This window comes from Aedes albopictus, chromosome 1 (assembly GCF_035046485.1).
Source record: "Aedes albopictus strain Foshan chromosome 1, AalbF5, whole genome shotgun sequence".
NCBI classification, from domain to species: domain Eukaryota; kingdom Metazoa; phylum Arthropoda; class Insecta; order Diptera; family Culicidae; genus Aedes; species Aedes albopictus.
Genome location: NC_085136.1, coordinates 130,543,874 through 130,688,052, shown reverse-complemented (window position 1 = coordinate 130,688,052; position 144,179 = coordinate 130,543,874). Strand labels below are relative to the sequence as shown.

Below are 144,179 nucleotides of genomic sequence, written 5' to 3'. Positions count from 1 at the left end.
AAATGAAGTTGGTAGCAGTATGAATTCAATACATTATTCTGGTATCTTCATCTTTTTTTGTCTCCACTTATACCATAGTATCACTACTCAAGTCTCTTTCCTCGAGGAATTTGTTGGAAATTCTGGAAAAATCCTTAAAAGAAACTGTGACGAAACCTTCGTGGTATCCCGGAATAAACATTCCAAGAGGCAAGTTAAGGGCCCATATAGCCGAGGCGGTAAACGCACGGGTATTCAGCATGACCATGCTGAGGGTGACGGGTTCGATTCCCGGTCGGTCCAGGATCTTTTCGTAAAGGAAATTTCCTTGACTTCCTTGGGCATAGAGTATCTTCGTGCCTGCCACACGATATACACATGCAAAATGGTCATTGGCAGAGGAAGCTCTCAGTTAATAACTGTGGAAGTGCTCATAGAACACTAAGCTGAGAAGCAGGCTTTGTCCCAGGAGGACGTTACGCCAAGAAGAGGAGAGGAGGAGGCATCTCAGGAGAGAATCTCTAGAGAAATAGCGGAAAAAATCTCGAAAGGAATTCTTGGAAGTATTCTAGTGCGAGTCCCGGGAAGGAACCTTTAATATTTTTTTAGGATGAACCCCGGGAGGAATCCTTTAAGGAATCTTGAGAATAGTCCCGGAAGAAAACTTGGTAAAACAATACTTTATACAATTTCTGAAAGCATTGAAAAAATAACGTGGTCTCTAAAGGGATCCCTGGAAGAATCACTGGAGTCACTGGAGGAATTCCTTGAAGAATTGCTAAAGGTATTCCGGCAATCCGAAGTCAAAATATAAACCCTTTGATCACTGAAGCAAATCCTTAGAAAATCTCGCTGAGATCTCGGGAATGAATATTTGGAGAAATTGCGGAAGAAATTCCGGAATTCTTTATAGAATCTGAAGAGACATCCAAAGATCAATATCTGGAATAATTCCAGGGTAAATTCCTTGACGGATTCATGGAGACATTCCAGAAAAAAACAAGAATCTCGGAATGAAACTCTGTAGAATCCTTGAAAAAAATCATAAAAATGTCCTGGAAAGGATTCTTGGAAGAGTCCCAAAAAGAATCGCTGAAGTTCTAATACAACAACTTAATCTGCTTAAGGTAATTTCTGTATAGATAACCTTTCGATTGCTTCATAAAATATGACGTGACGAATTCGCGTGTCGTGCATATTATACATATTAGTTTTAGAATAACGTCAAACATGTCTATCGTTCGATTCATTCAACGCATATTGGACATTTTCTCAAGGATGCTTTCAAGCAAACTGTTATATACAGTATTTCCCAGTATCTTTCCGTTGGTTCTTGTCGGTGATGCCATGAAAATAATCACGTGATCTGAAATAGCTAAAATACTAGCTCCAATACAGTTCTTGAACCACTTAGCATAGCATTGCACCTAGCATTCATGGTATCTGCTAGAGAAGAAGTATTGAACATAAAACACCCTTCTTGAACAGAATTAGTCATGAATTAACTGATTGGCATGTGATTGATGACGGAGAGTCTTCATCTCACCATCTTTGCACATTTGTATCGTCGTGTAATGGGGTCTTTTTTTATTATCGTACAAATTGGTACGAAGGTTCTCAGAATTGAATGATTTTTTTTCATAGGTAGGGTTCATATACAAAAATTAAATTGAAAAAAACTAAGGGTCGCCTAATTTTCCGGAAAACTGCAGTAGAATACATGCATTTTCCACAGACACCACCTACTTTAAAAATCATAACTCAAGCACGAAGATACATTTTTTGTGAAATCACAAGCAAATTTTCTAAGCAATTCAAAAAAAAAAACAAAATAAAAATAGTTTTCCACTGTTGAGGAAAATCGGTTGGAAATGTCGGGAAAACTATTTTCGAAGTCCGGAAAAATATCCAAAAATAATTTTTTGAAGGGAAATTTGGTAAGCTATATTTTGTAAAATTTTCTTCTGTCTTTTTTTTCGTTATGACCAATTTTGTGGAAATTGTTCAGATGTGATATATGAGCCAATATATTTAAAAAATCATAACTTAAGAACAGCATCGTAGACACAATGTTTTTTTGTGAAATCGTACGCAAATTTTTTCAGCAATTAAAAAAAATAGCACATAAAAATTATTTTCCACAAAATTTTCCACTGTTGAGGAGAACAATTTGGAAAAGTCGGAAAAACTATTTTCGAAGTCCGGAAAAATTCCCAAAACAAATATTTTTGAAAGAAAATGTTGTAAGCCATATTCTGTAAAATTTTCAAGATGTGATTTTACTTTGTTCCTGAGTTATGATAGTTTCCGAAACCACTAAGAGTCACTAGCACATTCGATATCAGCAATGGAGAAATAGATATCTTCATCTTTTTCTCCATCGCTGGTATCGAATGGGTAAGTTCGTTTCATACTATTGTTTTACTGCGAAAATTTAAAGAACGTTCATTGTAAAATAACATGTATAAAATTACTACGATAATCCGACGTGTTTTTTGTACTCATTGAAGCACATTTTGTTTAGTAGATTTCGTTTTGAGAGTTAACTTTGAACGACCATCTGACGCGGGTGGCTAATTTGTTGTAGGTAAATATTAAGAGATCACCTCACGAGGGTGATCGATTGTTTACTTCACACGTTAAGCGAACAAATGCGAGGCAGTCTGCATGACATGATTGAAAATATCAACAGCTAATATCGATTATTAAACTGATTTACTGATCCATGGTTGCACAATTCATCACTTTTCCACGCGAAAACAAATCAAGTCAAGTTATGTAAGCCCATTCCACACAGGACTTAACTGAACACGACGCTGCGCTTAGCTTAGGCTTACATAGTAATGCTTGATAGTAGGAAAGGTATCGTTGAGGTGATTTTAGATTGACACGTACCCTACCCTACTAACAAAAATCCTTCCTGAGACAACCATAGAGATACTGAGATTTTCGGTCTTCATAACAACGGTTGTCTTACTAACATTCCTTCCCATCCTCGATAACCGTAAGGACGTGGCCGCCGCCGTTATTTATGTTGATATAGTTGGGAGCTCTCAGACTGTGTACAAAGAGTCTTGCTGGAATTTCTCAAGCAATTCCTGCTAGAAATTTTTCATGACTTCCTAAGAACAATAACAGCAGAAATTTAATCCAGAAATGCTTGAAAAATCTAAGCAAGAATACTTTTTTTATTTTAAAGACCGGTCCAGAAAGTATGGACGCAGTAAGAAAATACTGGCATTTCAAAACTATTGATGACTAATTCTTTTTGAATACTACATCCTGTTGGTCAACCTATTTTCTCAACATGTATATAGTGTTTTTTGCGATTCCAACAGTTTGTTTTAAAATAACCTTCAGCGGAACATCATCGAAAAAATGTGCACAAACGATGTACAGAGCTTGAAAGGTCACTTAGGAAATGAACGAAATATGGTGGGAGTAAGTGAGAAAATTGTGCAAACAGCAATCATCATCCACGATGGGGATAACACGTTTAAACATAGGCAAAAATTGGGTAAAAAATAAAGACCCTGCTAACCCTCGTTTGTAAAAAACAAATAATGAAGGTGTTCGAGCACAAGAAAAAACCTTCTAACTCACACAAAGCGGGGTATGATCAAAAAAGTTACCATTTCGAATTCCAATGTTCATCGTGGCAAAGAACGTTTGAATTTTCATTTCTATAGTATGCAGAACTGCCAAAATGAAGCCCGAAACAAGAACCATCGATCAGGCCCAGACAACTGAAGATTAGGTGCGTCCATACTTTCTGGGGCAGTCTTTATGTTTATATTTTTTTATGCTTGAACAAATCCTGGCAGGAATTTCTTGAGGTACTCCGAACAATTTCTGTAGGTATTCCAAAGCATTATCTGGAAGAATCCTTGGAGAAATCCTTGGAATTGGACCAATGGAATTCTAGCAAAATTAGTAGATGAATTCCATCCATTTCTGGAGGAATTCGGTAAAGATTCCTCAAAAGATATCTCTAGCAATTTTCTTCTTGGATTTCTCCAGGATTTCCTCCTGGGATTCTCCAAGGATATTTTATTAACAATAGTAGGATGTTGGGGTCAATATGACCCAGACAGACTAGCTGAACGTGCACTACGCCATCGTGGTGCGCCTAGCTTAACATCTTAAGAGGGTTAAACTACTTCCTGGAATTCCTACTAAAATTTATTCAGAGATTTTTTCAAGAATTCCACTAGGAATTCCTCTTGGAATATATCCAATAATTACTGCTGGGATCCTTCAGGAACCCCGGGACTTTCTACTAGAAATTCTTCGGAAATTCTCGCTGCGATTTCTCCAGCGTTTTGAGCAGAAATATCTCCAATTATTGCTTTTGAGAGTATTGCATGGGAAATCCAGAAAAAAAAAACATTCTGAGAATTCCTACCAGAAATGACTAGTGAAATCGCTGAACCAGTACCAGAGCAATCCCAGTAATAGTTCCTAAAATAACACAGCGCAACATTTTTTTGTCTCAAGAGCAAACTTATGTGTTTCCGAAGGATTTTGGGCCGCTGAATCCGAATCCGGGCTCAGATTTGCTTCAACACGTCACAATTTTGAGCTATACCTCAATTTATAGAGCAAAATATGCGATTTTGGGCTTTTTTGACCGCAAGCCATTAGGCATGGAAATATTTTTTTTAAGCAACCAAAAGGTTGAATGGTCAATTAACATCTAAATTAACGATTTATGCAAAATATTTCGTTTTACCTAATCAAATTTAATAGATTTAAGCATTTTATGTTAGTATGAAAACTTGCATGCAACTTTTGGAGGGTGACTTGTATGGGAAATATCGTACCTAACATAAATCGCTTAAAACTATCAAATTCGATTTGGTAAAACGAAATATTTTGCATAAATCGTTAATTTAGATGTTAATTGACCATCTAACCTTTTGGTTGCTTAAAAAAAATATTTCCATGCCTGATGGCTTTCAGTCAAAAAAGCCCAAAATCGCATATTTTGCCCTATAAATTGAGGTATAGCTCAAAATTGTGACGTGTTGGAGCAAATCTGAGCCCGGATTCGGATTCAGCGGCCCAAAATCCTTCGGAGACACATAAGTTTGCTCTTGAGACAATAAAATGTTGCGCTGTATAATCGGAGCAATTTCTGGAGGAATTCTTGGAGAAATATATCGAGGAATTCTAGCAAAATTTGTAGCTGAATCCCATCCATTTCTGGAGGAATTCCATAAAGATTTCTCAAAAGATATCTTTAGCAATTTCCTCCTAGGATTCCTCCAGGATTTTCTTCTGGATTTCTTCAAGAGAATTCTCTTAAGCTACTTCCTGAAATTCCTGATATAATTCCTTCAGAGGTTTTTCCAGGATTCCACTAGGAATTCCTCTTGGAATATATCCAGTAATTACTACTGGGAGAATTCCTCCTGGAATTCTTCAGGGAAAATCTCTTAAACCACTTCCTGAAATTCTTGAAATAATTCCTTCAAAGATTTTTTCAAGGATCCACTAGCAATTCCTTTTGGAATATATCCAGTAATTACTGCTGTAATTCAGGAACTTCGAAACTTTCTACTAGAACACGTCTACTCGCGTTCGGTAATTTTTACCGAATTCTCAACAGCTGAGCGTACGGTAATGGATTTTCAACGAAATTCTGTAAAAAATACCAAATTTCGGTAAAAGGTTGTCGTTTATCTGTCAAACTCTAATGAAGTTCGGTGAAAGTTGCTAACTTCACCGAACTTACTCGGTAAAGCAAACTTAACCTTCCGTAACTCGCGCGGTTGGTCAACCCCACCAGCACCACGGTAATGCTAAGCACAAAAAGCGAGATTTTTTCAACGTGTTTTAAGAAATACAACAGCGCGATTGCTTGAGGGTTTACGGTTGAGATTTCGATATAGCATCACCGAAGTCGTGATTTTTTCTTAGTGTGAATTTCTTCGGAAATTCTCGCTAAGATTTCTCCAACGTTTGAGCAAGAATTGCTCTTGAGAGCATTGTATGAGAAATCCAGAAAAAAATCCTGGAAGATTCCTACCAGAAAATGTCTTGTGGAATCCCTGTAGCAGTACTGGAGCAATCTCAGTAGTAAGGTACACCGGGGCAAGTTGAAACGGGTGGGGCAAGTTGAAACAGCGGGTTAACATGATGTTATCCAATGATGGTGAACAGCTTGAATGCCAAAACACATAGTTTTTGATTCAAGCAATCTTTCGGCGAAAGAAATATTTCCAAATTGTATTGAAAACTATTCCAAAACTTGGTGTCGGGGCTGTTGGGCGTGATTGAAAGTCGTACCGGTTTTGATAGCAAATTCTTTAATATGCGATGTGGTGTTGTTGTTGTTGTTGCTTCAAACTGTAACATGGTTATGGTTAGTATTTTCTCACTGCGTTACGTATTTTATTAGTACTTACAATTCGGTGAACTTTAGGCTTCTTGCACGCCCTTTTCTAACCTCAATCGAGTACTGAGGACCGACGACCTGAAGTGTATAATTTTAGTATGGAACATTTTCTTTACAAATTTCTAGTGCTTACTTTTCGTTACCGCATAAACAATGAACGACGGAGCACCTGACTATGAATCGGACTCGGACACTGACTGGGCTATGTGGAATGGTCACTAACTTACTGCGAATCTGAAACCGGACAAACTGAACTTAAAAACCGATCTCTAGAACTTTACAAACGGATGAACCTAACCACTGCACTAGTCGTTCAGTGAAAGCAAAAACACTTCAGCGAAAGCAAAAGATAATACTTTTCTGTATACTGGATTAATATAGGAAAACTAATGGACGATTTCTTCAGCAATCGTGATCTTCGCACTTCACCTTTACTGAAAATGTGCTAACTGAGAACCGGAAATAGATATGTGACAGCTCGCATTCTGATGGTGACAGCTGTCACTCGTATCGCCGCGACGCTTCGACCGTGGAAAGCGACGCTTCCGAATCGGTTGGTGGCAGGGTTGCCAGCTGGCCATCTTCTGCGTCGACAGTCTCCCCCGGGTGTAGTCCGGAAGCCTCCGGAACTTCACGAAGTTGTAAATCCAGCAGCGCCAACCGTGACACCGGCCTACGTAGAGTCCTGTCCCCAATCTGTACGACGGCTTGTCGATGCCGGCCATCCGGGCTCGGAATCATATGGATGATTCGACCGCGTTCCCACTTGCTGCGTCCCGTCGATTCCGCGACCATTACCAGGTCTCCTGTTTTCAGCGATCGAGTTTCTTCAAACCATTTTGGTTGCCGACGGATTATCGGCAGGTATTCCGTTAGCCAGCGTTTCCAGAAAGTATCCAGCTGGCGCTGTATCAGCTCCCAGGATCTTCCCAAGATTTCTCGACGTACGAGTTCGCTGGTTCGATTGCAAACTGTGTCTCTGACTGCTTCGCTTCCTTTTGCCCCGTTGGAACTCAACAGCAGAAAATGGTTTGGCGTGAGTGCCTCTGCTTCGCTAGACTCGAGCGGCATATACGTCAGAGGCCTTGAGTTGACTATGTTTTCCGCCTCCACGACCAGTGTCTGCAGTTCCTCGTCATCAAGCTTCCCCTCGGCGTACGCATCCATCATTGCGGCCTTCACAGACTGTACCATACGTTCCCACGCTCCACCCATATGTGGGGCTCCAGGTGGGATGAAGCTCCATTTAGTGTTGGTGTTTGTGAAGGTGTTCGACAGTCCCTGGCCAATTTGATATCGCAGAACTCGTTCGGCTCCTTGGAAGTTGGTCCCATTGTCGCTGAAGAATTCAGCAGGTGGGCCCCGGCGACCCACGAATCTGCGGACGCAGGAGATACACGACTCCGTTGACAAGCTGTAGGCGACTTCGAGGTGGACGGCTCGTACTGTCAGGCACGTGAACAGTGCGATCCATCTTTTGACGTTGGAGCGTCCCAGCTTCACCAGCAGCGGTCCGAAATAGTCCACGCCAGTGTAGGTGAAGGCACGCTCATGGTGAGCCAGTCGAGCAGGAGGAAGAGGTGCCATCAATGGAATTACTGGCTTTGCCCGACGGATCTTACAGACGTTGCAGTCGCGGCTAACTTGTCTAACTATCATTCGAAGTCTTGGAATGTTGTACAGCTGACGAATCTCGTTGACCACGGTTTCCGAATTGCCATGGCGGTACTGCTGATGATATCTGCGAACAAGTAGCTTCGTTACGTGATGGTTTCTTGGGAGGATGATAGGATGGCGCACGCTGTAAGAGACGCCCTCAACTGCACCGATTCTACCACGTTCACGCAGCAGGCCGCTGTCATCCAGAAACGGTATTAAACGATAGATGGAGCTGTGCTTCCCAATCGCCTCTTGCCCCAGTTCGTTCGCGTTCTTATTGGAAAGCGCGGCGATTTCATCCGGATAGGATTCACGCTGCACCAATCTGAAAATCGTCTCTTCTGCTGTTCGAAGTTCAACCGGAGCTGTCCGGTTCGTTTCGGCTTCACCTTAACCAAGTTGTTCACGAATCGGAGGGCGTAGGCAGTCGCCCGCAGCAGGAATGGGAACACTCACTTTCAAAGAGTTACACTCACTTGCTATTTTCTCAGCTCAGAAGCGTGCAATCAAGAAACGATGTATGGACGACTTTTGCCTTGTGGTTTTGTCTAAAACTTTGCCGAATAGAGTAGGGGTCGCACACGCATACCGAAGTCGTGAGGGAGTTGCAAAGGCAACTCTCCACGAGGTGAATGTAAATTACACTCACCTCGTGGAGAGTCGCTTTCACAGCTCTGTCACGACTTTGGGACTCGTGTGCAACCCCTACTCTATTCGGCAAAGTTTTAGACAAAACCACAAGGCAAAAGTCGTCCATACATCGTTTCTTGATTGCACGCTTCTGAGATGAGAAAATAGCAAGTGAGTGTAACGCTTTGAAAGTGAGTGTTCCCATCCTTGGCCCGCAGAAGCCGGTCCCACGAGGAGAACCGAACAAAATCCAGTACCGGGTCGAACGAGCAATGAAAGAGGATCGTTGCACGCATTTCTTCGGTAGTTTCGGTCACTGCTTCTTTGGGGCGTGGCCATTCGGATTCCGGCGAACGCAGAAAAGTGGGTCCGTGAAACCACTTGCTGTCTTGGTTGAAGTACGGGCCGCTACCCCATTTGGTCGCTTCATCGGCTGGATTAGATTTCGACGGCACCCATCTCCAATCGGCTGCGGTAGTGTTTTCTAGAATCTCGCCGACTCTAAAGGATACGAACTGCCGATAATTCCTGGGATCAGCCTTGATCCAGGCCAGGGCCGTTCTGGAATCTGTCCAAAACACCGTCTTCGATACAGGAATGTAGTGGTTATCTCGGACGAACTTGGACCAACGAACACCTAAGACGCACCCTTGCAACTCTAGTCTTGGAATCGAACACGGCTTTAGTGGAGCGACTTTCGATTTGGCCGCAATCAGGCAGCATTGTGGATCGGTTCCGTGGTTCAGTGTACGCAAGTAGATTGCGCAAGAGTAGGCTACCTCGCTCGCATCAACGAATACGTGGAGTTCAGATTCGCGGTAGGTCGTCTGATCTGCGTGACGGAAGTAACATCTGGGAATTCGTAACTCAGTGATGTACTCAATCATCTGTATCCATCGCTGCCACTTCGTGAAAACTTCCGCGCTGACTTGCTCGTCCCACCCGGTACCTTCTCTCCAAAGGTCTTGGATCAGGACTTTGCCGTGGATGAGGAACGGTGATAGCAGTCCCAATGGATCGAACAATGTCATCACGCATCGCAGTACTTGCCTCTTCGTCGGCCGTGTAGACGTTCGCATTAACGTTTGTACCTCTTCGCTCATCTGGCTAGAAAAACTCAGCTCATCGGTTTGAGGTGTCCAGAGCATCCCCAGAACCCTTTCTGTTTTCGCAGTGTCCATCAGAATTAGATGCTTATCTGCGTCGGCTTGCACTTCCCCAATGCGTTCTAACACCTCGCCGCTGTTCGACCGCCAGTTGTGTAGCTTGAATCCTCCGTTGCCATGTACGATCCGTACCTCGCTTGCTACTTTCGCAGCCTCGTCGGTCGTACTGAAACTCGCTAGGTAATCGTCTACGTAGTGGTCGTCCACAATGGCTTTGGCAGCTTCAGGATACAGCTCGCGGTGTTGCTCGGCATTCCGATTCTTGACAAACTGCGCCGATGCTGGAGAACACGTGCTGCCGAAGGTGGCAACGTCCATCAAGTAGATTGACGGTTTCTCGGACGGCTTATTGCGCCACAGAAAACGCTGGGAATTCTTGTCTTCTTCTCGGATTCTGATTTGGCGGAACATCTCTTGGATATCCGAGCTAACCGCCACACCGTACAAACGGAATCGAAACAGGATTGCCGGAAGAGAAGATAGCTGGTCCGGCCCTTTCAGGAGTGCGCTGTTCAGCGATACACCTTCGACCTTGGCCGCTGCATCCCAAATGACTCGAACTTTTTCCGGCTTCTTGGGATTCATCACCGCTCCGATTGGCAGGTACCATACTCGTCTGGGATCTGCGGCCTCCATTTCCGCGCTCGTCGCTCGATGCGCATATCCTTTCACCTCGTATTCGCGAATTTGCCGGTGAAGATTCTCTTTAAGTACCGGGTCGCGATCCATTCTGCGCTCCAAACATTCCAAACGCCGCACTGCCATAGGATAGCTGTTTGGAAACTCAATGTCGTCGTCTTTCCAAATCAGTCCCGTTTCGAAACGGTTCCCAACTCGACGGGTTGTAGTTTCCATTAAGATCAGTGCTCGCTCGTCTTCCTTCGTCAGCGGGATCTCCGTCGGCCCAGCGCCTGCCCCTTCAATGGCGAAGAAATCTTTCACCGACTCATGGAGCGATTTGTCACACGAGCATTCGCAAATGTGGAAACTGTAGGATTCGCTATTACTGTTTCCACGAGGACCGTAGACGCACCATCCAAGTCTAGTCTTCACTGCAACTGGCGATGTACCGTCACCCTCGCGCACCTTCAGCGGAAGGGCCAGACGCAAATTGTCTACGCCGATGAGTATTCTTGGCGTTGCATCGCGGTAGCTTGTGAGGGGAATTCCTTTCAGGTGGTCGTGCTTCTTTACTGCTTCATCCACCTCGAAACTTTGACAGGGCAGTCCAAGATTGCTGACGGTTCTTACATTCAGGAGCTTATGTCGCTTGTCCTGGCCGATCCCATTGATCTCGATCGTGACCTGCTGAGAGTCCTTCTCCTCGCGCGATGTGTTTCCCGTCCACCGAAGGCATAGTGGGAGCTTGGTACCTTTCACCCCGAGCGAGGACACCAACTCGCTTTCCACCAATGTCAGATCGGAACCTTCATCCAGAAAAGCGAAGGTATTGATCGAACCCTTAGTCCCGTGCAAAGTCACTGGGATGATTCGAAATAGCATCGAGGAGGTCAAGCGGCGATGGGTGTGGTTCTCTGCTATCTGCATCGCGTGCTCTGCTGACTTCGGTGGCCCTCTGGGAGAGTGAAGAAGAGTGTGGTGGCGAAACTGGCAGCCGTCGATGTCGCAAATGTTTCGGCCTCGGCATCCCCGCCGTCCATGGTTAAACAGACAGTTCTGGCATAAGCCTAACGACCGAACTCGACGCCAGCGATCGTCGACATGCAGCTGCTTGAACGCATTACATTCGCGTACTCGATGTCCTCCTTTGTTACAGTGGGCGCAGACAATCTGCTTCGGAGGCTCTGGATCACTCGATGAATCTGCCGCTCTGCTGGATCGCTCCGCGGCATGAGAGTTGACGTACGCTCTGTCCTTCGGTCGATCACGTCCATAGTTCCGTTTCTCCGGCTCGAAGGTCACTACACTGGTCGCATCCCTTACCACCGACGCCATATAGTCGCCGAAGGTTTTCAGATCGACTTGCTGGAATCCTCGTCTGTAGCCGGCCCACATCATCCGTTGATCGGCGGGAAGTTTTGCTACGAGCTCTTGAAGCAGGGATGGGTTCGAGAGATGAGCGCGTTCGTTCGCAGCTTCGATGTGGTCACACAATGCCTGCACTGCCATACCAAAATCAATAAGCCCCTCCAACTTGTCCGACTTGGGGGCCGGAATTTCACGTACTTTGCGTAGCAGAGCGTTGATCAGCAATTCTGGGCGTCCGAACCTCAAACGAAGTGTCTCAATTACCTGCGGCACCGCTGCTGGTAGCACCAACCGACTGCGCACCGTTTCGAGCGCGGATCCTGATAAGCACCGCTGGAGGTGGAGCATGTTTTCACCATCGGAGAATCCGCAAGCTTCGGTCGTGTAGCGATAGTTGAAGATCGGCCATTCCGCTGGGTCACCGCTGAATCGAGGAAGGTCCTTGGCCAGGGACTGCCTTGCTGCTAGCTGCTGCTGTGTGGGTCGAACTGGATCTTGTTGGGGAATCACTTGATTTTGCTGGTAGCTTTCTGACTGACGAGGGAACTGAGACGTTTCAACCGTACGCGAGGGGGGATTACGCGTTAACAACCCGGTTGACTGAGACTTGCGCTGAATGTCAGGAAGATCGAAATCGTTCGAGTGCGCGGGGAGATCTCGCAGCTGCTCTCGAGAGTTAGTGGGAGGCGAACTCATTTCATTTGGGCGCGCGACGAATCGCAGCTGCTCTCGGGCAATTGGATTATTGGTCGTGGGGCAACAATCAGGGACGAATTTGATCGTATTTTCAATAGAATGACTCAAGGCTTGACGCTTACCTGGGGGTTCCATGTCGTTCGGACGTATTTCAGCTGGTTCGGCTGCTCGACTTACCGAGGGCTGGCTTGTTTGGCCTACCAAATGCTTCAACGGCCAGATTTCATCCGGTGATGTGGATCCTCCTACTGCTCCGGCGTCGGATCGATAATCGGAGTGCATCCGATCGTCTTCAGTGACCGCAAGCAACGATCGATTTGCTTTCGGTATGGTTCCCGTCTGGCTCACAACGCGCGATGTGCTCGCTGCTGATTGTGGTGGGGGTTTCTTCTTCGGATTTTCCGCATCCGATCTTTGAGCAGACTCTTGGGTTGCTCCTGTAGTCTGACATCCTTCCAAGAGCTTACGACACAGTTCCAACTGGGCATGTAGGTCTGACATTTCGTCTCGTGTAGGATTGGCGCGCTTCTCGCACTGCTCAACCCGGGCTTTGAGCTCTTGGAAGGCAACTTGGGGGTTCTTCTTACCTTGGAGGTATTTTACGGTTTTCGGTTCCAACGCTGTGAGGGGAATCGAAATCATAATTGGAGCAGCTGAGTTGGGGGCGTCAAACTGTGTCTTCGAACGACGATCCGACGGGCCTACAGGTGTTTCGGCAAGGGCCGTTGTTCCGATGTGTTTACTGGGTGCCGATGCAGTGATCTTGACGTTCACACCACTGAGTAAACTGCCGCCGTGATGGTTGTCCGTCTCTTCGTCGAACGCTTTATCGATTAATTGCTGCTGCTCGTCCAAATGGCGACGTTGGAGCTCTAATTCCAGACGAGCGCGCTCCAATCGTTGACGTTCAACTAGCTGACTCAGGCAGACTGAGATTGTTGATGTTGCGCTGGATCGGGTTGAAGTGGTTCGCACTGAGATGACGTCATCGGTTTGCTGGGCGGTGCAGTCGCCGCATACAAACGATCTCCCTGCGACACTTTCATTCACTCCGGCGCACGAATAATGTTTCCAGATGTCACAATGGTCGCACTGGACCATGTCCTCCGCACTATCCGGACGTTGGCAGGCCGCACAACTGGATTCCTCCACGTGTCCTTCGGTTGCCCTTGAAGTCCGGCTCTCGTCCATGTTGGCACGAATTTTTGAAGATTGTCGGGGCTGTTGGCATTGGCGAAACTACGGACTTTTACCAGGGGGTGCACTACAAACAAATATTCATTAGTTCATCCATTCATCATTCATCGCCCCATATCTCACAACAGTGCAGTAAAATTCTAGGGGGTGCCTGGCACCCCCAGTAGTTTCGCCTATGGCTGTTGGGCGTGATTGAAAGTCGTACCGGTTTTGATAGCAAATTCTTTAATATGCGATGTGGTGTTGTTGTTGTTGTTGCTTCAAACTGTAACATGGTTATGGTTAGTATTTTCTCACTGCGTTACGTATTTTATTAGTACTTACAATTCGGTGAACTTTAGGCTTCTTGCACGCCCTTTTCTAACCTCAATCGAGTACTGAGGACCGACGACCTGAAGTGTTTAATTTTAGTATGGAACATTTTCTTTACAAATTTCTAGTGCTTACTTTTCGTTACCGCATAAACAATGAACGACGGAGCACCTGACTATGAATCGGACTCGGGCACTGACTGGGCTATGTGGAATGGTCACTAACTTACTGCGAATCTGAAACCGGACAAACTGAACTTTAAAACCGATCTCTAGAACTTTACAAACGGATGAAACTAACCACTGCACTAGTCGTTCAGTGAAAGCAAAAACACTTCAGCGAAAGCAAAAGATAATACTTTTCTGTATACTGGATTAATATAGGAAAACTAATGGACGATTTCTTCAGCAATCGTGATCTTCGCACTTCACCTTTACTGAAAATGTGCTAACTGAGAACCGGAAATAGATATGTGACAGCTCGCATTCTGATGGTGACAGCTGTCACTCGTATCGCCGCAACGCTTCGACCGTGGAAAGCGACGCTTCCGAATCGGTTGGTGGCAGGGTTGCCAGCTGGCCATCTTCTGCGTCGACACTTGGTGTTTCATCTTGCCCCACCCGTTTCAACTTGCCCCGGTGTACCTTAGTTCCTAAAATTATGACAAGGGGATTCACAGAAGAAATACTATATTTCTGGACAAATCCATGAATAAATTACAGCAAAAACTGCTGGAGGAATCCCAACAAGAATGCCTAGCCAGAGGAAGTCTTGAATGAATCCGTGTAGAAATTTATGGAGAAATCCATGAAAGAATCATTGGAAAATCTCTGGAAGAACCACAGGGTTAGTTTAAGGTAACAAGTCCAGGTTTATTATCAAGAATTTTCAAAAGAACTCCGTGAAATATTCTTTGAAATTCTTTCAAGAGTTTTTGACAGAAATAACTACAAATATTTAGCAGGAGAGACAAATACTCAAATCTATCGAATTTAAGAGTTTCTCCAGAATACAGGCGAAGATGACTTATTGAGAGGCGCACACGATACCTCTCGGCTAACGAAATAGTTTCTGCGTATCTACTGGAATGAGTTAGTCGTCCGCGGAAGATTTGGAAGTTTGCTTGCCGGGAGTTGGTTAGTTGGCAAAAAACAGTGTGCGTGGAGGATTCAGAAGTTTACTTTCCGAGAGTTGATTAGTTGGAGAAAATGTAAAAAGTGTACGCGGACGAATCGGATTCGGAAGTTCAATTGCCGGAACATTGAGATTCATAAATATGTGTGCCAGAAGTTGGTTAGTCGGTGCAAAAAGTAAACGATACACGCGGAAGATTCGGAAGTTCGTTTGTCGGGAGCTTGTGATTCGGCGCGAAAAATTCGGAAGTTCGCTTGCCGGGAGTTGGCAAGTCGGCAGAAAAAGTATACAGTGTACGTGGAGGATTCGGTAATTCTCGGATACTTTTTCAAAACGACGTATAATACACGCAAATCCTATGTTGATACGTCGTTTTGAATAAGTACCAGAGAATTATTTTTTTTTTCGGTTCGACGACTAGAGACTCAGCGAGTGGTGTGAACGTTTGAGGATTGAATATGGTTTGGAGGGTATTCTTAGCAAACACAGAAACCCAGCTAAATAAGATGAGTTCGTTCCTTGTTCCTTACACCCATAAGAAGGGTATAAATACCGCTTGGAAAACCGACTTTCGATCCGAGGCCCGCAGGGCCGAGTCACATATACCAATCAACTCAGCTCGACGAATTGAGCAAATGTCTGTATGTGTGTGTGTGTGTGTGTGTGTGTGTGTGTGTGTGTGTGTGTGTGTGTGTGTGTGTGTGTGTGTGTGTGTGTGTGTGTGTGTGTGTGTGTGTGTGTGTGTGTGTGTGTGTGTGTGTGTGTGTGTGTGTGTGTGTGTGTGTGTGTGTGTGTGTGTGTGTGTGTGTGTGTGTGTGTGTGTGTGTGTGTGTGTGTGTGTGTGTGTGTGTGTGTGTGTGTGTGTGTGTATGTTTTTTTTTCCTCCCAACCTCCCAAGCAGAGAAAACCGATTGGAAAAACTCTGCTACACCTTGACGCCTCGATCCCCCTGGTACCACTGATATGCGACTGCTTCAGGGGGGGCAATGCGCTCATGCGCTCTTCTGCTATTGTGCTCATGCACTTTTTGTCGCTTCTAAATTTGTTATTCTAGTCATTCTCGTTTTCGTACCTAACCTATCGCCATTCAGCGACACAGTTAGTACAAACATACACCAAATTTGTTATTCTAAAATTAAATTTGTTATTCTAGTCGTTCTCGTGTTCGTACCTAACCTATCGCCATTCAGCGACACAGTTAGCACAAACACACACCAAATTTGTTATTCTAATACCACCAGCAAGTACTTCGGATCATACTGAGTTTCTCCGAGGAACGGTGCCGTTTTAGCACTCCAGTTTTTCGCGCACGACTCGGATAGTCCCCGACGGTGGATCTACCCTACGCCGACAAAGACTTCCCCGGCAGTGGAACATCTTCCGAAACCGTTTCTTCCCGGACAGGTGCCGAGGTCTCTCCTGCGATTCCGGTTGGAGACTGGCTTCCGGTTCACAGGCGCCCCGACGACCAAGTTCCGGTGCTTCTCCGCGATATACTCGGTCTAGTCCCCGGCGGTGGACGGACCTAGCCTACTCCGACAGAGAAAGACCCCGACGGTGGAAGTTCTCTCGACACCGATGTTTTCATCCCGACCAGTAAGGTGCCGAAGTCGACCCGGCGATTCCGGTTGGTGGTAGACTTCCGGTTCACCGGCGCTCCGACGACCAAAAACCGGTACTACGCAACGGACGACTCAGTCATGTCCCCGGCGGTGGATCAAGCCTACTCCGATCGCGTTCCGGCGCTCTCTGGTCTTCGCGCCACTTCCTTTGCAGCGCGGACAGCATCCTCGTTACTGCTCTGTCGACAGCGTTCCACGTAGCTTCGTCGCGACACATTTCTTCGACAATGTTGTCGACTGTCAGGCCACGCATATCCCTGCGCATCTCCGAGAACCTAGGGCATTCGAAGACGACGTGCGCCGGTGTTTCCTCCACGTTCACACACTCCGGACACAGAGGGGAAGACGCGTGACCGAATCGAAACAGGTACTTCCGGAAACAGCCGTGCCCGGACAGAAACTGCGTCAGATGGAAGTTCACCTCCCCATGCTTCCTGTTCACCCACGCCGACACATTTGGAATCAGTCGGTGGGTCCACCTTCCGTTCGCCGCATTGTCCCACTCTTGTTGCCACTTCACCAGCGAGTCCATTCTAGCAGCTGCTCTCGCATTCCTTACGTTACTCCGCCGATAGCACTCGACGTCTTCCTCTAGGGTGATGCAGATGGGCATCATCCCAGCGATAACGCATACAGCCTCCGACGAGATTGTTCTGTAGGCACTCGCGACTCTCATAGCCATGAGCCGGAACACACTGCCCAGCCTTCCACGGTTTCTCTTCGTTTTTAGCGCCGGAGCCCAGGCTGGCACTCCATACCTAAGTATTGAGGTTGCAACATTTGCCAAGAGGCGCCTCCTACTGCTTCTTGGACCGCCCGCGTTTGGCATAATCCTCGCTACTGTGTTAACCGCCTTCGCCGCCTTTTCGCAGGCATAGTCAACGTGCGCGTTAAAGTTTAAGCGGTCGTCGACCATCACGCCCAGGTGCTTCAACGCGCGCTGCGATGAAATTCTCTCCTCTCCGATCGTGATCTCCAACCTTTGCACTGCTTTGCGGTTACTGACTACGAGCACTTCTGTCTTGTGATGGGCTATCTGCAGCTTCACTCCATTCATCCATCTTTCCACTGTGTCGATTGCCTCCGATACCAGCACTTCGACTTCATCGATTGATTCGCCAGTTACCGCTAATACAACGTCGTCTGCGAACCCCACGATAATGACACCTGCCGGAAGCTTCAGTGTTAACACATCGTTGTACATTGCGTTCCAGAGCGTAGGGCCAAGTATTGACCCTTGTGGAACACCTGCTGTCACTCTAAACGACCTCTGCCCTACGTTGGTTTCGTACACAAGGACTCTATTCTGGAAGTAGTTCCTTATAATCCTACACAGATAGTCGGGGACCCGCATATTATGCAGGGCTACGGCGATAGCTTCCCAACTGGCGCTGTTAAACGCGTTTTTAACGTCTATCGTTACCACGGCGCAGTAGCGATCTCCTCTCCGCTTTTGTAAGGATGCCCTTTCCGCCATCTCAACGACGGTCCGAATTGCGTCAACCGTCGATTTTCCCTTGCGGAAGCCGAACTGCATCGTGGACAGCCCTCCCTCACTTTCGGTATACTCGGTCAGCCTGTTAAGGATAATCCTCTCCAGGAGTTTTCCGAGCGTATCCAACAGACAGATCGGCCTGTACGATGCTGGATCTCCCGGCTGCTTTCCTGGTTTTGGCAGCAGCACTAGTTTTTGGACCTTCCATATATCCGGAAAGATGCCTTCCTCCAGGCATTTCTGCAACACTGACCTGAACATATCGGGATACTCCAGGATCGCTGCTTTCAACGCCACGTTGGGGATTCCATCCGGACCGGGAGCCTTCTTCACCTTCAATGCTTTCGCCACGGCAACGAGCTCGTCGTTCGAGACCAGTCGGTTTACGTCAAATTCCACATCGCCCTCGCTGTACGGCGTAGGTGGCCACGTTGTTGTATCGTGTTTTGGAAACAAACCCTCCACGATACCCTTCAGTTTGTCTGGGCACATTTCGACTGGCGTCATTGGGCCCTTCAGCTTTGCCATTATGATGCGGTAGGCATTTCCCCAGGGGTTAGCGTCGGCTTCCTGACATAGCTCCTTGTAACAGTTCGCCTTGCTCTGCTTGATAGCTCGTTTGAAGGCAGCTCTAGCTTCACGGAACGCAACCTTGCGCTCTTCTCTATCGGCCGCAGTTCTTGCCCTCTGAACTCGTCTCCTAGCTCGGAGGCAAGTCGCACGAAGGGTGCTGAGCGTCGCATTCCACCAGTACGCTGGGCGTCTAGCGTTCCTAGGTTCAATCTTCCTCGGCATTGCTGCATCACATGCCGTTGCTAGCGCTTCCGTCAACCACCCTGGGTCGAGGTTTGCCGCATCGCTATTTGGCCGAAGTGCCTCGATAAAAGTCTCCTTGTCGAAGTCCTTCGTCTTCCACTTCCGCTCATAAGTTCTAGTTCTCTGTATGGACGTAGGAGCTCTCTGGCCTATCTTGTAGAGGATCGCCTGGTGGTCGCTGTGGGAGTACTCCTCACTCACCCTCCAGTCCATGTCTTCCATCAACGATGGACTACAAAATGTAATGTCGATGATGGATTCACGACCGTCTTTGCGGAATGTGCTGACTGTTCCTACATTGCACAGCTTTACGTCCAGCTTCGCCAGAGCTTCAAGTAGACTATATCCTCTTGCATTGGTTTGCCGGCTGCCCCACTCAACGGCCCAGGCGTTGAAATCGCCGCCGATGACTACTGGCCTACGTCCTACCAGCGTGTCAGTGAGTGCATCCAATATCCGGTTGTATTGCTCCTCGGTCCATCTTGGAGGCGCATAGCAGCTACATACGAAGACACCGTTAACTTTGGCGATCACGAAACCTTCGTAAGAGTTTTCCACCACTTCCTCTATAGGGAATCTGCCCATAACTTGTATAGCTGCCAGTCCTGCTATATCCGCTACCCAATTGCCGTTCTCAGGAGGAACCCGATACGGCTCTGCGATGATCGCAACATCGCACTTCGTCTCTGTTGTCGACTGCCACAACAGTTGCTGTGCGATGTCGCAATGATTCAGATTAATTTGCGTTATCTGCATCATTGTTGGCCTGCCTTCGCCTTTTTGTAGGTCGGGCATTTATAGCCTCCCGTCCGGTGGCCATTTCCTTCCTCCGACTTGCACAGCATGCACTTGGGTTGCTTCGTGCAGTCTCGAGCAACGTGTCCGTTTTCGCCGCAGTTCCAGCACCGTTTGGACCTATCTGGACCCTTGCAGTGTCTTGACTGGTGACCAAATTCCATGCACCTGAAACACCTCTCCATTTTCTTGGTGACTCGGGGAGCCAGTCGCAGCGGGCACACCGCCCATCCGACCTTGATCTTGCCGGCTACCGCAATCTTGTTGGCCGCATCTACTGGAAGTCGGATTGCCGCCGTCTGGGTACCTGCAAACGATCTCCTGATTCGGATTGTCGCCGGTACTTCCAAGTTACACTGCTCGGTCAATGCGACTCTCAGCTCTTCCTCAGTTGTGACCTCGTCCAAATCCTTGACCTCGAGCACTGCCTCCTGTGAAAGTGCTCTCACGGTGGCCTCGCTGCCTACGGATTTCGCAATGAGCTCCCGGTACTCTGAGCTCTTAATCGCCGGATCTTTCTTGAGCTCGAACAGCATCTCTCCTTTCTGGGTGCGCCTGGTCTTTACCACGTTTTCACCCAACTCTTTTAGCTCCGGGTCCTCCCTCACTTTCCTGAGGAGCGCAGCGTACGTCGTCTTGTCCTTCGCCTCGACGATCAGTGCATCACCCTTCTTCCTCTGCCTAGGGGGCCGGCGATTTTCTTTCTTCTCCTGTTCCTTCCTCTTTTCTTCCTTTTTCTGTTCTTCCTTCTCCTTTCGCTTCTTCTTATTCGCCTGCTGACTCTCCACAGTGCGCCATCCATCATCTCTCCGATTGCTGGCGCGCTCCCGTTCACTTCTTTGTTTCTTCGGGACTTCCTCTTCTCCTGGCGTATCTCTGCCTCTTTTCTCCGAGCGAGTATTCCGATGGTTCTTCGGCGTCTCCATATTTTCGACCGTGGCTCGTTGCTGCTGCCGCTGCGTAGCTGCTGCAAGATCGTGTTTAGTCGCTGCTAATGCGCTCTCTGCCTCATCCGCTCTCTGCTTCACGCTGTGCCATTCTTTCACAGCAGCTCCGAGAGCCCTCCTAATCTTCAACACCAAGTCCTTGATGTCCTTGTGCACGTTGTGCTTTTTGTCGACGAACTCGTGTAGGTCATCCGTCAAGTTCTTCGCCGCAACTACCTTCGGCTGTTGTTGAGGCACGCTCCATCCACTATTCGTCGGCAGCTGCTGCTGCTCCGAGGGTACCGCACTTTGTTGTAAAGCCGCTTCTTGCCGCGGTTCTGCACCTTCTGTTTGCTGAGGCGGAGACCTCAGCAATCCTCCTCTGGCGAACGGATTCGCCACCTTTCCGCTGTTACTTCCGTTTTCTCCTTCCATGTTATTGGGTCCCCCCTCCGGGCCGCTATCTCCACCCGCTGTACGTAGTCGCTTTCGTGATCTCTTGGTTGTCTATGAAACAGGGAGGCCAAGCGAGTGTTGAACACGAACCTTCATGGGGTTCGTGTCCAGAGCCAGATCAGCGTAAGTCGGGAATTTTACATCCGAGCCTAGTACCCATCAAAATTGACGGATAAGTGAAGAACGTTTCCGAAGGCCTGCCAAGGTTTTACCGGGACGGAGGCAGACGCACCATTAGCCCACTCGCCGTTTCAAGAAGGTGTCACCCTTCTTTACTCAGGAAGCAGAATGGCACGAATGTCAGCCCATCGTCGTCATCCGATCCGTAGTCCGTAGTCCGTTGTCGTTTGCGTTGACCAGTATACCATAATCAGGATGTTACTGGCATCAATCCTGATGTGCCGGTTGGCACTCCGGGTGTTTGGGCTAAGGCACTTTGAAAGCGGTACCAGGTCGCTTGTACGGAGTTGCTTGCAGATGTGTGGCTTTTTATGAGGATCCAACAGAGCCCACTGTTGAACCCCCGCCACATCCTAGGCATCCTCCTCTTGAGCTGTCTGGAGACCAGAAGCCCGGTCACTCCCCGAAGGAAGCGCCAAAGGTGGTCATTCACACGGGTGTGTGAACGGTTTTCGCTTCGGGAAGACTCCCAAGCTTCCACCCGACTCGCAGAAGGGGGGGTTCGTCAGGCCCCTGGACTCCTGTCCCTGCTGCCCCTTGTGTGTGTGTGTATGTGTGTGTGTGTGTGTATGTGTGTGTGTGTGTGTGTGTGTGTGTGTGTGTGTGTGTGTGTGTGTGTGTGTGTGTGTGTGTATGTTACAAAAAATGTCACCTACGGTTCTCAGCCATCTATCAACCGATTTGGGCTCTTAAGGTCCCAAACGAAAGCTACTACATCCTAGTAGAATGCTTTTTAATTTTATTTTGATTGGACGTTCGGTTACCGAGATATCTTTCAAAGAGTGCTAGGGAGTAGTACAACTTAAATATTTTAGATATTTTTGACAAAGTGTATCACCATAAATTTCTCAGCCGTCTATCAACCGATTCGGGTTCTGAAGGCCCGAAACGAAAGCTACTGCATCCTAGAAGAACGCTTTTGAATTCCATTCCGATTGGACATTTTGTAACCGAGATATATTTCGGGGAGTACTTTGGAGTAATACAACTTAACTTTTTAAGAGATCTTTGACAAAATGCTTCATAATAAATGAATCAGCCGTGTGTCAATCGATTTGAGTTCTCTCAGCACCAAATGAAAGCTACAGCATCCTAGTAGTATGCTATAAAATTTCATGCGGTTTGGACATTTTGTTTCCGAGATATCTTTCCAGGAGTACTAAGGAGTAATAAAGTTTACGCTTTTGAGACAAAAAAATCTGGTAGTTGAGCCCATGGTCGATGATTCTATTATGGAAAGCAATCAACTACAATATCTTCTAGAATGACCAAAAATCACAATCATACATACGAATAATACAACAATAATTTTAATAAGTGTAAGAAGGGTTCTGTTCACCATAGGTGAATTAATTCAGGTTTTTATTTTGAAATTTCGGGTGATAACCTAAGGAAGCAAAATGAACTTGTTTCCGGACAAATGTACGTGGGGTTGCCAGGTTTTTGTCACGAGATAACACGTGAATTTAGCTTAGCCTGGACAACAAACCGTCAGGTAGATCATTCCCTTCCGGTATAAATATGGCAGCCTTACGTAATCCTAGCGCTGATGGTGCATTCACAATCATCGTCATCATCATCCTCCAGGATTCTGGCGTATATTTTTTTCCAGGAAGCCCCATATATATATATCTTGATTTAAAACATATCACACAGAACTTGTAAGTAGACAATTATTTGATGTTCTTTTGATATAATCATATCAAATGATGTTTCTTGCACTACTTTTTTTTCTTAATTCACATTGCCCGGGACCATGATCCCCTGAACCCCTCTTTCTCCGAGACAACTCAACAAGTCAATTAACTTTCAACGACACGTCAGATACAATTTTCATTTAAAAGTTTTATTTTTAATTTTTCTTTTGCATTCACTGTAACACTGTAACAGTGAAGTTTTTTATTTTTATTTTAACTAGTATTTCAACATAAAACTGTCCTGTAATGTCACAGCAAATAGTCATTTAAACCTTTGGCTTTTTTAGTCCATATTTCAGCAATGACAGTTATGATTCCAGTCTATCAACACCCATAAGCAGTCCAAGGTAAACCACTTTCCGTATTAAGTGACCGTATATGTGGTATGCACCGATGTATCGATTATTCACGCACGCCTAAAAGGCAACGAAATTCAGGCGTTGATTGATCGGTCTGTCTGTCTACCCCTTCTGCTTGCAATACCCAGCCTCTCCCATCGAAACAAATATGTTCATATTAAATTGTATATACACAGAGCTTGCACTAACCTGCATGGGTTTTCGATGATAGCGACAGTAGCAGCACGACAACGCTCGCGGTCGCCGTCAGCATCCTCCAAGCTGATAACACCCGACGTGACCTGGTGGCCGGTCCCGTCGTCGATCTGGGGCACTGCACATTACGCATCATCGTCGCTGCGTATCGCTGCTGTGGCATTCTAGTCGTTGAATCGCGTTCATTTAAGAAAACATCTCGATCGCCACCGTTCGGCGAATAACGGTCATCGCTGCTGCGCGCCATCTTCGAGGAGGTGGCTGTTGATAATTCAAGTCGCTGCAAAAGTCGTTCATGTGCTTCCATTTTCACATGAACCTATTGTGCTTCCCGCATTTCCTGCTGCCGATTACTCATCGTTTCGAATATGGATGAGTTTTTTTCCTGTGTTTGCTTACTTTTTCCAATTGATAAAGGCGCGGAACACTGCTCGCTTCGCGAATCAAAGACCACGCTGCTGCGTCGTTGGACAGCGCAGCTGATAAAACAACCACTCGCGCACACAATCGCTCGCTGAAGGTGACGGAGATTCACACTCGCTGGTTATCACACGTTATCGCGCGCGCAGTGAGGATTGTTTGGAAATCCTCCGTAACTGTAAGTATATTTACTCACTCTAACCACGAACTACACACGATAGCACATAGATAACGATGCCTCTGGGCCCCCCTAAACGATCCCCGCACTTCTTTTTTTTTTTTACTAGCTGTTGTTTGAATATGTTAGGCCCTTCTTGCATACACCCAGCACTGCAGCAACACGTACTTTGTAATTAAACCCGTTAGCTCCGTATAAGCACCGGTATTGCTCTAGAATACAACACTCGAAGCAATCTTCGCAGCAAGGAAACAAGATAATGGTACCCTCAGGTAGGTGATGTTTGCGGGTGGATTTTCTTATTATTTCCACGAACAGCTAGCTCTTCAAATACTAGACTTCGCCGGCTGGACACTGCAACGAGACAAGATAATGGAATTTGTTTAATATTGAGCAATTTCAGGGAGGTGCGATAACGGTAATTGGGCGCGAGTTGACAATGCAGATAAGAATGTAAAATGAGAACGTTACCTAAAAAATAGGAATATTATTTGTCAAATAACATGGTAGACAATTACTTAGGTAATTATTACTTAACTTGCAATAAGGGATCATGCATACAGTACGCCAAGTTTAGAGAGAAAACGAAGGTTTATTAAAGGGTTGTTCATAAACCACATAGACCAAACTTTGACTCCCTAAGATCCAGTTCAATTTTTTTAAAGTGAGTTTTGCTTCATTTTTTTGAGAATTTTCAATGTGTTGGTACATTTTTTTTTGCCTATGTTCAAATGTATGCTGATAAATCTCGCCTCAAAGTCGCTACTTTTTTTTTCATGCAATAACGAAGCAATATTTTCACAATCTTTTTTTTTCGTAGCGGAAAATGTTTTTTTGGTCGGAATTCAACATTTTGAAGGAAGAAACAAATAAACTATTCAAGAAATTTTAAAATTTTAAGGTGAAATTTGAGACGCCCAGAAAATTTTTATAAGAATTCCGATGAGTTTTGTGATTTTGTCCAATTGGGTATTTTTTCATCAAATATGTTTATTACTTATCATCACCCCGACCTTAATGAAAAATTTAAAAAAAAAAAACAAAAAATGAGAAAATGGATCCAGTTTCGCCTTAAAGTTTAAAATTGCTGAACAAAAATCTGTCACATAGTTTTATTGAGACCCACCCGTTATTTATTTTGTTGAAATTATTTTGAAAATATTTGGATTGGCACAAAAAATGTTTAAAAAATATCCATTTGACCGCAAATTACATTACTGCGAACAAATTTAGAGTTCCAGTACGAACATGATTGACATGATTAAATGTAATTGAATAGAGTCCTCTAAAACCCTAAAAGAATAGCCTATGTTTAAAATGAAATTAAAAAGAGAAAATCTTCGATTAAAAAGTTGATAGCTGTAATGCTTTTAGGGTCAATTTCTTCACCTCAACTTAACCGGTAAGCCAGGCTTACCCAAATAGTTAAACCAGTTTGTAAGCCAATTTTAGTGGAATTCAAAGGAACAGTACCGTGCGGTACCCATATTCTGAACGGTTAAGGGAATCTCACAACAAGCACTAAAATAAATGGAAGTTCTTGTTGCTACAGATAATGCTTCACATTCCCATCAAGTGTGTTTGTTGTCTAGCTAAATGTATAAAATAAATTAAATCTCATAATAACTTCCAGCCTCTGATCTTGACATATTTTTGTTTGTGGACGACGTGTTCCTAATTATGGACACCATAAGAAGCCGTGGTCCTAATTCTGAACACATAGTGTTACTTACTATGTACAAACACATTCTCTACGTTCGCAGTTCAGTCAAAAACTATATGTTTTGCAACGAATGGATAATAAAGGGGCTTAATGAAATTAACACCTCAACTCTCGATTCAATATATGGTTTATAAAAGGAAAATCTATTTTGCGTTAGCCGACTGTTCAGAATATGGAGCTGTCTATAATATGGTGCTCGCACGGTACTTAACACGATTTTCTTTTTACTTAGTAAAACCAGGTTTAACGCTTAAGCCAGGGTGAAGAAATCGGCCCTTAGTGAATATAACAGTTAAGCTAGAAAGAACAGCCAATGTTTAACCTTTCAGGACGCACGCCTGATACTAAAGTGCTAAAACTGCACCGCGTTGTATACCACGAGCAAGATTTTTTTGTACATGTAGTTGTACATATTGAAACAGCACGTGTCCTAGAGGGTTAGAAGAAGGAAAAAATCTTCAATAAAAAACTTAATAGCTGTAATTCTTATAATCACTTCAACTATTATACTTTGAAGAGCAGCCTATGTTTAAAAGAAGGAAAAGTGTAAGATAAAAAAGTTACTAGCTGTAATGCTTAGGGTACGTTCATTAACCATGTAGACCAAATTTTGGTCATCTCAGGGGGTGCCCTCTCCCCTCGTAGACTTTTATTCATACAAAAGTTTGATAATTTGTATGAGGGGTAGACTTTGGCCAGACCTCTCTTCTCCAAAAAGACCACGTTAGGTTTATGAACAACCTCTTATAGTGCGCATAACGCTAGAAAGTACAGCCTATATTTTAAAGAACGAAAAATCTACGATGAAAAAGTTAATAGCTGTAATGCTTATAGCTAGTATAACAGTTGAACTAGAAAGAACAGCCTTTGTTTGGAAGAAAGAAAAATCTCTCATGAAAAAGTTAATGGTTACAGGTTATATGAGAATAAAAGTAAAATTAGAAAAAAATGCCTATGTGTAGAAGAAGGAAAAACTGATGAAAATGTTTGTAGCAGTAATGCTTAAACTGAGTATAACAGTTAAACGGGAAAGAATGGTCTATTTTAAAAATAAGAAAAAAAAAATACCAATGAAAAAGTTAATACCTGTATCAGGGCCGGATCTAAGGGGGACCGAGGGGGGGGGGGGGGGGGGGGGGCAGGGCCCCTTGCCCCCACACATTTTTTAAGCCCATATAAAAACCATATTTGGTTGCTACTCATTAACTTTATTTTTCATATTGCTCAAGTACTGCTCATAAACAAGGAAAAACATTTTTGCTCATCGCTCCACATCTGTTCAGGCCCCGACCCCCCACACAATCCTTAACCAGGGTGTCAACTCATAAGACAAAATAAAATTCCCTGAGTTTTCCAGGTTTCTCCAGGGGGAATTTAGAAAATTTATAATTAAAAAAACAAAAGAAATTAGTTAAATTTGTATACTTTTTAAAAACTTTACAGATACTATAACGGGGTCTCTACTGGGATTTTTTTCAGAGGTTTTCCCAAGTTTCTCGCTGAATTGCTCCCGAAGAACGTCCAGAAACATATGCAAAGTTATTTCAGAAATTACTCTAAATGGTTTTCCGGGTAGCTTTTCAACAATTTATCTCGCGATTTTTGTGAGGTTCTTAGAGTGGTTCTTCCAGGAATTTCTTCTAGAGAGCTTTCCGATGCTTTTCTTTGATACCTATCCTCTTGGGATTCCACCCGCAGTTCCTCCTAGGATTTCTTTTAGATGTTTTAGGGTTCGTTCCTGCTTGGGTTTCTGCTTGAATTTCCTCAATACTTCCTGCCAGGATTACTCCTTGAATTTATTTTCCGAGAAGTACCAGTTTTTCTCAGGAATTCTTCTGAACTACCTCTCGAGTTTTTCTAATAGATCTCTGAGGGGTTTATCGCAAGGTTTCACCTGGATTTCTCCCGATATTTCCCCGGGAATGACTTTCAAAGATTTTTGTAAGTTATTTTAGAAGACAGACATTTCGAGAAAAACTCCCTGCAAGAACTCCTGGAGCAACTATGAAAGAAATCTCGAAAAAAAATGAGCATCCACATTTTGGAACGATTTCCGGTAGAGATTTTGAGAAAATCTCTGAGAATAATTCCGATAAAAGCAGTAAAAATTAATCTCATGAGGATCACTACTAGAAATGCGGTGAACAAATACGAGGAAAAGCCTGGGAAAACTCCGAAAAAATCACGGGAAGAAATCCATGAGAAATATCATCAAGAGCTCCTTCCAAAATCTCTAAGGGCGCTAAAAAATTAAAAAATTGAATTCAAAATAAATTCAGAAAAAAAACTCTGTGAGACATCCCAGGGCCAACGCTGGAAAAAATCTTCGGAGAGGAGGACTGGGAGAAACTGGAAGAAAAATTCCAACTAAAACTCCTGCAGAAATTCTCTCGGAAGCTCACGGAAATTTCTTGAAGAAGTTGGAGGAGAAAATTTCGGAAGAAATCTCTGGAGGAACATCTACAAAAAAAATTATAGAAATCCCAGCAATAACTCCTGCAGCAACTCTAGCACAAATCTCGGGGAGATTTTCTGGAGAATTCTCATGATAAACACAGGAAGAAACCGCAGAAAATCTTCAAGAGGAATCCAGAGAAAAAGTTTAGGAGAAATTTTGTGAAAAGATTTGCGATATTTCTTGAGAGAAACTCTTGTGGAGTTCTCGGAATTAATCAAGGAAGAAATCCCGCGAAAATTTCTTTGGAAAAAACTTGGCGTCGCCCCTCAGGGAAAATCCCACGAGAGACTCTAAGAGCAATACCGAAAAAAAAACCTCTGAAAGAAATTCTGGAAAAAATCTGTAGGATCCCCGAGAAAAACTTCAGCAGAAATTGGTAGGAATTCAAGACACTCGGAAGATTCTTAATTAAGAATCCAGGAAAGAATTATTCGAATCTTGGAACAATGCCACAAGGAATCCGGAAGAATCTCCGGAAAAAACTAAAAGAAACAAGAAAAATTGCAAGGAAAAATACGGAAGGAATGCTGTGCGGGGTATTTCTCAAGAAGTTCCAAAAAGTAACCCTCTGAAAAAAGTCCTTGTAACAGTATTTCTAGATTAATTCCAACCACCAGATTCATTCAATGTAGTAAACTCTGTGGACATTACTTCTGTGTAGATCTACAACAATGGTCACCAAACTGCGGCCCGCGGGCCGCATGCGGCCCTTGAGTCGGTTTTGTGCGGCCCGCGAACTGATTTTGAAATAAATTAGAATGGGCCCGCTGGCAGATTTAAAATGACAGTAAGAATTTATTATCTTAAAATTTGCACGGAAATGACTATCAACTACTAAACTACTGTATGATTCTTGGGAATGTATTCAACAGAAGTATGAATAAACTACAAAACTTTTCTGAGTCAGTATAGTCAACTTTGAAAGTGTGGCTGTCGAAAGTTCGACAGCCTTTGACTTTTCTCAAAATACTGAGTTTTGTTTCCATGATGTACCAAGGAATTTTATCTGACCTTCACAACTTTGCAAGGATATTTAAAATTTTTCCGAACTTTAGAAGACTTCAATAATCCGAGATATACTACAAATTGTACCAAATGTTTATATGTTTTCTAAATACTGAATTTTGTTCCGAAAACATTCAAAATTGTAATTATTCCAGAAGTCCCATTAAAAATTGAATGATACTCCAAGACACTTCTCTAGTAATACATTCAAACATTGCTACAAAATGTTGAATCAAAGCTTTGCAAAAACATACTAAAGAAATTGCCAAGAAAATATTAAAGGAAATTCCTCAGAATTTCATAAGAAATTATTTTTCGAGTTAGAATTTATTTTTGAAAATTTAAATTTCCAAAATCTAAATTTCCTCTGGATTTTTCTCCATTTCTTCTTTGGAGCTGTCTTGAAAAGAGTTTTCTCAACATACTGTTTTGGAATTTTATCAGATGTTCCTCCTGAACTCCTTCTATCAATCTTTGCAAAGTAAATTGACTGCAAATATTTCTCAAAGATAATATAGGCAGGTTTTCAGGGTACGTCTTCATTAGCTACCTAAGAAAATCCGCAAAATGTGAATCAAAGATTTGTGAGCTTAATTTGGGAAATTCTTGCAAAACCCCTGAAACAGCAACTACAAATTATGCCTCAGAAATTTCTCAGCAATTGCAAACATAATATCAAATAAATGGTTTTTGTACTTAATCCTGCAAATTGCCAATAACAAATTCTTCAAAAACTAGCGGCCCGCAGTCTCTTCTTTAAATTCAATTTTGGCCCGCGAAGACGGTTAGGCTGAGGATCACTGATCTACAAGTAGTAAAATTCAATACTTGCTATTCATACAAGTCAATGTTTTATTTCTTTATCGATGTAAAATTTCCCTGAGTATTCAAGATTTTCCCTGAGTATTCCAGGTTTTTCTATGTTCAATAAAATTTCCTGAGGATTCCCGGTTTTCCAGGTTTTTCCAGGTAGTAGACACCCCGTAACCCGGGCCTGCCTGTAATGCTTATAGTGAATATAACAGTAAAACTAAAAAGAATAGGAGTAACTCTCGCTGAGACCGGCCCACTGTTTACACCTTGTCTTTAAAAATGCTAAAGGTGGCGATTTTCTGAAAGTCCTCAACAAAAAGTAAGGAAAAAGCATTTGGTTACTAAAATTGATGGACCCTCCGTTAGTTAGAGCCACAACAATGTTTGTAGACCCCTCGATTTTGGTCAAATGGTGGCTCATTTAAACCGTTATAACTCGAAAGCTTCTACAAAAACCACCTCAAAACGAAATGTTTTGAAAAGAGCAAAGATAGAGCTATTACTTAAAACTTTAAAAAGTTGGTTCGACCATATGAATTTTTATACCGAAACTTTTCATTCATCATGATGGCAACCACCGATTTTCGAAATTTTTGCATCAATTGGAAGCTGAGGCATTTATACAAAAAGAAAATAGAGATGTCTTTTTTCCTATCAAAAGTTATCTGCAGTTTTGTAAGTTCTTAAGAACGTCAGCGTATATTAGTCTGCATCCCCAAGGAACAATTTTCCTGAGAAACCGTTTTTTTAAGATTATTTTAACATTATTTTGATACCGAAAATCATTTTCAAATAGATTTTTGATATCACGTTTTAACAGTTTACAAAATTCGACGAGCAGTTATCCAACAAAATCCGTTTCCCTTTCGTCCAATTTTCTCAACACTGTATAAATCTATCATATGACGCCTACAAGTTATGCGAACTGTGCTCCGCTTCTCCTTTAACCTTCCGTAACTCGCGCGGTTGACTACCTGCTTCAGCACTACGCTTATGCCGAGGCTAATGCTGAGTACAAAAAGCGAGATTTTTCAACGTGTTGTACAAAATACAACAACGCGATCGCTCGAGGGTTAATTACATAATCTTTCACCTAAATACAGGGGATGGCCAAAATGTTTGGGATAGGCAATTTTTTTTCACTCACAAAAAAATCAACATGCTAGAACTATTCATAGAGTGCATCAAAATATCTCAAATTTTGACTGTTTGTCAACCTATTATATGTTCATCGTTGGTACAAATTTGGGCTCGATTGGTTAATTTTTCGCAAAGTTAGAACCGTTCGGGTAAAACACTGTTTTTAAACAACTCATTTTTTAGCTGTCATATCTCGGATTCCGAGATATGACACCTCAAAAGTGAATTGTCTAAAAAATAGTGTTTTACCCGAACGGTTCCAACTCCACGAAAAACTATACAATCAAGCCCAAATTCGTACCAATGATGCACATAAAACAGGTTGATAAACAGTCCAAATTTGAGATTTTTTGATGCACTCTATGAAAAGTTACAGTATGTTGAAGTTGCCTATCCCAAACATTGTGGCCACCCCCTGTATATCACCTATCCATAGATCGCAGCACCGACCAGAGGTGACTCCCAGATCTCACATCCTACCCTACTAATACCCCATCCGTGTTGATTGTGGGCACGCAGAGTGCTCTCGGTCTCTGGTAGAATCAACCATCACACTCTAACATTCCTTTCCCTTCTCAACTGACTGTAAAGACTTGGCCGGCGCTAGAATCATTACAAAATGTATATACTGCTACAATTGCAATTTGAGAATACATGAAGTGTCCCCGCTCTTGTTCAGTTGGAGATCAGTGAAAAAAATAAAAACGCTTAAAATATCAGTTTTAGCATTTTTTTTTCAATAATGTGACATTGGGGTGGTCCAAATGCTTCTCAAGATCAAAATGTCAACTTTTCATTGTTAACATGTAGAGCCACAGAATGTTTTAAAAAGTTGAAAAACACATTCTGACTAACTTAGCCGAAGAAACCATATTGCTATTTCTTATGGTTTCAGAGATATTTTTTGAAGAAAAAAATAGGGTGACATCAAACAAAAGTTTTCGTTCGATAACTTTTTATACAATGATTATTTTGCAAAAACTTTGTTCCGAGAAGTTTTAGTGCATTTAATATGCAACATTTTTTTTCCAAAGACAGCAAGTTCTATACCCTCAATTTAAAAAGTTATTCATGGTTTTCATCTAAAAATGGCTTATTTTTGACACTCAATATCTCAGAATGGCGCAACCCGATTTCAATCTTTTAGTTTTGTTCAAAAGATCTTATTTCTATCTTTCAATGGTGAAAACCCCTTAAAGGTGTTTTTCGTTTAAAGCGTTTAAATTAATTTAAAAAATATGGAATTTTTCATACAAAAATGGCTCTAAGTACGAAAATATAAGAGAAACGAATTTGTCGTCTTCGACAAAAATGTGTTATATTGAAAGTATAAAAAAGGTGTTCAAAACAAATTATTCCGAAAAAATCAACTAATCTAAACATATTAGAAGAAACCCTTTCTAGAAAATTTGACCAGAATCTAAAATCACAAAATCATGAAACATGATTTTTCACCAAAAAATCATTTCGTTTTTTGTGTTTCGCTGCATTTGCTACATTTTGCCTTGATATAACGCACACCATTGTTCTCCCAATTGCTCTAATTCTGGGTAATAAGGCTAATGCTGCAACAAAACATTGATAATTTATCTGAGGGTTATTACTGAAAAAAAAAAATGAAATTTTTCAATGTAGTACTGTGGTAGTACGTTATATCGCGTTCACTATATCGAGGGCACACTGTATCTAAGATTACCTGACTTATTAATAGAAACAGTTACACTATTTGGGAAGCCTTAAAAATAGTGATCAAGTCTCTAAGACATGACCTAGTATGTTTATAACAGTATCTGGTACTCTTATAAAATCATTGATAAACAGAAATGATAGATAAAACTTAGAAGACAAACGTTCATTTCATGGTAATAGCCGACGTGACTCACATTATCAAGAACAAACAAAATTCTCACTTACCTTGAATCTTTTCACTTTTTATTTATTTATTTTAACTGGCGGGATCGGCCGCAAACACTGGATATCTATAACGCCACACACGATACGTTGATTCACACAGCTTATTTCATTTTTTTTCACTGCTTCTGTTAAATATAAACAACGCGGCGCGGTAATACTCGTCCATGCAGTAGTCGTTGGACGTTGGCTGCGGCTTCAAATTTCATCCACTCGCTCCTTGAACTACACACAATGCGAGCTCCTAAAATTGCACAGTAGGTACGTATAGTTGTGAGCTATAAAGCGAACCCGACCCGCTCGAGGAGAATGTTGGGCTGTTTGGAATAAATTTGCTTTTCTTTTTCCTTCTCCAGAGTGGTGCACACAGATCGAAACCCCGATCACCAACAGCACAGCAGTTTCACATCGAACCGAACCACAACTCTTGATTTTTCTTCGTTTTGTGTTATTACTTTTCGTTTCACATTTCCCACGATACAGTTGTCGACTCTGCTGTGTACAGAACTACCGAGTGGATTCCTTTGCGGACAGTAACAACAGACGACCGATAAATACCTACGCACAGATTGGAAACGACCCAAACACACACCTGTAGGATTCTGGCCGTTTTTTTTTTCTTTATTTCTCTTCACCCATCGATTTGCTGACCTTAAATTTATAGGAATGCCTTCAGCTGTCAGCAGCGCTGCACAAATACGTACAATTCTTCTCGGGTTAGGTTTTCGATCACATTACTGAAGAATGTGTCGCATAACTTTCGTTTAACTCTTTAATTCATATGCAACTAAGCCACCTTCTATCGATTTCGCTTATCTTCTTGATCGTGTCACCAAACTTGATCTTCGTGCACACAACATTCTTCATCAGCACAGCAGCCCACAAATTTGCACCAGTGTTCGTGTTACTGATAGGTCATGTTCTGCTGTTCAGCAATAATCCATCCCAACCATCTCTTCATCTGCTTCCAGCACTCGTCGCGTATACGCGCGCGCCTTTTGGTTTACCCCGTCGCCAATGCAAGACCAGTTCTGCTCATTGGATGGTGATGGTACAAAACGATCGGTTCTTATGAATGGATCCCCAACACCACTACCACCACCGAAACCAAGCACTTCTGATGGTCTGCCAACAGGAGAACAATAACGGTAAAACCACACTGCCAGCACACGCACACGCCAGCAATAACCGTCGCACAACAGAAAGGTGATCCTCTCTCTAGTATCTAGTGTTGTGTCTGGCACAACACCACAAAACCACACCACTTGCTTCCAACCGGCTCGATTGCGGAGACAACTCAACCAAACGCGACGACGATCAAAACACGACTGATTCGAACGAAGCGAGAAATGCAACGTCGAACCGAACCGGACCCGAAGAAGGAGCATTGCCAACCGGCGGCACCGGCTTTCAACGTTCGTTCGGTTCCATTCATGGCAAAATGAATGAAACACACGAAGGAAACACGATTTCGAAGAACAGCTGCTTGGCCTCTGTTTGAATGGTTGCAGCATGCGCGCGAAAAGGATTGTTATCGTACCGTTGCCTACCGGTAGGCGTATTGACGTTGAATAACGTGTTTCGGAAACATATCGGGTAATTGGAAAAGCAAAATCGAGCATGTAACAAAAAGTGGTTAGATTTTGATCGTTATTGTCTATCTGGTTGGAATCAAGACCGACATTCAATCAAAAATTGCCATTTTCTTGGTCCACAAGTGTCGCAACTGTTTCGCATCTAGTGCGCTGTGTTGCTGACAACAACGGGAAGGATGCGCACTACATTTGACATGATTAAAAAACGTCGCGAGTTGGGTCGCGTCGCGACTTGATTGTGCGAAGTCCGGTTTGGTGGCGGCCCGACAATATAACTTGCAAGGGAAGGTTACGATGGTGTTCCCTGTTGAGTTCAACTGGACATCTTCTCGGCATAACGTTCCCACCGGTACAAAGCCTAAGTGCTTGTCTGATTCCATAGTTGTTATCTGAGAGCTTCCTCTGCCAATGTCCGTTCTGCATGTGTATAATATTGGGTATTCGGTTCGACTGAAATGGTTGACGGTTTACTACAGACTAATTTAAATATTTTCCTCCTTCTCGATATCGATAGCGACAATTCCTGCAGGTTCACGGAGCTTTCCGAGTTTAACGCTTGCTAGCGGTATGGTCATCATGTCTGTCAACATGTCTTCAATGGGACAATACAGCAAACTAATGTCATTTTTTTCCGGTCCTACAGGGGATAGACAAAATGATCGGGACAGGCAAAATTTTCACTTTTCAAAAAATGTTCAACTAGCTGTAACTTTTCGAAAAGTGCATCAAATATTCTCAAATTTTTACTGTAAGTTCTTCAACTAGTTGTGTATCAGTGGACAAAATTTGGAAAAGATCGGACAATTCTTCACGAAGTTATAAAGATTTTTGAAAAAGGTAAAATTATCCGATAGCCAACTTTGAGCTGTTATATCTCCGGATTCAATGAACCGAATGCAATGAAATTTTGTCCATTTATGACTTATATAATGAGCTATGAAAAACCATTGACTTAACTTAATATTCTTAACACGGAAGAAAGTTATAACAATTAGATTATTTTTCTTAAAAAAACACCAAATTATCCAAAACATCAACATCGTTTCAAAATTTAAGATGCAAATTATAGTTCATTTAGTTTCGCTCTAATTGACTTATATATAACTGCGTTTTGAAGGAAAGTAACAACATAGCCGCCAATAAATTGAAAAAGTAATGGGATGCATATTAAAAATAGACCAATTTACTAAAAAAATAGTGAAAAAAATAAAATCGCTATAACTTTTTCGCTTGATAAAAATTTCAAGTTAAGTTAAATGTTTACCAGAGTTCATTACATAAGTCATGAATAGTCAAAATTTCATTGCAATCGGTTCATTGAATCCGGAGATATAACAGCTCAAAGTTGGCTATCGGATAATTTTATCTTTTTCAAAATTTTTTATAACTTCGTGAAGAATTGTCCGATCTTTTCCAAATTTTGTCCACTGATACACAACTAGTTGAAGGACTTACAGTAAAAATTTGAGAATATTTGATGCACTTTTCGAAAAGTTACAGCTAGTTGAACATTTTTTGGAAAGTGAAAATTTTGCCTGTCCCGATCATTTTGTCTATCCCCTGTAGATGAAGCAATATATTGTATCAACGTGCTTCGATTGCTGATCCACCCTTGGATCCTCCTTCTCGTTCTCCACCTGATTTAGCTTTAGTCGTTCTCGTGCCTGCGGATCGGAAGATCCACTCCTTTGCCCAGGTCCTTGAGCAATTTACGCAACCATTGAGCCTCTTGACACGCCTCTGCCAGAGCGATGAACTCTGATTCGGTAGACGACAGAGCCACACATGATTGTTTCCTGGAGGGAGGCCCAACTTACGATTCCTTTGCCGAGAAATGTAAGGAATCCAGATGTTGATTTCCGGTCGTCGGTGATGCGAGCCCAGTCGGCGTCGCAGAAAACTTCCAAGCCGCTATCTGCTGCTCCCAGCTTCAGATGGAAATTCCGCGTATTGTAGGTACCTTAGCACCCTATTTGCTTTGTCCACTTCCAAACCCGGGCTGACTGACTGATCGTCCGAGAATTCAGGCGTTAATCGAGACATCCAGTCGTAAACTCACTGCAACGTACAGCAAACGAGCCACCACACTTTGGTACTGGTCGACGTCCGGAATACAGTTAAATCCTCCTCCTTTTGCTGGTAACCAGGGTCCATGGGAATCTTCGACCCTTTAGTATCCGATTGGCCGAACCTCGCTGCAAGTTTCGTGATGTACGCTTGCTGGTTGATATAGTACCCATTACGCTGTTTGATGATCTTGATCCCGAAGAAGTGCTTGACGTCACCCATCACGGTCAATTTGTAGCATTTGCGCAGGTGGGGAACAAACTCGTCCTCGCAGCATCAGGCCAACAGAATATCATCCACATAGATCAGGACGAACGATTGTTGTCCATTACTCGTCTGGACGTAGAGCCGACAGACACACATCGGCTGATGACTGCACGAAACCAGTTCCTTGAATACATCGCCGATCGTTGTGTTCCAGACCCGTGCCGCTTGTTTGAGCCCATGCAGGCTTCGCTTGAAACGACACACACCGGCGGGGTTAAAGCTAAAGGGTTGAAGGTCTCGTACCCAGGGGCGACTGCTTCATGGAGACCTCTTCCTTTAACTTACCATACAAGTAGGTAGTCTTGACGTCCACATGCTTGACGACTAGCTTCCTCTCAGCCGCCACCGTTATTTTTTTTGCTAAAACCTTGGGCGACTAATCTGGCTTTATACCGCACGGCATTGCCGATTTGATCCTCATTGCGCTTGAAAACCCACTTGCAACTAACCTTCTTGCGGCTGGCTGGAAACGTGATTGTCTTTCATGTATCGTTTTCGTCAGGAACCGGAATTTCTCGTCCATCGCCGGTTTCCAGAATAAACTTTTCGAAATGACTATTGCTTCTTCATCATGGCCGTATACTCCATTTCCTTCTCCGGGAATTCTTCTTTCTTCCGCAACGGGTTGCGTCCTGTATCTGCTGTAATTGTAGATGATGGTCATGAAATATCGGCACCCTGACACCGACACGTTTTCCCCAGGGCCACATACGTCGGTGTGCACGAGGTCGAGCACAGCAGTGAATTTCCTCTCCCCCGATGTCGGAAACAATTCCCGACTCATTTTTTGCATTCTGGTAGCGTCGCATCCCTTTTGCATATTCCGCAATCGTACAGCTTCAGCCCATTCACCAAGTTCTTCTTAACCACCTCTTCGAGCGCATTGGGATCGCGATGCCCTTAACACATGTTTTCCATTAGTGCGACTCCTACTTTTGATGAGGTACCATACAGTAGCTGCTTCGCGTTTCAGGCGGGTGTACTGCTCTGCCACCGTTTCAAATGTTCTGTCTTTAATGTCCATGCCGTCCGCAAAGCACACAAATTGACCGGATTTTGAGAAAATCGTTCCCCGGCTGTTGAGCCCGGCTCGTCGCATCACACCTTCCAAAGCGATATTGAAGAGTAGGCATGAGAGTCCGTCACCTTGTCGCAGTCCCCGGCGAGATTCGAATGAACTGGATAGTTCACCCGAAACCATTACGCAGTTTTGCACACCATACATCATCGTTGCTTTAATCAGTCTAGTCAGCTTCCCAGGAAAGCCGTTTTCGTCCATGATTCTCCATAGCTCTGCGCGGTCGATACTGTCGTATGCCGCTTTAAAGTCAATGAACAGGTGATGCGTTGGGACCTGGTATTTACGGCATTTCTGGAGGATTTGCCGTACGGTAAAGATCTGGTCCGTTGTCGACCGGCCGTCGATGAAGCCGGCTTGATAACTTCCCACGAACTCATTTGTTTTAGGTGACAGACGACGGAAGATGATCTGGGATAGCACTTTGTAGGCAGCATTCAAAATCAGGCATCCAATTTTTCACTCACGCGATCAAAATCCCCGGATTTATCCGCCTCCGCGATCATGATTATTCACTGCATGGGATGATAAATAAAAGTCTCTCATTCCAGCGCTCACGATAATTCTCTTTCTCTCCATGCACAACTCACGGATAAACAACAAAGCATCCAAATTTTCACTCCGTCCACGAGCTACATAACGTTTCCACGAGATTAATTATTTGACGTTTAGTGGTGCCGTGTTTACATAAAATCTACTTATTTTCAAGGCCATCTAGATAACACGGCACCGCTCAGACGTCAACCGGGTGAAAACGTAGATTGGTGCAGACTGAGCAACCCTTTTCTCCTGCGAGAGCGAACGAGCGCTAGTTGGAGAGAGCATACTTTTATCACGCAAAGGAACCGGAGTGAGCGCTTTTTTAATCGTCTATGGGTGCAAGGAAAATATCGCGGGCTGCTTAATCCGGATAATATTACTGTGTGATAGATCGTTGCTCGCGTGAGTGAGTGAAAAATTTGGTGCCTGTTCAAAATAGTGATCGCCCTGAAGTTCTCACATTCCAAATGGTCGCCTTTCTTGTGAATGGGGCAGATTACCCCTTCCTTCCACTCCTCCGGTAGCTGTTCGGTTTCCCAGATCCTGACTATCAGCCGATGCAGACAGCTGGCCAACTTTTCTGGGCCGAACTTAATGAGTTCAGCTGCGACACCATCCTTACCAGCTGCTTTGTTGGTTCTGAGCTGGTGAATGGCATCTTAGCGTGGGAGTTGGTTCATTTCCGTCCACCGCTGCACTGGTGTCGTCGTTTCCTCCGTTATCGTGGGCTCCCGTGCCTACGTTCTCCACGCCGTTCAGGTGCTGATCGAAGTGCTGTTTCCACCTTTCGATCACTTCACGTCCGTCCGTCTAGAGGCCTCCGTCTTTATCCCTGCATATTTCGGCTCGCGGCACGAAGCCGTTGCGGGATGCGTTGAGCTTTTCATAGAAATTCCGTGTTTCTTGGGAACGGCACAGCAGTGCCAATTCTTCACACTCCGCTTCTTTCATGCGGCGCTTTTTCTCCCGAAAGAGGCGGGTCTGCTGTTTCCGCTTCTGTTTGTAACGTTCCACGTTCTGTCGAGTCCCTTGCTGCAGCATTACCGCCCTCGCTACGTTCTTTTCCTCCAAAACCGTTCTGCACTCTTCGTCGAACCATTCGTTCCGTCAATTCCGTTCCGATGGTGCTCTCGGCTGCGTCGTTGATGACTGCTTTCACTGTACTCCAGCAGTCCTCTAGAGGGGCCTCATCGAGCTCGCCCTCGTCTGGCAACGCGGCCTCGAGATTCTGCGCGTATGCTGAGGCGACATGCGGTTGTTTCAGTCGCTCTAGGTTGTACCGTGGCGGTCGCCGGTACCGTACATTGTTGATGACGGAAAATTTTGGGTGCAGTTTGACCATCACCAGGTAATGGTCGGAGTCGATGTTGGTGCCACGATAGGTCCTGACGTCGATAATGTCGGAGAAGTGCCGTCCGTCAATCAGAACGTGGTCGATTTTAAATTCCGTCTGCTGTGATGATCTCCAGGTGTAACGATAAGGGAGGCTGTGTTGGAAAAAGGTGCCGTATGACCATATTTTTGGAGGCGGCGAAATCAGTGAGTCGTAGGCCGTTTTCGTTCGTCTGCTGGTGGGCGCTGAACTTACCAATCGTCGGTCTGAATTCCTCCTCCTGGCCTACCTGAGCCTTCAAGCCTCCTCTTGACGTCGTGGCTTGGGCAGCGATCGTACTCGCGTTCGAACTGCGCGTAAAATGCGTCCTTGTCATCATTAGTGCTCCCGGAGCGTGGGCTGTGCACGTTTATTATGCTGAAGTTGGAGAATCGGCCCTTGATCGTCAACCTGCACACTCTTTCGCCAATCGGCCACCAACCGATGACGCGCCTCTGCATATCACCCATCACGATGAAAGCTGTTCCCAGCTCGCGTGTGTTGCCGCAGCTCTGATAGATGGTATGATTATCTCTAAACGTTCGCGCCATGGATCCTGTCCCACGCACCTCCTGCAGCGCTACGATGCCGAACCCGCTATCCTTCAGTAGATCGGCGAGTATGCGGGTGCTCCCAATGAAGTTGAGAGATCGGCAGTTCCACGTACCGAGTTTCCAATCGCAAGTCCTTTTTGTTCGCTGGGGTCGTTGCCGTTGGTCTCGGTTCGTATTATTCTGTTGCTGATTTTCCGTTACAATGTTTTTTTACGGCTGGCTCGTAGGGCCTGACACCAACCGCCTACTTTCCGGAGGACCATAGTGCACAGTTGAGCTTAGAGTTCTTCCCTGCACTCGGACGCAGATCAGCCGCCCCTAACATGGGGATCAGAAGCTGTTGTGAGCCGCTCCTCCTGGAGAACAGACGCTCAGGTTTGCCGAAGCAAACACGCCCCCCTTCCCTGACAGCCTACGACCAAAGTTCCCACCGGGGTTGGTTACCCGATCTTCCCTAAGGTTGCTCATAGTTTCCGGCCGGTACCGCGAGGAGGTAGGGATAGGAGTTGCTGGGCAGAGGCTAGTGGATCACAATGGGATCTGAATTGCGCAGCATACCCAGTCTTTACCGTGCTGATTCCTCTTTACTAACCGATAAATAAACAAGGCTTTTAAATTTCTTACATTTACTGACTTAACGATTTCAAGATGCCTACAACGACTGTGTAGTGTATGTCCTCTTGCATACCACCGCATTTGAGAAGTTTCAGTGACCCAATTTACATTTTCGATAATTTTAAAGTAAATTCCCATTGACCTTCTCACCATACTAAAATTCAGCTCATTACTACAAATCTATTACTTCACCGATCTGTCCTATTGATTAGAAATGACAGCAAGATAAAATACAAAACTGGTCGATATGCGTGGCGATTACTCTTCATTTCAACTGGTAACAGATACCTAATGGCATGATCCCGAAAATTTTTGTTGGACACTAGTTTTCAGTCCAGGGATAGGGTGCGACTCAAAACTCTTTGCGTGCCGCACACTCGGCTACGAGACAGCATAACAAACTAGAAGGAGACGAGTACGCGCAATCGGTTGTGTGTTGCTCGCTTACCCGACGTCTCCACTAGACAGAAATGTCTTGCCATTTTGCTGGACAGATGTGTCATGACAGAAATGTTATCTCGCTGTTTGCATGGAAAGCAGCGGTGTTGATCATTTCTGTTACGTTTTCTCTTTCTGGCAGCAAAATGGCAAGACATTTCAGACTAGTGGAGACGTGGGGTTACTTTGCCGCGCGCTGGAGCTCTCTTGTCTCTTACGCTCTGTCGTATGCACTCTCTCGGTGCTTGTCTCCGTGCTTTGCACTTGGCTTGATACTACGCATGATTAGACAAATTTCGAATCAAATGACCCATCACTTGTCAGCCCTTGACAAGCTTAACAACTTTGCCGAAAACGCAAACTCTTCAATTAATTTATTATTTTTTTTTTCTGTTTGGAGACAAGCACAGTCCCAAGCACCGCGCATTACTCCCTGCGCCGTAGAGCTAGTGCTGCGATTGTCTCTCGCACAATTACGAAAACTCTCACTCATACGTCTCTTGTCTCTCGGCAAAACGGGAGACGAGCACTTGCGATTGTGTGAAACACACGCTTTTTTCGCACCGCACGGTGCATGCCGCCAATCCCTGGTTTTCACAAGCCGAAATACCCCAAAAGAAAACGAAAAAAAAAAAGCCGCTAAAATATCATCGGCGTTTTCGGAGGCATTTCAAGAAGCTTCAGAGGATTTTCGGCGGATTTCGGAGACGTCTCAGAGGTGTTACTTAGGCGTTTTTGGCTGTTTAAGAGGGTTTCAGGTGCGTGACATGGAATCCGATGGGGTTTTATGGCGCATTTCGGAAAGTTTCAGATAATTTTTGGTGGTTTTCAGAGACGTTACTGAGGCGTTTTCAGGGATTTCAGTGTACGTTTCAATGCGCCTAAAAGCCCGATTGAAACATCCTGGGACGCCCAAAACGTCTCTGAAACGTTATGCAATTCCTGGAAACGCTCCTAAAGTCTGGAACCCCCAGAAGTCTCTGAACTCTCTTTAAACGCCACTGAAGCATCCTGAAACGTCCTGTAATCCCTTGAAACGCCTATTAAAGCATCCTGAAACCCCCTGCAAGGTCCTGTAACCTTTTGAAACGCATTGTAACGCCCCTTAAAGCCCACCTGAACAAGATGTTCAGGAACCCCCAAAAGCCTTCGAAACCTCCTAGAAACGCCCTGAAACTGTAGAAACATCCTGGATCCCCCTAAACTGCCGTGAATCGCATATATGTCCCATTTGCATAGGAAACCCAGCAAAGATGGGACTGATATGCGATTCACGGCAGTAAACGCCTCTGTAGCCCATTGAAACACCCCTAATTCTTCATTACACGAAGAAAACTTTTAACAGATCTCAGGTCACTTCGAGGTTACGCATCCTGAAACCCCCTGAAACGATTATCTTGGTCTAACATTTTCCGTGACTTAATTTTTTTACGAGTTTTTTAATAACGTGGTTTTTGCGACGTTTTTCGGAATAACGCGGTTTTGACGTAGGACTACGTCTCTGTTTTTTACTTGGTACCATTACCGTCGAAAAAAAAATCAGTATACCGTGCCATGCCCTAATACCGTGTGCCTCCTAATACCGTGTATTTGACAAAAAACTCAAATATTTTACTAAGTGTATTATTTTTTTAACTACATAACTAGTTCAATCATGAGCATATTAAACCTTCTCAAGTTAGGCGTGATAAATTTAGCACATGTTCACAAAAACGAGCAAATACAAATATTTACAGAATGTGAGTGCAAACTACCAATACACGGTATTAGGTCATGGTTCCTTTTGTGTTCCAAATACCGTGTTTCGGCTAAAACTTGCAAACTGAAAATATTATTGATACTTTTTACTTTATGAATCAATTGCACAAACCTCTACGCCACGTTTGACGCACAGGTTCTTTTAAGTATGAACTTAATATGATCGATACAGTGATGATTCATAGGACCACCAATGTATGCGGGTCACATACACGGTATTAGGAACAATGCTATGTTTTACAATTTTGATTTTATCAATGGATTAAACATTTGGAATTCAATTTATTTTATTTATTATACATAATCCACACAATAAGCAATAATATAGCGTTTGAAAAATCAAGAAACATGAATTATTGATTTTTACAGGGCTCTTTGAAGTGAAGAGCATCCTTAAGGTCGCGGTATTAGGGCATGGCACGGTATACCGCATTTAGTTCACTACTGGACTGCGAACTGCGACATTCTAAGTGCGAAAACGTAAATAAAAGTGCGCGATTGCATCAAATCAGGTTGATGTTTTCGGTGCACTATTTCTTCAATCTATGGAGAACAAGTGCTCTGAAGACACCGAGTTGATATGATGCAATCGTGCACTTTTATTAGCGTTTTCGCACTCGTGAAAACTAGTGCGATAGTCCAGTGGTGAACTAAATGCGCTATATACAGTGCTGAAAAATTCATTTCGTCATATCTAAATTCAACCAGCTACAGCTCATTTTAAAAGCTGAACCTGAGAATATGGTATATTCAAAACATGTGCGCCTAGACCAGTTCTGCAAGAAAGTCACGGAAAAACCGCTATTTTTCGAATATTTGAAGTAAATGTCACGGATTACCTTTGAAAAATGTCAATGATATTCACGGGGAATATCATTTGGCATTTTTCAAAGGTAGTCCGTGACATTTACCTTAAATATTCGAAAAATAGCGGTTTTTCCGTGACTTTCTTGCAGAACTGGTCTAGCCGCATAAGTTTTTCATATACCATATTCTCAGGTTTAGCTTCTAAAATGAGCTGTAGGTGGTTGAATTTAGATATGACGAAATTAAATTTTCAGCACTGGCTATATAGATAAGGATATTTTTACTCACCACTAATTGAAGCAACATGCTGCATAGCAGCGCAAGTGTTGTTGACAAATCGAGTTTACACAGTACACAGCTTTCGACAGAAAATTTGTTCTAGCTTGGTTGTCTGTTCTCTGTAATCTAGATGTGTCGCGTCGCCCCGCTTGACAACCGTCAGACCGGTTACGAAATTGCAAGACATGAAACCGAACGAATCATCGGAGATTCACGGACATTTCGGATAACCGAACATCAACATACGCCATACGGATTCGATTTTTCTTTTAATTTTTTCACTTTCCCTTGAGGTGAAACTTCACATTACATTAATGCATTCTTATAAACACACCTAACCGCTTTCTTGTTTTCCTTTTTTATTTCGGTCAGTAACCGCACCCCCCACCAGTAGGGGGATGGTTACCAACCTCCCCCAACGAACGAAACATCTCGTTCCCATTACGAGAGAAAAAAAGAAAAGAAAAATCTCCCGCGAGTGATTGGAATTTGGGACTGACGGATGTTAAATCTTATTTTGTTTTTTTGTTGAAGTTACTCTTTAAAGTAATGTTTTGTCGCCCAGCAAACTTAGAAGAAGTAACCCAGAATCTTGCCTCCCAGATGCTTCCGTCTGGCTTCTTCGTGATCCATGATGCCACCGCTGGTCGTCAGGACGACGTATCTGTAAGAACAAAAGGAATGGATGCGATATTAGTTTCAATTTTTCAAGTAGGGTAACAATGCTAACAATTTTGTTATTGATTGCATGTAACCATCCATTGAATCGAAAGTGATTTTATACTCAAATCCGGGATTAATGGTGGACTTTGCTCCGTAGAGCTTTACTCTAGCCTCCTAGGGTGAGCAATAACGCACCGAGGATTTGATGCGTTATCATTTTAGGATAAGAAGGCATAGCAGTTTAACCCTTCCCGAGACGAGCGTGTGAACAAACAATTTTTAAAATATGAAGGAAGCCAAAATTAGTTAGGATGTTGTTTTATTCATAGCAACTATATATTATTCATAACAATGCCTGTTGGATTTTTTTTTTCTTAAATGATATTGTTCATAATAATTCCTGTTGGAATTCTTCCAGGAGTTGTTGATAGGATGCAGAAATGTCCCTTGCAATTTCCCCAGTAATAAGCCAAGGGTTCTTTCAAGTTTTTCATTTGAAAGATTTTTTTCAGTTTTTCCTGTTAGGACTCATTTAGGAATGCCTGCACGAATTGCTCCAGGAATGATAGGAATCCTCCAGAAATGCATCCTATGATTTTTCCAAGAATTCTTCAGAAAATGTCTCCGGAGATTTTTTTTTCAAGCATCTATTTGTTATTCGGCTGTTTGAGCCCGTATGAAGTTGATCATCAATATTAACTTCTTTTCTCGATCAGCCTAGATAGCTGTGTAGTGTCGGTAGCGGTTGTCTAAATTGGCTAAGAATAACGCTACGGACCGCCTGATCCAGTGGTAAGAGTCCACTAAACAGGTGATCCCTAATTAATGGTGTTATGCGGCTTTATGCTTACCGTACCTAGGAATGAATGGCTAGGGGGGGGGGGGGGGGTCTAATAAAAACCTAACCGCAAACGGAGCCTGTGGAGTACCAGGGCGTCCTCCACAGTATGTTGCCCTTACTGCGCTAACCGGAGCAATGGTGCAGTGGACCTTGTGTTTTTCCGAGACGATCAGCTGCCCTTTAGTCTCTCACTTGAGGATAAATAAGGGCGGGATTATGAAGGTATTGTTAATTAGTTTAAATTTTCACCTATATGGTTTCGCATTATGCGATTTACACAGTGTATTCTGTGTACCCTCGCCTTTGGCGTTTTCCAATCGATACCGATCTGTTTTTGTTGCTGCTGTTTTTTGTTGTGCTATAGTTGCGAAGAGTTTAATCTTGCCTAGTTTAGGTAGTGGCTACGGTTAGGATAGCTCAGATCAATTTTCAGCATAAAAGAACAGCAACAATCAATTTTTGCAGACTTATGAAAAATGGTACAGCCCAAGTGACCTTGGCCCAAGAACCTTACTTCCGTAAGGGGAATTTTTATTTAGGAAATCTTGTGAACCCGGTGTTTGCTACCTTCAGTAAACATGAAATGGCAAGCTCGCGTGTCATGCCTCGAGCATGTGTGCTTGTCAACAACGCAATAGTTGCTACACTATTCTCTGAACTAACCCCCTGAGATGTATGTGCTATCACAATTGATGTATCTGTTGGAAACCTCAACAGGAAATACGTCTATTGTTCGGTTTATTTACCGCATGACGAACCATCCCCTACGGATGCTTTTAAACACGTTATCGCATACTGTACTTCAAAAGGCCTTCCGCTAATTGTAGACAGTGATGCTAATGCTCACCATATCATCTGGGACAGCTCAGACATTAACTTGAGGGGCTCCAGTTTGATGGAGGACTTCAGTAGTACAGATCTTGCATTACTTAACATAGGCAACCGCCTAACCTTCATGATATCTGGGGCCTGTAGCATAATGAAAATTTTACTAATAATATTAGTCTTGTAGCTTGTAACTTATAATTTTCTGTTGCATAAAAATACTACAAGTACAAGTTACAAGTCCAATACTACAAGTCGGTTGGACTAATATTATTAGTTGAATTTACAAGTGTATGTTGCATAAACAAACTACAAGTATAAAATATTAGCTATGACTTGTACTTTTGATTACAAGTCTCAAAGGTCTTGTAAAATAATTTACAAGTTAGATTTAAAGTATTGCAGGAATCATATTTAGTTTTGAATGTATCGATTTACCATTTTGATGAACTCAAATAATATTATTTATCTAACATGTCAACCTCAATTCCAGTTTTCGACGATTAAATTTGGCAGTATGTATTCGAAACTCATTGAAGAGAAAATTGCGTTGATGTGCACTTTGTATCCAAAATATAATTTCTGCTGAGTCTCTCAAGTTCTCCAAAGTTTCTACAATACCCATCTTTGATTGGAGGTTCTTGGTAAAGTTATATATTATGGTCACTGCATAAGCACAGGTTAAGTTGCAGATGCGAAATAAATTTGAATCAATTGATTGTATTGCGCATCATTAAGCTAATCAAGAGCTACAATATACATACATCAACTCGAATCGAGTTGCGACATATAAAAGTAGGTAAAAGCTCAATTTTTGCATCACAGATCACTTCGGATTTTAACAAGAAGCATAATACATGTTGCTAAATCATTATACATTGTTTTTCAACCAGTACTATAAAATCTTTGGGACATTTTACTAAAAATCTAGGTAAATACTTGCAGTGCCATACTTTGTAAAAAATATTTCGTCAGAGCGGCCGAAAATCATCCAAACAGCAGATGCTTTTTTTCATCTATCGTATAAAGAATGCAAAACTTTGAAATAAATTAAGTTATTTCCGGATGTTACGCGGAAAATGCAGAATATAAACAAACATCAACTGCCATTTCAAATTAATAGTGAAACTGTCGGATGAATTTTGACAGGTAAATGAACCAAAACAACTTGTATTTTCATGGTCACTAATATTACAAGTGCTAATAATATTAGTGGAAAATTGAGCCTTTATGCAACACAAATTATTAGCACTTGTAATATTAGTACTTGTAACTTGTAGCTAATATTATTAGCCCGATTATGCTACAGGGCCCTGCTAGAAAGGAAGTGTTAGACATAACGCTTTGCTCTAGTAAAATTAGTCGCGAGCTGACCAATTGGCATGTGTCAGATGAAGAATCTTTATCTGACCATCGCTACATCATGTTTGAACATTTTAAATGTTACTACGCAAACATTGCGTTTCAGGAATTCCCGGTCAACAAACTGGTATCTTTTTACTGATTTGTTTGCGGTCAAATTTCATGAATACTCACCATCCAGTGACACTCCAAGTGATTTAGATGATGCCATTGATGCTACAACGGCCTTCATCATGGAAGCTTTTGAAGAAGCATGCCCTCTGTGGTCTGTGAAGATCACAAGAGGAACCCCTTGGTGGAACTCTGATCTGGCGAAACTCAGGAAACAATGTAGAAAGAGTTGAAACAGACGACGTTCGGCTGGTTCGGAGGTTTTCAGGTCGGCTCGCAAGGCCTACAAGAAAGCTCTCCGGTCTGCTGAACGATCCGGCTGGAAAAACCTTTGTACAAATGTTTCCAGCTTGAGTGAAATCAGTCGGTTAAACAAAATCCTTGCGAAATCTAAGGATTTCCAAGTGAACGAACCTCGTTTGCCAAATGGCGATCTGACTTCCTCTGATGAGGAAGTTCTGGAATGCTTATTCAGCACATACTTCCCTGGATGTGTGGATATTACATCTCCGGATGAACCTGATGTCTTTTCTTGTAGGGGTTGTGTGCTAGTAGTGGACCCTGCGCCTATAGTGGACCCCCTTCAGAAAAACTCAAATATAAATGCCAAAATCAACTGTTGCCAGGCAACTTCCACCGGGGGAACATCAATTACATTGCTACACTGCAGTTCCTGGCAATCAAATGATCCAGTGGCCGCAACAATCGGTAATTTTAACTATTTAATGAATGTAAACACTCAAAAGGGTCCACTATACGAACACTCAGGGAGGGTCCACTATAGGCACCGTCGGCGGCGTGACAGCTAACATAGAAATCAAATGGGGGGTCCACTATAGGCGCCAGGATATTTGTAAATAATCCTATACTGGACCCTGGTGGTGTCCATTATAGGCAACATCGATGCGTATTTTCAAATGCGTATTTCACTGGAATAATTTATTAAAGTTGTATGTTTGACGGTCTTAACATAAAGAGGGGACGTGAAACTTGTTTGAAAAATCCACTTTGGAACAATCCACTGCCTTAACATAGCTAAAAAGTCGCAGAAGTAAATTTCGATGACTTAGGGGGTCCACTACTAATACCCAAACCCTAGTTATGATTCCCTCGCCTCGGCTCGGAGTATTGTAACTATAGAATCGATTGAATAAGCACTTAATAGCTTTGCTCTTTTCAAATCTCCTGGAGCAGATGGGATTTATCCTATTTTGCTTCAGAAGGGATTTGATTATTTCAAACATGTTTTGAAACAACTACTTGTTTGCAGTTTTGCTACAGGGTATATTCCCAAATCATGGCGGGATATTTACTGTGAAGTTCATTCCGAAACTGGGTCGTGCGTCGTATGAAGAAGCAAAGAGTTTCAGACCTATCAGTTTGATCTCTTTTCTTCTGAAATGCTTAGAACGCATTGTGGATCATCACATCCGTGATGTTCATCTGGCCAACGTGCCTCTTCATGTGAACCAACATGCCTACCAATCTGGTAAGTCCACTGTGATTCTTTTACACAAGGTTGTTTACGATATCGAGAAATCGTTCGCTCAAAAGCAATCCTGCTTGGGTGTTTTCTTAGATATCGAGGGTGCCTTTGACAACGTGCCTATCGATACCATATTGGAAGCCGCACGGGGTCATGGTATATCTCCAATGATTTCCAATTGGATTCACCAAATGTTCAAAAACCGACATCTCTTCTCGACATTGCGTCAAGCGGCGATTAGGAAATTAAGTGTTTGTGGATGCCCTCAAGGGGGAGTCTTATCGCCACTTTTGTGGAATCTCATTACAGATACGCTATTGAGGCAATTCAATAAAAGCGGTTTTCCTACTTATGGTTTTGCCGACGACTATCTAACATTGTTAGTCGGTATGTGCATCAGCACCCTTTTCGACCTGATGCAAAGTGCCCTTCAGGTAATTGAGGGTTGGTGTCGCCAAAATGGCCTTTCGGTTAATCCGAGTAAAACATCTATTGTTCTTTTTACGGAAAGGCGAAACCGTGATGGCGTTCGGCCTTTGCTACTCTTTGATTCTGAAATCGATGTGACTGAACAGGTAAAGTACGTTGGAGTTATTCTTGATTCCAAGTCTTCCTGGACACCTCACATTGAGTTCAGAATCAAGAAAGCTTGTATGGCCTTCGGGCAATGCCGGCGAACATTTGGTACAACTTGGGGTCTAAAACCCAAGTATATCAAATGGATTTACACAGCTGTGGTTCGGCCAATATTGGCCTATGGATGCCTTGTGTGGTGGCAAAAGGGTGAAATGAGAACGGTCCAATCAAAGTTAGGCCATCTCCAAAGGATTTGCCAAATGGCGATGTCTGGAGCGTTCTCTTCAACTCCCAAGGCAGCGCTCGAAGCTCTCTTTGACGTTGCTCCACTACACATTCATCTCAAACAAGAAGCACTTTCTTGCACTTACCGTCTATGGGTACTTGGTTTACTAGAGGAAACTTCTGTGAACCGCAGTTCAACACACACCTCGTTGTTTCCACTTTTGGTGAATTGGGACAACATTTTCATTGCTCCAAGTGATCTCACAATTTATGTAATTTCCTATATAGGTCACTTTCACGAAATTCCCTTCCCGGGAAAAGTGGACTTCTGGTTATCTGGAGAGAAGTATTTCAGACGGCATCGTATGTTACACTGCTTCGCTGAGGTCGAGCAGGTGCTGGTGTTTATTCTCGTGAGCTAAGGCTGTATCAGTCTTGCTCGCTTGGTAGACACTGCACCGTTTTTCAGGCCGAAATCTTTGCTCTTATGTGCGGAGTGCAATCAGCACTTCAGCAGCACGTAATGGGCAAAGTAATATACTTCTGTTCAGATAGCAAGGCTGCTATTAAAGCACTTGCTTCGGCCAACTCTAGGGCAAAGGTAGTTATCGCTTGTCGAACTCAAATCGAGGAGCTGAATTCAGCAAACGCTGTTCACCCTTTATGGGTACCTGGCCATTCTTCCATCGCTGGAAATGACTTGGCTGATGAGTTAGCTCGTACTGGAGCATCACATGACTTCATTGGCCCTGAGCCAGCTATTCCGATATCGAAGTGTTGGGTAAAGCTTTAGATTCAAACCTGGGCTGTCACTTAACACAGACAATACTGGAATACTTTGGAGTCATGTCGTCAAACCAAATTGTATTGTACTGAGCCATCTCCAAGAGTGGCGAAGTCAAGTATCTTATTAATCTGTCAAAGCAGAATAAATTGCAGCGTTCTGGTCAAAGCATTGACTGGCCACTGCTTTGTATAGATACTGTACTCTAACTCTATACAAGTTTTCCAATCAGCTTCAGACTCGGACAATGCCCTGCTAGCAGGCCAGTAATAGAACTGAGTTTTTTTTAGAAAGCTCTATGATTTTACAGGATTTTACGAGTCTTTGGTACGTACGGTTTTATGAAACGTTTTTCCTTGCCTCGCAATACATAATTGTGTTTTGATTGTAATTGTAATTGTAATTTTATTGAATACGGTATCCTGTCCTGATGTCCCAGTTGAATTTTATTTTTGCATGTTCCTTAGCTTTGAACTCCATTCTTTTTCTATTTTTCTGGTCAACTAGTACCGTTTGACGCCAGTTGTGTTTTACGTCGGCTGGGTCTAGGAGCTAAGCTTTAAATTCCGACACCCCAGGGAGACAGCCACCACACCTGAAACTCTACATAACGAACCCATCAACACATGGGCCGGGACCTACGGCTTTACCTCCTATCCGAGGGAAGACATGATCACAGATTTTATATCCCAGAAAATTCCAGATATACATTTTTTGGAGAAATCTCTACACGAATTCCTGAAGAAATTCGCTGACGATTTTCAAAGGAATACTAGGAGGCTTATTAGACCTTTTTATCTAGTTCATTTATTTGGGGCTCAATCGCGTATAACGCTTTACGGAGCCGAGGATCTTTCTTTGTACTTATTATTAGACCGGTTATTATCCGGTGAATTGAGACTTGGACTATGCTTGAGGAATCCCTGTCAGGTCAGAACCTATCGTGACACTGACTTTGAATCCAATAGCTGATGATGATCAAGTTGCGTCCAAAATTCTCCATCAACAATGTACGGTACCGGCGGCCGCCTCGGTACGACCTAGAGCAACTGAAGCAACCAAAATGTCTTCTCTACACACTCACTGCATAACGAGGAAGCTTTGCCGAACAAGGATAAGCTCGATGGAGTCCTTTTTTAGTTACATCTGGAGATCTGGAGTAGTCACCTAGCCACCGTCAAAATCTTCTTTTAGAAGAATTCCATATTTCAGATTTTTCTTTTTGTGGCGCTCTCATCAAAACTAACTGCACTCATGAACTGCAAATCACTACAAACTTTCACCGTGAATTCCTTCGCATAATTCGAGTTTGTTTACATCCGCTTCCCCCTCCCCCTCCCCCACAAATTCAACAAAGTACTCACCCGAACTGACGCGAGGGGAGCAGCGTATTGGTCCACCGTTCGATATCGTCCAGCTTGACGTCGAACCGGGGCGAGATGATACCGGCCTTGTTCAGGCGACCGGTCAGATTCACCACCACCTTGCCGGATCGGTGATCGTCGACGATTTCGAACTCTCCGATGTAGCCATGCTTCATCATCACGGTCAGGAACTTGATCACGACTTTGCTGTTCGGCCGGATCAGGACCTGGCGCTTTCCACGCTTCTCGGCATTGTTGATGCACTTGAGCGCATCGGCTAACACACTAATGCGGACCATTCTTCCTAAAATAGAGGAAAGTGGCAACGGATTAGAATCACTTACGGCTTTTTCTCGAAGATCAGCCACTGAACAGTATCTCCAAGATTGTGAAGGTTATGTCCAGGTTTCCGCGGACGAACACAGCGAAATTTTTGACAGCTAGCTAGGGAGGATAACATCAGCAGCATCAAGACGAGGCAAGCAGCCAAGCATCATCGGCGTTTCCGATTCACAATTTCAGGCACTTTTCCGCCACGGTCAAGCCCATTTTCGGTCCGCTTCGATGGCCAGCAGTCGTATCCGTTCACCATTGTCAATTTTTCACTGATTCGCCGCGGAATCCGGCCCGAAAACCGATTTTACCTCGATAGTTTATTTATCGACACAACATACGTCGGAGAGAACTTGGTTGAAAAGAACAGGAAACAGCCGCGACAGTTGAAAAGTTGGCAGCAGTGCGGGCGCGCTGACAGCTGTCAGTGTAAACGTCAAGTGCAGGGGTGGACCCACGGGGGTGATCACTTCAAAAATATTATTTAATATGGGTATGCATACGATTAAATATATTTAATGTTTATAGCTCCGTTCTAATGCTATAAAATTGTACTTGAACTGAAATTTTGGTCTTAGCAATCTTTGACAATGTCTAATCCCAATTTGTTTATTTGGCTGTTAACAAAAAAATATATTTTAAAATATATAGCCAGAAATTTAAAGTTTTCACCTAAGTTTTCATTATCTTTCTTTTTTCCAGCAAGCGCATCAAACATAACAGAGCCTCAGGATATGAATAAAATAGCGCATAAATTACCTCCTTGAATCCTGAAATTGAAAAGTGTCAGTTAGAAACCATGCTATTTCTCTCGCAGGTTTGAATTCGGCAGAAGGGCTGCTAATCTATTGAATTCAAGCCATAAGATCATCTCTATGTAAAAATTGAAGGACGGACACGCAATGTGATTGCTTCTCAGGCCAATTTATCAAGGACTTTTTTAGTACCGCGTCTTTGCAGCGGTCTAGCAATTATGAACGTACAGTATGCTGTGACCGATAGAGGCTGTTTGTTGGGCTGTTCAAACCATAAGACCAGTTGTCGGACATAGAACTCCCCCCACTGATGTAGGCTCTAGGCAGGCTCCCTGAAGTATCCGTGCAATTTCTCTTTACAATGCTGAAAGAGCAATTACGTCAATCAATCTACCTAGTTGAAGGGTATAACCGTATAACTGAACAGAAAAATCGACCAGAACAAATCACATAAATAACGTTGATTCACACATCGCTTTTCTCGTAGCATAATCCGAAAAGAATTAAATACTTTTTTGTATCCCTTACTAACATTAGCTTTATTATTTTATGCATTAATCTTGCCCCATAAGGTAACATTCCTTGAGATTCTACGTCCATTGTTCAACTCGGTGGAACCTTTATAGAATCCGAGAGAGGGTCTAAGGTACAATTTCGGGAGATTACAAGCAGCACTTATGGAGATTCCAACCTCAAGATTATCAATATCTTTACCCTAGAATAAAAAAAACTGGAATAAAATCAAATTATGGATATGAATAATAATTATAAGAACTTTCGATTTCGACTGACAGACACAAACAATTGAAAAAATGTGGGATTTCAGTGATTACTGTGATTACTGAATTATATTTCAGTTCAGTGTCGAACATTTTATAGCATCCATATTTATGGAATATAAATAAAAATATTTAAAATTTATTAATATTATTAGAGTGATCACCCCCGTGGGTGGACCAAATACACGGAACGAAAATTCCCGCCGAATCCTCATTTTAAGGTCATTCGGGTGGTCGTGTGTGACAGTAGTTTGACAGATTTACCATATGAGAATGAGCCATCTTACGAAACGTTTCGGATCAGCCGATCGCACATTTTTTCAGGGGGATGACGAAGGGCCAGAATCATCTACCCAGCATTCAACTCAACATGGCGTCCAATGATTTTATTTTGATTGCTTAATTCATGGAAAAAATGCGCTGGAAACATCGACACTGCTTCGATGCTACATATAATATCGTGCAAAGTGATAAGGAAAGAGAAACAATCATCAAAAACAACGATTTCGTTTGAAATGTGTAATTTCTGAAATAAGCACTAGCAACACACGAGATTCTATAACATTCCCCAGAAAACCATTCCCCAGAATACCAATCCCCAGAATTCCATTCCCCAGAAAACCATTTCCCAGAATGTACCATTCCCCAGAATGTACCATTTCCCAGAAATCCGTTCCCCAGAAATCCATTCCCCAGAATGCACCATTCCCCAGAAATCCATTCCCCAGAATGTATCATTCCCCAGAAAAGCTTAATATACTCTGCTAAAAAGTTTAATTCGATACACAAACAGTAAAATGTTGATCATAATGATATGTTATACCCCGGACAGACATGTGATACGAGTATTATTCCTGTACAACGGTACGCAGTGTCAAGAAAATTCTAACTCATTTCAAGCGCAATTGTACAGTGATTCTTGTATCACATGTGTGTCATAAGTATTAAAGGCAAGGATTTTAACATTATAGTGTTATTACGAGCAAATATCTATTTCTTGTACGGTATATGAAACAAATTACGGTAAAAATGTATACATACATACATATCCATAATAATATTCTACAATAGTAAACGTTTGAATTACCATTGTACACAGTTGCATGTTGATCTTTAAACCTATCTTGAAAGTTCACAAACTGTTAGTTGCGTTGCTATAAAATGTTTTGTTTTTGACAGATTTGTGAAAATTGTGCAGCACTTGTTTTACGATGAATAACGTTTTAAAAGTGATGTGCAAAATTTACAGAGAAAACGCATATTCTTCTGGTGTTGTTCAGTGTACAAGATACTTAAGACTCAACTGACCACGTTTTTCTTTGCAAACGGTTGGAGGGATCCATCCCAATGGCTGTTCCTAATTATTCGCTTCAAAGGCTCTTCATTCATGCGGTATGAGAAGGGCTTTCATCATTATTCCAATACTATGGAATGGAATAGAAAAAGTGAACATATAAGCAGTTTGAATGCCAACAGAAGGGAAAAAGTATCATTGTTTTCCTTTTGGCATTCAAAAACCCAACAATGTTTCTTTTTAAACAATATTCTTCTTAATATTGTTTGTTGCTTTCATAACAAAACGCGCTGCCAACTTCCAGTCGGCATTTCTGAATCATCGCAACGAATCAAGCACCACCTCTGCTGCTGTTTGTGTTAGTGAGATCGGAAAACGTCAGACTCTCGCCTGCTGATTGGCTGCGACGACTCTGGCGACGGTTTCAGCCGCGACGGATTCAAATCGTCGCGTTCGATAAGGGGGGAAACCGTCAATATTAAGGCAATTAGTAAAAAATTTTAAATTATAACTGCTTACATTTTCAACATAGATTCTCCCTTCTTTTCTACATAGGCTGTTCTTTCGAATTGCACTTTTCAGGAAAGTATGGGCATTATTACAACCACCGGTGTTTTCAAATTTCTAAACACCTGTGCTTGTGGTGCCGATTGTAACTAGCCTAAACATTGTAACTCGAAAGAACAGCCTATGTAGAAAAGAAGGGAAAATCTATGTTGAAAAAGTAAGCAGTTGTGATGCCGATAATTTCCTGAAAAGTGCAATTCGAAAGAACAGCCTATGCAGCAAAGAAGGAAAAGTCTATGTTGAAAATGAAAGCAGTTATAATTCCAATAATTGTACCAATTGCCTAAATTCTAAAAAAAAAGCTTGTTCAAAAAAAGGAACAGTGTTGGGTTTTTGAATGCCGCAAGGAAAACAATGTCACCACAGACAAACAGACGTAACACTTCGAACATTTTTCGATTTAAATTTTAGTCTCGGAAATAGGTTCGCTTAATTCTAAAAGGACTGAATTTGGCCAATCATCAACTAGGTGGCAGTAGTGAGCAAACGTCAAACTCAAACAAAAACTATGCGAGCGCCGCGAATTGGCAGTTGGTCAACTCTTAAATTTTCAAATAAACCGTTAAATCGATGTACGATGGAAATTATCAGAGTGTTACGTTTCCTTCTTCGTTAAAAAAAATGTTTGAGTCGTTATAAGAATTGTTGGCATTACAACTGCTTATATCTAGATTGAGCTTAAATAAGGGCGAAAGTAACATGAGAGAGTTCTCTTCATCGACTCTCTCTTCTTCAAATTGAAGTGACAAGATGTAAATTTTGTTGAACTTTTTGGGCATAAATCGCTAGGTTGCGATGCAATCTAGCGTCTAAGTGTAAAAAAGTTCGATTGAATTTGCATCTTGTCACTTTAATTTGCAGAAGAGAGAGTCGATGAAGAGAACTCTCTCATGTTACTTTCGCCCTTATTTAAACTCAATCTAGATATGTTTATCAAAAATTTTCCCTTCTTTTGCATAGGCTGTTCTTTCCAGTTGCACTTTTCAAGAAATTATCGGCATTGCAACTGCTTACTTTTTTAACATTGATTCTCCCTTCTTTTTTGCATAGGCTGTTCTTTCGAATTGCACTTTTCGGGAAATTATGGGCATTACAGCCTCCACCGGTGTTAAAATTGCTGTTATATTTATTTCATATTTTTTCTAAATTTCTAGACACCTGTGCTTGTGGTGCCGATAATGACTTGAATAGTGTAACTTGAAAGAATAGCCTATGCAGAAAAGAAGGAAAAAACTACGTAGAAAATGTAAAAAGTTCTGATGCCGATAATTTACTGAAAAGTACAATTCGAAAGAACAGCCTATGCAGAAAAGAAGGAAAAATGTATGTTGAAAAAGTAAGCAGTTGCGATGCCAATAATTATACCAATAGCCTAAATTGTAAAGGCAAATCATGCTTATTTCCGAAGTCTTTCTTGTCAAATAAGAATTTTTGGCAGGATGTTTCTTCCGGTGATTTTTTACGAATAAATATTTGATTTTTAGCTATTAATATAAACCATTCAGAATTAAAGCAATAGTTTTATCACAGACAAACAGACGTCTCACTCTACTCACTTCTCATCGTTACCCTTTTTAACGGTTAGTTCAATTATTTTGTAGTTCGCAAATCGCTCGGTCACGGCGCTCGCATCGTTTTTGTTCCTGTTTGACGTTTGCTCACTACTGCCACCTACTGAGTGATTTGCGTAACACAGCCTGGTTAGCATTGGGCGATTATGTTTTCGTGACGATGATTTTTATCGCAATTTGTTCCAAGTGATACGTCTGTTTGTCTGTGGTTTTATTTTTTTCTGGGGAATGGTACATTCTGGGGAATGGAATTCTGGGGAATGGTACATTCTGGGGAATGGATTTCTGGGAAATGGTACATTCTGGGGAATGGGTTTCTGGGAAATGGTTTTCTGGGGAATGGTACATTCCGGGGAATGGAATTCTGGGGATTGGTTTTCTGGGGAATGGTTTTCTGGGGAATGTTATAGAATCACACACGAGCCACACACCCGAAAATCAGGAGCAAGTTAGGGTAAACCGACCAGAAAGTGGGTACCAAAACGCGCCGTACCAAAAATGATGTTGGGTGGAGCGGCGATGTACCGAGTTTGACAGCCGTGTCACCCCACTGCATTTTTTGAACGAAAATTTGACAGGAGGTCGCGTCCAAGCCCGTGAGTAAGAATATTAATATCAACACTGTTGTCGAATCGTAAAATAGACTATGAGCAATTTTACGTAGTGACAACAATGTTCTGCTTATTCTTCTTTTTTCTGTTTTGAGCCATCTGCTGACGGCTCAGCGGGTTGGGCCAATTACAAGACTATATGCCCAGTTGTTTTGTGTTTTTGATGCCTTCGTTGTGTTTCATAGCTGAGAGAGAGGAGACAGCTCACTGACAACCACGATGTTTACATGTCTTCTTCTTACTTCTTTTTACAACTTTTAGCGTCGCACAATGGTTTGAAAAAACATTATTGGTCAAAAATGAATTGCATATTGAGTTCGTTGCGACAGAGCATGGAAAATAAATGGATTCGTTGCGCTGGCCGTGGGAAACTGATCATTATTATTTTATCTTTTTAAATACAACAAACGGAGCAAAATTTAGATAAGATCTTTTGGATATTTGGCCACTCCACACCATCAATGTGCGATTTTCAGCTCGGTTCACGGTGACAGTATGTGGCACGTCCTCCTTGACATTAAGTAGCACGCAATCGAAGCCAGCTGTCTCCTCTCTCTCAGTTTCATAGGACTAATTTCATCTCTTTCACAAAGTTTGCAACTTCTTCGAATAGCTTTTTGTTTTTTTTTTATCTTTATTATCGAGACTTTCAGCCAGAGGCTGGTTCGTCTCCAGAGGGTTACACACTAAGATCAGCTCGGTATTTTCCCCAACTTTTTACTGAGTTCTCAACAGCAGATTTAAATCGGTACGCTCGGTTATCCTTTTTGCTGAATACTCTGTAAATAAGTTAACGAGTTCTGCAAATGAACTGTCAAAAATCACAGATGAACAGTAAATATCGTTACTGATGAACGGTAAATATTGATTACCGAGTGTACCGAGTTAAATCTGCTGTTGAAAACTCAGCAAAAGATGAAAAAAATACAGAACCCAGCGAAAATTTTACTGAGCTGGAAAATCAGAATCTTAGTGTGTATGATGAGTCAAAACAGATACAGAGTGTGGAGACTACTTATTCTTACTGAGTAACCGTTCAATCTTTTTAGCTTTTTTACGGGACATTAGTTATCTTTTGTCATTCCAAGCTTTAATTGCTTCGGTAGTGGCAACCTTAAAATCTATTATTGTCGCGCTTATCTTAGATTCTCAACAAGTTGCGTTCGAAACGCGCAGCATCAGATCGCGCCAGACCGCGCACGTATGATTTACACACGGTGTGCACCTTGGCTAAAACTGTTTTTGCAGCCGTCGGGTGGGAGCTGTCATGGATAATCAGCCGCCGTATACAAATCAAACGGAGCGCAATCTTTTCGCGATAAACGACGGCTGGTTGAGATCATCAGCATCTGAGTGATTAAGCTGGGATGCACAATATTGTTTGTGCAGTTGAAAATCGGAATTTTTGACACGCGAAAATCGATATTTCTCATAACTCGCGTTACATTTGAAAAGGGCCTATCCCTAAAATGTAAACAAATCGATTTTGATACCTTTCCATAGCATCCCCCAACAGTAACATACTGTGCAAACATCACCCGCCTAACCGTTAATCTTATCAGAATAAACCCCACCTTCAAAACGGCCGATCATTTCTTTTTTTCCCAATCATTCATAAGCCCGTGCTCCAAATGGGCCAGTAACGGTAAAATTTTGTTTTCATTTGTTGGTCCTCTCGTTTAAAGGACCGACAACCGAAAATTTTCGGAGCGGCTCTCGGGCCGAGCGCCGAGAGCGCGAATTGGGTTCTTTAAGGGTATCCAGATTATTGCATAATCGGAATCTCCGTCCAAAAATTAGTCGAAATCCAAAATTTCATCATTTTTGGTGACCGGGAACTATTTTTAAAATGCATTTAAAATTTGTATGGAGAAAATTTTTTGGTTGGGGTGAACTGTCACTTTATCGATTGAACTGTCATTCTATCCACGGAAATTAAAACTGTTTTGTTTATTTAACCATCAAAACAAAGGAATTGGAACGCAATAAAATCATCTAATACTCAGAATAATGAGCTCTTTCGATTAGGCTAAAGAAAATGGCAATATTTAATTCACTAAACAACCCAATTCTCTCTCTCAAAAACGGCCAAGCCTTGATACGATGTCAACAACGGACTCATTCGGGGGACCAATCCACGCTAAGAAAATTTTAGAAAGACTCACAATAAGGCGTACACCGGGTGAAACTTTTCAAATTAGCTTAAAATGTTTATCTATAATTTTTCATACTTTTTTGATAACTTTTAATGTAAAATTGATTATCGAGGCATAGATACATCTATTCTTGTGTCATTAAAACGAAAAGCCTGTTGAAAAATCCGAAAACTGTGAAATACGAATATGAAATGTGATGGAAAATGTTTGCATCGATTTTTCTCAATGTTTACGTTCTGGGGATAGGCCCTTTTCAAATGTAACGCGAGATAAACCGTGTGTCGGACGTACGTCGGGCACAGTGCGCTGGATAGAGGCCCATGTCCGCTGTCCAGCGCACTACGTCCGACGTTAGGTTTCATGTATTGTTTGTTGCTTTCATAACAAAACGCGCTGCCAACTTCCAGTCGGCATTTCTGAATCATCGCAACGAATCAAGCACCACCTCTGCTGCTGTTTGTGTTAGTGAGATCGGAAAACGTCAGACTCTCGCCTGCTGATTGGCTGCGACGACTCTGGCGACGGTTTCAGCCGCGACGGATTCAAATCGTCGCGTTCGATAAGGGGGGAAACCGTCAATATGGATTTTGAGGAAATTCGATTGTCGGGTGTGGGGAAACTTCGGGTTTCAACCGCGACGACAATATCTCTAAGGGGCGATCTCTTCACCCTGGCTTAAGCGTTAAGCCAGGTTTAACTGTATGGGTAAGCCTGGCTTACCGGTTAAGCTGAGGTGAAGAAATCGGCCCTAATTCACTTTCACTTTCACTAAGTTTCCACTATGGCCCTCGCGAGCCAGAGAGGGAAAACAACCTAATTTTAGGTAACGAGTTTATTCGATACTCAATTTTGAGTAAAATTGACCCAAATATTAGGTAGTTTGGATTTTTCGTGTGTGTGTGTGGGTTAGGGGCTGTCCATAAACCACGTGGTCATTTTTTGGGACTTCTCAACCCCCCCCCGCGTGGTCATTAGTCCATACAATTTTTTTTATTCATCCATACAAAATGGTCATTGGCCGAACCCCCCCCCCCCCCCCCCCCCTCATGACCACGTGGTTTATGGACAGCCCCTTAGCGTGGGGCCGGATCACAACGTCCGAGGCCATACAGTCCCGGACATTAAGTCGCGTTTTTTTGCGAAATAGCGTCCAAAAGTTTGGATGCGTCATAATATCCTATGTGCCTTCTTTCCTTGGACTTCGTGGCGTATCTGCAAGCTCGGACGTTATGCCCCGAAAAAATGCGCCATAAAGTCCTGGGACTTTATGGCCTCGGACGTTATGATACTGCGCCGCTTAGCGTTACGTGCAGTTATGCATATTTATCAAAGAAGATAACACAAAAGAGAAACGTCAAAATATTTCTTGCTTTTCTCGCTACCAGTGTTGCCGTATGTATGTTTGATTGTATTTAGTAAATTTTATCAGCTCAAAAACCTTGATTTTTATAATTTTACAACAATAAAACAAATTATTTAAAAGTTTTAAAATTTTAATACAACTTTCAGACAATATGAAAAAACTTTAACAAAAATTTCTGCACGACAGGATTGAAAACCAAAGTTTTTATTCTCGACCTCGCCCCGGCGAGCAAATATTTTTTCAATTTCTTGACAGAACTGGAAGTAAGGCAACACTTCCATTAGTCTGTGCGCTTTTCGTCTGTCGAGTCCGCGAAGTTCAGCACGGTGCAGTCCGAAAGTTCGATCAAACGCGCTCTGAAAAGTATTTTTTCCGTTCGTTGCTGTTTTCGCGTGATACTGCGAGCAAAAATAGCATTCCTTTTTCTCTCACTGCGTAGCAGCTAGGCCGCGTTGACCGTGAGTGTTTGAGAAAGAATTCATCTTTTCCTGATTGCGGAGCAGAAGTTTTCCGGAACTATCGAAAGGTAAGTGCTGCTGGAAAAGGAGCAACCATCTTGGATTCTTTGTTTGGTGCATTCAGGAATGCGTCATTGATTGATAATTTTGATGCAAAAAAATTGCAGGAAGAAAAAAAAATGGTGGAATTAGATTTCTTTTCTTGCTTTTCAGGAAGCTATAAATAGCAAGCGTTCACAATGCCAAAAATTAAGCTGCAATCGTCGGATGGGGAGGTGTTCGATACGGACGTTCAGATTGCCAAATGTTCCGGAACGATCAAAACAATGCTGGAGGATTTGGGCATGGACGAGGGGGAGGACGAAGTGGTCCCCCTGCCCAATGTCAACTCGGCCATCCTGCGAAAAGTGCTGCAGTGGGCCACCTATCACAAGGACGACCCGGCACCGGCCGAGGATGACGAAAACAAGGAGAAGCGCACCGATGACATCAGCTCCTGGGATGCGGACTTCCTCAAGGTCGACCAGGGAACGTTGTTCGAGTTGATTTTGGCCGCGAACTACCTGGACATCAAGGGGCTGCTCGATGTGACGTGTAAGACGGTCGCCAACATGATCAAGGGCAAGACTCCGGAGGAGATCCGGAAAACGTTCAACATCAAGAACGACTTCACGCCGGCCGAAGAGGAACAGGTTCGCAAGGAGAACGAGTGGTGCGAGGAGAAGTAAGAGTGAGGACCCTGGAGTTGGGAGTTAAAACGTAAGCTATTTTTTATTTTTCTCTTGAATATCTTTGTCTGGAAGAAGAAACAAGCAACAGAAGGCTAGAATTTCGAACCTATTTTATTTGTTGAATTACAGAAACGAGTTGAACACGCAATGAAGTTTTCTCATAATTATTGATACACAGAAATTCACGCCTACCTACACTTATACTGCACGTCGAGTGCATTACTGTACTCGAAGCGATATAATCTACCTAAATAAAGCATAGTTATTAACGATCAATTAAGTCTGCAGGATATGGTAGCGGAACGAAATAGTTCAAAAGAAAGCATAACGTCTTTACGTCGATAAGCATAATGTCGATCTTTGATAATCGTAACGACGTGATCGGTACCGTTATTGACCCTAACAGGACATGGGAAAGGACAGGTAAGGGAATAGGATCGTCATACTCGCAAAAGCGTACCACAATGGGTTCACATAGCGCTCTGAAAAGGACACTGTAATAACGAATAAGCGTACCACAATGGGTTCAAACAGCGCCCTGAGAAGGGCACTATGATAACGTATAAAGCGTAAACTGCCCCTATTCGCATAATAGTCCCTTGTTTGCTGGGTTTCCTATTCACATGGGACTGTTGTGCCAATGGGGGCAGTAAAGAGAGCCTATAGCTCTTTACCACAGCGGGTCAAGAACAACAGAACGTCCTGAAGATTCAGGTTTCTGAAGTCAGTTTCACTTAATAAGTGTTTTCCGAGTAAATACTCGGAAACGCAATTGCGCAAAAACTGAACATTTACATATCAAATGATACGAAGTCCCATAGTCGGATTCATAGCTATCACAGGCAAATGAATCAGCTTGCTGAATATTCGCCATGTGATAACTGAGTCGGCAGTAGCCAGTAAATGCTTTGACCAGCATGTTGCAATTCTGCTTTGACAGATTTGTTAGATACTTTGCCACCCCTAGAGATGGCTCAGTACAATACAATTTTGTTTGACGATATGACTCCAAACTATTCCAGTATTGTTTGTGCTGAGTGGCAGCCCAGGTGTCAATCTGAAGCTTTACCCAACACTTGGATACCGGAATAGCTGGCTCAGGGCCAATGAAGTCATGTGATGCTCCAGTGCGAGCTAACTCATCAGCCAATTCATTTCCAGCGATGGAAGAATGGCCAGGTACCCATACAAGGTGAACAGCGTTTGCTGAATTCAGCTCCTCGATTTGAGTTCGACAAGCGATAACTATCTTCGACCTGGAGTTTATTTGTTGTGTGTGCATCAACAGGCAGCAACATGCCCCAATGATGTTTGGTGTTAAAATTATATTCATAATACAAAGAGAAATATGCTAGCAAACGAAACAAAAGACATGTCAAAAGGTAAAATACAAGCTTAAATTCTAACACAGACGTAGTCAGTTGATTCAACTGTTAAAAAACGAAGAGAATCTCCGGCGAAGAGTTTCCCGGGCCAGATGGAAATCGAAGATTGATGCGACTCTGTTGAAAATCCATTGCAACCCGTGGATAGCGCCGTGCATCGCATAATTAGATCTTCGTAGAGGCAATCTTAGTGGAATGTTATTGCGAAGTGCACGTGGCTGAACGTTCAAATTTATTTGTTCCAGGATTGTCCCACAGTCTATACGTCCTTGTAGCGTGTCTGCAATCATCAGTGCTTTGGTCGTTTCTCTACGGTTACGGAGTAACTCGAGATTGATTAAACGACAGCGGTTTTCGTAGCTCGGTAAACGAATCGGATCCCTCCAAGGCAATTTTCGAAGCGCGAAACGGAGAAAGCGACGTTGGACAGATTCAATTCTTTCGGAACCGTTGCAGTAAGCCGGGCTCCAGACTGCAGAACAGTATTCAAGAATGGAGCGCACTAGGGAGCAGTAAAGAGACTTCAGGCAATGGATGTCGGAAAAATTCTTCGCTACTCTGAAGATAAATCCCAGAGCCCCGGAAGCTTTGTTAACCGTATACGATACATGCTGGTGGTATGTCAGCTGGGAGTCCAGTATAACGCCTAAATCTTTGATAAGGTTTACTCGCTCGATAGTGACGCCAAGCATGCTGTAGTCGAAGAGAACCGGCTTCTTTCGTCGAGAAAACGTGATGACGGAGCATTTCGTAGGATTGACAGTCATTCGGTTCAACAAGCACCAGTTAGTGAAAAGTTCAATCTGCTGCTGAAGAAATTGGCAGTCGGCAAGGGTGCGAATCTTGAGGAACATTTTGAGGTCGTCGGCATAAGATAATCGGGGTCCTTCAATGATAAGATGGACATCGTTGAAATACAGTAGGAAGATCACCGGTCCCAGGTGGCTTCCTTGAGGAACACCGGAAGAAGCGTGAAAACGTTCTGATCTGAAATCTTCTATGGATACCATCAGTTGACGATTGGAGAGATACGACCGGAACCAGCGCAAGATATTACAACTGAGGCCGAATCTGTCAAGTTTAGCGATAGCAATGTCGTGGTCCAGCTTCTCGAAAGCAGCAGATAGGTCTGTGTAGATGACATCGGTCTGCACGTGTTCATTCATACTTTGATGATATACGATGTGAGGCACAATAAATTGGTGGTGGTAGAGCGGCCGGCCAAAAAGCCATGTTGATCGGGGCGGAGGTGTTGCTTGCAGTGCGAGATAACAGGCTCCATAACGACCAACTCAAACAGCTTTGAAATAGAGCTCAGAGCAGCGATTCCTCGGTAGTTGTTCACATCGCGTGTGCTTCCCTTTTTGTGCCTACTGGAAACATGAATGCAATTTTCCAGCAGAAAGGGAAAATGCCACTGGAAATCGACATTTCGAATAAACGGTGGAGTGGTGCTAGCAGGTGGGAGATGTGCTCTTTCAGGAACACGGAAGGAATACCATCCGGCCCTGGGTTGAAAGACGACTTCAATTTGGAAGCAGCTCTAGCAATCGCATCAGCTCGAATGTCCAAAGCACTCATCGTTTGACCGGAAAGAGGAACATTGCTGGCTGCACGTCTAACTTGGGCGTCGGTAATGATTTCGTTGTTGTACACGCTTGCAAATTTATCGGCAAACAGTTGACAAATTTCCGGAGTAGAAGAAGCAGTTATTCCATTCAACTCCATCGAGGAAGGAAGGCCAGATTCCTTACGTTGTTCGTTGACGTATTTCTAAAAAGACTTAGGCTTGCGTTTGAGTTTGAGTTCTACAGTAGACGTTCGATAACTGCAACATGTTTACGTTTCACTTAGCGAACGAAAATCCGATAACTGCAACGCCTGACAGTGTCAACAAACCATCAACTGACGTAAAATGAACACGAACTTCAGCCGACTGTTCATTTGGGTTAACATGGCGCACCATTTTGATGGATGGCGGTGCGATGACTGCAAAATTGTTGCACTTACCGGACTTGCAGTTAAAAAGCATTGCAGTTAAACCGTTTGCACCGACCGAACGTCTACTGTATATTTCGCTGGTTCCGGGAGTAACAATGTCGACTCAAGCTTTGATAAACGTTATTAATCCTTACGTAGTGATCCCTAAGACAAAGCGAGCGATGCTTGGAAAATTTCCGCAGAGCCGCTCTCTTGATTGATTTCATTTTGCGTAATTCACTGGTTTGCCAGGGAGGCCGAGGAGTTGGCCGAAGCAAGTGCTTTGATAGCAGCCTGGCTATCTGAACAGAAGTATTTTACTTTGCCCATTACGTGCTGCTGAAGTGCTGGTTGCACTCCGCACATAAGAGCAAAGATTTCGACCTGAAAAACGGTGCAGTGTCTACCAAGTGAATAAGACTGATGCAGCCTTAGCTCACAAGAATAAACACCAGCACCTGCTCGACCTTCGAGAGGGGAGCCATCAGTGTAACATACGATGTCGTCTGAAATACTTCTCTCCAGATAACCAGGTGTCCACTCTTCCCGGGAAGGGAATTTCGTGGAAAATGTTATATATAGTAAATTACAAGCAATTGTAAGATCACTTGGAGCAAGGACAACTTTGTCCCAATTCACCAAAAGTGGATACAACGAGGTGTGTGTTGAACTGCGGTTCACAGGAGTTTCCTCTAGTAAACCAAGTACCCATAGACGGTAAGTGCAAGAAAGTGCTTCTTGTTTGAGATGAATGTGTAGTGGGGCAACGTCAAAGAGAACTTCGAGCGCTGCCGTAAGAGTTGAAGAGAACGCACCAGACATCGCCATTAGGCACATCCTTTGGAAATGGCCTAATTTTGATTGGACCGTTCTCACTTCGCCCTTTTGCCACCACACAAGACATCCATAAGCCAATATTGGCCGAACCACAGTTGTGTAAATCCATTTGATATACTTGGGTTTAAGACCCCAAGTTGTACCAAAGGCCATACAAGCTTCCTTTATTCTGAACTCAACATGTCCATGAGGTGTCCAGGAAAGCTTCGAATCAAGAATAACTCCAACGTACTTTACCTGTTCAGTCACATCGATTTCAGAATCAAAGAGACGTAAAGGTCGAACACCATTACGGTTTCGCTTTTCCGTGAGAAGAACAATAGATGTTTTACTCGGATTTACCGAAAGGCCATATTGGCGATGTTGTGAACGAGCATCCAACGTTAGGCGAGTGCCCCCTATGGAAGCGTCATCGGCAAGGCTCGTCTCATCACGACGACGGATGGACGACGACCGCCGCCGCCGACGACGACGACGACGAACGGCAGCAGAAACAACAGAACGACATTGACTGCAGCAGTGACAAGATGCTGCCTGCGCGCGTTCTCCGCGATGTTACTTTTAATTTGTTGTAATTGTAATATTGTGTACATAATGTAAATAGTAGTTTGTCAATAAATGTGCATGTTTTTATTATCGTAATGTCCGCGTGTGGAAGCATTCTCTCGGCCGTATATCCTCATTCCCCGGACATGAAAGGCGACATTAAGCCTCACCTACCTGAAGAGCATTTTGCATCAGGTCGAAAAGGGTGCTGATGCACATAGGGAAGTGGAACCATCTCGGCAGGGGTCCTATTTTGGGCACTTTTCTGCTATAATTCAACCAATTCTGAACCAATTGACACAATTTTTGGAACGCGATGAGATACGTATAGCCGTGTACAAAATTTCAAGTCAATTGGTTTGGAATTGACTGAGTTATAGCGAAGAGTGCCCAAAATACCGGCCGCAGCCCAAGTGGTTCGCTACCCTACCTACATTAGAATAACTAGTCACAGAAGTCCAATGTCGCGACTGTTCGTGTGACTAACATCTAGTTTGCCACGCCCTTACAGCGTCAGTAGCGGTACTAGAAGTGTTAAATAAATTTTGTTTACCAAAACAAAAGGTCCTCTACAAGATGGACACATAAAAATAGTCAATTACTGCAATTAAAGTTATTAACACAATTGAATGGGAAAAGTGACTACAGCGCCATTGGAGTTCTAGTGTATTTTTATTATACCTACATACGACTCTAGTGATGTACTGATTTGCGATTTAATTTTTGAAACTCTTCGATTCACATATATGTAGGTATAAATATATCATTATAGGCAATTTTGTGCGATTTCTTCAAACTTTCCGTAGCAGCAACTCTAAGGTTTACTTCGGTTCGCTTTTGGGCTTGGGCAGCGGAATATGTTCCCGGTCACTTTCCCGCAACACCCCAGGTGGCAGGAACCCTAGCAAAGCTGTAACGTGTTCTTTCAGCAGTTTGATGCGTTCCTCTTCGATAATTTCCTCGCGACGTTTCTCCTCCTGTTCGAACATACTCTGCTGCTGCATCAACTGTTTGACTTCGTCGGCACGGCGTCGCTTACGATCCTCCAAAAGTTCCTGGATGGCACGTCGATGTTCGGCCAGTTTGAGGCGCCGCTTTTCGTTGGTCATCTGATCGATTCGGTCTCGTTCGGCCCACAGCTTCAGCTGATCTTCTTTGAACTTACGTTCTTCGTCGGCTTCCCGCTGTCGACGGCATTCAATTTCCGACAGTTGACGTTCCAAACCGAGCCGGGCTTCGATACGTTGGCGAAGCTGCTGCTCCAGGTCACGCTGGATACGGTCCTCCTGCCGCTCGTCCAGTTCGGCGGCATAAATGTCTTGTAGAAGTTCTTCACGCTTGCGGGCTTCATCCTGTGTAAAAGAAACGATAGTTTAAACCTAGTTTTTAAGTCTTGCAACAAGTTGAAAAAGGATGACTTTTTTTCAGCACGAGTAATGTCTTTATGCCTGCCACGGGATATATAATTGCGATATGGTCATTGGCAGATGAAGCTCTCAGTTAATAACTATGGAAATGTTTAAAGCAATAAGACTTGCTCGAAAGAACGCGCCGCAAAAAGAAACGAGCTCCGAAACTACCCCCCCCAACACCTATACTCACAATTTCCGTCTGCAATTCGGTAACCATCTTCTCATTAAGCTGTTCCCGGAACCGCGCGCTTTTCAGTTTGATCTCCCGTTGTTCCTGTTCCTGGGCATCTCGATACTCCAAAAAGCGACGAATCCGTTCGTTTTCTTCGGCCAACGCAAGCTTTTGCCGTTCCTCCCAGATGGCTTTGGCTTCCTTGAAGTATTCCATTTCCTTACGGGTTCGCTTCTGGAGTTCCAGCTTGCGCTGGATATCGGCAAACCGTTCCTCCTGGAGTCGTCTACAGATCTCGTCCAGGTATTGTTTCTCCAGGAGGAATTCCTCGTACATGATCTGCTTCTGCCGTTGCAGTGCCTTCATCTGAGTGTGGAGCACATCTCGCAGTTCGCACTTTTGCTTCCATTGCTCTTCCTCGCACTGCCGGATGTATTCCAAGTTGTCCAACCGTTGCTGTTCGAGCACTTCCTGCTCCTTTTGGGCGGCTATCTTTTCCTCCAGCCGCTTGGCTTCCAGCTCGGCCTTCTGTGCTGCAATACCTTTGGCCACGTAGGCCGCCCTTAGTTTTGTTTCCAACTCTCGCAGCTCCTGGTTAGACTCCCGCAGCTGTTGCCGGAGCTTTTCCTCGTTGATCCGCCGACGATTGGCATCGTGCAGCTGCAAGGCCAATTCCTGTTCCTCCAGCAATTGCCGCTGCCTGATGGTTTCCTTAGCTTCCTCCTCTTGCCGTCGGGTGTTTTCGTCCCGTTCCCGGCACTGGGCCGTGTGCTGGCGCTTAAGCAAGCTGATCTGGCTATTCCGTTGTATTTGATTGAAGTCTTTGTGGTAGCTTTCGTGCTGCTTGGCGGATTCCACCTCCCGACAGAGTGCCGTTTGCCGCAACTGCCGTCGTTTCTCCGGCGCGGGGAACTGGTGGAAGAGGAAGATTTTGAGTAAAGGCTGTGAACATTAAACAACTTTTATTAGAAACTTACCATCCTGTCTTCTGTCCGTAGTCAGCAGTTTATTCTTCAGAATCCATTGGAAGTTTGGACAACAGTTTGGAAAGGTTCGAAACACAAACGGATGGGTGGCCATGGTAACAGATGTTTTGAAAAGCGATCCCTTTCCCCGATGCGTTATCCGCGTTACCACCACATGCACAAACGAACTTGGCCCTTTTTGAATTTCAGACGTGTCAAATTCTTGCAGGCTTTGTTTTGTTCCTCCTTTCGTCCTTCTCGTTCCGTGATCGGGATCAGCCGAATCAGCGTGTCAAAACAAAAAACCACAAAATCGCAGAGCAGCATGGCCGTGTTTGGTCCGAATAAACGCCGGAAAATCCCGGTTCCGAAGCGGCACGGTGTCCGAGATCCGCTGAAGAAACTTGCCGAGAGGGAAGCTGCGTAAGTACCGTATTGGTTTATGTTGGATTTCTGTTGTTAAGGGCACTATTTTGGAGTTGAAATTTGAGGCGCACTCGTGTTCACTGGAAGTCTTTCTATAGGGTAGAATTTCAATTTTGGCTACTCGTCTATTGTAGCCTTAGTTGATTATAATAGTTTTGTTTATTTCCGTCACACGAAAATAATAACAAAAATTAGGTAAATAAAATTATATTTAAGCCTTGGACTTGGAGAAAATGTGCTGATCAGATATGTACCCAAGAGGTGGTTCCTCGGGTTATGTGGAGATCGGCCCACAAAAACTCATTCTCTTCCTCGGTGGTTGACCCGTTAGGGATGATTTCGGAAAGGAGTTTCCAAGAGTACTCTTGTTTTTGAGGCATTCATCATCAGTTCGACCTTTGCTGGTTCGCGTTTCAGGCGGGTGTACAGCTCTGCCACCGTTACAAATGTTCTAGCAATAATGTCCATTGTCCATGTCGTCCGCAAAGCACACAAATTGACCGGATTTTGTGAAAATCGTTCCTCAACTGTCGAGCCCGGCTTGTTGCATCACACCTTCCAGAGCGATGTTGAATAGTCGACATTAGAGTCCATCACCTTGTCGCAGTCCCCTGTGAGATTCGAATGAACGGGATAATTCACCTGAAACCCTTACGCAGTTTTGCTCACCGTCCATCGTTGCTTTAATCGTTACGTGTCCGACAATTTTTTGTTTTTTTTCTATACCGTGCTTTTTAAATGGGCGCTGGGTACCCGGGTACCCTGTCGGCCACATAAGGGTCAATCAGTCTAGTCGGCTTCCCAGGAAAGCCGTTTTCGTTCATGATTCTCCATAGATCTGTCGTATGCCGCTTTGAAGTCGATGAACAGGTGATGCGTTGGGACCTGGTATTCACGGCATTTCTGGAGGATTTGCCGTACGGTGAAGATCTGGTCCGTTGTCGATCGGCCGTCGATGAAGCCGGCGTGATAACTTCCCACGAACTCATTCGTTTTAGGTGACAGACGACGGAAGATGATCTGGGATAGCACTTTGTAGGCAGCATTCAAAATAGTGATCGCCCTGAAGTTCTTACATTCCAAATGGTCGCCTTTCTTGTGAATGGGGCAGATTACCTTTTCCTTCCACTCCTCCGGTAGCTGTTCGGTTTCCCAGATCCTGACTATCAGCCGATGCAGACAGGTGGCCAACTTTTCTGGGCCAGTCTTGATGAGTTCAGCTGCGATACCATCCTTACCAGCTGCTTTGTTGGTTTTGAGCTGGTGAATGGCATCCGTAACTTCCCTCAGTGCGGGAGTTGGTTCATTTCCGTCCTCCGCTGCACTGGCGTCGTCGTTGCCTCCGTTGCCGTGGTCTCCCGTGCCTACGTTCTCCACGCCATTCTGGTGCTCTACGAAGAGCTGCTTCCACCTTTCGATCACCTCACGTCCATCCGTCAAGAGACCTCCGTCTTTATCCCTGCATATTTCGGCTCGCGGCACGAAGCGATTGCGGGATGCGTTGAGCTTCTGATAGAACTTCCGTGTTTGCTGTGCCGTTCCCAAGCAGCAGTTCCATTTCTTCGCACTCCGCTTCTTCCAGGCGGCGCTTTTTCTCCCGAAAGAGGCGGGTCTGCTGTTTCCGCTTCTGTTTATAATGTTCCACGTTCTGTTGGGTCCCTTGCTGCAGCATTACCGCCCTCGCTGCATTCTTCTCCAAAACCGTTCTGCACTCTTCGTCGAACCATTCGTTCCGTCGATTCCGTTCCACGTACCCGATGGTTCTCTCGGCTGCGTCGTTGATGGCTGCTTTCACTGTACTCCAGCAGACCTCTAGAGGGGCCTCATCGAGCTCGCCCTCGTCTGGCAACACGGCCTCAAGATTCTGTCGCTCTAGATTGTACCGTGGCGGTCGCCGGTACCGTTAATTGTTGATGACGGAGTGTTTTGGGTGCAGTTTGACCATCACCAGATAGTGGTCGGAGTCGATGTTGGTGCCACGATAGGTCCTGGCGTCGATAATGTCGGAGAAGTGCCGTCCATCACTCAGAACGTGGTCGATTTGAGATTCCGTCTGCTGTGGTGATCTCCAGGTGTAACGATAAGGGAGGCTGTGATGGAAAAAGGTGCTACGTATGGCCATATTTTTGGAGGCGGCGAAATCAATAAGTCGTAGGCCGTTTTCGTTCGTCTGCTGGTGGGCGCTGAACTTACCAATCGTCGGTCTGAATTCCTTCTCCTGGCCTACCTGAGCGTTCAAATCGCCTATGATGATCTTGACGTCATGGCTTGGGCAGCGATCGTATTCGCGTTCGAGCTGCGCGTAAAATGCGTCCTTGTCATCATCAGTGCTTCCGGAGTGTGGGCTGTGAACGTTTATTACGCTGAAGTTGAAGAATCGACCTTTGATCACACATTCTTTCGTCGATCGACCACCAACAGATCACGCGCCTCTGCATATCACCCATCACGATGAAAGCTGTTCCCAGCTCGCGTGTGTTGTCGCAGCTCTGGTAGATGGTATGATTACCTCTAAACGTTCGCACCATGGATCCTGTCCAACACACCTCCTGCAGCGCTACGATGCCGAACCCGCGGCCCTTCAGTAGATCGGCGAGTATGCGGGTGCTCCCAAGTTGAGAGATCGGCAGTTCCACGTACCGAGTTTCCAATCGCAAGTCCTTTTTGTTCGCTGGGGTCGTTGCCTTTGGTCTCGGTTCGTATTATTCTGTTGCTGATTTTTCGTTACAATGGTTTTTACGGCTCGCTCGTAGGGCCTGACAAACACCCTTTACCCACCCCTACCATAGTGAGCTTAGAGTCCTTCCCTGGCACTCGGACGTTGATCAACCGCCTAACCACCTAACATGGGGATCAGACGCTGTTGTGAGCCGCTCCTCCTGGAGAACAGACGCTCAGGTTTGCCGAAGCAAACCCCCCCCCTTCCCTGTCACCCTACGACTAAAGTTCCCACCGGGGTTGGTTACCCGATCTTCCCTAAGGTTACTCATAGTTTCCGGCCGGTACCACGAGGAGGTAGGGATAGGAGTTGCTGGGCAGAGGCTAGTGGAGCACAATGGGATCTGAATTGCGCAGCATACCCAGCCTTTACCGTGCTCTCGCTTCTATCTAGTCACATTGAAATAGCCGTTCTGAACATATCAGGGCATGCCTGGGTGGCCGTGCTGATGGCTACTGTCGATCCCGGAGCCGTGTTTTACTTAAACGACTTCGCTATTGCGATGAGCTCGTCGTTCGTCACCGGGGCGGGAAAGGGGCCCATGATTTTGTATCGTGGTGCGGGAACAACGTTTCCACTATCTTCTTCAGCATCTCGGAGTAGCGCTTTGGGAGTGCTGACGCGCCCTTCACTTTGGCTATGACTACCCTGTAGGCGTCACCCCAAGGGTTAGTTTTGGCTTACGCGCCTTAATCCCTTTGTTCGGTGCTAGTTTAGCCGCCCCGTACGCGTCACTTCGCTCCATTCTACCCTCATCGGTGCGAGCTCTTTGTATTCTCCTCTTAACTCTTAGGCAGGATGTGTAGAGTTCTGGTATTTCTGGACACCTGGGCTTGCGTCCATTTCTGGGTAGGGATCGCCTTATGGCGTCGCAAGCATGGCTTAGGGCTCCGACTGTTGCAATTCAGCGCCTGCGTGAAGTCCGCGCCAATCATTTGCGTATCCTCGATCGGCTCTGCACTGCCTCATACTCCACCTGTCGATCCCCTTGTTGCTTGCTCGCTGGTGGGTACAGGTCAAGAACGTTCTTTAAGGCCATGCCACGGTTTTATGGGACGGAATACGTCGCTGACATTAGCCCATCCGCCGTGTCAAGTCATTGTCACCCGATCTTATTAAGAGGATAGAATGCCGTCGCTTCCAGCTCACGTGTGCCTAATTACCTAAGCGTGTATGTACAGGGGATACTCAAAATAACTGAGACAGGTAAAATTTTCACTTTTCAAAAAATATTCAACTCGCTGTAACTTTTCGAAAAGGGCATTAAATATTCTCAAATTTTTACTGTAAGTTCATCAACTAGTTGTGTATCGGTGGTTCAAATTTGGAAAAGATCGGGCCATTCTACACGAAGTTATAAAGATTCTAGAAAAAAAAGGTATAATTATCCGATAGCCAACTTTGAGCTGTTATATCTCCGGATTCAATGAACCGAATGCAATGAAATTTTGATCCTTTGACTAATATAATGAACTTTAAAAAACAGTTGACTTATTTCTAAATTATTATTAAGAAAAAAGTTATGGCGATTTCATTTATGCCATGTTTTTTTCATTAAATGTATCTATTTTTCATATCCATGCCATTACTTTTTCAATTTAATGCCGGCTATTTGGTTGCTTATCTTTGAAACATAAATATATTCAATTCAATTAAAGGGAATTTAAATTAACTATAATTACTATCTCAAATTTTGAAACGATGATAAAGTTTTGGATAAATTGTTGTTATATTAGAAAAATAATCTAATCTTAATAATTTTCTTTCGTGTAAAGAATTTTAAGTTTAGTCAAAAGTTTTTAATAGCTCATTATATTAGTCATAAATGATCAAAATTCCATTACATTCGGTTCATTGAATCCAGATATAACAGCTCAAAGTTGGCTATCGAATAATTATACATTTTTCTAGAACCTTTATAACTTCGTGTAGAATGGCCCGATCTTTTCCAAAATCTTCCAAGATCTTTGAAAATTTGAGAATATTTGATGCCCTTTCCGAAAAGTTACAGCGAGTTGAACATTTTTTAAATAGTGAACATTTTACCTGTTCCAGTTATTTTGAGTATCCCCTGTACATTAGAGTGGGTCATCGTTAAATGGAAAAATGAAAAACTCAATGGTATCCCATTAGATCAAAGCTTTTTTGATCCCATTTCAGGACCCATATAAGTGTGCAAAAATTGGGCAGGATCGGTTATGTCTACGTTATGCGTTTGAAGTTTGTATGGGGTTTTACAAGGGGAAAACACACTTTTTTGCATTTATCTCATAATAAGCTCGAATTTTTCTAAAACCATGTAACCGATAAAGTGAAAACACAGCCTAGGGTGTCCTGAAAGACTTTGTCGAAGACTGCGAAGTGATCTGATGCTTATGAAACAAGTTATTGCGTTGGCATTGCTTGCCGAAACAGCATGATTTTGTTGCTATTGTTATTCCTTTACATGTTAAAACATAAACACATGCATGCGGTTCGTTGATTATAACTATTTTTACAAGCATCGGATCGCTTTGCGGTCTTTAACAAAGTTTTTCAGAACATCCTTGGCTATCATTTTACAGTATCGGTTAAAAAGTTTCAGACAAACTTTTTCAACTTATGACAAAAATGTAAAAAAGTATGTTTTCCCATACAAAATCCCATACAAATTTCAATTGCAATGCGCAAAGTGTAGACGCAACCGATCGTGCTCAAATTTTGCACAGATACTCAGGACCCGAAACGGAACCAAAAAAGATTTGATCTGAGAAAACGGTTCCGATGACCCACGCTAATGTACATACATAATAGAAAGTACCATAACTATTGTTTTCTCATCAGTATAAAAGACAAAATCAACAACCCCCCAAGAGAAAAAGACGTCCAGGAGGTTTCCAATCGATTCAAAAAATTTGTCCAACTCAAAGAGCAAACCAGAAATCACGCTTCAAACAAGCAACGAACTCCCCATCAACATCAGCAACCGAAGCAGCGCCGGGAGCCGAAACGAAGCCAACTCCAGGTCGGAGACAGCGTCGTCCGGCAACTTCCGAAAGAACCGGAAGAAGCATTTTTGGCTCGTGCCAGCAAACTGCAACAGGATCGGGTGACGGAGGCTAAATTTTCCTCCAAGTTCAATGTGGACATCGAACGGGACGAGTCAACGGGAGCCGTTCGGCTGAAGAAACGGAAAACCCACGAAATCGACGAACTGTTGAAAAAGAAAGCCGAAGAAGCGAAGGGATTCAAAAAGAAGAAGAAGGCGAAGGAGGAAAACAAGAAGTTAACTCTAGCTGAGAAGAAGGCACTGAAGAAGCAGAAGATCGAAGAGAAGAAACGTAAAGAGGAGGACAAACTGCTGGAAGAGTACCAGATGGATAACGTGGCGTTTGGGGAGGTGGTTGATGGGCCGCCAACCCTGAACACGAAACCGAGACGTGCGGAAAAGCTGGAAGGGGCACCAAGGGTAATTGGAAGCTTAGATTTTTTCTAAACGTTATATTTCTAACATTTGTTTTTTTTTCAGCCTGGTCAAAAACGATTGTTGCTGCACTCTTTGTTGGATCCATCGAAGGACGAAGATGACGATCAAGATGCCGAGCCGCAGAAAAAGAAATCAAAGAAAAAGTCACAAGCACAGCAGCAGCAGCAAAAGTTGGACCTCAAAGGGAAGCGTAAGAATTTGCCGGTTTGCACTAGAATGAAGCTGGAACGAGAGCAGCAAAGTGTAATCGAGCTTTATCGGCAGATGAAGAAGTCCAAGAACCAGGGGGCTTGAGATGTAAATATGGTTGATAAGCTTACTGGACTTATTTCATTATGGTATCGAATGAATAGAGAAAGCCGTATCCATTGACTGCATTGCATTTTAAAGCAAGGAGGGAAAGGGACAAGAGCTCTTTTTTAATAAGTCGTACTCAAACATACATACTTACACGTATCTCTATCAATTCTCAACAAATTTAGAAACTCATTCATTCTCTATCGAGAAAAACGGTACTCCAGTTGCCGGTTAAGATTAGGACTACTAACCCCAATTCAAGTTGTCAAGTAGCTTGTGTCGAGGAATGACCGATTGAGGAGGTGAAAAAGATGCTCGATCGTTAACGGAGCCTGTGGGGCACCACCCCCCACAATATTTTGTTCCTTACCGCGTTATTGCAGTGTTCTGGCGTGGCAGACCTTTTCCTCCTTGATACTCGTGGGATTCAAATATGAATATTCATAACACTAAAAATCAAATATGTAGTTGAGGTAGCGGTAGTGGCGAGGTTAAACCCTTTGCAAGAAGCAGAAGCTTGGCTTCATCATTGATTTTGCGTCCTTGATTTCAACAGCAAGGACCTAAAGCAGACCCTGCGGAGACTTAGAAAATTAATGAAGGCAGCCAAGCAAGACCATGGGAACCCATGAAAATTGCGACAGTGGCAGAACCCGCGAAGACAAAGGTTCCGATGTCTATCCAAACGGAGTCCTTCGCTTTCGCTGGTAGCCCAAAGAGTGCGGCGGATATGACTGCCTTGGACAAACATTCGCAGAAGCGTGTGAGGCAGCCGTCAGGTGAGGAGCTACTGCAGACGGCGCCCGCAGGGCTAGGCGGTTGTGTGCCCCGAAAGCCGGTAGTAATGCAGGTAAGTCGAACCCCAGCCAGGCGTTCCGTAATGCAGGAAAAGATAAAACACAAAAACAACATTTTTTCCGAGCTTAACATCAACAACTCCTTAACCCGTTTGCCCTCAGCTGAGACATAACAGTTGAAAAATTAGCCCATTTCTCAACAGAATTTGACCAAATTTTGAATACAAACTCGCACAACACTCTAGTTTTGGAAATATACGGGATCAAAATTTCCTTGGACTTCTGGGCGGAGTAAGACCGGTGGGTCACTGGGTCACGCCCTTGAGTTCTTGGGATATTGAACATATGTATATGAACCATCCGAGTCTACATTTACCTTTGTGTTTTCAAATGACATTAAACACAAGATATGATTCTTATAAGCTCATAGAACTCAAGATCTGACTTCAATCAGGCCATTCCAGGTACTCTCAGGAATCTAGTCGAGAACTTAACTAACCTGTTCGATGTAGTATTGGTTTCTGAAGCTAACCGTTGTTTTCCGCGTGCAAATAGCTCTAATTGTCATACATGTACGGTTCTCTGAAGTTGATCCATGACTTCGCTTAGATCATCAAATTTTCCTAGGAATTTGTAATTGTGAAAGGCATTCTCACTGACACATGATAAAAAATAAGTTTCTGTAGTGCACAGAGGTATCACATACATAAAATATGTGATTATAGTTTATCAACAGTTCCTAGAACTCAAGGCCTGACTTCAACCAGGTCATCCCGGGTACTCAGGAATCTGTTCGAGGAATTTACTTACTCCTGTTCGGTGTATTATTGGTTTCTGGAGCTATCCGTTGTTTTCCGCGTGCAAATAACTCTCATTGTAGTAAATCTACGGTTCTCCGAAGTCAAGGCATGACTTCAATCAGACCGTCCGAAGTTTCTGCAGATCGTTACCATAACAAACATTGTACAGATTTTCAAATATTGGTGCAAGAAGAGCGATGAAAAACAATTGAAAATCATCCGAGGATTCAGACAATCCATCGAGAGATTCAGAAAATTTAAACAGTATTACAAGGACAACACATGTTCTGAAAATGTCTCCGATGACCTTTGGGATCAATAAGGGAATCTTAGGGGTAGGCGGGGCAATATGGACACCCTAAGGTTTTTGCCAACTTTACCTGGCAAAATGTCAAAAAAGTTTAGTTTTTTGATACATGTATCCTTTTAAAGTCTATTTAGCATCTATTGCATAAGATGGCTCACGAAGAAAAATGATTTATCCACTTCAAAAAATGTTTTGAAAAATGTTAGTTTTTCATGACCGTCTTCAAGCATACGGGGCAGAATGGACACCCCCATGGGGCAATATGGACACCATGAGACTTTTACGAATTTCGTACATTATTTACACCTATAAAGTAATTTCATTACAAAACAACTATTATGGTTGAATAATACGCCGAAGTAGTTCATTTTTGTTCAGTTAATTAAAATTCAGGCTGTTTTGTATAAAGCTTCGTTTTTGTCGGCATGTTCAGCTGTGCCTAGAAAAACTATTTTCCACTGCTGTCGTTTTTTGACCAATTTGGTTCACCCTATGTCTACTATAGTGAACATTTAACCGAAAATATACTGAAATCAAAGAATTTGGTTGGTTTGTGATTTAGGTTATATTTTTCCCTTGCTGCTTCTTTCATGAAGGTGAGTGTCCATTTTGCCCCGGCAGCAGAAGATATTTCCAAGCTTGATTTTTGATATAATAAAGAAGAAAATATAAACATGTTAAGCTTGTAGATACAGCAAAACTACTTGCATGTGTTCTAGAAATATCAGGTTTTAATCGACCTGCAATAAATTAATCACTAAATCTTATTTTAGATGGTGTAAAAATTATAATTTCCATGCACAAAAAACGGAGGACGCAACTTTTTAGTGTAAAATCACGTATAATTTTAATTTCGAATGTTTCTTTCCTGAAACTACGTTTTAGACAAATGGACTATATTCTCTATTCATTAAAAGTTCAAAAAAGTTCGCATATTTCAAAATATTGAGGGTGTCCATTCTGCCCCGGGTGTCCATATTGCCCCGCCTACCCCTATCTCAATGTTATTTGAAAACAACAAACATACACTACCCGTCATAAGTACGGACCTACAAAAAGTATTGCAACAATATTGCATCACCCTGACTCACCTCGATATCTCTAAAACCAGAACACCTACAAAAACGTCGCCTACAGAAAAGTTGTTGCTTTTGGTCTTCTGAATAACTTTCCTGAAAACAGCATCTTTGTAAGTCCTCAGGTTTTGGAGATATCGAGGTGAGTCAGGGTGATGCAATATTGTTGCAATACTTTTTGTGAGTCCGTACTTATGACGAGTAGTGTAAATGTAGACTTGGATGGTTCAGACGTGTTCAATATCCTAGGAGCTCATAGGAGACCTATCGAAGAATCTCAAAATCGAACCTGTAGCAACTTCAACTATCATTAGGCAACGGAACTCCCATTGAATTACTTCGTTAAGAAGAAAGTTATGATTTGGTCTTATTTTTACCCGACTTGACCCAGTGACCCACCGGCCTTACTCCGTCCAGAAGTTCAAGAAAATTTTGATCCCGTATATTTCCAAAACTAGAGTGTTGTGCGAGTTTGTGTTCAAAATTTGGTCAAATTCTGTTGAGAAATAGGCTGTTGGTGATTTTTTGAACTTTTATTTCTCAGCTGGGGATAAACGGGATTAAGTAATGATTAAACAGTTTTAACTAGGTTTTGTTAGTAAAAAGAAAATCGGGTTAAGTATATACTGTTCCTTTTAATTCCACTAAGTATTTGCATTCTTCGACAGATACGTATTTCGACCTGAACTATATGGTCGTCTTTAGTGTACTTGACTCGACTCAAGCACTGAAGACGACCTTACAGTTGAGGTCGAAATACGTATCTGTCAAAGGATGTAAATTGTTAGTGGAATTAACCCGATTTTCTTTTTATTACAGGTATTCCTCTAGGACGCGGTTCTTCATAACATAACCATTATCATAGGTTCTGTTGTTTATTACAATAACCAATGTAAACAAACCACCGATAAACGTCATCTGTTATGAATTCGGGTATGTATTTATATTATGCGAGGTTAGTTGAAAATATTCATAATGCGTGGCAACCCTTGAAACATGATTTCTGCGTGCTACACGCTCGTTCAAAACTACTTAAAAATGAGTAGTTTTCGACTCACTTTGGTACAAAGTGGATCAGCTCAATTTAGAGTAAAATCACTTTTGAGTAATTGCAAGATCTTGCAAAATTAGAGTAGTTTTCAACTCAGTTTATTAATTTCAAAAATAGCAAAAGTGAGTAGGTGTTACTCACTTTTTCTATATTTATTTGGATGAAATTTTATATTATAATTCATTATAGAAACAAACAAATAAACAAACGAACAAATAAAAAGACAGGATACTGATTTATTTGTTCAATACAATTATTACAATTTCAATTTTCAAATATCAATATTAAAAAGCAAAATTTAATGGAAGTTTATATTGCTCTTCGTGAGGTTCTTTGTGGCTAGTTGGTTGTTTCCATTCCGTCGTGGACTCAAACAGAAAACACATTTTGCCCGAAAGAGATCCTCACACTAAGATCAGCTCGGTATTTTCCCCATCTTTTTACTGAGTTCTCAACAGCAGATTTAACTCGGTACGCTCGGTTATTTATTTTGCGGATATTCTGTAAATGAGTTACCGAGCTCAGCTCACAAACTGTCAAAAGTTACTGAAGCACGGTAAATATCGTTACTGGTGAACGGTAAAAACGATTACCGAGTGTACCGAAATAAATCTGCTGTTGAAAACTCAGTAAAAAGATGGAAAAAATACTGAACTCAGTGAAAAAATTACTGAGCTGGAACATCTGAATCTTAGTGTGCTGTCCAGGGGTTTTTAGGATAGAGACGAACCAGCCAAGGGCTGAAAGTCTCTTTAATAAAGACAAATCAATCAAATCAAACCTGTCCAGGGGGATATACAGGAAATTTCCATTTGGCAGCTTATCTAAGTTACAGTTTTGTTCACGGATCCATGATGCATTAACGACATGCCTCGCCATTTCTATTTTGCGTGGACAAGATCCTGAAATAAACAAATATTGGCATATTATTTTTCTTGTTCTCAAAGTACATATATCGGATAAACACTTACTGTATACTTTTTAAAAACGTTTCAGGGATGAACATAGTGCAAAATTATTTTAACTTTTAGGAACAGCGAGTAACATTTATTGCCGGACTCAGCTAATTTCTCACAAGTTTCTGACGGTTACGACTGAATTCTTTTTTGCAGCCGATTCTCAAAAGTAAGTAAAGTACAAATTTTCTTAAAGAGAGTAGAAAGCTACTCAGATCATCAACATTATGTTACTCACTTTTGACAGTTTTTGCAAAAGTTCAAGACTGAGTCGAAAACGACTCAGTTTAGAGTAGTTTCGAACGAGCGTGTATCTTTGGCGCCATGTGCAGCAATGTTGCCTGCTGTGAAGCTGAACGATCACTGTTAAAGTTTCTCCAGTTGGATAAAAATCGATAACTAATCAAAGAAGCGTCCGATTTGAATGTGGTCTTCGGCAATGTTGTAGCCTAGGAGTACTAAATGTCAACTAACACTCTAGTGCACTTGGGGAAATGCTACGGTTTTCCCATAATAAATCGCATACAAACTTAGAAGGGCTTGTGCACTCTCAATATTCAATCAATTCAGCTCGAAATTTGGGAGAAGGCATAGAATCTGGTTATGAATCGAAAAAGCTATGTGGAGCAAAAATAATAAACCATCTTAATGAACAATAGTCTACATAGGGGGAAGGAGGTCTGTTTGGATAAAATTTTGGTCTACACGATTTAGATATGTATATTTTTGTGTGCACTGCACAGCTTGATGTTAACAAAGAGCGTCACACAAAAAGGTGCAGAACTGATTCCTGGTTCTTTTCTTTCATGGCGTATGTTGGAATAGGTCGCTTTTATTTAATTCTGCTTTTCTAGTGTAATGTTATTATCATTCATTGAAACCAGGCCCCTGACACGGCCTATATCAATGCATTGGAATCATGGTAGACAGGATGTCCTGGGCGCTAATAAATATCGCCCACTGTCAAATGCGAAAACATCAACAATTTTTTGTTTAACGATTATTTTGGTTTGTTGATCAGTTTTTGGAATCATTTTTTCCACCTGTTATGATCACAAAACTCTTCAAACTCGCTTTAATATTAATGTACGGTAAGAGGAGCATGCGATTTGTTGAATAAAGCAACCCAACAAACACGCATTGTGAATATGATTTCGTGTGTGGCTCACAACATCAAACAAAAGCAGCGTTTGTTGATTACACGCTCGTTTCAATTTGCACGAATATGAGTATAAGGCAGTTAGATGTTAACAGCCAATTGGCTACGATATGTTTCATTGATGCCAGGGGCCTGGTGGCAACACTGCTCTTATGTAAACAAAAACAAAAATGCCGGTTTTTGTCACGGATTTGTTTGTAAACAAACAAGTAAACTTTGGTGCTTAACGCTTTCTCAGATCTAAAAATGCGCTTTTTCTTGAATTTTGATGGTTTTGAACATTAACAGCGTTATCAAGGTAATTTTTAAAGAACTTTTTTTTTGAATAATTATACGTCGAGTAACATGTAATTCATTTTCTAGCCAAAACACACTGAGCGATGGATGATCCCGAACCAGAGGCCAGTACAAGCAGAAACCTGCAGCAGATACCACCGAGCCGATATGAGAGAAGCGATGATCCCGAATCAGAGGCCAGTACTAGCAGAATGCATCAGCAGAAAACACCAAGCCGACATGACAGAAGCTTTGATCCCGAATCAGAGGCCAGTACTAGCAGAATGTACCAGCAGAAACCGCTACATCGACATGAAAGAAGCTTTGATCCCGAACCAGAGGCCAGTACTAGCAGAATGCACCATCAGAAACCACCAAGCCGACACGAAAGAAGCTTTTATCCCGAACCAGAGCCCAGTACTAGCAGAATGTACCAGCAGCAACTACTAAGCCGGTATGGGAGAAGTGATAATCTCGAATCAGAGGCCAGTACTAGCAGAATGTACCAGCAGAAACCACCAAGCCGGTATGAGAGAAGTGATGATCCCGAACCAGAGCCCAGTACTAGCAGAATGTACCAGCAGCAACTACTAAGCCGGTATGGGAGAAGTGATAATCTCGAACCAGAGGCCAGTACCAGCAGAATGTTCCAGCAGAAACCACCAAGCCGGTATGAGAGAAGTGATAATCCTAAACCAGAGGCTAGCAGAATGCACCAGCAGAATCCGCCACATCGACATAAGAGAAGCTTTGATCCCGAACCGGAGGCCAGTACTAGCACAATGCACCAGCCACCAGGCCGACATGAGAAAAGGGATGATCCCCAACCAGAGGCCAGTACTAGCAGAAAACACCAGCAGAAACCCCCACACCCACTTGAGAGAATCGATGATCCCGAACCAGAGGCCAGCACTAGCAGAATACACCTACAGAAACCACCAAGCTGGTATGAGAAAAGCGATGATCCCGAACCAGAGGCAAAAACTAGCAGAATGCATCAACAGATACCACCAAGCCATCATCAGAGAAGCGATAATCTCGAACCAGAGGCCAGTACTAGCAGAATGCACCAGCAGCAACCACTACATCTACATGAAAGAAGCTTTGATCCCAAACCAGAAGCCAGTACTAGCAGAATGTACCAGGAGAAACAACCAAGCCTACACCAGAGAAGCGATGCTGCTGAACCAGAGGCCAGTACTAGCAGAATGCACCAGCAAAAACCGCCACATCGACATGGAAGAAGGTTTGATCCCAAACCAGAGGCTAGTACTAGTAGAAAGTACCAGCAGAAGCCACCACACCGACTTGAGAAGAGCGATGATCTCGAAACGGAAGCCAGCACTAGCAGAAAGTACCAGCAACACCCGCCAAGCCGACATGAGGGAAGGGATGATCCCCAGCCAGAGGCCAGTACTAGCAGAATGTACCAGCAGAAACCACCGCACCGACTTGAGAGAAGTGATGATCCCGAACCAGAGGCCAGCACTAGTAAAAAGCATCAGCAGAAACCGCCAGGCCGCCATGTGAGAAGGGATGATCCACAGCCAGAGGCCAGCACTAGCAGAAAACATCAGCAGAAAACGCCAGGCCGACAAAATAAAGGCGACACTGATGAAGATCTCCTAAGACGAATTCTGCTCAAATTTGACGACGACGAAAACCAGTCGCTTAGCGATACCGGTAGTAAATCTGGCGGCAAACGCGTACAGCAACGGAAGAAAGGTGGTAATGTAAGTATCACGTACGTGACAATTTATAGGTAGTTTGGAAAGCGTGCCAACGAGGGTAATACTTATGACACACATGTGATACAAGAATCACTGTACAATTGCGCTTGAAATGAGTGCCATACTGAAAATTCTCTCAGTTCAAGTCAATCTTATTAGAATTTTCTTGACACTGCGTACCGTTGTACAGGAATCCCACTCGTATCACATGTCTGTCCGGGGTATAATGAATGATAACTAATCGAGGGTTTCCGTTGATTCAAAGCGATAGTCGCAACCTTCCAAAGCCATTGCTCCGCGAGGGCATCTGTGTTGAAGTGAGAGAGGTGAAGAACAGAATTCCGCCTGAAATATTGTAGTAGCAATCAGTTTATTTAGATTTTAGAACTTTATTTAATTATCTTTTGTGGGGAAACTATCTATTTGTTCTATCTCCTTCCATTTCTAATAGACCGACCTAGGCTACGATCGCCGTCGTATCAATAAGAAGCTACGTTTGTTGCGGGGACCTTTGCTGGACATTCCGCCGATAAAAGTTGTGGTATCCAAATTCAGCGCCAACAACCAATTGTATATCGGCAATTTGGCCGAAGATGTTGTAGGAGAAGAGCTGGCTGAAATGTTTTCGCCGTACGGTGAGGTGGGTGAGGTTGTCGTAAATAAAGATAACCCAAAGAATATATACGCGTTGCTGCGCATGGATTACTTTTCGAATGCGGTGCATGCAAAGCGTGTCATGCAGGGATTGTTGCTCAGGTACCGGCCAATGTGTGTGCGATTTGCTCCCTACGCTAGTACCATTCGCGTTTACAATCTCACTCAATGGGTTAGTAACGAGCTGTTGCACAAGGCGTTCGAGGTGTTTGGCCCTGTAGAACGCGCCCTGGTGTATGTTGACGAACGTGGAAAACCCACTAATGAAGGCATGGTTGAGTTTAAAAACGAAACAGGAGCGAAAGTCGCACTACGGTACTGCACCAAAAAGTGTTTCTTTTTATCAGCGTCGCTGCGACCAGTCATTGTTGAACTTCATACCCAACAGCATGATCCAGAAGGGCTGCCGGAAAAGACGATAAACAAGGATGCCCCAGAGTTTCAAAAGGAGAGACAGGTGAGTTTAGGGTAAGTTTTGTATTTTCTAGAGGTGACATGTTGGGAGTACTCCATTTAGCATAATGCCGTTTGGCATAATGACCAAAAAGAGAAAACTTGTAAAGAAGGATCATGATTATTGTCATGCTAAACGGTACTATACCATATACTACAATCATCATGTCTTCTGATTGATGTATATAAACAATCAAAATACGGTTGAATTCCAGCTTGTACAGTGGTACAGCCATGTGATCCAATGACCATCAGCATTTATAGTACTGAAAGTCCATTCGGTTGAACTTAATAATCATACCTAGAGAACTTCAACTACAACCAAGAATGCTACTACGTGTCGATAGACACGTCACACGTAGGAATAGATTTTAATCAATAACTTCCATTGTACGAGAAATGTAGCATTCAGATTTTACAAAGAAAGTACACAATTCACTAACATTTATCCTTCTCGCTTTGTCACAGAAAGGGCCGCATTTCGCCGATCCCGATTCGTTCGAGCATCAGTACGGCCAACGTTGGAAGCAAATGCACGAACTGTACAAGGAGAAGGCCGAGGCTGTGAAGCGCGAATTGGCCGTGGAAGAACAGAAACTGGAGGCGCAGATGGAATTTGCCCGTTTCGAGCACGATACCGAGCAGATTCGAAAACGTACGTTGAAAACACGATTACATTGGGAGCACTCCATTTGGCATAACACCGTTAGGAATAATGCCGCTTGGAATAATGCCGTTGTTTGGCATAATGACAGCATAATGGTCATTTGCCATACAAACTATCATCACAGACAAACAGACGTCTAACTCTACTCACTTACCATCGTTTATCTTTTTAACGGATGATTCAAATACTATATAGTAAACAAATCGCACGCTCACGGCGCTCGCATCGTTTTCATTATATTTGACATTCGCTCACTACCGCCATCTACAGAGCAGTTTGCGAAACACAGTGTAATTAGCATTGGGAGATTATGTTTTCGTGACGTTGATTTTAATCGCAATTTGTTTCAAGTGATACGTCTGTTTATATGTGCTATCATGTTCTTTCTAAATTATCTATACTTGGTATTATGGCTATCGGCATTACGCCAAATGGCCTTAATGCTGACCGCCCATTATACCAATCAATATTATGTCATCCGGTGTTATTAAGCCTATTGTCGTCAAAGGTCAGGTATCATTTGGCTTAAGAACGTTTGTCATATGGTAATTTGTCATAAAAATACTTGGCGTAATGAAAATTTGGCATATTTCCATTTCATATAAGAAACCTATGACTAAAAATTTCTCATCACTTTTCGAAGTTATGTTTTGGTTATGAAGCTTACTTTTCTTACAATACTGTTTCATGTCCACTAATCCGTTCGCTTTCTTATCATCACCACCTATTTCACTCGATAACAGAGTTGCGCCAGCGCGAGCAGGGTCGTGGACAGCAGCACCAGTTCGATTCGGAAATTAAGGAACGCATGGCAGCTGCCATGAGTGAAATCGAACAAATGCAAAACCGCATCAAACGCACTTATGAGACGCTTCATCGTTACTCGCAGGAAAGGATGTTGTGCTTGCAGGTTTGTGAAAAATTAGACGTTTTTTTCTCGCAAAGTTTTGATTTGGTTTTTAAATGTTTCAATGTTCTTAAAACAGGACAAAGAAGAGGACAACGAGGGTGATTTCCGTCTACCGTCGGAAGCGGTGAAACAGGAAGATACGGGTGGCCTTGATAGTAGCAGCTTTCTCGAAATGGTAAGTTGCTGGTTTCGACTACATACCTATTACACCTAGTTAAAATGAATTTGGATGTTGTGTTTATACTAAGTGTACATGTTATCATTATTATTTTTTTCTTGCAATTGTTTCAAACAGGGTAACGAGAAAGATATCCTTCGACCAGTAGAAGGGGAGAAACAGGCTGGTAGTGGTGGCGGCTCAGCTAGCCTTAGTGGCTACGGCTTTGGTAAAACAGTAAGTGATTCATTCAATATTAGAGTATCTCCTCCGACGACTACATTGCTGAACACATTACCAAACGTAGCATTTGATCTCTTACCATGCACAAACCGCTTGCACAATAGGTTCAAGTAGTCCGTCTGATCTACAAATTGCAGAGAACGTGATCTATTTGACATATCTACTCGCTGCTATTCACAAAAACTTCTGTTTGCCACAGATAAACATACGAAACACTGGCAACATTAATGTGAATTCCCATTGATCACATTTCCAAAGATCATTCGACACTGATTTTTCATTTGGGCCTAACTGACATTTTCGAGTTCTCTTCATCGATCCTCTCTTTGTGTTATCACAGAATGTGTATTGAGTTTTCCAAAGATTTTTTGGTTGAAATGCGAAGAAGACGACTACATGTTGCTATGGAAACACAAAGAATAATGATTTTGTTTTTTTTATCAAGTTATTAACGAAAGAGAGAGTCGACGAAGAGAAATCGATCAAGTCAGTTAGGCCCTTATGAAAAATCATCATTATTTTAAATCTTCATATCTTCATATGGCCTTCACAATCAGAGGTGCACGCATCTTTTTGCCTTTCTCGTTCTCCTAAGTCAATTGAAAGGCTATATGTTCACATACAAAACGGATTCCCGATATAATGCTCGGAGGTTAAGTCACATATACCAATCAACTCAGTTCGCCGAATTGAGATGATTTCTGTGTGTATGTATATGTCTATGTGTATGTGCACAAAAAAGGTCACTCACTTTTAAAGCACTTCCCATCAGCCGATTTTTTAAGAATCATTTAAGATATATTATTCCTCGAATCGAATCAGAATTTTACCGCATTGTTTGCTATTAAAAATGTTCCGGATCGGTCAAGGTGTTCCGGAGTTTGGCCATTTCAGTGATCCGGACCAGCACCGGTTGAGCTCGCCGTATATAAATCTGAATCAAGCCCCATTATGAGACACATCAAACTGCGGCGATTATTTTAATCTTTAGCATGGTTGACAAATTTTGTGCGGAAACACAAAAATGATAACCAGAATATCCTTTATGGCGGTCTAAATCCAAGATGGCGGCTCCAAATTCAAGATGGCGGCTGTTTAATGGAGTTTTCGAGAGTTTTAAGCCTTAAAACCATGCAAAATGGGTGTATTTGGAATGGGGAAGAAGTCTGGAGTCCAAAAAATGCGACCAGAATATCCAAGATGGCGGACTTAAATCCAAAATGGCGACTGTGCAATTTGGCCGATGACCCCCGCGGAAACCGCTGCAGCACAAAGCGCCGCTACTCACCTTTGAGGTACGTCCACTCTGGTCGATGGCTGAAACATGAAAGAGGCCGAGTCCGATGGACAATCGGACACGATGCTTGTAGCATGTATGTGTTGATGACACGAGCCATAAAGGGCTGACTGACGTAACCCAACGTATCTAAATACCCAAGGTAAGAGATTCCCGCAAATGTCAAAAATGAGACTCACCAACACATCTGCGTTAGTTATGAAAGTTAGTGTTTTTACACTAAAATGTCATTATTTCAGCAAAGTTTGTAAAGTTTTAGTAGTTTGGATGTTTCTAAATGCTGAAAAAATATGTTTAGAACCAATTAAAAAAAAATTGTTACCGATTTTCAAATGGCGATCTTTCCTGTTTTATTGCATGGAAGTCACTTTTAATCCAGTAAGATGCAATTAAATAGTTGCTTCTATGATGAGAGTGCTTAATTTCTTAAGAAAGTTTGCTAAATAGTGATGCGCCCATACAAATCAGCGCTAACTTCATAACTATTTTTTGCTTTTTTCCTTTTCTCACTAATCCGTTAATATTAGCGGGAATCTTTTACCTTGGTATTTAGATACTTTGGACGTAACCAAGCATGTGTTATGTTTATCTTTGACACGTCTCACATCCCCAACGGTGTAGGGCTGTGCAGCATATACACATCTCCCCCCTCGTCACATGAAAATGATGGATTTGGAATTAATTTGAATTATATTTATTGTGCATCTTTACTTACGTCCGTTAAATTAGTCCCTAAATAAAATCTACTTTGTTTACAACTTTCACATGCAGCCTAAGAAACACTTTTGGAGGTGTTATAATATTTAGGGCATCGCATGAACAAGCCTATTATTGGTAGGACTTGAACCAAATCGTAAACATGTGTTTTTGTTCATCGCAAAATAGTTACACATCGTCAACAAGCCTTTAAAGCTTGCTGACAACTAGTTTATAAACACTATCAAAACTTTGTTTTCATCGTGAAAAAGAAAAAAAAAATCTTGGATGCACGCGCGTGCAATACTATTGTCGGGCCGCCACCAAACCGGACTTCGCATAATCAAGTCGCGACGCGACCCAACTCGCGACGTTTTTTAGTCATGTCAAAAGTAGTGCGCATCCTTTCCGTTATTGTCTGCAACACAGCGCACTAGATGCGAAACAGTTGCGACACTTGTGGATCAAGAAAATGGCAATTTTTGATTGAATGTCGGTCTTGATTCCAACCGGATAGACAATATAGTATCCTATAGGCATAAAAATAAAAATAAACAAAAATTCTGTGTAAATGAAGTATTTTTCCTCAGGGCGATTTTAATGTGTAATTTGAACCGTTAGCTATTATAGCTTTTCCGTGTTTTTCGTAAAAAAACGCCTGCATACACGCTTCCTTGGTTGAAGCGTTCGTGGTTGGGTAATAATCGTGTAAACCGCGCAAATACTTGGGAGACGCTTTTCAGCCTATAAGGCCTTTTCATGTGACAGATCCGTGCATGCATTTGTTTACAAAGCTTGAACAACAGCTGCTAACAAGAACGTGTCATCTTCATCGAAGAACTGTCAAACGCCCGAACAATCAGCTGATTCAAGACGTCAAATGAAAAGGCCCATTGCAACCAGCTGTCAGCAACCACTTGCTCAAAAATTGAGCTAGTTTGTTTACACCGGTTAATCATCAAAATTTTCACCATCATTCACGTCTACGCACCAGGAAAATCAATTTCGCAAAGCTGTAGCCGTCAGAGAAGACTTTTCGTTTATATTGGCTCTGACGGCAGCAAAAATGCACTCACTCCAATGGGAAATCCCATTTGTATCTGTCATCGTGTGCGTGAAGAAGTATAAACAAACGTGTTTTGTCTCGTTTTTTCTCACGTTTGCCATACGACTCCCGCCAGGCGGCAGCACTGCGGCGCTGTCAAGGCCTATAAAATAAATAGATACAGATAGTCTTGGTGAGGAAGCTGGTTCGTATTACACCGTCGTATACCATTAGGTAGCGCTCCTGACGATAAGAAAATCCCACAGAATTAGCAGTTTCCAGGACTGTAAAGCAGGAGGATTCCAAATAGGGATTCGAAGTTTTAGTTGGAACTCAAGGTTTTTGATACATGTTTTCTTCTTATTATTTTAGGTTCAGTTGTTGCTGTTGCTGCCTGTCATATATTTCTTGTTCTTTTATTCGGCCGTTTAAAGGAAAACATTTTATTTAATATAGGGGAAAAAGGAGAAAAACGAATTTTATGCATCATGACCTACACTTCTGACGTATTTTTGCAAATATGCCGGCTGTTTCTTCTGCCTCACCGGTCGCTGGACCTCTTTTTCTGGTGTATCAACGGAGCTTCCGTCATCGTCCTCGTTACGCCAGTTTCCAACTTTCTTCGTTTGAGTAACGTGCCTTTTCACGATTTGTCCCTCGCTGCTCAAGGTAAGATTTCCGTTAGTTTCCTTAAGCACCGTGTACTTCTGAGGGTCAAATCTGGGTTCTCCTTTCATTCTGCTGTGGCGTTCGATAATCACAGTATCGCCCGGTTTTACACGACATTCACGGGCTCCCCGACGTGCATCTTCTCTTTCCTTACCGAGTAGCTTTGCTTTCCTATCCTTCGCATCCAGAGTGTCATCGTTGAAATCAGCCTTTTGATAGTCCAAGAGGGGTAAACGTCGCTTGATCTTCCGGCCCATCAATACTTCTTCCGGTGGGATGCCAGTTACTGAATGGGCAGCCGCATTGTGTGCGTTTACAGCGGCCTGCAGCTCGTCCGTGAACTTAGTTCCATTGTCGGTAGCAGAGGCCATCGCTCGGTTGATGAGCTTCATATAATTTTCCACCATCCCATTCTGTTGAGGAAATAGGGGGGTGGAAAACACGGTCTGTATCCCCCTTTGTGCACAATACTGCTTATATTCTGCGCTGTTAAACGGTGGACCGTTATCGGAACGCATTGACGCCGGAAAGCCTTTCCTAATGAAAATATCTTCAAGTACACGCTTAGTGTGGTCAAAGCTTGTGGATTTGACCGGGCGTGCAATAAGATATCTGGACCGATAATCCACAATCACCAAAATAGATATGCCACCGTGCTTGGCGTATGGCCCGTTGAAATCTAGGGCAATCGTCTCCCAAACAGATTGAGGTGCGAATACCCGCCTCATAGGGGTGGGTTTCTCGGGTTTTCCATTGACGGCACATGTCCTGCAGGATTGTACCCATTTCTCGGCATCCGATGTTATTCCAGGCCACCACACACGTTCCCTCAGGATGCTTTTCAATTTGGCTACCATAGGGTGGCCATCATGAGCCAGCTCCAGAGTTCGATCCCTCAACCAGAGTTGATGTACACGTGCTGTAGTCCCATGTACGGGAGCCACATTGCAAGCAAGCTCCCAGGAGCACAGTACATTTTGAGACTGAAAGTTGTGCGCCTCATTTTTCTCAAGATGCGTCTCATGAGCTGCGTCTCATGCGCTGATTAAATCAGAGTTTCCCATTGCTCATGTGTACATAAATGTGACAGCGAGCCTCCTACCAAATTGTCTCCCAGCTCTTCAAAATCTCAGTGTGCTGCGCTGCTAGGAGGCTCACAAAAATCTGGTGGGTGCGAGCTAAGCGCCTAGCTCCCTGGGAGCTCGTCTCATGCGCTGCGTGAACTGTTGGTATCTAAGGTGAAAAACAACTTCTTGGTAACGAAGAACCTCAACTACTTTTTTCCGTACATAACACAAGTGTCTGGTTGGTCTATACGATACGACTAGGGACTCTCAATGCAAAGGTTAAGGTATCAATTCTCGTTCGTTTAGGAAGTTTTTGTCGTGAAATTTTCTAATTTAATCAGCGCATGAGACGAAGCTCATGAGACACATCTTGAGAAAAATGAGGCACACAACTTTCAGTCTCAAAATGTACAGAGCTCCTGGGAGCTCGCTGGCCATGTGGCTCCCGTACATGGGACTATAGCACGTGTACATCAACTCTGGATTAAATTAGAAAATTTCACGACAAAAACTTCCTAAACGAACAAGATTTGAAACCTTAACCTTTGCATTGAGAGTCCCTAGTCGTATCGCATAGACCAACCAGACACTTGTGTTGTGTACGGAAAAAAGTTGTTGATGTTCTTCGTTACCAAGAAGGTGTTTTTCACCTTAGATACCAACAGCTCACGCAGCGCATGAGACGAGCTCCCCGGGAGCTATGTGCTTAGCTCGCACCCACCAGATTTTCGTGAGCCTCCTAGCAGCGCAGCACACTGCGATTTTGAAGAGCTGGGAGACAATTTGGTGGGAGGCTCGCTGTCACATTTATGTACACATGAGCAATGGGCCTCAACTTCTCCGGAATTACCGCGCATCCATTTCTAACCAGCAAGCCATCCTTCAAGGCACAGAGAACAGACATCCAGGCTAGAACAAATTTCATTCGGAAAGTTGTGTAAGGATTTGAATCTTTACTTGAGTAAGGCTGCAAACCAATACACGATGACAATACTAACGCCACCAAACACCATATTGCCACAGTCAGTGGTGAATTGAAACATTTCAAGTGGTGAATTAGATTAGTATGGGAAATTAACCGATTGCAGCGCCACGCTATTGCCACTTGTGTTGCCGATTTCAAATGGCCGTTAAATTCCTTACACAGTTTCGGAAATGGACTTGGATGTCTGTTCTCTGTGTTCAAGGAAAGTTCATCGGCAACGGCTTGAAACTTACTGAGGTCTGCTGTCCACTCGCCAGATTCCAAAGATACGCATACTCTCTGAAGTGTTGGATCGTTCTGAGTTGCCTCCCTTATTTCATTCTCCGTCAAGAAACCATCCTTGTTTGAGTCGATGCAGGCTATCTCCCAGGGGCTCTTTTGCTCGTCGAATGGTTCATCGGTCCCGACGTAAAGTCTAGACGAAGGGTCGGTAATGTTGTCACGCCCTCTAACAAACTCTACATCGTAGTTGTAGGGGCTAAGGCGAAGCGCCCATCCATCAGCCCGGGTTAGCGCTCGTTTCGAGTCCTCGCGCGTACGATTGAGGATGAAAGTAATCCCTTCTGCGTCGGTCCTCAGTGTGAAACGCCTTCCAAGCAAAAAGAAGGAAAAATGTTCGATGGCCCAGACCGCCCCGAGCGCCTCACGCTGGTTTTGGGCATACTTCTTTTCAGTGGACGTTAATGCCTTCGAGGCAAAGCTAATAATTCTTGGCGAGTTCCCATCCTTCTGCTGTACCAGCACCGCACCGAGGGCGTCGGGTGACGCGTCGGTGTATAATATGGTTCTGTCTTGTTCCGAGAAATACCCCAAGGTGGTAGTGCAGTGAGTGATTTTGTGTTTGATTTCCTCGAATGCCTTTTGTTGTTGCGGTCCCCATGTCCACGTCCTGCTTGAAGACACTGCCCAGAGCGGGTGCGTGATGTTGGCGAAGTTGTCGATGTATGGGCTAATGTACGTAGCCAATCCCAAAAAACTACGCAGTTCAGATCCAGTAGTGGGTGAGCGGAAATTTTCGATATCTCTAACTTTCGCCTCATCGACGTGGAAGCCGTTCTGGTCTAGCTCATGTCCGAGGAACTTTACATGAGTTTTCTCAAACTCACATTTCGCCTTGTTAAGCGTCAAGTTGTTCTTCCGCAAGACTTCCAATACACGACAGGTGATCTTTCGAAGTTGCTCAAGTGAATCAGCGAAGATAAGCACATCGTCAATGTAAACGATGATATTTTCTTCGCCTTCGAGAATACGGCAGATTTCTCTCTGGAAGATCTCCGGAGCGCAGTTTACACCGAACATCAGTCGGGTAAAACGATACATGCCGCTCTCGGCTAAGAACGTCGTCAGGTCGCGAGACTCCTTGCTTAACTCCAGGTGGTAATAGGCATTACTTAAATCAAGCTTTGTGAAGTATCTGGCCCCATGCAGCTTGATTTTTATTTCATCCAACAGTGGGAGCCCCGGAGTCAATCAAGAGACTAATCGGTGTAGACTTTTCCACCCGGCAGTTGACCAACACATCATCCAGGGAAATGGCATTGACTTCCTGAAAAGGGGATATGCAGTCCTTAAAATGAAACATTTTGTTCTTGCGAAAAGAAAGACCAATTCAAAAGCGAAACTTTATTTCTCTAGATGTTTCTCACCAATTCCTTCATACCTGTTCAGTTGAGTTGGACGGTCTTTCCTCCCATTTCTGAATGCTGTGAATCTTCCTGTTGTCCCGGCAGACAGCGGCGAAATGACCCTCCATTCCGCAGGTACGACATTTCCTGCCTAGGGCTGGACACGTATCGCCATTATGGGTCATCCTGTTACATCTGGAGCACCGGAATCGTCTTCCTTGGCGAAAACTTCCGTTAGCGCGTGAAGATTGCGAGCTGGAGTTTTGCATTCGAGGACGTTTCGTTGGTGGTGGGGTTGGTCCTGATTTTCCCCGAGCAACGGCAAGCACATCCGGGGCACCGGCTTGAAATTATCGTCAAAGGATTCGTCTCGGGTCGCCGACTGAACAATAAAAGTCGTATCGTATCCAAACGTTCGGGATAATTTGGCCAGCTCTCGGTTGGCCAAACCCTTCAACAGTTGCGCTCTTACGAAGCGCTCTTGGTCATCCAACAAATACCCACACAATCGAACTTTCTCCATGAGCCTCGAATGAAACATTACTGCCGATTCGCCTTTTTCCTGCTTCATGGAGGTAAACGCCTCATGTTCAGCCGAGGTGTCCGTCATGGACTTCAGATGTGTGTCGATGTTCTTGACGAATGTCGAGTAGCATGTTGGCTCATTAAGATTTGGGCGCAGCTTCGCAGCGCGCACAATCCCTTGCAGCTCTCTTCCCATGGTTAGGAAAAGAAGCTTGGCACGGCGAATTGGATCGAGTGGATTAGACAGCGACACCGCAATCTCGAAGTTCTCCAAGAACTCTTTCCAGGCTTCCCAAAGCTTGTTCGCCGGCACGTTCTTTGGGAACGGAGGAATTGAGTCCGTTCGAATAGAAGAATACCCAACACCTTGGGATCCGGAATCCTTGGAGAAACCCCATCCGATCTCGCTTTGGTCAACCGGTTCGTTCCTTACCGGATTTTTGCGGGAGTCAGTAAACTCAATCAGCAATCTCTCCAAACGGTTGAGTCTCTCATCAACGTTTTCCGTCCCTGGTTGAGCATCCTTCCGATTTCCTTCCGTGTTGGTGGCCGCCGGGTCATCTGTCGACCATTCGATCTTGTGGAGTTTCGTATTTCACTAGGAAGGAATCACCCCTCACGTGCAGCACACACAACTTACCCAGGCTGACGTCGGTTCGCAAGTGGCAAGAGTGAACGCGGTTGGGTGACGCCTGGAGCTGTTGCTATGCAAGCAGGGATGCTAACGTTGTCTGCTTGACAGTTCGCATCACATTCAAATGCGCTATATCGCCTGCTGTGATCAATCTCCTTTCCACAGCTTTATGCAGTACATCTTATATCTCACATCCTTCTTCTACTCTAAAGAAGTTTTACACATTTTTAACAAAAAAAAAAGAATTTCCGTATCTCAATTTGGAGTGTTTACTTATAACGATTTAACATATTGCGGAGATTCCACCTGTTTAAACTTCTGCGCAAAAATTAGTTGCGTGGGCCCACAGGTATAAAACCAGACCGCGTCCTGGTGAATATTTTACGCTGTGTTGCTAGGTACACATTTGGTGATAGTTTTGCATTGTAAGCAAACATTTATAACGCACCTACGCTGAAAATGAGCCTAATCATTTGCGTCGGAATCTATAAATCATCACAACGGACAATAAGTTACTGTTATATTAGATCATCGCATACGTTGCAATTGCTGCCATGAAGCTACCGAATACAGTTTCATTGTGAGGTACCATTCTGACAGTGCTGCCGCTATTTTTTTTTTCAAAATAGCTCGAACATTTTAGTGCTTAATTGTGGGAATGATATTTTCCGACGAGCAGTAGGAGCTTGCACAGTGACGTCATCATCTCTCTCTCACTCTTTCTCTCGTTCGGGGTCACTCGATACAGCCGTCCTTGCTCGCGAAATAATTTTGAGGGCAATGCTTACAAATTGTATCTCATTTCGTTAGTTATGTTGGTAATGCAAGCCTCTATACTTGTAGTATTTAAAAGAAATTACCGTTTTGGTACTGGGTGATCCAGAAAAAAAAATCTTGTTCTTTGAGTCTTTTTATTTAATTTTATACCCAAATTTATCCCATTGCTCCGTCGTTTAAATTCGATATATCTGATAAAATACATTATAGATAAAGTTTATTGCCTTGCCGTTCATTGGAACACTAGTCACAGAAAACAAACTGCATTAACATAATCCTTCTTCTGGCCAGCCAACATTGACGACACTCTTTGATAAATAATATATTGTAACCATTCGATACCACATTTGCACGAATCAAAACTACGTGATTTTTCTTATATTTTTTTTTTTGCGTACATTGCCAATGTTTATCTGCTATGACAAACAACACGATGCAAACTTCCAATCCGATATTTGCGCGAAGCAAAACAACGGGATCTTTCCAATCTAGCTTTTCGTCAGCGGAAATTGCCGGGACTCTCTCTTCACGACAAACAACACGCTGTAAGCTTCCGATCCGACATTTGCTCGAAGCAAAACAACGGGATCTTTCTAACCTAGCTTTTCGTAAGCGGACATTACCGGGAGTCTTCCTCCACGACAAACAACACGCTGTAAGCTTCCGATCCGATATTTGCGCGAAGCAAAACAACGGGATCTTTCTAACCTAGCTTTTCGTAAGCGGACATTGCCGGGAGTCTTCCTCCACGAACAACACGCTGTAAGCTTCCGATCCGACATTTGCGCGAAGCAAAACAACGGGATCTTTCTAACCTAGCTTTTCGTAAGCGGACATTGCCGGGAGTCTTCCCCCACGACAAACAACACGCTGTAAGCTTCCGATCCGACATTTGCGCGAAGCAAAACAACAGGATCTTTCTAACCTAGCTTTTCGTAAGCGGACATTGCCGGGAGTCTTCCTCCACGACAAACAACACGCTGTAAGCTTCCGATCCGACATTTGCGCGAAGCAAAACAACAGGATCTTTCTAACCTAGCTTTTCGTAAGCGGACATTGCCGGGAGTCTTCCCCCACGACAAACAACACGCTGTAAGCTTCCGATCCGACATTTGCGCGAAGCAAAACAACAGGATCTTTCTAACCTAGCTTTTCGTAAGCGGACATTGCCAGGAGTCTTCCCCCACGACAAACAACACGCTGTAAGCTTCCGATCCGACATTTGCGCGAAGCAAAACAACGGGATCTTTCTAACCTAGCTTTTCGTAAGCGGACATTGCCGGGAGTCTTCCTCCACGACAAACAACACGCTGTAAGCACAAAACAAAACAATTCGATCACTCTAGCGCTGCTGGAATTTGTTCTTTTGTTGCACTTTCACACTCCCCCTTTCTTTATAATTGCCCATGCCCTAACAGTTTTCCGCAGGCATGCTCCAGCGGGAGCTACGTCCCCGAAAAATATCACACCGAACTTCCACTTTTCACATATGGGTTTTGTGTTTCCCTCACTTGTTCACTAATGCATGCACATTGAAGGGTGATTCCTCCCAGCAAAAATATAGGTTCCATTTCCCAAGTAACCACTAAGCACTAGCGTAAGCGGTCTAAAGGTCATACAGCAGCTTTTTCGTGTCAATAGGCTCAGTAGGAAATTTTCAAATGCTCTCAGGCATTATAAATAGTAAGCACTAAAATGAGCCGTATATTAGTATATGACGCTATGCTACAGTGCTTGTAAACCCAGTGTCTATCAGCCGAATAAGAAGCCTGATAGTGCTGTTAAAAGGCTTGGCGTGCATGACGTTTACATCAATCAAAGCTGATTTCAAGCAAAACAAAAGTGAACCGAAGCAAAACAATAAAATCTCCTCGGAAATTTCGTACGATCGATAGGGCGGTGGAAGCTTGTCGTCGGACACTTCAAGCATTAAATGGAAACAGAAAATGTATAGCTGCTTCCTCGATTATGATATAAATGCATCGGATGTCTCGTCGGATGTTTACCTGTGGAGTTTCAATCGTTTTTCCTACAGACGAACACTAAAACTAATCGATGGGCCCCATTTTTATTCCTCTTGTTACGGAACCTCGTCAACCTCCCAAACTTCCCTATAGCTGCATCTCCTGCAGATCTCTCCACCCTCCATAAAACCATTTTATACATTTCCAATGCGGCCACATTGTGCCCGATTTCAGATCCGAACATCGGATCATCCGGAACATTCGGATCGAAACATCAATGCTGTCCCAACTTGTTGCCTTCTTTTCCTTAAATACGGTGCTGAGCAAACCGATCTCTTGGTGCATCGATGGAGCAGATGAGAAACGTGACGACATCCACTTAAGACTAACAACCCCGAGGACATCAGATCGAATCTGGATCAGGCCGTAAAATCGAAGAAAAGTAGACTTCGATGGAAAACATTCGGAGAAAAATATAAAGAAAGTAAATAACTTTTTTTTCTTTTTTCTTGACCCATTTTTGACAACTCTTTCACCAGAGACTCGGTACGCAGATTGAAGCTGGCCGTATATCAGCCGAATATTTCGCCAAAATTGGCTTTTAAGCAGATCTATTATAGGATGTAGTTCTAATGAGCTCTGTTAACATTGCTCTTCATGTGGATATAGAACCAACTTGGTGCCAATTTTTACGGCTTAGTGGTTACTTGGGTTCCTCAATTGAACGAAAAAACTGGCAGGAATTCGCCAATGTGGAGTTTCGTATTTCACTAGGAAGGAATCACCCCTCACGTGCAGCACACACAACTTACCCAGGCTGACGTCGGTTCGCAAGTGGCAAGAGTGAACGCGGTTGGGTGACGCCTGGAGCTGTTGCTATGCAAGCAGGGATGCTAACGTTGTCTGCTTGACAGTTCGCATCACATTCAAATGCGCTATATCGCCTGCTGTGATCAATCTCCTTTCCACAGCTTTATGCAGTACATCTTATATCTCACAGATCTCCTCAGTGAGTTGATCTTCTGCTTCAACGTCGGAATCGAATGGTTCAGTTGTCTCTACTATCTCGTTTGCGCCCAGTAGACATGAGTTCACATCGTCCGCATATTCAGACTCGACTACATATAACTCGGATCCATCCTCATCTACGTACGCGGCTGGTGCCCGAACATACGTTCCGTTTGCAGACATAACGAGTATCTGAAATGCATCGATATAGACAAGCTGATAAATTATCTTGTTTTTACCGCGTAAAATCTAGGGTAGATTCAGGGCGTTGAATCATGGATCGTAACCAATGCAACCCTATGCCCATTCTATAATTACATCACGGCCTACAAGGGCTACCGTTTTTCGGTCTTCAATTACATTGCGGACTCCCGTCAACGCAAGTTAAGCCAATTTAATATTGCCAATGAGTGCTATGCGGACTTTCGTCAACGCTATCAAAAATCCGATCATCCCTGAATGAGTTTTTTTCTTTTCACGACTGCAACAATGTATCCGATGGTTTCTCAACATTCATCTTCCAATAAGCCGGGATTAATGGCAGTCCCAGCTCATTGAATCATTGACGATTTGCATTTCCAAGTGCCCATAACCTCAACCATCGATGGCTGTCTCAGCGCATCCTATAAGAAGGTTAGGTTTCTTTTTTTCTATTTTTGTTGGCTACTCCATTTTAAAGATGGTAGTCTCTACTAAAGATACTATAAGCAAAGATACGAAGTGTGATGATTGTTGTTGTCGATGATGATCATCCAATCATGACGATGATGCCGACGAGCAATGCTTTAAAGCACGTTTGACAGGTCTCCTGCTCGATTGGAATGACATTGACAGAAAATTTGGAATTCCAATTGGAACATTTCGTGTCTTTGCATATAGTGTCTTTAGTCTCTACTCATCAGACCGCATGTTGGAATGATTGTTCTAGAAACAAACTCATGCTGGTAGCATTGCTTTGCTTAAAATTTTGCTAAAAAAACACGATTTCCGAGGTCATCAGCAGGTTCTTTTCCTTTTAGCTGCCCTAAGTGGGCAGATAACCTGAAAGGATCGCCAATGTGCAATTTGGCCGATGACCCCCGCGGAAACCGCTGCAGCACAAAGTGCCGCTACTCACCTTTGAGGTACGTCCACTCTGGTCGATGGCTGAAACATGAAAGAGGCCGAGTCCGATGGACAATCGGACACGATGCTTGTAGCATGTATGTGTTGATGACACGAGCCATAAAGGGCCTTTTTTTTTTCCTTCTAAACCATAGGGGGATAATCTGCTCAACAGACACCCTAACAGAAGGTTAGGGTAGTGTAGGTCTGACAGGCCGTCTTCTACAACAAAAGTAAAATCCAGGACTACTCTCTCCTCGTACCCACTAAACCATTCCTATGGTCGCCAAACCCTACGTCTCTCCGGAACCACCAAGAAGGTATTGCTTCAGAGAGGGGCTAGTGCACATCGCACCCACAAGGTTAGCTGCGTAGCCTGCAGCAACGAACATCGATGACTCGCTTTGGAGAGTCCATCACGGTAGCATGCTGGCGCTTAGCCAGTTTCCCGAGTGGTCCTCGCCACTCCCTTTGTCCTCGGAAGGCGGGCAGAGTCAACCCCGCCCGCGCCCTACTGCTGAGCGGACATCAAGAACTGATGCCCACATGCAACCCGATCTGACCTGCCCGCAAAGGAAGGGTATCACTACCCTTCAGGCCCTATCAGATGCATCCGTAGGTTGCTGACGGCAGGGTCTCCACCTGCCCCGACCCTTGCCGGGGACCCCTTTCCAACCGCGGGCTTGGATCCAACCCAGTAGACCGACGCCACGACAGCACCGCTACCGGGACTTCCTCTCCGCGGCCAGTTAATCGTTGTAAGGGTCGATCTCGACCGCAGGGCACCGGTATGACCTACGAAGCCGACTCCGAACCCCTGGACCACCTCTTGTACTGCATCTGGACTAGCCATTCTCCGAGTCCACGCGCCACCTCCTCTGTAGCTCCCAGACGATGTGGGTAATAGCCGTTGAAACGGCGTTCCAGCCAAACTCATCCCTACACATCCTCTGGACCAAGTTGTCCGGAGTTGTGTCCTCCCCGCATGTGGCAAGCATGCGGTCACGCATTGTGCGAAAACGCGGGCACACGAACAAAACGTGTTCCGCCGTTTCCTCTGAACCATTGCACACTGGGCATTCGGGAGAATCCGCATGCCCGAAACGGTGTAGATACTGTCGGAAGCAACCATGACCTGTAAGGACCTGTGTCAGGTGGAATGTGACTTCCCCATGGCGCCTATTAATCCAACTATCTACCCTCGGTATCAACCTATAGGTCCACCTTCCTTTGGTGGAACTGTCCCACGCGCGCTGCCATTTGACCATAGAGGCCATCCTGACAGTCCTGCGTATGCCTCTTGTGCCGCGCATTTCGAAGCACTCCATGTCCTCACTGATAAGAATGCTGATAGGCACCATACCAGTAATGACGCAGAGAGCGTCGTGTGACACGGTACGGTACGCGCTCGCAACCCTCAGGCACATCAGCCTGTAAGTACTTTCCAGCTTCCGTCGGTAGCATTTAGTACTTAGCGCGGTGCCCCACGCCGGGCCGCCATACCTAAGTTTGGATGTAGCAACACTAGCCAGAAGCTTGCGCTTACTGGCGTACACCGCAGAGCTATTGGACATCATCCGGGACAGTGCCGCAATAGCTGTGGAGGCTCTTTTACAGGCATAATCGACGTGGCTACCGAAGGTAAGCTTATCGTCGATCATCACGCCCAAGTGTTTGACGGAGCGCTTTGACAGGATAGTACAGTCTCCTACACTGATCTCCGTCTGCTGCTCCGACTTCAGGTTGTTAACAACCGTCACCTCTGTCTTGTGGTGAGCCAGCTCCAGTTTCCTGGACCGCATCCACGCCTCCACAACCTTGATCGAGTGGTTGGTAGTCAACTTTACCTCCTCGATCGTTTCACCGTAGACTTCGAGCGTAATGTTGTCGGCAAATCCGACAATCACCACTCCCACTGGATACTCTAACCTCAACACCTCGTCGTACATGACATTCCATAACACCGGACCCAGGATGGAACCTTGCGGGACTCCTGAGGTTATGTGAAAGCACTTCCGACCCACCTCCGTGTCGTAGACTAGTACACGATTCTGAAAGTAACTTCCGAGAATCTTGTACAGGTACTCCGGTATCCCCAGACGCAAGAGCGCATCGGCAATAGCAGACCAGCTGGCGCTATTGAACGCATTCCTTACATCCAGAGTCACTACCGCGCAAAAGCGAATTCCCCTCCTCTTAGGCTCGAGTGCTTTCTCGGCGGTTTTTGTAACCGACAAGATAGCGTCTACGGTGGACCTCCCCTTCCGGAAGCCGTACTGGTTACTCGAAAGACCATTTTCGCCCTCGGTGAACCGCAACATTCTATTGAGGATGATCTTTTCGAGCACCTTCCCCGCCGTGTCAATCAAGCATATTGGTCTATATGCCGACGGGTCTCCGGGTGGTTTCCCCGCCTTTGGCAATAGTACCAGGCTCTGCCTCTTCCAAGCTTCTGGGAAAACTCCCTCGTCCAGGCATTTCTGCATAGCAGACCTGAACATCTCGGGAGCCTCTGCAATAGCTACTTTTAAGGCTAGGTTCGGAACTCCGTCCGGACCTGGGGCCTTACCTACGCTAAGGGACTTAGCTATCCCCGCAAGTTCCACATCGGTGACCCTCTCCTCATCGCCAGCCCCAGCCCCCGGCTGTCCTACGAAAGGAGGCCAAGGACTAGGATCATGACGCGGAAAAAGTCCTCCAATGATCCCCTCCAACATCTCTGGAGATTGCTCTGTAGGAGCCATCACACCTCTCGTCTTGGCCATAACGATCCTGTAGGCGTCACCCCACGGGTTCGTATTGGCACTCTGACAGAGACCCTCAAAGCAGGCCTTTTTGCTTGCTCTTATCTCGGTCTTAAGCGCGGCTTTTGTAGCGGCGAACACCACCCGCCGTTCGTTTCGCTCTTCCTCTGATCGTGCTCGCTGCATCCGCCGCCTAGCCCGTAGGCAGGCGCGGCGCAGGTCCGCAATCGCGTCGGTCCACCAGTAAGCCGGTGGCCTCCCATTTCTAGGGTGGACTCGCCTAGGCATGGTCGCATCACACGCACGTGAGAGCACCGCTACCAGCTCGTCGCCGTCTAAACCGATTAAGTTTCGCTCACGGCGGAGCGCCTCCCTAAATACCCCTTCGTCGAAGTATGATGTCTTCCACCTGCGAGGGCTTGGCCTTGGCCTAGCCGCCTCTTCTTCTATCCGCTGTCTGCTGTTATTGTAGTCGATACTGTAGCGAACCGCCAGGTGGTCGCTGTGAGTGTAGCCATCATCTACTCTCCAGTTCGAACTACTTGTTAGGCCAGGACTACAAAAGGTCACGTCAATAATTGACTCCGCTCCGTTTCGACTAAAGGTACTCTTGGTACCGACATTAGCCAAGTCGACATCTAAGATGGCCAGTGTTTCTAGCAGGATCTGACCCCGCTGGTTCGTGAAACGGCTTCCCCATTCCACGGCCCAGGCATTAAAGTCGCCTGCTATTACCACCGGCCTTCGCCCTGTTAGCACGGTCGTTAAGCGGTCCAGCATTTGCGTGAACTGCTCGATCGGCCACCGCGGAGGCGCATAACAGCTACAGAAGAAGACCCCGTTTACTTTGGCGACCACGAAGCCCTCATAGGTAGTAGACACCAACTCCTGAACGGGGTATTTACCCGTCGTCCATATCGCCGCCATTTTTCTGGTCCCATCCGCGACCCAGTTGCCGTTGCCGGCGGGTACTCGGTATGGGTCCGATATGATGGCGATATCCGTCTCCCACTCAGAAACTGCCTGACAAAGCAGTTGCTGAGCCGCATCACAGTGGTTCAGGTTCAGCTGCGTTACCTGCACTGTGATTTGTTGTTCACTGCGGCTTTCTTGAAGGCCGGGCACCTTGGGCCACCCATCGGATGTCTGTTGTTCGAGGATTTCCCGGTACAGATCATGCAGATGGGCGGACTCGTGCAGCTTTGGGCCTTATGACCTTCAGCGCCGCATCGCCTGCACAGTTTGCGCCTGTCGGGGCCTTTGCAGTCCCACGACTTGTGTCCTGGTTCCAGACACCTGAAGCAAACCTCTGGTGGCTCGTGGAATGTCAGGTGACATACACACCAACCCACCTTTATGCTCCCTACTTTAACGGACTTTTTGACGTCCGCCACAGGTAGCTGAACCAAAGCTATCTGTGTCCCTGCTGCCCCTTTCCGTAGCTTAACGGCTGCGGCGGCCACCTGCACATCGCACTGTTGCCGCAGTGCCGTGACGAGCTCTTCCACTTCGGTGATCTCATCGATGTCCTTGACCTTCAGAGTCGCCTCATGTGTCAGAGCCCTCACCTGCACACCCTCACCAAGGACCTCTTCTGCCAGCCTCTTATAGGCGGCGCCCTTGTGCTCCTTCTGGCGCTTCAGCTCCAGGATCATCTCGCCCGTACGAGTACGTCTAATACTGCGTACGTCGGCTCCAAGACCCTCAAGCTTGGCTTCGCTTCGCATCATCTTCAAGACGTCCGAGTACTTGGACTGTTCCGTCTTGATGACGATAGCGTCGCCTTTCTCGCGCTTGGCACCTGCCCTCCTACGCCTTGGCTTGGCGTCCTGCGCTACTACCTGCGGATTCGCCTTCTTCTTCCTCTTCCGCTCTACCTTCGTCCAAGGGGGGTCCTCCCCTTGGATCGCCCTACTCTGTGGCTGTTGAGGGCCCACTAGCGGTCGCAACCCCTTGTTCCCATCGTTCCGGGACGGGCCAGCCTTTTCAGGCCCACCCTTCCCAGCTTTCCGGGAACCCTGGCTGGGGTCCGATCTTCCGGCATTATTACCGACTTTCGGGGTAATGATTCGCCTGGCCTTGCGGGCACCGCCAGACAGCTCCTCGCCTGACGGTTGCCTCGCCCGCTTCTGCGATTGCTTGCCCCGTTTGTCGCGAGCAGTCGCTTCCGCCTTATTCGGACTTCCTGCGAAGGAGAAGGCCTCCGTTTGGGTGAACTTCGGCACTTTCTCATTTGCAGGCTCCGCTGCTGCAGCAGTCAGCAACGCGAGTGCCGCGTGCTCCTGCTTGGCATCGTCGATTGACGCCCTAAGTCGAAGCAAGGCCGTTTTCAGGTCCTTGCTTATGTTCGACTTAGTGGACGCAAAGTCGATGATTTTGCCAAGCTGCTGCTCAGCCACCTCTATTGCGGACCGTCCTTTGGATCCTCGGTTGACGGCCCTCAACAACCACGCTCCGTCCATAACCTCCACCGGCTGGCTTGCCGGGAAGTGGACTGGAGCACCCACGCTTGAGCTGCGTACGCAACTCCCAGCGCCTATCTCCTCACTTCTCCTTGTCGGAGATCTCATCAACCCGCTTCTTGCGAAGGGGTTGATCCCACCACTATTTCCACCTAGATTCTGATTTTTATTTGACTTCATGATTAAATCCCACGAGTAGCACGGGAAAGAATGTCCACCACGCCAGAGCCCTGCATTAACGCGGTAAGGGACAGCTTACTGTGGGGGGTGCCCAGGTACCCCACAGGCTCCGTTAAAGATCGAGCATCTTTTTCACCCCCTCGATCACTCATTCCTCAGCACGGGTCGCTTGACACCTTGAATTGGGGTTAGTAGTCCTATTCTTAGCCTGTGTGAAGAATTAGCAATAAGTTAAAATTCACAAATACAAAGAAATTAAAAAAAAAAAAAAAATATTCTTAGCCGGCGACTACGCGGCTGACTCGCAAGCGGGGGGGTGCGTCAGGCCCCAGGACTTTAGTCCCTGCTGCCCCATACAGGGGCCAAGGGCTGGACTGACGTTACCAAGCATGTGTTATGTTTATCTTTGACACGTCTCACATCCCCAACGGTGTAGGGCTGTGCAGCATATACACAGCGACTTCAAGACAGCGACTTTATCTTAAGAGTTTGAGGCTGACATATCGCAAGCCAGATAGCCGATATGCTTTCTGGTGCCATGAAATATGTTTTTGTTCGTATGAAAATGCGATATTCATCTCAACATGTCACTTGAGTTTTGTTGAAATTTGTTTCTTCTTCTTCTTCTTCTGTATGGCTCGACGTTCGCATTGGAACTTGGCCTGCCTCTCTTCAACTTAGTGTTCTTTTGAGCACTTCCACAGTTATCAATTGAAGGGCTTTCTTTGCCTGTCATTGCATGAATTTGTATATTGTGTGGCAAGTACAATGATACGCTATGCCCAGGGAGTCGAGAAAATTTTCCCGACCAGAACGGGAATCGAGCCCGTCGTCTCCGGATTGGCGATCCATAGCCTTAACCACTAGGCTAACTGGAGACCCGAAATTTGTTTTCGAAGGCACGGAATAGGCGCCATTACCGCTAGATGGATTAATTAGGGTTTTTCTTTCCGTTTGGCGTTTCAGAGTGTGAACTGGACGACTTGTTTTACGTCTACGAATTTATTTTTTCATCTCAAATTTTACAGGACCGCGAAAAGGGCACGGAGAGTGACAATCGTCCACCATTTCAAGCAGTGAAACAGGAAGGCAGCCAAACCAGCTTTACTAGTGCCAGGCTTGGCGAAACGGTAAGTTAATTATTTGACTAGACTTTCAGTTCTGTACGGTTAGTTGTTCACGGCGAATGAGCCTTTAAGGCGAAACTGGAAGCATTTTCTCATTTCTTCGGTTTTTGATTTTTTATTAAATAACGAAGCAATATTTTCAAAATCGGTTTTCGTGCACATGTAGAGTATGGATCAAGGTATCTTCTGAATTTTTTAAGGTGTGAAATGTTTAACATTTTTGCAGAAACCATTTTTTTGTGAAATTTCGTTCAAAAATGGTTTCTGCAAAAACGAAAAACATTTTCCACTACAAAAAAATATCAGAAGATACCATGATCCATACTCTACATGAGCACGAAAACCGATTTTGAAAATATTGCTTCGTTATTTAATAAAAAATCCAAAACCGAAAAGTGAGGAAATGCTTCCAGTTTCGCCTTAAACGAACTTTTGAAAAAGCGCAACAATGAATCTGAAGTATTTGATATACTTAACGTTATTTCAAACAGGATCCGCAAAAGGGCAACGAAAGTGCTAACCGTCGATCATTTGGAGCGGAAAAACGAGGCGGAAGACGCGGAAGAGGCGGTGGTAAAGCCAGTCGTGGTAGTTATAGCTTTGGCGAAAGGGTAAGTTAATGGTTTACTAATAGGGTAACGGTTGAATTTTGGACCCCCAGAGGACATTGGTTTGAATTTAATTCAAAATCAAACAGACTCAGAGGGTATTTACACATAATGATATGTATGTTCGTAAAAGCCTCCACTGTCCGTTAAAAATACCCACAAGGTCATTTCTGACAGAAAATTTGATGAAAATAACTGATTTTTTGAAGCATTAGTTTTCACTGTTTTGGACACCCCAATATATTTTGGACCTTCTTCAGTATATATTTTGGACACCCGGTGTTTAAACTCGTTTTAAACTATTTTGGAAGAATTTGCCGCTTGAATATGCTGGATCACATCCTAATTACTTGATTGACAAAGGCTGATTAGACGAACTTTGCGAATTTAAGGCCCCTTAGCGTGTCAGCTCAAATTTTGCTCTTCTTCCTCCTCTTCTTGGCGTAACGTCCTCACTGGGACAAAGCCTGCTTCTCAGCTTAGTGTTCTATGAGCACTTCCACAGTTATTAACTGAGAGCTTCCTCTGCCAATGACCATTTTGCATGTGTATATCGTGTGGCAGGTACGAAGATACTCTATGCCCAAGGAAGTCAAGGAAATTTCCTTTACGAAAAGATCCTGGACCGACCGGGAATCGAACCCGTCACCCTCAGCATGGTCATGCTGAATTTGCTCTTCTTATATGATTCTTATTCCAAACAGTCATCAAGCACGATAGTAGTTGTGTAGCCTTTCTATACCAATTCCATAAACAAACAAACAAAAATAGCACCTCTTTGTCTCGGTTCCTCCAATGTAAACATTTCGAGAATATGAATCATTTGAAAGCAACTCAAGCAGTAAACTACTCTACTTCAATGAATAACAAGGAAACATAAATCCAAATGTCACGAAAAATGTTAGATGTTTTATGTAACAAGCTAGAAATGATCGAATTATTTTGGTACGCTCTCCCACTGTTTATGTTTGCTGCAACAGCAGTGCTGGCGGACCGCTTGGTGAAGATATCGTAAATTATAATGCTTTGCTTATTTCACTAACAATTGTGGCAAAAAAGTTAAAAAATAATCACCCCACAAATTATTTTTGATTTTATGACGCATAACCAATGTGTTTGACTGGATTTTTTAATTGATTTCGATCAATTTCATTGATGTTTTGGCCAGCAGGATCGACATCACTGCGTGCAATGATCGATGATTGTGCGCGCCAAAAGACATCACCGCGCTGCCGTCGTCGTCGTTGGTACTGCGGTGGGTGGTAAACACCGCCAACCACATCTTTAGTGCGGTCGAAACAAATCGTTAAAAATTTCTACTTTCGAGTGAAATAATGCTTAGTAATCGTGATTACTTGGAAAGAGGCTTGTATTTGAAGTAGTGTGAATTCATTTTTATGCCGAATATCTCGCGTGAAATTGATTATTTTATAGAAGAAGATAAGTGTAGATTTTTTACAAATATGTATTGGTGCAATGTTGTGTAAAGTTGATTTCTGTCAATGATTTTGAAGAAGCCATTTTGCGATGACACGCTAAGAGGCCTTAATGCGCTAGAATGATAAACGTTTTTGTTTACATGTGCAAGTTTCCTCAGCACCGTAATCTCTTATTGTAAACATGATGCGAAACTCGCAAGGATGACGAGATTGGCAAAAAATAATTTCAAGGCAAATAGGGATATTTCCAGTGAGGAAATGATTGCTGTCCGTGCAGAGCGATATTATTTAGCGAATGATTCTAAAAATTTCCGTCATCTCATCATTAAACCTGTGTAAGTTGTGATAATAGGACACAGGGGGTCCAAAATATATGGGGGTCCAAATTATATTGGTTACCCTACTACCTGCACAATAATCAATGAACTTGTTAAGGTGCTTCAGTGTTTTAATTTCGTCTTTCTGTTTTGTTATCTTTTTGAACAGGACCGGACAAAGGGCAACGAGAGTGATAAACGTCGCTCATTTGAGGTGGTTAAACCGGGAGGCAGTGGTAGTGGTCAAACCAGCCTTGGTAGTGACAGGTTTGGCGAGAAAGTAAGTAACTGTTGATGATTATTTCAGGGGCCTTTAATTATTTATTTTCGAAAATTTTGACATGCTACCATATACAATACACTCGGTCTCTGTCAGCAACAGCCAGGACCAACAGAACCAAGAAGAAGAAGACCATATACAATCGATTTTTTAGAGAAATTACTGTAGAGCAGGGGTTCTTAAACTTTTTGAGCTTGCGACCCATTTTTGATTTTTATTTGGCGACCCATTAGCACGTATTTGAAATGCAAATTCGGACTGGCTTTTAAAATAAACACATTTTATCACTTTCATTGGTTTTAATAAACTTTCTTTCATACATTTAATAGGTATTTTTAACATACAAATTTCGAACCGTTTGCACAATGGGTTTCCGTAGCAGCATTGAGTTAAAATTTTAAGGAAATGTAACCTATTGGGCATGTCTACTATAATTCACATAAACAGTTGTATGTTTTTGAAATTTTCCCATGTCATTTGTTTTTCAAACAGGGCCAAAAGGAGGGCCACGAGAGTGATAACCGTCTATCATTCGATGCGATTAAACAGGAAAGTAGCGGCGGCTTACAGGCCAGCTTTAGTAGTGACCGGTTTATCGAAACGGTAAGTTATTACATATTTCATTTTATTTACACTACACAGTAAAAAATGCATGTTTATATAAATTGCTTAAAATCGATTGTTTAAAAAAATCTATTTTAGTACATGTTGAAGATAGCAATGTATGTTTTTAAATCAGCTGCTTCCGTACTAATATGTAATGGTGAGTGTCATTGTTTGTTTTTATTTTATTTTTCGTATTTCTTCGAACAGGACTGGAGAAAGGGCAACGAGAGAGATATCCGTCAACCATTTGGAACGGAGAAACCTGGGGCTAGTAGCAGTGGCATAGCCAGTTCTAGTAGTCACATCTATGGCGGAATGGTTAGTTAATGATTATTTCATTATGTATCTACGTACTACTTTTTTTTCTTTTATATTTGAATTTATTTCATACAAATTTCAAACTGTTTGCACAATGAATTTCTTTAGTCTGTAGAGTTGAAATTCTCAGGGAATGTTAGCTACTGGCTTTGTCTTTTATTCACAAAAACTGCTGCATAGTTTTTACGTCTCAGGTTATTACATGTTTTTGTCTCGCATTTTTTTATCAAATAGGACCGCAAAAAGGGCAACGAGGGTGATAACCGTCAATCATTCGAAGCGGTTAAACAGGAGGGTAGTGGCGTTGGACAGGCCAGCTTTGCTAGTGATCGGTTTAGCGAAACGGTAAGTTAATATATTATTTATTCACACTATACAGTAAAAAAATGCATATTGATAAATATGGTTTGCATAAAATTTATTTGAGATATTGCTTTTTTAGTACTATTAAAAATAGAAATGTTTTTTGAACAATTACTTCAGTATAATTTTTCCACATTATTCATATGAAATGTGAGTATAACTTTTTTTTCTCAATCCTTTCGTACAGGGCTGGAATAAGGGCAACGAGAGAGATAACCGTCCACCGTTTGGAGCGGAGAAACCGGGAGCTAGTAGCAGCGACAAAGCCAGCTCTAGTGGTTACAGCTATAGCGAAATGGTTAGTTAACGAGTGTTTTATTATGTCCGTATGCATTAGCATTCTTTCGTACATTTAGTATTGCTCCCAACCAAATGACAAACCATTTACTTCCGTAGTCCAATTGAGTTGAAATTTTTAGGGAATGCAACCTATTGCAACATTTCTCTACAAAAACTGCTACGTAGCTTTGTTATTGTTTTCGTTTGGTTTTTATTTTCAAACAGGTCCGCAGGAAGGTCACCGAAAGTGATAATCGTCGACCTTTCGAAACGGTGATACAGGAAGGTAGTGGTGGTGGACAAACCAGCTTTGGTAGTGATCGGTTTAGCGAAACGGTAAGTTAATATTTTATTTATTTACACTACAGCTTGAGCTTGAGCTTGATTACCTGCTCCACAGAGAACAGACATCCAAGTCCAGTTCCGAAGCTGTGTAAGGAATTTAACGGTCATTTGGAATCGGCAACACAAGTGGCAATACCGTGGCGCTGCAATCGGTTAATTTTTCATACTAATTAAATTCACCACTTGAAATGTTTCAATTCACCACTGACTGTGGCAATATGGTGTTTGGTGGCGTTAGTGTTGTCATCGTATATTGGTTTGCAACCTTACTCAAGTGAAGATGCAAATCCTTACACAACTTTCTGATTGAGATTTGTTCTAGCCTGGATGTCTGTTCTCTGTGCCTGCTCGGAGATGCTACTCCAGTATCGCCAGACCAGCTACACTCACACATGGAACCAATGAGATACCTGCCGGGGATTAACAGGCATCTTCATTGTGTGAGCGTGGGTGATCTTCTATTTTTGGCGACAATGGCGCCTGCCACATCAAGTGGCAGGTCAATGTGGGGAAGGGGAAGGAAGTGATGATTGCAATCATTTGTATCCACATCAAACCGAATATACCTCTGCGTCTGCACAAATTCATGCGGATGTCGGAGTGTTGGTACACACCTAGAAAATATCATGTAATTTTAAGTGTCCTGAACCTGACATATACGAGCATCTTCAAAAACATAAATTTAGAGGTTATAACATGTAAATTTACGTCTTTCAACACACTCCAAAATAAAACTTATTTTTTCGCTATCTAGCAATCGCTACAACCGATTTGACAGATAAAACATAGAAAAGTAAAATACTGTCATGCATGGGATTCGAACACCGGATTTACTGATCGTGAGCCACATCTCCTACCTCTCGGCTATTTCACCGAGTTAGAAGGGGGCTGATGAACGTGATACTGATTCTACGTTTATAGTGAAACGGATTTGTTGACATCTAACGCAACCAACCAGCACTTACATGATGCGCGTAAAATTGAGTCCAATTTGTTATTCAGTCTTGAAAACGATTACGTTTTTTGGTGATTCCGTTTCGTGGAAATTTCAGAATTTCTAAGTGTGTAGGATATGGTTGGCTGAGAGCTCACACATTGGTGCGTGGATGCCAGGCGATAGAATTGTGTGTTAAATTATTCTGAAGATGTGCGGTACAGTTCGCATGATTGTATAACTCTTATGCGTTATCGGATAGATACTGTACAGTGAAAGTTTGAAGCAAGAGAAACGGATTTTTGTGACCCCGTTTCTGGTTTTAAGCAATGGCTATGAACGAACATTGTACATGAGTTGTATATGTAGAGAGGAAGAAGAAAGTATATAGAAAGATACAAAGTAGGAGGAATGGGACTAGCCAGGGATTGAACCTAGGATTTTCTGCATACGAATCAGAACCGGTAGCCACTAGACCACCAATCCCGTATTTTATTTATTTACACTACACAGCGTAAAATGTTTGCCTTAAGCGATTTTTGTAGAGAAATTGCTATTCTTGTATAGAAAATAGCTGATTTTGTTAGTATGTAACTCTTACATATTTTTGGTGGGGTCTGGTAATTATGCACTTATGAGTAGGTATTACACATTTTAGTGCTGCGTGGTTTGGTGACAACGGAATTACGAAAAAGTTGAACGCCAAAAAAAATCTATCAAGCAGTTGAAAACACGTCAGCTCGCGGCAACTGTCACGGATCTACTGTGCTTTATCATTCACACACCTACTCTGCTTTTATTCACGAAAACTGCAGCGTATTGATTATAGACCACCTGCACCTCACGGCGAAATTCTATCTCTTTATCTCTTCCAGAGAGTTTTAAAACAACAGGACCAGTACCTTTCAAATTTGACAGATATTGGTCCTGTTGTTATCTAATCTTTCATAGGAGAGAAAGAGAGCGATTTCTTGATGACGTCACCGTACATTGGAGATTGATGTATATTTCTGTCTCGCACTTTATTTCCAAACAGGACCGGGATAAGGGAAACGAGAGTGATAATCGTCGTTCTTCCATACCGATGAAAGAAGGATATAGCGGTAGAAAAGGCGGCCTTGGTAGTGAAAGCTTTAGCGGAACAGTAAGTTTATTGATTTGTTTCATTCAGTGCACATTAACAAAAGTACAATAATCTTTATCGTCAAGTATGTTGCTTTGTATTTATTCAAGAGACTTTCAAAGTATGTTGCCTTGTGTTCACTTTGAAGGAGCAGACTATGTATTTTATTACGTTTGATTGCGGCAACTAGTACATATGGCGAATATATGGCGAATATTAGCTTTAACGAATCGAACGTTTGCACACAGTTCAAGCCTTTTATCTTTTTCGCAAGCGAAATTTAATTTCCATCAAATAACACAAATAACACTGTTTTTTTTGGAACAACCTGTTTCCGACGTCTCATACGTCATATTTGTGAATCTATTTAAGCTACCAACTCAGTCGGAAATACCGAAGCATGACCCTGGCCACAACAAACCGTCTAGCTCGAGAATGAATGAACCATATCAGAGCAAACAGCAGAAACGCGATTGGAGCAAACAGCAGCACAGATTTTCTGCCAGTGGACCAAGCAGACACGACTGGAGCAATAGAGATCGCAAATACGAAGATACCGGTCAGAGAAAGCGTGGACATTTCGAGAATCCAAAAACATCAGGATGGTATGATGAACACAAAGCTAAACGAAAAAAGGAATGGCACTAAAGCTATCAGTACCTGGTACATGATGACAAAAACTTGTTTATCAAGGAACACTCGTTTTTGGTCTCTTCACCTTCAGATAATTTTGTTGAATTTTGGCCAACAGCGCGTGTAAAGGGCCAACAGTGAGCGTAAAGGGTCACCGGAACAATCAGCGTTCTATAAGATCCCAGTACAAACAGGGTCAAAAATTTGTCCAAAATGAAAACAATATTTAAACATCTTGTTTGACTCGATCGAATTTTCAGTTCACTTATGTCGAACGAAGCAGAATGTTTTGTGCTGCAAAGCATTTACTACTTTACAAATGCTAAAGGGATAATTTTCAAGTAATGTAAAGCTTTTGTAAATAAAAAGCATAATTGAAAATTACCTCTAATTAGTGCGGCATACAAGGTAAGGCAAAAACCTTGTATCAGCCGAATTAGTTTCTCCAGAAAATCTTCTTCCGGTATTATGTGACAATCAAACAGACAGGCAAACATAGACAACAAAAACAACTAACAAATTGTTGGCCAAGCTATCAAGAAAAAAGAAAATCGATGAAGAGAAATCAATCATTGTAGTTACGCCTTGGCCCGTATCCTACTATCCAAGTAACAGAACTAGCTGAATAGCAGTTTCTTAAGCTAAAGTTTGCTAAAGAGTGATTTGTTCCATTCACACTTATACAGCGAAATGATGTTTGTTGGGTAAACGCGAGATTTTTTTTTTATGTGAGCTGCTCAATTGATTGAATGACTGCTCGTTCCTAGAGAAAGTAGGGCTAAGCAATGATACAAAAGTAATATTTATTTTAACTTCAAATGCATTTAGAGAAAAAGTTCATAGGCATAAGCTAAAACATGATTAAAGTTATAATTCTGGAGCCACATTTGAAAAGGGCATACAAGCATTGGTAAACAATGACTTCACACGTCGCGCCTGAGCCCCCATCACCTTATTCACACAAACTAAGACCGTTATCAGATAGAGAAAACATCGATCACGGGCTGCTGTTAGGCCCTACGGAGTGTTTTCGAAAAAAGACACAAGACCTCTTGGGCCCTTTTCAAATGTTGTTCCAGAATTTCGATTCAGTGTTGAAAGTAGATTAATAGATAAATATGAAAAGGTCGGCATATTCCCTAACAAGCCAAATGTGTTTGTGGGTTCAGTCCTAAACAAGTATTCGATTTTTGCCCAAAAAGTGTACTGGTAACTCTTAAAGCGTAATGTCACCGTTGAAACGCTCATATATCCTTCATACCCTCATATATTTAAGTACAATCTCAACTCGAATAATTAACACTTTAAGCCATGTCATATTGTCCCAGTATTGTTCCAATAGCTTTTTAGAAAACATGAATGGGTTCCTATGTTAATACATTTAAAAGTTAATATTAATTAGTAGAAAAATCTGCCATGTTCAATGTGATCAACTGTAATAACAATCAAATCAGGGAAAGGTACTTCTTGTTATTAAAGAACTTTTGTATTGTTATGTAGTACAAAACTACAAAATATACTAGCAATTGAATTTTTAGAATTTGTTGTGTTTATTTTGAGAAAATTCCTTGTGTATTAAATTCATGTTTTAACTAGCGAGATGTTTTTCTTCTGTGTAAAACTACGCACAGGTGCAATGCATTCGTGGACAAGAAGCCTTTCGAAACCTGCTGCGCCAAACAAAGCACTTGCCACAAAAATACCTCCGAAACTGCAACGGCATGGGTTTCCATCCATTATTCGTGTTTCACAACAATGTGCTCGCGAAGGTTTTTGTCTTTGGCAAATGTTTCATATGCAGGACTTTTGGATAACAAAACAAACGCATTCCAAATGCTAAGCCAGCATTAACACATCTTTTTCTTTCTGATTCTGAGCTTCAACTACCTATAGCTTGGTTTGCCACTTCAAAAAGCTTTCTACCGTCTCAACCACGAAAACATGTGGGAAGCCCTCAGGCGCAAGGGTGTCCCTGAGAAAATCATCGGCCTCATTGAAGCACAGTACAGGGCATTTTCGTGCAGAGTACTGCACAACGGTGTTTTGTCCGTTGCTGGAGTGAGGCAAGGATGTATACTATCATCGCAACTGTTCCTCATCGTAATCGACGAGATCCTGGTAGGTGCGATTGACCGTGAACCAAATCGTGGATTGCTGTGGCAGCCCATTACCATGGAACACCTAAATTACTTCGAACTGGCTGATGACGTTGCTCTCCTAGCTCAACGGTGCTCTGATATGCATAGCAAGCTCGATGATCTTGCCAATCGCTCCTCAGCGGCAGGTCTTACAATTAACGTCAACAAGACCAAATCATTGGATGTAAACACGGTCAATCCTTCCAGCTTTACGGTACCTGGGCAATCAGTGGAGAATGTTGAAAGCTTCCAATATCTTGGCAACCAAATGGCGGCCGATGGCGGCACCAAGATCGACATACAGGGGATGGCCAAAATGTTTGGGATAGGCAACTTTTTTTCTCCCACAAAAAAATTCAACATGCTGTAACTTTTCATAGAGTGCATCGAAAAATCTCAAATTTTGACTGTTTATCAACCTGTCATATGTGCATCATTGGTACAAATTTGGGCTCGATTGAATAATTTTTCGCGAAGTTAGAACCGTTCGGGTAAAACACTATTTTTTAGACAACTCATTTTTAAGCTGTCATAGCTCGGAAACCAGTGAACCGAATTGAATGAATTTTTAAACGTTCATCAAGAATATATTGATACTTAATACAACATTATAAAATGTAATATTTTCTTACGGCGAATTAAGTTATACCGGGTTGAAATTTTTACCCATATAGAGGAAAATAAGTCAAATTTACAATACCATACAAAAATTACTAAATGTGTTCTACCTTTAATCTTAATAGGCTCTAATATATCTGATTTGAGATAACTTGAGAACAGAAGTGGAAAATCTTTGGATATCAACACCAAAATTTATTGACATTGACGTGAAAAAATTTATATTTTTTCGAGAAAAATCCAAAAAGTGTCAATCCATGATAGCTTTTTTCAACGTTCAAAAAGTATCGATGTTTTAATGGTTTGTGAAGCATTTGTATATTGTTAGTGTACGTTCAAAATCATTCAATTCGGTTCACTGGTTTCCGAGATATGACAGCTCAAAAATGAGTTGTCTAAAAAATAGTGTTTTACCCGAACGATTCTAATTTTGCGAAAGATTAATCAATCGAGCCCAAATTTGTACCAATGATGCACATATAATAGGTTGACAAACAGTCAAAATTTGAGATTTTTTGATACACTCTATGAAAAGTTACAGCATGTTGAATTTTTTTAGTGAGAGAAAAAAAGTTGCCTATCCCAAACATTTTGGCCATCCCCTGTAGGTGCACTGATCAAGAAGGCGAGGGCTGTTTTTGCGAGTTTAAAAAATGTATGGAAAAACAACCAGATCAGTCGACGTACCAAAATCCGAATTTTAACTCGAACGTGAAATCTGTGCTGCTATACACCAGTGAAACCTGGTATGTATCAGCGGAGAACACTCAACGGCTGCAGGTGTTCATCAATAGATGCCTGCGGTATATAATTCGTGCATGGTGGCCTCATAATTTTATCTCCAACGTGGAGCTTCATCGTCGATGTCATCAAAAACCGATAGCGACAGAAATTCGGGAGTGAAAGTGGAGGTGGGTCGGCCACACTCTACGCAGGGGCGGAAACGAAATCTGCAAGCAAGCGTTAGACTGGAACCCATCGCCCAGGATGGAAATCTTTCAATTCGGCCCTCTGCACCACCGTGGGTGCCTAGGACTGAAAGTAAGTAAGTAGTCACTTCAAATAAGTGTATTTCACAGTTGTTATAGGAAGGCGATGGTGTGATTTTAATCTACTTTTTTTTACTGATTTTTTCATTATTATTAGAATGTTAAAATGGGCGTTGTCTATGAAAAAGTTATAAGGGTTTAACTTGATCACGTCACGAACGATTACGCCAGCATGTACCAGCTGTCCAACTCGTTGGCCAACAACCACGGCAGATACCGAATCCGCACATCCGTTTGTTCGAACTCATACACCACAACGTCGCCCCCGTTGTTCAGTGCGTGGAAGATTCCCATGTGGTTCGAAATGATTGTGTGATTGCATAGTGACATCAGCGCGAAATCGTATCCTGGATTGTTCGCCTTCATCGGTTGGACGTAGATCTCCTCCTTCGGTGCGTGTATCCTTTCGCACAGTGCACTTTGCGGATCTTCACAAATGACAACGAAAATCAGTCGGGCGAAGTGAAGCTTCCGTTGGAAAGTGATGGCCCGATAGAAGTAGTCAAACGGCAACGAGTCGTCCAGTTGGATGTAGATTCCGACGAACTCAACCCCGGTCTGGTTGTCCGGTCGGATTTTTACTCCTAGGTCGCGTAGTCTGGACAACCGCTGACGAGCGACGTTGGCTGCTTGTAGCGAGAGTTGCGAGCTTTCGCTGTTCCAATCGGTGGCCACTAAATCTCGGTACCTTCGGGTTCCACTGTCCAGAATGTGGATTTGATCGCGACTTTTAGGACGCATGATTTCTGTAGAACTGTTGATGATTACGGCATTGCCGATGTCGTAGCAATCGAAAGGCAAGTCGCTGATGATGTCCATGGGAACGCTGTTGAGCATATAAGATGGAATGCATTTAAATATATTTATTTAGTGATTTCTTGTATGCACTCTATTCTAAACTCTGCATATGTCAGAAAATTCGATTCTCCATCTAAATAGAATACATTCTTTGAGTGTAGAATTAGCATTTAAGTTAAAATACACGTTAATAAAAACTAAAAAAAATACGTTCTGTCGTTTAAATAACCCCATAAAAAGCTCCCCGAAAATATCCCTGAAAACTTATTTACACCCACTGAAATCCTTTAAAACTTTTTTGACTCCTTACATCCCCTTTAAACCCCTTAAAGACACGACTGCTGAAACCCCATGTAATCCATTGATACCCATTTGAAACTTCTCATAAACTTTTCTGTAATTTCAAATTCCCGTGGAACATTTTGAAACCACCTTAAACTTTTTTTTGTGACGCCGCTGAAATCCATGGAAACCACCGTGAAACAAAAGATTTAAAATTACAAAGTGTCAAGTTTCCCCGTTAAACCCCATTAAATGCTTTGAAACCCTGTGATGCTCCCTTGAAAGCCCATTGAAACTCTTCGGAACCTCCACGAAAAACCTGAAACACCCTGGAATCCCTTAAAACCCTCCAGTGATCTTAAAGCCTGTATCCGCAATAATCGGGACACAGAAGTACGGTTGTAGCTCTGTAATGAATCGGTAAAATTGGCCAAATAATTAACAGAGAACTCTTTGGTGTATGTTTATTATTTGTGCCAAATTTCATTAAAATCGATGCATTTTTTTCAACTGTGGATGAAAAATAAACAGACGTGGTTTTAAGCATTTTGTACAATTTTGACCAATTTTCATTCACATAATAGATAGTTCTTTTGCGCTACAGTTCAAAGTATTGTGAAGATAATTATGAAATTTCGTTAGCAGTTATGATACTTACAGAGACACTTTCTTGCAAAATTATATCAACTTTGATCAACTAGTTTGAAAGTTACAGGTGTTGATAGGGGTGAGTGTTAGTGAAAAATTTTCGCGTTTTTCATGTGCGATGTTTGCCTATTCATAACTTTTGAATTTCTCTGCCAATTTTCATGAAATTTTCACAGAAGGTAGCTGATTACGTGTATATTATGCCTGCAAAATTTGATGATTATTGTTATAGTACTTTCAATAGTACAATCGAAACAATAAAGGGTGCTGACTAATTGCTGTCTGAGGGGCCAAAATCACGTTCAGTCCCAATACATGTTTCGACTAAAAAATTGTTGATAGTGCATCGATTTTTTTGAAATTTTGCACATTTTTTTTTATTCCTGTTCTGGTTTGTCACTGCGACCAGTTTTTAGATCTATTGTGACATAAATTTTGCACATACAACAAATGTAGTTTGAGAGGTTTGTGTTCAAAATTTTAGCCATATCCTTTTCCAAATTCAAAAGTTACAGCGCTGACAAGCAAAACTAGGGGCTGTACGAAATTCAATGGCGCACATTATACTCTTTCATTGCTACAACAAAAAGCGCTGCATCAATTCACATGAAATTTTGTAGGTGAAATGAACACATCTGAAGATGTCATTAAGCCAAATTTGAAAGATTTTCATGCGTCTATTGCAGAGTAATAGCTGTATTTCTGTGTCTCGATTGTTGCGGATACAGGCTTTAGTAACCAACTGAAACGCCTTGACATCCTCTTTCAAATTCCCTGGATGGTCTCATAAAACAGGGTGTCTACTCATGAGACGAGGTTTTTCCAGGGCGAAACTTTGAAAGTTTTTAATTCAAATCAGATTTTTTTGATTTCTCAAATAACTGTACAGAAATGTCCTCAAAACTTAAGTAAAAAATGCGCAAGATTTATTATTCAAGGATTCCACAAAAATTCTGAATTATTCTCGGAATTTTTAAACTCTTTCGAATATAACAGAAAATTGGATAAGGAATTTACTAAACAGAGTTCTTTTGGATTAGGGTAAATGTACCAATTATGGCTACAGTACCAATTATTCGCCATAGTTAATTTTCACCCTTTAACGATGTAAATCAACAAGAAAAAAAATCTGAACAATAGATCACGTTCACAAAAGATAGTCGCACTCATTCAAACTCCACATTTTCTTCAAATCATGGTACCTTGTACCCTTTTTTGCCATAGTGTACCAGTTATGGCTAACCCCATAAGGAATGTATGTAAATAGTGCGAAAAGGAACAGAAGTTAAAAAATGTAACCATAACTGGTACAGGGTTCCTATAATTGGCACACGCTGTAATCAATATTAAAAGTAGTTTTGGCTCCGTTTCTATATTTTTACTGTAAAGTATGTGTTGCCACCGCTGGCAGCACGGATAATTCAAACAGAGGATCGATCCACGGTATCCCCCGATCGGACTCTGACGTAACAACTGACATCGATCTTGCGCAAGCCCAGTGCGCGACGAAATGTCAGGATGACACAGTGGACGTGACAAGCAGATGATGATACGGGCACAGACGAGTTTGCAAGTCATCTATAAGCACAGTTTGTTTGATGAATAATAATTTTCCTTCGTAATTGAATATTACTATTTTCGGGCGGCCTATAGGAATTTGCGCCAGTGAATTAGCCAGACTAATATCTTTTCTAATTTTGTAAGTGTGAGAAATTATGGAATAGGGCGAAGTAAACAATTTCCTATAATTCTTTTGCATTTAGGTTAGCAGCTTAAAACCCGCTGAATATTTCGGTTTATTGTATCTTAGGTTCCACGATTATATGCTAATTGTAAGTGATTTACTAAATATTTATACAAAAATCAGATTAAGATAAATTACCCATTCGCTCAACAGGCATTGGTGTGAAATAATCAGGATTGTCGAAGATTGTTGGGGCAGATAAAATAGGGTGACCAGTTTGTAAGTGACAATGAATTCAGTATCGTTAAGCTTCACTAATAAACTGTATTTTTAGCTTAAAGAGCTCGGCATAGAATACCACTCTTGCAACTCTATTAAGAGGTCCGAAAACAAAGCTCCCCAACAGTATGGAACTAACCTGTCTTTTAACTTATTGATGACATTCGCTGGTCTTCTCGATATTTTTGTATAAATAGCTTTCCTTAGGCAGTGCCACAATTGGCACACGCAACCTAGTTGCAAGAAATTGCTTTGCCATTTACACACGTACAATGTCATCAAAATATAAAAAAAAAATCAGGAAAAAGACATTCAATCCAATCATTAATTCCACAGACCATATATGACCATTGTATTTTGAAACTGAACATGTCTGTTCTCTGTGCTAAGTGTAGTCATGTTGGGAATTCAAATTTTAGCCCACGTTTTTTCCTTGAATTCCTTCCAGAATTTCTTCTTGGATTTCTACCACAATTTCTCCTCCAAATTCTTTCCCAGTTTCTAACAGAATTCATTCAGCGAGCTCGTCCTTGAAATTATCGAAGATTTTTTTCTGGCTTTCACTAGTTTTTCCAAGTATAACCTGAGGATTTTACGTATTTGCTTCCATAAACAGTTACTTCCGAGATTTTTTCGGTATTCTGTCGGGATTTCTGATAGTTATTCCTGGGATTTCTATCACAGTTCCTCCCAGAATTTGAGCAGGAGTTTTTCACGGGGGTTCTGCAAGAGTATGTACCACCCGAAATTTCTTCCATAGTTTCTCGTTGGATTTCTCCCGGAGATACTGCAAACATTTTTCCAACGTTCATCCAGGAATTTCTCTTACTGGTTTCAGGATAGTTTTCCAAAAATTTCTCACGAGATTTTTGCAAAAGTTCTTCCTGGGATTTCTTCCAGCGAGTTTTCCGGTATTGCTTTTTAACTTGGCCCGTCATACCTCTCCCAGGATTTCTCTTAGAGGTTTTCAGAGTTTATCTTCAAATTTCTCTAATATTTCCTCTTGGGATTACTCCCAGAACTTATTATTTCGAGATATCTCAGTATCTCGCAGGATTTCCTTCAAAGCTACTCTCGAGGTTTCTCCAATAAGTCTGCGGAGTATTCCTACACTTTCACCGGGATTTCTTCAGATGTTTCTTTGGAATTTGTTACAAAAAAACTCGTAATTTCAGGTAGGGATTCTGGGAAGAGCTCTGGGAATAATTCCGAGAACATCAGAAAAAAAATCTCAGGTGGGCCACTGCAAGAAATCCGGTAAACAACTACAAGGAAAAGCCTAGGAAAAGCTCTGATAGAAATCATGGGAAAAACCCCATGAGAAATACCAGCAGTAGGGTTTTTATCTAATTTTCGTCTTACTTAGCACCGACCAATAATGATCGAGTTTATTCTTGCACCTCGCCTAATGCCTCATTACCAATTTGGTATCATTTGCTAATTTATAAGTTAGCTTTCATATCACGTAAAAATATATTGTGAAAGAACTATAATTTCCCTAAAATAATAAGATTGAATAGTAGTCCCTCGAATTCTGTTTCCGTCTTGCCCACGTCTATTTCGGGCGAATTTAATTCCGGGCACAATTTCTACGTGACACTATGGCAGGATGGTCAAAAATTATGATTTGACCGTAGGTGTTTACGAAAGTGAAAGTAAAAAGTCGATCTAATTCTTCGCAACGCAAATCAAATCATGTTTTCAAAGGGTGATTGAACAAAAAGCTTTTAAAATAAGGTGGATGTAGCTTGAGAATAACGACCAAAACATTTCAATTAATCGGAGGCGAATGACTTTTTGTTAAAACCTCTTTAATAAATAAATAATAATAATAATAATAATTTCAATTAATATTTTTGCCCACCAGATTATTATACGCCAACACAGTGCAACGCGGAAATCATTCTCTGTGATTGTAAAATACGTTGTTTTGTATACAGAATTGTGGATACAGTGCGTGGATTGCACACTTTTGCTTGCATCCTCCCTAGACGATGAAAGCTTGTGTTTACATTTTACCGATGATGGGGAAAGTGATTTATTTGAATAATTGAACAGCTTTTGCTGCATTCTGCAGCAGTAAAATCCAACTTTAAAGTGCCACAGAGCTTTTGAGGGGTGTAAATTGAAGGTAGGTTCTACAAGTGCATCTGGGGAAGTGAACAATGAACTTGAACAGTGATGAAGATCAGCTCAACTAGTTGCTGCTTTGGTGTGGTTGCCGTCGTCTAATGCAAAACGAGAAAAAAAAATGTGAAGTCGCAAGTGGAGTGAAATTGAAATGTGAAATTTTGCGTAATTATTCGATTTCCAGTGCTAAGGAGGGTGTTTATCGGTAGTCTACATCTTTTTGCTTCCATCTAATGAGGCATCGGCAGAGGTAAGTAAGAATATCTGAAATGATTTGTTATTTTCATTCTGAGGAGATGAATATTAGAGCATGTGACGAAGTAAATTTTTACCCTAGTACATAACATAGTGATTGATTTGTTGACGTAAAAAAAAATGCAATATTCGCCAACGTCGATTTTCAATGTCATAAACTTTATGCATATGCCGTTAAATGAGCGGTGAATGGCGACCTCACGGCAGGGATGGGAACACTCTTGGAAAGAGTTACACTCACTTGCTATTTTCTCATCTAAAGGAGCATGCTATCAAAAAACAGTGTATGGAGCACTTTCACCTTGTGGTTTTATCTCAAACTTTTCCTAATAAAGTAAGGGTCGCATACTGAAGCCGTGACAGAGCGTTGAAGGCAACTCTCCACGAAGTGAGTGTAATTTGCATTCACCTCGTGGAGACCCGTCTTCATAGCCCTCTCACGACTTTGGTATACATGTACGACCCTTGATGTATTCAGCAAAGTTTTAGATAAAACCACAAGGTAAAAGTGCCCCATACACTGTTTTTTGATAGCATGCTTCTGAAATGAGAAAATACCAAGTGAATGTAATTCTTTCCAAGTGAGTGTGTTCCCATCCCTGCCTCACGGTATTCATTAAATACATCGCGAGAATTTTCAACCCCCCCCCCCTTTGTACGGGTTTTCCCACTTAATATATTGCTTGTCACACAATGACAAAACCATCCTCCCCTTCTAAGTGTAACATACTTTATGGATAACTCCTTAATCACCTGAAACGTCTTCAAACGCCTTGAAACCGCCTTGGAACTTCCATGAAACTTTCCTGGAAACTTCTTGAACCACTTGCAAACCATTCTGAAATTCCCTGAAACCCCCAAAACCCCTGAAACGAAAAGATGTTAATGATTTCCTCGTAAAATTTTTGCGTTATCCCTGGAGAATTCTCTTGCAGAAAGCCTAAATTTTGAGCAAATTCAATAAACAATCTTCAAGGTGACGAGGCTCAATCGTGTGCGAGCGGAGTGGAGAATACTCTGAGTTAGCTTGGTCTTACCGAAAACCAGCTAGTCAGTAGTACAGTAGGGTAACGGTTGAATTTTGGACCCCTAGAGGACATTAGTTTGAATTTAAGCTAAAATCAAACAGATTCAGAGGGTGTTACCCATAATGATGATGTTGGTATGACCGTAAAAGCCGCCACTGTCCGTCAAAAATGCCCACAAGGTCATTTCTGGCCGAAAATTTGATGAAAATAACTGATTTTTTAAGCATCAGTTTTCACTATTTTGGACACCCCGATTTATTTTGGACCCCCTAAAGTATATATTTTGGACACTCGGTGTTTAAACCAACATGAAACTATTTTCGAAGAATCTGCCACTTGGATATGCTCTATCACATCCTAATTACTTGATTGACAATGGCTGATTAGACGAACTTTGCAAATTTAATGCGCTAGAATGATAAAAGTTTTTGTTTACATCTGCAAGTTTCCCCGGCACCACTTTCCCTTTTCGTAAACATGCCGCGACACTCGCACGGATGTCGAGATTAATAAAAAATAATTTCAAGGCAAATAATGATATTTCCAGTGAGCAAATGATTGCTGCTCGTGCAGAACAATCTAATTTAACGCATGATTCTAAAAATTTTCGTCATCTCTTCATTACATCTGTGAAAATTATGATAATACGACCCAGGGGGTCCAAAATATATGGGGGTCCAAATTATATTGGTTACCCTAGACGTTCTATAACTGCAACATGTTTACGTTTCACTTAACGAAAAAAAAAACGATAACTGCAACAACTGACAGCGTAGATAAATTCGCTACAGAGGATCCCAGAAAAAGGGTAAAGCTGGATCCGAGAGATCCAGATGGTACGCACAACTGTCCGCAAACTGTGCGCCCAAAAAAAAAAAAACGTTTCTAAACAACAAAACTTACCCAGGAATGATTCATCTGGTATCAGCTACAATTATAAACATTAAGATCGGGAAGATGCCGATAGACTATACTACCGTCAAACGCACTACAGCTCAGCTAGACCTGCTACAACAAGCACTTCTGCTAAGAGTACTGCCGTGTGCAGCATAGTTGTCCCATGTTCAATGGGAATCCCTATTAACATGGGACAAATATGCTGCACACGGCAGAGTAGTTCACCAACGAAATCAACTGATAAACGATAAAACCCAAATTTTATATTCTCATATTCCGGTTACATGATTCTAATCTGCAAGGATCAAGAGACTGCTAAGTTGTTAGAGAACATCCCCATCCATGAAACCTTGGGAAGGTGCAGAGCTGTTGACAATGGACGAAGTGGAGAATCCACGTCCAAACATGATCCGAGTATTCTTCCCACAAAGCTCCAGCTATGACGACAACGACGATGGATCTCACCCCAAAAGCACCGTAAAGGATATCAAATCAATGGTATATAACAGCGTAAAGGAGGGTCAAAAAGCGACAGTTTGATTTTAAAGGTGAAACTGATGGGCTATGTCACTACAGGAAAGTGAAGCGACCTAATCTGTAATCCCAATCGACATCCTGATAATCCGCAACATACAAAGTCGGACGCTCGTCGTTCGAAAGAAAAGCGGGAACCTCGGAAATGGCGACTCAAGTGCTGCAAGTGAACCTTCACCGTGCTCAGGACGTCACGGGTGTGCTCTGTTGGAGAGAACTCGACCGTGGCCCTCATTCAAGAACAACAAGTTCAAGAGCCAAATCCAGGATACAAGATATTCCACCTTATTCCACAACACTCGTGTAAGTTGGTGATGACAGCTAGCTTTCACCTAGAGCGGATTTTATTACATAACACTACTATTACATAATACTTTCCAATTTCAGACTTCGTAAAAAATGACATAGTTCCGTTCAAGATGGAGGTACCTTCCGCTAGAGGCAGTAGAGAGGTCTTGGTGGTCTCGGCAAACTAGGCGACGCGACGTGGGCGAGGTCCCGCACCAGAGAAAGCTGCGCTTGTAGCCTACAGCCACAACTTCAACATCCCCTTCGTTATAGGGTGCATCGCAAATGCATTTCACACCGCGTATGGGGAAGTACTAATATAAACAACAGAGGTGAGTATCTACTAGTTTCTTTCTCCCAAGAACATTGACATTTGTAATGTTGGTAACAAGCCAACGTTTCAAAACTCCATTTGTCAGGAAGTTTTGGACTTGACTCTGTAGCATAAGATACCGGTGCGCTGAATAGATATACACTACCCGTCATAAGTACGGACTCACAAAAAGTATTGCAACAATATTGCATCACCCTGACTCACCTCGGTATCTCCAAAACCTGAGGACTTACAAAGATGCTGTCTTCAGGAAAGTTATTCAGAAGCCCAAAGGCAACAACTTTTCTGAAGGTGGCATTAATGAAGGTATCCTGGAAAAGAAATCGTGGTGAGTCAGGGTGATGTAATATTGTTGCAATACTTTTTGTGAGTCCGTACTTATGACGGGTAGTGTATAAACATTAAAATTCGTTGGCGGTCTATTTCTGATGAAAAAAAAAAACTGGAATGTTCCTGATGAAACATCGATGTCAGACCATAAAAACATCATCTCCGAAATCGAAGGGGGTCTAACGATGTAAAGAACGTTTGAAGATCGTAAGGAAACTGATTGCGAATCCTATTCAGTTATACTACTATCCAAAGAATACATCATAGAAAGTCACATCATGACACAATTGGAGGATGCGTTCAAATCCATTAACGCCTACCGGCTTTTAAGAAGTTTTGACAATCGTCATAAAACCAAATACTTTTTATTTTGATTAGAACCATCATAAATACTAAGCACCTCTTCTAGTATATTTCACCAAAAATGATATTTGGAAAGGTAGATCCAGCGTTCCAACTGGCTCTATATTTTTTCAGAGATGGCTCAAAAATAAAAAAAAAACTGACATTCTCCAGAGTCTATGGTCTTAGAACAAAAATCTGTCAAAAAAAAGGTTCTTATATGATGTATACAATCATGAGCCACATTTTTCTCTTCCGCTTCAAACTGGGATTCCATGGAAACCTGGAACTAGATATGCAGTTCGATCAATCAGTCTACAAATGGCTGATTTTGCAACAAGGAGTTTCAAAGCAACAGACTGTCTGTATGATCTGATCCGATATGATAAGCGCGCATAAAGATAAAATTTGTTTTGTTTACGTCTACCAGGTGTTGGTCTGATATAGGGCGAACAATAACAAAATGCAATCTGCATGCCTGAAAATCCCTTAAATTCCTGTCACTATCTATACGAGTGAATAATACATGAAACCTTCCGGTTAGATTTAGGTATGACTTTCTTGCTTAGTAACCGCAAACGGAGACTTATTTCAAGGGTGAAACTTACACATCAAAAATCCTTTCCAGTCGTTGTTTTGTAGACTGCGGTAAAAATGGAACTATGACAAATCCTCCCTCGCTGGAAAAGGCTAAGTTTTGCCGAAGAGCTATCAACGTATAATACTGCCAAAGATTCTCCTCCAGTGAGTCGTCAATGAATGCACTGAAGACGGTCTCGTCCTTCAGCGGACACATTTCGTCCTGACTTTGAACCACCAAGGACGTAAGGTTCCCTTCGATATCCAACAAACGGAGAAAGATGTCCACCGAACTTTTGCTCCATCGTTGATCAGGATTGATGTCTGCGAAACTGTCTACGCCGGCATCGCTGCTGCTGTGCGAGTGGCGGGTGAACTCCGGCCGGTTCGTAGTGCTTACAATCAACCAGACGAATGTGGCGAAGGAAGTCAGCAATATCAATGGTTTGATGTGGTTACGGATGAGCTGTAGCACCCGTCCTAGACAGCCGAATATCGAACGAATCATTCTCAATTGCACAAATATTGATTTTTAGTCGGTAGACGATATGCGTTGCGTATTTGGCTTGGCATTAGTACATCGCTTTAGATAGTTGATAACCGAGCAATTCAGTCGCTGATAACGGCTGTTGATAGATAAACGGTGGAATCCGTTACGTGTTCGTTCAATTTGTTAGTACAATTTACACTTTGCACATTAGTCACGTTTAATAAAAAAAATGAAATGAGTTGATTTTATATTAAGTTTCACACCGATTTCCCGTATAAATTCTTACTGACGGCCGCTATAATACTGACTCGATGCCTTTTTCCATTGTTGGATACAGGCACTGAATTGAGCCGGTTGATAAGATAAGCACCTGAAACGGTTCTCGGCTATTCGGTCGGACCACCTGTGACACTTTCGTCGTGATATCATATGGCGTTTTGATTGTCTTGGTTATTTTGTGTTACACCTTGATTCTACAATGTACAATAGTGCCCTCTGATGGAATACTTTGAAATTATTTTCGATATAAAACAAAGAATTTTGTTGAACGCTACCACATGTTGCATTTGTTCAGCTCAGGTTATTTTTTACACAAAATGACATGAAGTTGATAAACCTAAAACAATGCTTGAGTTTATCAAATCTCAAAACATTTCCAAATGATTTCGAATTGCTGCAAGTTAATTAACTTCGAAATATATTGGTGGCGAAAGTGTCTCACACAATTATTATTATTATTATTATTATTATTATTATTATTTATTAAAGACACTTTACCACGTTTGGTAGTGGCATTCGTGTCTGCTCACACAATGGATACGTTTGCGTGTGTGTGACACAAATTTGACAGATTTCCCAAGGGCAAACTGTAGTGAGGTACACCGGAGCAAGTTGAAACGTGAAGGTTTGAAATAGATTTTAATCAAATTTGGAAATTTATCCTTCGATAAAAGATTGTTTGAATCAAAAAGTATGTGTTATGGCAAGTGAATAGAAAACATCATGGTAACCCGCTGTTTCATCTTACCCCACCCGTTTCAACTTGCCCCGGTGTACCTTAGTAGAATAGATTTCTCATGGGAAACTGTAAAAAAACGCAAACCTAGACGGAGCGGACGCTATGTGTTCCATGTTCAAGCTTTATCCGTATGAAGAAAGCCTCCATATGGCGACCGTGGCACTATTTGATCATCTTCATTAGTGAGGATGGGATAAGGATGATGGGTAAATAAATATAAAGCGTCTCATAAAAAATAATGTTAACTACGCATAAGCGTAACTGAACCCGCAGTGTGTGTTTGTATATGGCTATAAAGGTGCCATTAGACTGTTTGTCATGCCAAATATTTGCCATTGAAGTCCGACATTTATCCAAGGTTGCTATGATTCACGTTGTTGGTCATTTGTTGGGCTTGTTTGGCCAAATATTTGTCACGTCTAATGGGACCAATTTATCTAATTTTTATTTAGCTTATTTATCACATTGATTAAAAAAGCCAGTAGGAGTTGTATTCCCATTTTCCCCTATTCAAAGAAAATAGCATTCAAAAATTTCGTCTTTTTTGTAGAAAAATGAACGTAGGCTGCCGTAATTCTGCAAAGTGACGTAAGCGACATTGACAGTTTTGGTTCATTTTTTGGTTATTATGCATAAAACCCTTGGTCATCCTTTAAATTTCTTTCCATAGATGATAGATTACGACTAGATCTTGCATTCTGATACAGCCGGCATACCCCAGTGCTATTTTTATACCAGAAAAAAAGGCGAAATTTTGAATGGCGCTTACGCCACTTTGCAGAATTACGGCAGTAGGGGGACAAGTTTGTTCTCTTCGTCATGAGGGGTTTTGGTCGGCCAAATTGCTTCAAACTTGGTCATATAATTCAGCTTGCTTGGAAAAGATTTGAGGCCAATTTTGACATGCTCACAGGTCAAGGCGATGGCCGGCAACCGCCTAGGATGGCGATCGATAGTATGTACTGCAGTGATATTCGCAGTTGAAGTTTATATGAAGTTTTGTGTTTTTTTTAGTTTATTAATGACACTTTACACTATGGAGTGCATTCGTGTCAAGCTAGCGTGTTGTTTTTGGCATGGAGTTGCTAAAATTTAAACATTAATCATACATACCTTTCATCCTACTTTGTATCTTTCTATCCACTTTCTCTTCTCTTCTCTACATATACAACTCTTGTATATTCACATGTTCATAGCCATCGCTAGAACCAGAAACGAATTGCAAAAAAACGACTCCCATTCTTCCAACTTCCACAGCACAGCACACCTACAAGTTATGCATCCAAAGCGAACTGTGCCGTTTGTCCTTCATAGTAATCGCCACACAATCTATCACCTTACGAACACTATGACTATCCCCTATCCATGGATCGCATCACCGACCCAACGGTGACTCCCAGATCTCCCATCCTTTCCGTCTAACAAACATCCGAGTCCGTGCTGGTTGTGGGGATGCAGGGGTGATCTCGGTCTTTAGTAGCAACAACCAGTACACTCTAACATTCCTTTCCCTTCCCAACTGACTATAAGGACGTGGCCGGCGCTGTTTTTGATCAAAAATGTATGAGCTCCTTAAATTTCACTTTGAGAATAAGTGGAGTGTCCCAGCCCTAATTCATTTGGATCTCAGTGCAATTGGTACCAGCTCAGATCAATCACGGAGGAGCAACCATTGACATGTATAGTCAAATTTGATTGTTTTTTGATCGATGATCGTTGATCGTGGAGTAGCTAAAATTTAAACATTGCTTGCAGGTGTGGATGTGAGGGCCCCTATATATACACAGAAAAAACTGTTGTGTAATATTACATCTGAACTGCTGCAACCCGATCAATCCGTCGGTTGCATGAATATTACATCGGACGATGTAATACACATAACAACAAAAGATTTTCCATCAAAACGATGTAATCGTACATAGGAAACGTGATTACATTGATTATTTTGTACACCGGAATGAGTTACATCGGGCGAGTTGCATTTATTTTTTGCTGTGTAGATAGATAGATGTTAGCCCTACCCACCGCCCCTCCCCCCTTAGATCCGGCACTGATTGCTTGAGTTTATCAGATCGAATTGCTGTAAGTTATATTGTAAATATATTGGTGGCTAAGCCCCCTCCGTATAAAGAAAGCCCCCACATGACGACCGTGATACTATTTTATCACTGGCTTGAGGCAGTAATAACAGTAAGGGTTCGAACACAGTCAATATCGGTATCATTTCTTACTTTTTTCCGTTAAGGGACCCACTTTTGCCTTACATACGCACCTTTGTAGCGGTACAGGGAAAAGTCTATGGGAGTAGTATTCCTTTCGAATCGCTTCTCACAAAGGCATAATACGTACCCTTCTTTTTAAAAACATTTACAAAAAAAACTGTACACTTCCAGTGAGAAGAAGATCTCGCTAAAAGAAGTGCAAATTAATCTGTAACAATTCATTGAAAAAAAAAAAACATTTACAACTGTAGTAAATCTTTAAAAGTTATGAAGTGTACGTTTGGTCTAGTAGCCGTTTTCTTATAACTGTAAACTAAATTGTGAAAACATTACCGTCATGGGCGAAACTACAGATTTTTGGAAGGGGGTGCACCAGAAACAAATATTCATTAGTTCATCCATACATCATTCATCGCCCTATGCCACACAGCAATGCATTCAAATTCTAGGGGGTGCCTGGAACCCCTGGCACCCCCTGTAGTTTCGCCAAAGATTACCGTTATTGAATGGTCCACTGCACGAATTTATGCTCAATGAGGTACAGATACAGGTGGCGCAGATAAACATTGCAAACCACTAGTTGTCTCTTTTGTTCTACCGCTGATCAAATGCAACTCAATTAGTGACGTCACTAATTGAGTTGCATTTGATCAGCGGTAGAACAAAAGAGACAACTAGTGGTTTGCAATGTTTATCTGCGCCACCTGTATCTGTACCTTATTGATTTATGCTGGCCTGCTTAAGGACAGACTTGTTAGGATCTCAAAATGGCCGCCACAATGGCCGACTTTGGCACCTACTCACGATTTCGAGCGCACAAATCTCTTTGTAAACAAACCCAGCGCACCTTATCTTTTTATTTTGAGCTTATTACAAGTGAGCAAGAACAGAATAATAAATTGCGCTGTTGTTTGAAGCTTGCTTCTTGAGATTTGTGCGTTTGAAGTTCTGATGCACTGTTGAAGCGGGATTTTAAGACGTTTGTTCTTAAACGTGCCGGTACCACTCAAACGTCAAATTTTCTGTGAGAGTAAGCAGGCCAGTATAGGGCACTGCATTGTTTTGATTTTGTATGAGATTTTGATGTTTCTTGGCCTTGTTGTTTACAAAATTTCTGTAAGAGTGAAAGAGAAGGAATGAATTCCATGCAGTTCCCTATAAATTCGTGCAGTGGACCAAGGTTTTTATATGTATTGTAAGGTTGCCTTAGATGTCAAAACTAGATGAGCGGCCATTATTTTTTCACTGTGAGAAATTCTGAAAACAAATCCCCCGCCTCCCCAAATTCCTTACTCTACTTTTCTCCACAAACTAAACGCCATGCTCAACCTTACAATATATAATAACCTTGCAGTGGACCATAGCGGGATGCAACAGAATGTAATGAGGTATATAGTGCATTTATTGAAAATGTTAAAGCTCATTTTAAAGTCTCTCTTTTCATAAAATGGATACTCGGAGCGAAACTGGAAGCATTTTCTCATTTTTTTGGTTTTTGATTTTTTATTAAATAACGAAGCAATATTTTTAAAATCGGTTTTCGTGCACATGTAGAGTATGGATTTGAAAGTGGAAAATGTTTTCCATTTTTGCAGAAACCATTTTTTTGTGAAATTTAGTTCAAAAATGGTTTCTGCAAAAACGAAAAACATTTCCACTACAAAAAAAACAGAAGATACCTTGCTCCATACTCTACATGTGATGATGATGATGATGATGATGATGATGATGATGATGATGATGATGATGATGATGATGATGATGATGATGATGATGATGATGATGATGATGATGATGATGATGATGATGATGATGATGATGATATTGTTCTACCATCTATTGTAGCAAGGCAGCTGCCTATAGCACTGGAATAATCTGAAAAGCGATTTGATCAAGATTGTGCTGTTGTTAGTGGTCTGGTCAGCCATTCTCCTGTATGAAGGTCCAAAAAGGGTTGTGCGGACTCGCAAGCAGAGACACTTGCGCGAAACCCTCGTCAGGGAAAAAAAAATCTCCTTCCAGAAGAAAGTTCTCACGAACAACTGCAAAATCAAGCCCTCGATTGACAGAATACTCCCAATAGATGGGGTCGAAGAGCCCGCCCTCAATCCACGAAATGTTAACAACAAGGAGGAGGCAGTTCCAAGCTCCTGTCCAAATCGTTTCAATCGGGTGCCCTGATGGTCCCTCCCTTTCCCAATATATGATGAGATATGTATATGTAATGTATGTCAGTGTGTGTTGTGTATGTTTTGTTATACATTTGTTTGAAAAACAATCATAATCATGATTAATAAGCATTTATAAACAAAACATTTACCTGGTTACTCCTGAAATAAAATGTGGATTAGCAACAAAACATTAAAAAAATCACGTCAAATCTCGATCTTGGAATGTCTGCTCACCACTGATCGGCCACTTAAGGCATGAAAACATTAACAAGATCGAAATTTGATGTGGTGGTAGATCTTACGCCGCAACGCACCATTCTAAGGTGATCTACCCACGTTACGGCGCCCTTGCTCCATACTCTACATGTGCACGAAAACCGATTTTGAATATATTGCTTCGTTATTTAATAAAAAATCGAAAACCAAAAAGTGAGGAAATGCTTCCAGTTTCGCCTTAAGTTCGCGGTTTAATCTGTCTAACGAATAAGTACACAATAGTCATAAAGTAACACGACATGTACTATACAAAGACTCGGGATTTATTACAATAGATCAAATATTAGTCGCAGTGGTTTATGTCCGTATGAAGGAAACCCCCACATGGCGACCGTGACATTATTTCATCATCTTCATGTGTGAGGGTGGGATGAAGAAAAAAATAGATGATGTTAAATAAATTTAAAGCGGCCCAAGATTAGAGAACTTACGAATAAGCGTAACTGGAGCCTATTGGTTTATTTAGCCCTAAAAGGAGGTAAATCTAAAATTGCAGCAAAAATTGATTTTGTGTAAAAAAATCACTGTGAAATTACCACATTGATAAGCATATTAGAAAATGGACATACCAACCACCCATCACGACTCACGAGTCGTTACAATTGTCCCACACGTAACACTTCTCTGCATATATTTTTCGAGTCACTCCAAGGGCGGTTTGTGCTGACCAAAATAAACAAAAGTTCATTTAATGGCCACGCGCAAAATTCCAATTAATTGTTTTTGTCTCAACAAAACTGATAAGCGTGAGAGAAGAAAGAAAGAGAGAGAGGTGAATATTAATGTAAACTAGTACATTATTTATGATTTTTTTTATCTGTATTAACGAGATTTTTAGCCCCAGGCTAGTTTATCTCGGGACCCACGTTTTACTTCCCTTCCGCAAGAAGGGAGTGTGAGTTTGTCGTGAGTGGGATTCGATCCCAGGTCCTCGGCGTGAAAAGCATGCGCTTTAACCATCATACCAGTCAAATATAGTCTTCGATTGACCGCGGCTTACGTGTGGAGCCCTTACTTTGCTGTTACACGATTCGCATAACAATAATTGTGAGTTACAAAATCCAATAAATATAGGTCAACCAACTTTGCTGTATTTTTGCTTACGCTTATTACAGCTTTCATTCCATTGTACCTATATCATAGGTTATAAATACATTCGCCTCATATCGCCATATACTTCGGTTGATGATACTTGACAATCTAACCGCACTAGAGATGATCGTTTATGATCGATTCCTATCATACAAAAATCATTAACTCCTAAACTACCAAGGGTCCAAAAAAAGTCGGAAGTCCAACTTTGACAAGGCATTTCTCGGCCGTTTCTCAACCGATTTCAAAACTTTTTTTTGCGATGGAACCGGACAGGTTGCAAGATCATCGTCCATTTAAAAAAATATAAAATAGATGCGTCTACCCAAAGTTATTAAGCAAAAGGCACTTCCTAGTTTTTTTTGAGAGCGCATTTTTTGCGCACATTGATCAATAAAACAAAATTTAAAGCGATGACATATGGTTTTTTCGACTCGAAATCATACGTACAGTTGAAGTGAACATGTTTATGCAAAATTAGTTATTTTTCAGTACACTTATATTTTACCTTACTCAAAAAACTGCTAAAATACCCTATTTTTCGCATAAAACAAGCAATAAATCAAAATTCAAAGCGATGACATATAGTTTTTTCGGTCTTAAATTGTTCGTAGGATTGTACTCGACATTTTTGATGAACAATTAAAATGTTCTAATTACACTCTTATTTTGTTTTACCCGGAAAACTGCGAAAACTCCATACTTTTTACACAAAGTAGTCAACAAAACTAAATTTTAAACGATAATATGTAGTTTTTTAGCCTTGAAATGTTCGTAGCAGTTTGGAGGACATACTCGAAGAATAATAGTGATGTTTTCATTACACTCTAATTTTGATTGACTCAAAAATCAACGAAAGTATCACATTTTTCACGCAAAATGGTTAACAAAAATAATGGCTTACAATGCAAAGTAGTTTTTTGCCTTTAAATTATTCGTGAAAGCGTACTGGACGCTCTTGATGAGTAATAGTGACGTTTTCATGACACATTTAATTTATTTTACTCGAAAATCTACAAAAATACCATAATTTTCTTACAAAACAGTCAATAAAACAAAATTTAAAGCTATAACATGTAGTTTTATGGCCTTAAATTTTCCGTTACAATGTACTGGACCTGTTTTTGATAAAATGTTGATGTTTACATTACACTAATATTTTGTTTTATACAAAAAATGTACGAAAATACTAAAAAAAAAACGAGTAAGCCAAAATTTAAAGCAATGATATGTAGTTTTTCAACTTTGAATTTATCGTAGTAGTTTAGTGGATATATTTGAACAACCCTAGCGATGTTTTTATTACACACATATTTTATTTCACTCGCAATACTAGGAAAATACCACATTTTGCACACAAAGTAGTCAACAAATAAAAATATAAGGCAATGCATTCTGGTTTTTTTGTCTTGAATTTTTGGGTGAAATGATGAACATTGAACAATAATACCGCCTTCATGACACTCTTAATTTATTTTACCAAACCAATTTTTAAAATTCCATAATTTTCTTACAAAATAGTAAATAAAACAAAACTTAAAGCAATGACATGTAGTTGTTAGTCTTAAAATTTCCGTTAGAATGTACTAGACATGTGTTTGATAAAATTTAGACACGTCCACATTTTGTTTTACTAAAAAATCATGAATGTGCCATATTTTTCACACAAAACGGTCAATAACACAAAATTCAAAACAAACACATGCAGATTTCTATTGCTGATTTTTTGTACCAGTTTCAGGTTATCTACTACCTGAAAAAATACACGGCCATGACTAGGCAAACCGAAAATCACCAGGGATTTTTTTTTATTGGTTTTATTTGAGTCCATTTGCGTCTCCTGAACATGCAGTAGCAATCACCAAAAAATAAACGGAAATCCCGTGAAAATGAAAAAAAGTTACGAACTTAACTGGTTTCCAAAGTTAATGTTAGGTTTTGTGTCTTTATTAGAGAGATTTTCAGCCTTCTTTCATTCCTGTTTCTTGGGATTCCTTTTCAAATTCCTATCGGAGATTCTTTCGTATTCCTATCGACGTTTTTATCCTAGATTCAAACAGTTCTTTCCGGAAAAATTCCTGGAGAATATTGCAGGATTTCTGAATTCCAAATATTGTCTCCTGAAGGTTTTTATGGGAATCCTATGCATTTTCTTCCAGATGTTTTTCCATGTTTGCTCTCAGAGTCTCTCGTTAAATTTTTCCTACAGCGTTTTCCTCAAACAAAATTTCGTGGAATTTATTCTCTTTTCTCCTGGAATATACCTCAGATGTTGTCGTGAAATTTCTCTTAGAGTTTCTCTCGGAATTTCGCTTGAAGGTTTTCAGCGATTTCTTCCGGTATTCCTCTTGGTACTTCTCCATGAGATTTTTCCGGTATTTCTAAGATTTTTAAAGAAACTATTGCTGGGATTTCAAATAAGGCTCCTCCCGGATTTTAAAGGAGTTTTTCACGAGTTTTCTGACGGAATTGCTTCTGGAATTTCTCCCGAAGTTTTAAGTAATTTGAATGATTTTTTTCTGGAGTTTCTTCCCGGATTTCTACAGAAGTTTCATTCGGGATATTTTATAAAGGTTCTCGCGAGAGAGTTTTGAAGTTTCACCTGAGATTACTCTCGGAGTTAGTGCTCTAGAAGCTGAAATACAGAGCTCCAAACTTAAGCATTTTGTATGAAAATCGATCAATGCGTCCAGTACTGTACTTTTCTAGGAGTGTTTCTCGGAAAACCTCCTGCCTGAGATAACCTACAAATTTCATTGTTGTTAATTCCCGGAGACATGTCGGAATGAATCCACGTGATTTTTACGAGAAATTCTGCAATGAAGAACACAAGAGAAACTTCGCAAGAAATCCTGAGAAGAACTGGGAAATCTCGGAAAGAAGCTCTGGTAGCAAATATTTAGAAAATTCATAAAAGAACTCTGAAAATCTCTAAGAGAAATCCCGGGAGAAACTCCGGATGAAAACCAGCGAAGAATTTTAGGGGAAATATCGGAAAACTCTTTGGCAGAAATTCCAGAAGTAATTATCGGAAATCTCAAAAAATGTCGAAAAAACCACGGAAGGAACTATTAATGGGAGCAAATAAAAGAAAAATACTGAGAAAATCTATGGAAGGTTTTCTAAATGAATTCTTGGAGAAATTTATCAAGCAATCGCTAGAGGAATTTCTGATGAAAACCCAAAGGAATAATTCACGGAAACATTTCAAAAGTTTTCTAAAAGAATTCCTCGAGAAATAGAACCCCTAAATAAATTCCGCATGAATCCTTGATGTTTTTGAACATATCCCTGAAGGAATCTCAGGAATATTTTTGAAAGATTTTCGAAAAGAACCCACGACAAAATATTTTGAAAGAATCTTTGGAAGATATCCTAAAATATAAATGCACCTTTTGGGAAATTTCTGAAAAACAAATGTATAGAAGAGTTTCTGAAGCAATACCGTAAAACGGGGTAACTTTGATAGTATTTTTCCTGATTTAATAGTTTTAAAGCAAGTACTGGCGTCTCAATTATAATTGCAATGTAAGGATTGGACAGTTTTAATTGTTTTGGGTGATCAATATTTCTTTCATGTGAGCGAGAATCACATTTTCATTTTGGGGAAACTTTGATAGTGCTCTGAAAAACATATCAAATCCCAAAAAATATTACAGATTGCAACGCAAAAAGTATCAGCATGATGGGAAAAGCCGTATGAAACATGTTAGGTTAATTTATTGTATCAAAACATGAAGAATTTTATATAATTATAAATAACAAAGTGAGTCAGTACTCCACCTGAGTGAAAATCTTTTAGCTATCAAAAATCATTATCCGTGTAAAAATATATTTTTTACGAAATTCCAGAGTGCCTTGACTAGTCTGACTAGGATTCCGAAGAAAAATTGCCAAACTTGTTTTTTATTACGAAATGAGGGGCACTACCCATTTGTGACGATTCCACTGGATTTCACAGGAGGTGCTGCTAAAGTATTTTCATGTCCATGTGGTAGTGTTCAACGAATGAAACAAAAACGCTATCGCCATTAATGCAAAAATGTATCCTGATTCTGCAATTTAAAGTATTTATAACTCTTACAATTGTTCTTGAAAACTATTTTTATAAGGGTTCTTATCATGCAATAAAGCAAAGAGGATTTCACGATAAATACAAATTAACGCAAATTTGGGGATGTTTCGTAGTTTCAGAGATTTACACTTCTAATAATTGCTCTGAAAATGTATTCTTACGGACCTGATTGTTTTCAATCCACAAAAAAAGGTTCAAACTAAAAATACAAATTCGATGTATTATACGCAATCGAGTTTTTAAACCTCATATGACGGGATAGTGTTAAATCAGTACAACGGTTCGATTTTTTTTCAAAGCTGTTCTTCAAAATATAGCGCGTTTGAATTTGCGGGTTAATTTTTCCCGCAACGCAGTATATCATTATGCAAAGAAATTGAGGGTGGATCGGTAACACCTTTTACAAAAAAAGCAAAACAACCCGAAAGCCACTGAAACTGGCACCCTCTAGGCACCCCCTAGGAAAAAATCCTAGATACGCCAATGATGTTGTAGCTTTAAATTTTGTTTTATTGACTGTTTTGTAAGAAAATTATGGTATTTTTGTAGATTTTCGAGTAAAATAAATTAGGTGTGTCATGAATACGTCACTATTACTCATCAAGAGCGTCCAGTACGCTTTCACAAATAATTTAAAGGCAAAAAACTACTTTGCATTGTAAGCCATTATTTTTGTTAACCATTTTGCGTGAAAAATGTGATACTTTCGTTGATTTTTGAGTCAATCAAAATTAGAGTGTAATGAAAACATCACTATTATTCTTCAAGTATGTCCTCCAAACTGCTACGAACATTTCAAGGGTAAAAAACTACATATTATCGTTTAAAATTTAGTTTTGTTGACTACTTTGTGTAAAAAGTATGGAGTTTTCGCAGTTTTCCGGGTAAAACAAAATAAGAGTGTAATTAGAACATTTTAATTGTTCATCAAAAATGTCGAGTACAATCCTACGAACAATTTAAGACCGAAAAAACTATATGTCATCGCTTTGAATTTTGATTTATTGCTTGTTTTATGCGAAAAATAGGGTATTTTAGCAGTTTTTTGAGTAAGGTAAAATATAAGTGTACTGAAAAATAACTAATTTTGCATAAACATGTTCACTTCAACTGTACGTATGATTTCGAGTCGAAAAAACCATATGTCATCGCTTTAAATTTTGTTTTATTGATCAATGTGCGCAAAAAATGCGCTCTCAAAAAAACTAGGAAGTGCCTTTTGCTTAATAACTTTGGGTAGACGCATCTATTTTATATTTTTTTTAAATGGACGATGATCTTGAAGCCTGTCCGGTTCCGTCGCAAAAAAAAGTTTTGAAATCGGTTGAAAAACGGCCGAGAAATGCCTAGTCAAAGTTGGACTTCCGACTTTTTTTGGACCCTTGGTAGTTGGCGGGAGTTTTTACCCCCTCAGTAGTTTAAGTGTTAAGTACCTACCAAACATCGGTCAGCGTCAACGAAATCCTCATTACTGTTTGCCTATGTAAATGCGCTTAGCTCTAAAGAATGACCGAGTTCAATATCATTTCTCATTAGTGTTGGTAGATAGGTATACCCACCACTTAGCATTAGCATAATCTTTAAAATCTTTCTCCCTAAAACTACCACACAAGTTCAATGTTCCACATTATACGGCGTAACAATAAAACGAGGTGTATACCTATGTATACTAGACTGGGTCAACAAAGTCGATTTTTTGGAACAAAGCTTTTTCGATTCCTTTTGGCGTCCAAAACATCTGTGCAAAATTTGGGAGCGATTGGTTGCGTCCCCGTATTCCGCATTGCGATTGAAATTTGTATGGAATTTAGTATGGGAAAACGTGGTTTTTTGCATTTTTCTCCTAAATTGAAATTTTTTGTCTAGAACCATCTAACTAATAATATTGAAGTATAGCCTAGGATATGCCGAAAAACTTCGCCGAAGACCGCAAAGTGATCCGACACTTGTTAAAAAAGTTATAACGTACAGATTGCCCGGTGGTGCTTAACATTTAACATGTAAAGGAATAACATCAATAATAAAATCTTAATTTTTGGTCTAAGTTACCGTGCGAATAACTTTTTTAACAAGCGTCGGATAAATTTGCGGTCTTCGGCGAAGTTTTTCAGCATATCCTAGGCTATACTCTAACGTCTTTAGTTACATGGTATTAGACAAAAGAATTCAACTTATGAATAAAATACAAAAAAGTACGTTTTCCCATACTAACTTCCATACAAATTTCAATCGCAATGCGGAATACGGGGACGCAACCAATCGCTCCCAACTTTTGCACAGTTGTTTTGGACGCTAATACAGATTGAAAAAACTTTGTTCCGGGTTGATGCGATCAAATTTAAATTTTCTCCATACAACCTTGACCCACTCTAATGTATACCTTTGTACGTAAGTAAGTGAACGTTTAGAGCTCAAAACAAAAACGACAAATCGTGATGTGATCTGTGCTGG

The 144,179-nt window shown here is 42.4% G+C and overlaps 8 protein-coding genes across 13 annotated transcripts in view; 3 read left to right on the top strand and 5 right to left on the bottom strand.

Moving 5' to 3' along the window:
* LOC109422974 (protein sidekick) overlaps positions 1 to 34,703 on the bottom strand; it is a 385,272-nt gene extending 350,569 nt beyond the window's left edge. For 2 of the 5 annotated variants that reach the window (XM_062845385.1, XM_019697875.3), the window contains exons 1-2: positions 33,355 to 34,702; positions 23,698 to 24,655 (exon numbers count right to left, since the gene is read on the bottom strand). In XM_062845385.1, the coding sequence (XP_062701369.1) occupies positions 23,698 to 24,010 (313 nt within the window). In that variant the 5' untranslated portion in view covers positions 24,011 to 24,655; positions 33,355 to 34,702. Of the gene's footprint in view, positions 1 to 23,697; positions 24,656 to 33,354 lie in introns of all 5 variants that reach the window. The other 3 variants (XM_062845387.1, XM_062845388.1, XM_062845386.1) reach the window with 2 other exon arrangements.
* On the bottom strand, positions 4,938 to 16,845 carry LOC115260585 (uncharacterized). 2 transcript variants are annotated; one of them, XM_062845390.1, is made up of 4 exons: positions 14,329 to 16,845; positions 6,678 to 14,264; positions 6,513 to 6,613; positions 4,938 to 6,457 (listed from the first exon to the last, which is right to left on the bottom strand). In XM_062845390.1, the coding sequence occupies exon 2, from the start codon at positions 13,708 to 13,710 to the stop codon at positions 8,764 to 8,766; it is 4,947 nt and encodes a 1,648-aa protein (XP_062701374.1). In that variant the 5' UTR covers positions 13,711 to 14,264; positions 14,329 to 16,845; the 3' UTR covers positions 4,938 to 6,457; positions 6,513 to 6,613; positions 6,678 to 8,763. The 2 variants fall into 2 exon arrangements, with proteins under 2 accessions (XP_062701374.1, XP_062701373.1); XM_062845389.1 differs by having other exon boundaries at positions 6,678 to 16,845.
* Positions 34,704 to 44,971: 10,268 nt separating the features above from the next.
* Positions 44,972 to 53,740, bottom strand: LOC115260570 (small ribosomal subunit protein uS8A). Its single transcript, XM_029861506.2, has 3 exons — positions 53,603 to 53,740; positions 52,959 to 53,262; positions 44,972 to 45,385 (listed from the first exon to the last, which is right to left on the bottom strand). Exons 2-3 carry the CDS (start codon positions 53,255 to 53,257, stop codon positions 45,292 to 45,294), a joined length of 393 nt encoding a protein of 130 aa, XP_029717366.1. The 5' UTR covers positions 53,258 to 53,262; positions 53,603 to 53,740; the 3' UTR covers positions 44,972 to 45,291.
* An 8,937-nt stretch (positions 53,741 to 62,677) lies between these two features.
* On the top strand, positions 62,678 to 63,856 carry LOC109403563 (S-phase kinase-associated protein 1). The gene is made up of 2 exons (XM_019676381.3): positions 62,678 to 62,913; positions 63,059 to 63,856. The coding sequence occupies exon 2, from the start codon at positions 63,085 to 63,087 to the stop codon at positions 63,571 to 63,573; it is 489 nt and encodes a 162-aa protein (XP_019531926.1). The 5' UTR covers positions 62,678 to 62,913; positions 63,059 to 63,084; the 3' UTR covers positions 63,574 to 63,856.
* A 5,160-nt stretch (positions 63,857 to 69,016) lies between these two features.
* LOC109403564 (meiosis-specific nuclear structural protein 1) lies at positions 69,017 to 71,036 on the bottom strand. Its single transcript, XM_019676382.3, has 3 exons — positions 70,886 to 71,036; positions 69,927 to 70,820; positions 69,017 to 69,676 (listed from the first exon to the last, which is right to left on the bottom strand). The coding sequence occupies exons 1-3, from the start codon at positions 70,886 to 70,888 to the stop codon at positions 69,146 to 69,148; spliced, it is 1,428 nt and encodes a 475-aa protein (XP_019531927.2). The 5' UTR covers positions 70,889 to 71,036; the 3' UTR covers positions 69,017 to 69,145.
* A 96-nt stretch (positions 71,037 to 71,132) lies between these two features.
* Positions 71,133 to 77,801, top strand: LOC115260562 (uncharacterized). Its single transcript, XM_029861479.2, has 3 exons — positions 71,133 to 71,296; positions 76,842 to 77,466; positions 77,527 to 77,801. Exons 1-3 carry the CDS (start codon positions 71,199 to 71,201, stop codon positions 77,776 to 77,778), a joined length of 975 nt encoding a protein of 324 aa, XP_029717339.2. The 5' UTR covers positions 71,133 to 71,198; the 3' UTR covers positions 77,779 to 77,801.
* Positions 77,802 to 84,126: 6,325 nt separating this feature from the next.
* Positions 84,127 to 117,711, top strand: LOC115260568 (uncharacterized). Its single transcript, XM_029861504.2, has 17 exons — positions 84,127 to 84,225; positions 84,291 to 85,936; positions 86,385 to 87,044; positions 87,509 to 87,695; positions 88,451 to 88,617; positions 88,694 to 88,792; positions 88,913 to 89,011; positions 108,828 to 108,929; positions 109,418 to 109,537; positions 111,460 to 111,570; positions 112,063 to 112,173; positions 112,384 to 112,494; positions 112,729 to 112,839; positions 113,045 to 113,155; positions 113,362 to 113,472; positions 115,452 to 115,559; positions 115,911 to 117,711. Exons 2-17 carry the CDS (start codon positions 84,308 to 84,310, stop codon positions 116,184 to 116,186), a joined length of 4,113 nt encoding a protein of 1,370 aa, XP_029717364.2. The 5' UTR covers positions 84,127 to 84,225; positions 84,291 to 84,307; the 3' UTR covers positions 116,187 to 117,711.
* A 2,266-nt stretch (positions 117,712 to 119,977) lies between these two features.
* LOC109422982 (uncharacterized) lies at positions 119,978 to 131,242 on the bottom strand. The gene is made up of 2 exons (XM_019676399.3): positions 130,414 to 131,242; positions 119,978 to 120,802 (listed from the first exon to the last, which is right to left on the bottom strand). Exons 1-2 carry the CDS (start codon positions 130,890 to 130,892, stop codon positions 120,139 to 120,141), a joined length of 1,143 nt encoding a protein of 380 aa, XP_019531944.2. The 5' UTR covers positions 130,893 to 131,242; the 3' UTR covers positions 119,978 to 120,138.
* Positions 131,243 to 144,179: the final 12,937 nt, after the last annotated feature.

Excerpts from the sequence above, each read along its gene's own strand:
- LOC115260585 (XM_062845389.1), bottom strand. The coding sequence starts at position 13,710 with ATGGACGAGAGCCGGACTTCAAGGGCAACCGAAGGACACGTGGAGGAA.
- LOC115260570 (XM_029861506.2), bottom strand. The coding sequence starts at position 53,257 with ATGGTCCGCATTAGTGTGTTAGCCGATGCGCTCAAGTGCATCAACAAT. Across the intron at positions 45,386-52,958 it reads CTCCCCTCGCGTCAGTTCGG|ATACGTCGTCCTGACGACCA; the intron begins GTGAGTACTTTG and ends TTGTTCTTACAG.
- LOC109403564 (XM_019676382.3), bottom strand. Across the intron at positions 69,677-69,926 it reads CCGAATTGCAGACGGAAATT|GATGAAGCCCGCAAGCGTGA; the intron begins GTGAGTATAGGT and ends TCTTTTACACAG.
- LOC115260568 (XM_029861504.2), top strand. The coding sequence starts at position 84,308 with ATGGATGATCCCGAACCAGAGGCCAGTACAAGCAGAAACCTGCAGCAG. Across the intron at positions 109,538-111,459 it reads GTTATAGCTTTGGCGAAAGG|GACCGGACAAAGGGCAACGA; the intron begins GTAAGTTAATGG and ends CTTTTTGAACAG. Across the intron at positions 113,473-115,451 it reads GTGATCGGTTTAGCGAAACG|GACCGGGATAAGGGAAACGA; the intron begins GTAAGTTAATAT and ends ATTTCCAAACAG.
- LOC109422982 (XM_019676399.3), bottom strand. The coding sequence starts at position 130,892 with ATGATTCGTTCGATATTCGGCTGTCTAGGACGGGTGCTACAGCTCATC. Across the intron at positions 120,803-130,413 it reads CTGGAAAGGATTTTTGATGT|CGTTCCCATGGACATCATCA; the intron begins GTAAGTTTCACC and ends TATGCTCAACAG.
- LOC109403563 (XM_019676381.3), top strand. The coding sequence starts at position 63,085 with ATGCCAAAAATTAAGCTGCAATCGTCGGATGGGGAGGTGTTCGATACG.
- LOC115260562 (XM_029861479.2), top strand. The coding sequence starts at position 71,199 with ATGGCCGTGTTTGGTCCGAATAAACGCCGGAAAATCCCGGTTCCGAAG. Across the intron at positions 71,297-76,841 it reads CTTGCCGAGAGGGAAGCTGC|TATAAAAGACAAAATCAACA; the intron begins GTAAGTACCGTA and ends TTTTCTCATCAG. Across the intron at positions 77,467-77,526 it reads AGCTGGAAGGGGCACCAAGG|CCTGGTCAAAAACGATTGTT; the intron begins GTAATTGGAAGC and ends TTTTTTTTTCAG.